Source organism: Myxocyprinus asiaticus, chromosome 19 (assembly GCF_019703515.2).
Source record: "Myxocyprinus asiaticus isolate MX2 ecotype Aquarium Trade chromosome 19, UBuf_Myxa_2, whole genome shotgun sequence".
Classification (NCBI taxonomy): Eukaryota; Metazoa; Chordata; class Actinopteri; order Cypriniformes; family Catostomidae; genus Myxocyprinus; species Myxocyprinus asiaticus.
The window spans coordinates 46,645,453-46,768,458 of NC_059362.1; the positions used below are offsets into that span (position 1 = coordinate 46,645,453).

At 38.4% G+C, this 123,006-nt stretch overlaps 7 protein-coding genes and 1 pseudogene across 10 annotated transcripts in view; 6 read left to right on the forward strand and 2 right to left on the reverse strand.

The window, feature by feature from the left end:
* The window catches only part of LOC127409653 (pre-mRNA-processing factor 17-like), a 27,094-nt gene extending 26,090 nt beyond the window's left edge, over window positions 1-1,004 (forward strand). Inside the window, exon 15 of the mRNA XM_051644361.1 lies at window positions 506-1,004. Coding sequence (XP_051500321.1) covers window positions 506-683 — 178 coding nt within the window. The 3' untranslated portion in view covers window positions 684-1,004. The remainder of the gene's footprint in view (window positions 1-505) is intronic.
* A 138-nt stretch (window positions 1,005-1,142) lies between these two features.
* On the reverse strand, window positions 1,143-33,764 carry LOC127409711 (probable methyltransferase-like protein 24). 3 transcript variants are annotated; one of them, XM_051644461.1, is made up of 6 exons: window positions 33,552-33,764; window positions 32,625-32,750; window positions 22,018-22,116; window positions 18,424-18,560; window positions 12,620-12,845; window positions 1,143-4,810 (listed from the first exon to the last, which is right to left on the reverse strand). In XM_051644461.1, the coding sequence occupies exons 1-6, from the start codon at window positions 33,618-33,620 to the stop codon at window positions 4,490-4,492; spliced, it is 978 nt and encodes a 325-aa protein (XP_051500421.1). In that variant the 5' UTR covers window positions 33,621-33,764; the 3' UTR covers window positions 1,143-4,489. The 3 variants fall into 3 exon arrangements, with proteins under 3 accessions (XP_051500421.1, XP_051500420.1, XP_051500422.1); XM_051644460.1 differs by having other exon boundaries at window positions 32,625-33,764; XM_051644462.1 differs by lacking the exons at window positions 32,625-32,750; window positions 33,552-33,764 and adding an exon at window positions 32,423-32,525.
* Window positions 33,765-41,345: 7,581 nt separating this feature from the next.
* On the forward strand, window positions 41,346-56,377 carry LOC127409992 (apolipoprotein B-100-like). The gene is made up of 28 exons (XM_051644965.1): window positions 41,346-41,400; window positions 41,670-41,699; window positions 41,858-41,961; window positions 42,054-42,199; window positions 42,454-42,601; window positions 42,709-42,861; window positions 42,952-43,076; window positions 43,181-43,266; window positions 43,363-43,813; window positions 43,955-44,066; window positions 44,167-44,313; window positions 44,396-44,607; window positions 44,706-44,901; window positions 44,982-45,161; window positions 45,242-45,445; window positions 45,532-45,699; window positions 45,786-45,991; window positions 46,111-46,269; window positions 46,373-46,482; window positions 46,581-46,800; window positions 46,891-47,063; window positions 47,147-47,310; window positions 47,433-47,542; window positions 47,658-48,031; window positions 48,121-54,153; window positions 54,276-54,387; window positions 55,120-55,297; window positions 55,397-56,377. The coding sequence occupies exons 1-28, from the start codon at window positions 41,346-41,348 to the stop codon at window positions 56,375-56,377; spliced, it is 11,337 nt and encodes a 3,778-aa protein (XP_051500925.1).
* A 2,228-nt stretch (window positions 56,378-58,605) lies between these two features.
* LOC127409993 (apolipoprotein B-100-like) lies at window positions 58,606-65,678 on the forward strand (annotated as a pseudogene).
* Window positions 65,679-77,701: 12,023 nt separating this feature from the next.
* On the forward strand, window positions 77,702-88,691 carry LOC127409674 (alpha-1,6-mannosyl-glycoprotein 2-beta-N-acetylglucosaminyltransferase-like). 2 transcript variants are annotated; one of them, XM_051644411.1, is made up of 2 exons: window positions 77,702-77,827; window positions 83,344-88,691. In XM_051644411.1, exon 2 carries the CDS (start codon window positions 83,575-83,577, stop codon window positions 84,916-84,918), a length of 1,344 nt encoding a protein of 447 aa, XP_051500371.1. In that variant the 5' UTR covers window positions 77,702-77,827; window positions 83,344-83,574; the 3' UTR covers window positions 84,919-88,691. The 2 variants fall into 2 exon arrangements, with proteins under 2 accessions (XP_051500371.1, XP_051500372.1); XM_051644412.1 differs by lacking the exon at window positions 77,702-77,827 and adding an exon at window positions 79,291-79,492.
* Window positions 88,692-93,583: 4,892 nt separating this feature from the next.
* LOC127409646 (WD repeat-containing protein 20-like) lies at window positions 93,584-101,119 on the reverse strand. The gene is made up of 4 exons (XM_051644347.1): window positions 100,831-101,119; window positions 97,400-97,582; window positions 95,741-97,069; window positions 93,584-94,502 (listed from the first exon to the last, which is right to left on the reverse strand). Exons 1-4 carry the CDS (start codon window positions 101,077-101,079, stop codon window positions 94,449-94,451), a joined length of 1,815 nt encoding a protein of 604 aa, XP_051500307.1. The 5' UTR covers window positions 101,080-101,119; the 3' UTR covers window positions 93,584-94,448.
* A 3,136-nt stretch (window positions 101,120-104,255) lies between these two features.
* Window positions 104,256-110,468, forward strand: LOC127409632 (heat shock protein HSP 90-alpha 1). Its single transcript, XM_051644327.1, has 11 exons — window positions 104,256-104,909; window positions 106,442-106,594; window positions 106,704-107,070; window positions 107,158-107,291; window positions 107,396-107,695; window positions 107,801-107,966; window positions 108,492-108,682; window positions 108,768-108,915; window positions 109,031-109,299; window positions 109,412-109,745; window positions 110,098-110,468. Exons 2-11 carry the CDS (start codon window positions 106,442-106,444, stop codon window positions 110,205-110,207), a joined length of 2,172 nt encoding a protein of 723 aa, XP_051500287.1. The 5' UTR covers window positions 104,256-104,909; the 3' UTR covers window positions 110,208-110,468.
* Window positions 110,469-110,613: 145 nt separating this feature from the next.
* Window positions 110,614-118,964, forward strand: LOC127409630 (heat shock protein HSP 90-alpha). Its single transcript, XM_051644324.1, has 11 exons — window positions 110,614-110,770; window positions 112,369-112,518; window positions 113,266-113,632; window positions 113,739-113,872; window positions 115,188-115,505; window positions 115,688-115,853; window positions 117,159-117,349; window positions 117,474-117,621; window positions 117,731-117,999; window positions 118,080-118,413; window positions 118,501-118,964. The coding sequence occupies exons 2-11, from the start codon at window positions 112,369-112,371 to the stop codon at window positions 118,608-118,610; spliced, it is 2,187 nt and encodes a 728-aa protein (XP_051500284.1). The 5' UTR covers window positions 110,614-110,770; the 3' UTR covers window positions 118,611-118,964.
* Window positions 118,965-123,006: the final 4,042 nt, after the last annotated feature.

Here is a 123,006-nt window from a genome sequence, read left to right on the forward strand (position 1 = left end):
CATCATCCCAACAGTGAAGTACGGTGGAGGGAGCATCATGATTTGGGCCTGCTTCGGGCCTAGACCGCATAAAAATATGGCTGAGCTGAAGCAGTTCTGTAAGGAAGAATGGTCCAAAATTCTTCTGAATGTTGTGCAGGTCTAATCCGCAGCTACCGGAAACACTTAGTTGAGGTTATCGTTGCCAACTGAGGATCGACCAGTTATTAAATCCAAGGGTTCACTTACTTTTTCCACAGCTCTGTGAATGTTTAATGGGATGTGTTCAATTAAGACATGAAAGATTATAAATGACTGTCTATACTTGTGACTTTGAAGATGAGATCACATTTTATGACCAATTAATGCAGAAAACCAGCTAATTTCAAAGGGTTCACATACTTTTTCTTGCCAGTATAAGTAGCTAACATTTCTTTCAACTTAAATTAAAAAACGTTTCTTTAATTATGAGCAGTTGTAGCTCCAGCACTTTATATTGTGTTCTCTCTCTTGTGTTGTCCTGTAGTTATGTTGTATCTGGTGATGCTGATGGAAAGTTGAATATCTGGGACTGGAAGACCACAAAACTGTACCACCGGATCAAAGCACATGATAAAGTTTGCATCAGCGCACTCTGGCATCCTCGTGAGACCTCAAAGGTCATCACCTGTGGCTGGGACGGACAGATCAAACTCTGGGATTAAACGATGAACACTTACAGGCATTTCAGGCCATTTGCTATTTTTTTTTTTTTTTTAATCTTTCCTTTCATCCTCAAGTTTCCTTCTCAACCACACTGTTACTGTCAACTGATCTTTAACACTGATGTGGTGGGGTTTATTGGGCTGGTATCCAGTCGCACACACATGCAAACACAACAGAGACTTTACCTGTAGTGGATGCCGGCTGTGAACTTTTAATGTCATTTGTTTTGTTTCATCTTGATTGAAAATGTAAAGCATCGCTTTAACTGCATCTCCAGTGTCTCGGATTGCATTTTAATGATAATAAATATCTGTAGTTTATTTCTGCTGTCCGTGTGTTTTCGAGGACATTGACGAGTTAGACAAAGATTCGTCATCTTGCGTTTTGTCTGTTGTTGTGACACATTATCAGTATTAGTTTTACTCATAGATGTTATACTGTTTTTTAATACTAAGGCTATAGTAGAACTGCTTATATGTTTTAAATGGTAATGTCAACAACAAAACAATACTATCATAAGTGGCTAAATTGCCTAATGAATTGATGAATAATCAGTCTTAATGATATGAATCTCACAAAACCTGTCCAGAACATGATCATATTTTTAAGCCAAAATGAAAAATAAAGAGGAAATTATATTTTGCTTAAAGAAGTTGAAGCCTGTTTTAAAGACAATTAATATTTATTTGCATTGTGACATTATTTTCATAATTATTCAACACATTTACCCTCCAAATTCTCTGAAGCTTACTGTAAGCTGAATTATTTTATTTTTTTATTTCATATATTATCTAAATCCTAAAGTACATTTGCTTGTATACAGCATGGAAGTAGTAATTCATTCTGATTTTAATAAAACTGCATGGAGGGTTTTATTTCTGTATTACAATAATGATTATTTGGGGGGAAATGTGCTTCATTGTCATTTAAAATAATGTCACAACAGAACAAATATTAATAATCCTTTTGGTGTGAGCTGGAAATTTCTTCGTGACATTAAACTGATAAGATTATTTATTAGCATGCACCACACTGATTTAGACCGTGTGCATTCTTGCAGCACTCAAACAGATGATTATTGTCTAAAATATCCCATTTTTCCACCATCTCTTCATAACAAAAAAAAAAGAGAGAATCAACTGCAAAGTCCTGTTATTTGCAGTCTTTTTCAGATTAGATTTTCCCCCTGAAAGTATTTTTTAATTAAACATCTCCCTGATATCTTTGGTCGGTTGTCATGATAAAAGCTTGTGAGAATGAATAAGGAATGTTGATCGAGCTGACGGAGAGAGAGTTCCTCAAGAACATCAGATAAAACAGGACAGAGATGAGAAACACTGACGTGTTCTTCTCATTAAAGGCTTGTGTGTTTAAAGGATTTGTTCTCATCCTGTAAAAAACATGCATTTATTACAGGAATACAGCGTCTGAAAACACATACTCAGAGGTGAATTTCACAAAGAAATGTCCTGGTCATATTTACAGTGATCACAAGATAAAAGTAAAGAACCCCTCAGTTGTTGTTTTTGTTATTGTTGTATATTAATTATTATCTGTTCTAGGAGTATTACATTTTTTTGCATTGTGACAATATTTAAATGACAGTTAAACCTTTAAGCTCGGATGGGCCCGTGATAATTTTATTTAAAAGATTTTAACAACTACAGTCTTGACCAACACAAAACAGGTATCATATGAAAGATTAGAAGCTCTACTTTACAATGCATGTAGATATTATGACCAAAACTGAACAAGTGCTTTGAAATTTGCAGACAAATCAGAAGTTACATTTTGATCATTTATGACACAAAAAAAAAAAAATTGCACTGTACATTTTATCGCAATCAGTATTAAGTAAAAACATCAAATTGATCAAGTAGTCATGTGTTATATGTTGTTGGAAAGCTCTCAAAGAGTAGAATACAACCAGTCTATTTGTTTTACCTACAGAGGAAAATGCAGTGAGTAATAGCTAAGTATGTGTCTTTGACAATTATGTTGCTTATATGCCACATTTTTGCTTATAACATCAGGAAAAATAAACAGAACATACAACATCACATACCATTATTTAGAGGAGGTGATTATCTTTCAAACGAGCCCACACACAAGATAATCAGATGTATAGATCATTAGATAATCCACATGAAGCACAATGTTACATATGACCACCAGGAGATGGCGCCAAATACATGACACAGACTCAATGATGACTCAAATGACACAGAATGAAACTCATTCTGTGAAATCTCATTACTAAAATCACGTCTGCATGCTATGCAAACCTTTAGTTATTGTTGTGTTTGCATGTGTACTTAGTTCTTATGTACAATTATGTTTTATTTGGAGACGTTTTTGAACACTATAATAAATTATTTTTGTAATGCTATAACTTCTGATTGCTTTGTTGTATCAACACAACATTTTTCTCAGATACAGCTGACATGATTGGGAACTAAACCAAAGCAGTTATCTAGAGCCACCTTATTTACACCCAGAGATATATGATGGCAAAACAGAAAAATAATTAAAAAAAAAAAAAAGAAAATTTTGGCTTAATTTTTTTTGTTCTGAGTCTCAGAATGTATTATCTATACCATAATATTTTTTTGAAAAGTTGTCTTTACAATGACACCAAACACTTGACCCTTCTTGTTTTTTGTTGAGTTATAAGCCTTTAATTTTGGGTATGCCACTAAAGCAGGAAATCTTTAAAAACAACTTCAGAGCTATAAGGGTTAAAACATTTCTCCTCAAATTCTCATTTCATGAAAATCATGCATGTTTTCGTTTTCCATCATAAATTCATTTCGATACAACAAACACTACCATTTAAGTGCTTAGAATTATATGTGGCAAGTGCACTTTAGTATTTAAAGATCTAATACATTTTTTCTGCATTATAGTAGTGAAACTTTATAGGGAAATGTGCTTGATTTTCATAACGTCCAATGAAAAAATGTGAATTTATTTTCTTTAAGAAAAATATCATTTCTTTTGATTTTGGGATGAAATATGAGCTGGATGTTTATTGACCATTTTTGTAACATTCAAACTTTCATCTCCAGAACTAACAGTTGAGTGTCGGCGTCCTGTTTGTTCTCGTAAATCAATATTTCTGTTTCCTTGCAGTTGATTGGCTTTAGTGATTTTTATTTTTAATATATTTGCACTCTTTGATCGTTGAGACATTCCACTGTTGTTTTTAATGAAGTTGACTTTTGGAGACTCGGATCATTTGCATTTTTGAACAAGTATTATGAATGACGGTGTTTCAAGTCTGATTAAAACTGCTGTCTTCTTGTCCTTGAATACTTGTTCCTGCTCCTTTGCTGTCTTTCAATAGCTGGTCCATCATCGACCACGATTATATGCACATGAAAATTCTGATTAGCATCAGTCTTAGGTCATCTTCATGTTAGCGTATGTGTCAAGGCAATATTTTGGCATACACCTGTATTCATCAGAATTTCTATCACATAAATGCCTTTTTCGGAATATCCACTGTTTAATAAACGCTGCAGGACTGCAACCGAAAATTTCTGACACTGCCAATACTCTGTCAGAGTCATTTGACTAAAGCCGTGTGCACACTGTACAATTTTTACAGTCTTTTACAACTGTTGCTTGACTATACGATATGATCCCAAAGAGATCTTGGGTAAAAGCCATTGCACACTGTGTGACATTATTGGTGCATACATGTCAGGGCCAAATCTAGGGGGACGCTGGGTTGGGCTTTGCCAATCATCCGATTGATTATTCCAAGATATTTATTTCACAGAGTATCGTCTGGTGATGGTTATCATTGTGGTGAAAACTGAGTATTCACCCATCCCAGTATGTAGGAGCTGCTTGCGTTCTGGAGGTTTTTGTGTAGAAACAGATGTGGTTTTGTCGGGTCGCTGGAGCTGTGATAGAGGCGAAAGTGAGCACGCTCCAACTCCCTGAGCAGGCTGAACCAATAGCGGACCACTGAGGGCTCGTCTCCGCCCACCTCGAACCCCGCCCAGTGCAGGTGCACCTCGAGAAGTAGCAGGCCGATTGAGTCCAACACTTCCTCGAGAATCAGATTCTCAAGAATCTTCCACTCTGCACTTTCCATGTCCACCTTCAACACGTCCACCTGAGAGAGATAAGTGGTGTTGTTGTTTATACAAAATTGATCAAATATATTTATATGTTAAAGCTAATGCATGTATTTTTTTCCCTTTTAAAATTCTTGTATCCCAGTTTAAAAAGTCGACAATTAGTAAATTATTTGTAGAAAGTGTCAATAGAGCACAACTTTTTCAGCCTTCTTGGTTCCGGAATATTTTCCCATTCATTTCTTCCATAGAAATGTAATAAACTCCTTCATAAAAGAGTTGTAAGCCATGAACCGAACCAACCAACTCGGAGGTGAATAATAACATTTCAAACTTTGATTTGAAGCAAAATAGTATTTGAAAATCAAACAAAAGACAAAGATACAAGACTGAGGGGGCCTGGGTAGCTCAGCGAGTATTGATGCTGACTACCACACCTGGAGTCGCGAGTTTGAATCCAGGGCGTGCTGAGTGACTCCAGCCAGGTCTCCTAAGCAACCAAATTGGCCCGGTTGCTAGGGAGGGTAGAGTCACATGGGGTAACCTCCTCGTGGTTGCGATTAGTGGTTCTCGCTCTCAATGGGGTGTGTGGTGAGTTGTGTGTGGATTGCGGAGAGTAGCATGAGCCTCCACATGCTGTGAGTCTCCGCGGTGTCATGCACAACGAGTCACGTGATAAGATGCGCGGATTGACAGTCTCAGAAGCAGAGGCAACTGAGACTTGTCCTCCGCCACCCGGATTGAGGTGAGTAACCGCGCCACCACGAGGACCTACTAAGTAGTGGGAATTGGGCATTCCAAAATGGGAGAAAAGGGGATAAAAAAAGATACAAGACTGTACTTAATGTCTTTCACGAGGGAATGAACTACAATCCCATGAAGCATTGCGAATGATGTAATCGAATTTAAAACGATGGGAAAATATAAAACTATTGGTTTAAATTTGTTGGTTATGAGTTTAGAAACAATTTAGTTTGTTTATTGCAAAATATGCAGATATATATGTAAATCACAACAACAAAAATAGCTCTTTGGCTGAAATTGATTAAATCATGGACAGTGGTTCCACATGTTTGAAATGAGTTTTCTTAAACTTACTATGTAATCTCAACACAAACACATTGTGTACATAGAACTTATTTGAATTGGGTAAACCCTACATAATTAGACGTGTCAGTGTAACTCAAATAAATCTCTTATTTCTTTATATACTAACTAGTGAATATTAGCATGCTAAATACATGCTGGTTGGAAGCACTAGAGAGTGTAGTTTAGTAACTATGTTATGGTTAGCACAGCATTTGCTCAACGAAGCGAGCAAATCGATTTAATTTGCGACATCTATCTGTCCTCATTGATAGCTCAAGCTCCACTCTCAGTGCTTCCAACTATTTCTAATGGGAAGTCGCCAAAGGCTCGCTGAAATGTTGCTACAAATGTAAGACGTCAAATTTACATATGTAAAGGAATTGGTGTAAAGAGCTACGGCAATTTCTTAAAGGTGTAGTGTTGAACCATCATGCTTTTTTAATGTTTTAAACATAGATCTATATGCCTAATAATGCCTCACATGGAGCTGTTTGAGATGATATGTTACATCTTATTTTTGAACATATCTGATGTGTGAAACATCAGTGTTTATGACTTGTGCCAGTGTTACTGTGTCACAAGGACTTTTCACAGTGACACCTCATCTGTTCATATCATTTATCTCTATACTTCAGTATAGATCAGAGGTTCATGTCCATTCTCTCTTGCACTGCTAGATAATTTCTGAATACACTTCTATCGCTGTAGGCTGACTTCTCTAAACCGAGAGCATGCATGTGAACTGAGGTTGAGACTCGCAACAAATACCAATAACACAAAATCTCATCAGTCATTTATCCATTTGCACTTGAAGAACACCGGGAAAAATTAATGAGACGTCATTCACGATAGAGCTGGTGTTTTTTTTTTTTTTTTCTGTCAACAGATGTGGAACAATTTCACTAAAGCAGACTTCAAAAGTCACTTAAATTATCACTAGATGGGTCTTTTATTCTATAAGGGGGGTCAAAAAGTTGATAAAATGGCAACAGTGTCCACTCGTCACGTTAGTGGTAACCCTCAAAACTCCAACATAACATAAAACATTAATGATGTTCATTATGTTCTTCTAAACATATTTTAGTGGGGTTAAACACTTTAGCAATACTTTGGCAGTCTCCCACAATACCCTAGTATCATGGCGGCAACTTTTGCATAGGCAGGTACCACTCACGTTTTCTTCAGAGATTTTTTAAATCTAGTTTTAAGGTTGTTGCAGGGGGAAAAGAGGGAGAGAGGAAGAAATGGAGGAGAAAAAGTCCAGAAGCAAAGACACAGAGAGGTTGATGAGTTTCATGCTTATTTTCTAGTTCTTCAACTCCCAAGGGTGTTCGCTGTAATTCAGGCCAGTCATCTGCACTGCCCACCTTTCAAATGCTCTTCCTCAAAGAGAGAGTGTCCTACTTTCTCTCCCTTCATGCAATCGCTCATTCTATTTCCTCCAACTTCGATTCATCTCACAGGAGACACCATTTGCACTCTGTAATATCCCACATCAGTTCTTGTGCTTTTCTGTGGAAGACTGAAAGGGAAAGATAGCACCATATGGAGGAACGACAACTTGATGCCAAATGCCTCAAACGCTGCAATCTGTGCTCACAGCGGACAACTACAAATGGCATTAAAAAATGTAGGAGGAAAATGTGTGAGGCACCTGTTCTTGAGATTACTGTTAATTAAAAACTAAATATTTACTGAACACATCTGTCGAATTAAACTGCTCCACTCCTTTGGGGAACTTCGGTGCTCTATGAGGTGATGGATTACAGGCCAGTAGTTGAGCAGAATGTCCAGGCTGCTCTCTTCCACTGAATGAATGTGGATGGGAACCAGGGATTGTCATTAAGGTCACCACCCGCCCTGTAAAATACAGGATCGTCCCTTATTTAACTCCTAATACTCATGCATTTTTGGGCTGCTGCCTGCACATTTTTCACATTTTAAAAGCTCACCATTCACACATACTGTGGACTAATTGCCACAAAATTAGTGGCAATTAATTTATAAATAAAAATAAATATATAAATAAATATACAAATACAAATAAATAATTTATAAATAAAAAAATATTCCAAATATTCATAAATAATATTGTATGTGTTTATAATATTATGATAAATATTCTTTGGGGGGAAAAAAAAAACCCTTTTTTGTTGTTGTTGGTGTTCTAACTTTTGTAAACGTAATTCTGGCTCTGTTCACACTACCTCTCTTTGAAAAGTCTCATTTTATTCCACTAGATGTCAGCAATCACTAGAAAAAATATTTTTTTTCTCTATCACATTCCATCACAATATACAGATCTGAAATGTAGGTGGCGCTCTAACACATTTTAGGCCTCACAGATGTGCTCGTCCATAGACATTCAGTCTAATTTTCAGTTCAAGCACCACCCTCATTATTTTATTGAATATCTCGGCCTCTGAGTGGACTAGAAGCTCAATCATCAGTATCATTTATCATAAATATTTATCATATTCATCATAATTTATAAATAGTCAAAAACGTATTTTTCTGATGAATGTTTGTATAGCATGCTTTCCTACTGGATGGCATATTTTGTTCTGGACATCTAAGATATAACATTGGATTATTCACACAAGCAAGCTCACAGACAAGTAAAAATGGCTCATATTTTAGAAAACTCTCTAAGGTAAAAGCAGATATAAAGTTTTTGGCTACTTGGGGCTTACAGCAGCAGTTATTGGAGCATAAAAGAGACGTTTGTATTTGATGACTTACAGAAATCATATTTCACTTTGTGTTTCTTTTGAAAATATTTTGAACTGTGGTATTAGTGCACATGAATTAACTATACAGTCACATTCCTGAGAATGAGAGCTTTCATTTGATATATGACTTGTCTATTTAAGTGCTATGTGAAGGACTTTTATTTTCATATAAATATTTCTACCCCATTACCTCTAGGGGGCGCTAATTTGCGACAGGATTGTTTATTTTGTTATTTTAAGTAACATAAATACAGAAGTGATGGTTATCTCTGAAAAGTTCAGATTCTAAGCTTATAAATGATACCTCATATGCCTGAATTATGTATACGGGGACTTTTTTTTTGCAATATAGCGCTATGCAAACCTTTAGTCATTGTTGTGTTTGCATGTGTAATTAGTTCTTATGTACAATTATTATGTTTTATTTGTTTGGAGATGTTTTTGGACACTATGATAAGTTGTTTTTGTAATGTTATACCTTTTGATTACTTTGTCGTATCAACACAATTTTACACAGTTACAGTTGACATGATTGGGAACCAAACAAATGCAGTTTTTCGGAGCTAGCTAATTTACACCCAGAGATATAAAATGAAAAATAAGGAAAAAAAAAAAAAAGTAAATTGTTTTGGCCAATTTTTTATTAATGTTTTCCAGCGGTTTCTTAGACTGAGAGTCTCAGAATGTATCATCATCTATATCATTAAAAAAAAAAAAAAGTTATAAAAATAAATGATGCCAAACACTCGACCCTCCTTGTTCTCTTTTTGTCGAATTATAAACCTGTAATTTTGGGAATGCCACTGAAACAGGAAATCTTTAAAAAACACCTTCAGAATTTAAAGGGTTCAAATTGAAAGCACTGGTTCTCTGAGTTAGCAGAGTTATGGCTTTGTTTTTGTGTTTATTTTTCTGCCTAAAGATGGAAATTATCTTAAGTTCTTCTTTAAATTTAATGTTTGAACTTTAAGATCGCTTTAACAAAATATTCCATCTTAAGGATGGGTAACATTAATTTAAGCTACATTTTTACATCTCTTTTTAGACAATGCCATAACGTTACCTCAGAGACCCAAGCATTGAAATCGATGGTAAAACATCTCCTCGAAAGTGTTTTTAGAAAGCCATTTATTATTTTTATGTATAATTTTGTTTTGGGGGAATTTTGGAAAAACTTTGTAATTTAGGGTTGCAAAATTTACCACTGCTTTAGACAATAAGTAGAAGTTCTGAATCCACAACACAATTCAACACACAGAAGTATATGATTTTATATATATATATATATATATATATATATATATATATATATATATATATATATATATAATTATTATTATTATTATTAACAAACAGTAAGTGTAAATTCAATGATAAAGACTGTTGATATTTGCTGATTTAACCCAAAAAAAAAAAAAAAAAACCCATCTCTACAATGTGTATATATATATATATATATATATACATACATACATACACACACACACATACACACACAGTATATAGATATACATTTTTGTTGGTTTGTTTTTAAATGACGGAACAGCACAAAATATTTGAAAAAGTTTCAATTATTTACTGCACAAGTTTGACCACAAATGCCCAGTGTTGTATTTTGTTACACCTAAAAACTATTATGAAATGTGATATTTTCAGGTATATAATAATTTTTCAATCAGTAAACATGTTTTGGAAATAACCCTCCTCTGGTTTTGAAAAATGGCACCTCCTTTTGGTATTTACGGTCATTTAGTAGTAAGAACAATAAATAATGCACTTTTGCGATATTGCAATTTTAATCTTATTTACATGTAAACTTCTAAATTTTACCATTAATTTGCATATACAAATAAGCAAATTCTAGTTAAAAAAAAATAAACTGTAGTCACCTACTGTGTAGTCTGATGACTTACTGTAAACTAATTTTATATTTTATCACGAGATATGCATTTGATATATATTTAAACATTATCAAACTATTATTTATCAAAGTTTAGCATTTTAAAATTGATTTGAAGTGTCAAACCTGCAATCAAACCTGACCATGGTGTTACAAAGAGAAGACACAGAATAAACATTTTTATACCAATAATTTATTTCAAACATAAACATTTAATAACTCAAAGTAAATGCATCATAATGTCAAGAAAATTAACATCAAGAAACAGAAATGAACTGCAAAATTGTGAAAATTCAATTAGAGTATAAAACAGAAGAATCAGAGTAACTTTCTGTAATAAAAAATTGTGTGTGTGTGTGTGTGTGTGTGTGTGTGTGTGTGTCAGATTGCGGTCATCAGCTGGAAAAAAAAAACAGATGACTTGTAATGCCAACAATGACAAAAAGATGGCTCTAGAGCTCAACTTATAGATGTGTGTGTGTGTGCACGCTTGTGTGTGCGTGCGCTCTGTACTGTATTATCATCACGTGTGTGTATTTTACATTGTGACTAATTTATTTTATTGGCAAATGTAAAAAAAAAAAAAAAAAAAAAAAGTGTTATATAGTCTCACCAGTTCAGTTTTGTGTGTGAGTGGGTGTGTATGTTTTGCACTGAGGATGTTTTAGAGTCTCACCCTGTAATTTCTGCCTGTTGATCGTATTTGACAGATAAAAAAAATGCTATGTTTTTGTGTCTTTCCCATTCAGTTGCAAGGGTCAGTCAATTTAGACCACAAATACCAAAGGTGCCTCTTTTTTTTTTTTAGACATCAAATCAAGCCCAATTTTTATTTATTTTTATTTTTTAAATGTTCAGATGGCAAATGGAGGATACCATTTTTATTAAATGAGGAGAATTTATTTCAGTCAAAAATGACCATTACCATTGAAGGGTTAAGAAAAAAGATACTACAGGTCAAATAATGGTTTGGAATATTGCTAATTGTGTTCCTAAATTAATTGTGTCAACTAGCCGTGAGCTTTTTGTGTAATTTTAGCAAGCTGTGACAGTTAATATGCTATTTTTAGTCCCACCAAAAACTATACTTGTGATGCAGTTCAGAGTGTCCGCTTTTGTTGTGTAGTTTAGTTATTTAATTGCTTTAAACAAAGTTGCAATTATGCTATGATGCGGGTCTCTGAGGGTTTGTTGGTTTCACACCCAAAACGCTGCAATGTGTACGTGGACATAAAGTTCTTCTCATTATAGTTAAATGCACTTAATGCCAAATTCTCAGAGCACTCATGGTGTCTGTCGACCTCAAATGCTTCTTTGGCTCATTCAGTCCATACATATGCAAGAGTCATAAATCAATTAAATCTGCAGCCATAATTATGAGCGCATTATGAATTCATTAGCAAGTGTTGCACAGACGGTTGAGAAATTATCCCTCTTGATTCCGTTTTGCATTCTTTTACGCTGTTCTTAGATTTCTAGAATCTTTTTTAAAAGGCAGAACAGGTCACAACAGAGTCATGAATCACTATCACACACTGCATTCATTTCCTTTGACTTTCTGAAAAACTTGAGAGCACGTGTAAAGACGGAGGTTTGCAGTGTTGAATGGTACATGTCGATAAGCAGAAAAACACCCATCAGACATGCATAGCGAAAAACTTGTGAATGCTTGTTAGCATATTTGAAGTGAGTTTACTTGCATTCATTGGAATGGTTTGGGCGTTTTTCTAACCTGGCAAGAAAAGACAAATTATTAGCTTGTGTGTATGGCCAGAAACATAATTATTTCATGTATGCAAACACAGACGCGAATGCTTGGCCAATGCATTGCAAGCACTCTGTTACTTTATGCATACTGTAGTGGTAATAAATTTGGGTCCATTTCTCACACACATCTAGCTTGTGACTTCAAAAGGCTAGGAATATAGCACACAAGTCATATGGACTATTTCTATAAAATTGTTGGATTCTTTTTTGATTGTCAACATTTTGCTAAACATCTTGTGAAAGTTATACGGTTTAAGATTAACATGAAGGTTAGTACATTTTATTTCTGGGTGCAGGGTTATTCAGAAAAGATCCATTCAGCACAGTGTCTCCTGTGTTTTTCTCAGGTGTAACCTCACCTGTCTGTGGCCGAAGTCATTGAGGATGGTGGCGAGTTTCTTGGTGTTGCTGTGCAGTTTCTGGGCCGGTACCGCCGGGTTCGGGTCCCTCCAGTCTACAGAGAGCCGGTGGAGCCACATGTGTGAGTCCTGTAGATGAGCCGCTCTGATACTGGGATCAAAACAATGAACTTCACACCCTGAACCTGCTAAAACCCGCTCCAGACGATCATCCTCCAATCCCAACCTGCAGAGAGGAGACGGATAGAAGAGTTCAAAGGAAACAGACAGGTACTGAACTGCTCACTTTTATCACCCGAGATGAATTGAAGTGAGAATATTAAAGCAATGAGCCACGAGAGGTTGTGCGGTGCATTGATTTGACCATGGTTAAAGGAATATTCCAATACAAGTTAACCTCAATCCACAGCATTTGTGGCATAATATTGATTTACCACCACCACTACCAAAAAAAAAACAAACAAAAAAAAACTTGGTTACAGTGAGACACTTACAATGGAAGTGAATGGGGCCAATCCATAAATGGTAAAATAATTACTTATTAACCATTTCTGTTTTAAGTTATATGCAAGTTTACATCTTAGTTGCCGTTACAACGTAATGCCGTAAACCCTGTGAGCATTTGTCACATTTAAAATCATGTTATCACACATACTGTTTACGTCTTTTGTGTATACTTTTGAAACAGCAAGTATTTTATTTGATTTGATTTTATTTTATTTTTCTCCCCAATCTGGAATGGCCAATTCCCAGTGCGCGTAGTGACCTCAATCAGGGTGGCGGAGGACGAATCTCAGTTGCCTCTCCGTGTATGAAACCGTCAATCCACGCATCTTATCACGTGGCTTGTTGAGCGCGTTACCAAGGAGACATAGCGCATGTGGAGGCTTCACGCTATTCTCTGCGGCATCCACGCACAACTCACCACACGCCCCACCGAGAGCGAGAACCACATTATAGCAACCACGAGGAGGTTACCCCATGTGACTCTACCCTCCCTAGCAACCGGGCCAATTTGGTTGCTTAGGAGACCTGGTTGGACACCCTGGATTCAAACTGGTGACTCCAGGTGTGGTAGTTAGCGTCAATACTCGCGGAGCTACCCAGGCCCCCAAAACAGCGAGTATTTGAATGTTTACGGATTGACTCCATTGACTTCCATTGTCTCACTGTAACAAGGGATGAATTAAAATTATTTTTGAATGCAAAAAATCTAGTTTCCCAGTAAAAAATATCTAAACATCTTTTAAACAAGATACATTTACTTGAGAAGCAAATTTGCATTGAAATTAAGACTTGTTTTCAGAGAATTACCCAATTGGTTTTTCTTATTTTAAGCTTAAATCTAACAATTTAATGAGCTTTATGATTAAAACAAGAAAAAACTATTTGCCAATAGTGAGAAAAATATACCCAATTTAAGATATACTCTCTGAAAACAAGTCTTAGGGCCCTATTTTATGAGCACTAGCACTATGTTATAAGTCATAAATGCAAAGCCAGTGGGCATAGCCATGAAGGTTTGATATTTTAGTGCAAGCGTGCGCTAAGTCTAGGCGCAAGTGGGTTTGGTGAAATTGCATGTGCAAAGCGCTAATGGGCTGGGTCAAGTACACTTTAATTCTGAGTTTCTTCTCTGGCACCATCTGCATCCTATTATATAGTCCATTCCCTGTCAAGCACCAGCGATATAAACAAAGACAGCACATTCATAAGTAGTTTGTAGTGTAAATGGACTTTTTGCAATGAATTAGAAGAATAGAAATATGGACGTTCTTTTGTGCATTAACTGCATCCTTGTTGAAGTGACACTCCTTTTATGTGTGTTTATGTACTTATATTTATAGTGTGTGTGTGTGTGTACAGTGTGTGTGTATACAGTATATACAGTGTGTATATATACAGTATATACAGTGTGTGTGTGTGTGTGTGTGTATATATATATATATATATATATACACACACACACACACACACACACACACACACACTCCAGGTGGGCTGTCATGTGCCTTTTACTGAGGAGAGACTTCCGTCTGGCCACTCTACCATACAGGCCTGATTGGTGGAGTGCTGCAGAGATGGTTGTTCTTCTGGAAGGTTCTCCTCTCTCCACAGAGAAATGCTGGAGCTCTGTCAGAGTGACCATCGGGTTCTTGGTCACCTCCCTGACTAAGGCCCTTCTCCCCTGATCGCTCAGTTTGGCCAGGCGGCCAGCTCTAGGAAGAGTCCTGGTGGTTCCAAACTTCTTACATTTATGGATGATGGAGGCCACTGTGCTCATTGGGACCTTCAATGCTGCAGACATTTTTCTGTTCCCTTCCCCATATCTGTGCCTCGATACAATCCTGTCTCGGAGATCTACAGACAATTCCTTGGACTTCATGGCTTGGTTTGTGCTCTGACATGCACTGTTAACTGTGGGACCTTATATAGACAGGTGTGTGCCTTTCCAAATCATGTCCAATCAACTGAATTTACCACAGCTGGGCTCCAATCAAGTTGTAGAAACATCTCAAGGATGATCAGTGGAAACAGGATGCACCTGAGCTCAATTTTGAGTGTCATGGCAAAGGCTGTGAATACTTATGTACATGTGATTTTTTTTTATTTTTTTTTTTTATAAATTTGCAAAGATTTCAAACAAACTTCTTTCACGTTGTCATTATGGGGTATTGTTTGTAGAATTTTGAGGAAAATAATTAATTTAATCCATTTTGGAATAAGGCTGTAACATAACAAAAGTGTGAATACTTTCCAGATGCACTGTGTACAGGTGCATCTCAATAAATTAGAACGTCGTGGAAAAGTTCATTTATTTCAGTAATTCAACTCAAATTGTGAAACTCGTGTATTAAATAAATTCAATGCACACAGACTGAAGTAGTTTAAGTCTTTGGTTCTTTTAATTGTGATGATTCTGGCTCACATTTAACAAAAACCCACCAATTCACTATCTCAAAAAATTAGAATACATCATAAGACCAATAAAAAAAACATTTTTAGTGAATTGTTGGCCTTCTGGAAAGTATGTTCATTTACTGTATATGTACTCAATACTTGGTAGGGGCTCCTTTTGCTTTAATTACTGCCTCAATTCGGCGTGGCATGGAGGTGATCAGTTTGTGGCACTGCTGAGGTGGTATGGAAGCCCAGGTTTCTTTGACAGTGGCCTTCAGCTCATCTGCATTTTTTGGTCTCTTGTTTCTCATTTTCCTCTTGACAATACCCCATAGATTCTCTATGGGGTTCAGGTCTGGTGAGTTTGCTGGCCAGTCAAGCACACCAACACCATGGTCATTTAACCAACTTTTGGTGCTTTTGGCAGTGTGGGCAGGTGCCAAATCCTGCTGGAAAATGAAATCAGCATCTTTAAAAAGCTGGTCAGCAGAAGGAAGCATGAAGTGCTCCAAAATTTCTTGGTAAATGGGTGCAGTGACTTTGCTTTTCAGAAAACACAATGGACCAACACCAGCAGATGACATTGCACCCCAAATCATCACAGACTGTGGAAACTGAACACTGGACTTCAAGCAACTTGGGCTATGAGCTTCTCCACCCTTCCTCCAGACTCTAGGACCTTGGTTTCCAAATGAAATACAAAACTTGCTCTCATCTGAAAAGAGGACTTTGGACCACTGGGCAACAGTCCAGTTCTTCTTCTCCTTAGCCCAGGTAAGACGCCTCTGATGTTGTCTGTGGTTCAGGAGTGGCTTAACAAGAGGAATACGACAACTGTAGCCAAATTCCTTGACACGTCTGTGTGTGGTGGCTCTTGATGCCTTGACCCCAGCCTCAGTCCATTCCTTGTGAAGTTCACCCAAATTCTTGAATCTATTTTGCTTGACAATCCTCATAAGGCTGCGGTTCTCTCGGTTGGTTGTGCATCTTTTTCTTCCACACTTTTCCCTTCCACTCAACTTTCTGTTAACATGCTTGGATACAGCACTCTGTGAACAGCCAGCTTCTTTGGCAATGAATGTTTGTGGCTTACCCTCCTTGTGAAGGGTGTCAATGATTGTCTTCTGGACAACCGTCAGATCAGCAGTCTTCCCCATGATTGTGTAGCCTAGTGAACCAAACTGAGAGACCATTTTGAAGGCTCAGGAAACCTTTGCAGGTGTTTTGAGTTGATTAGCTGATTGGCATGTCACCATATTCTAATTTTTTGAGATAGTGAATTGGTGGGTTTTTGTTAAATGTGAGCCAAAATCATCACAATTAAAAGAACCAAAGACTTAAACTACTTCAGTCTGTGTGCACTGAATTTATTTAATACACGAGTTTCACAATTTGAGTTAAATTACTGAAATAAATGAACTTTTCCACGACATTCTAATTTATTGAGATGCACCTGTGTATATATATATATATATATATATATATATATATATATATATATATATATATATATATATATATATACAGTGTGTGTGTATGTATATATATATATATATATATATATACATGTTTAGGAAGTTCTGTTCTCCTGTTTTGTGTGCAGTTGTGTTGTGTTCTGTTGTCACTATCGCTGTTTTTAAATAAACAAAACGAGTTTTCGCTTGAACGCCCCAGTGTCATGAGGGGGCTGCGTGAACTGTTGCTCTCGTGTCCTATCATGAACGCACACAGGAGATCAACGGTCAGTGAACAGTTTCACTAAATAATACATTAGATTTCAGTTTGTTTCTCACCAAATCTTATCGTATGCTTTCATAACAATCATGAGTCTCATGGAATAATTTATTAGACTTCTGAATTATACTTTTGTGTTCTTTTGAAGCTTGAAGAGGTGGTCACCATAAACCGGCCTTGTATGACATCACTGAGCACAACATTTATTCACAATTATACATAATATTATTTGTACTGATTTTAATTTTCATACAATTTATGTAATAAAAAGAAAAATCATTGTGTCAAATAGGATGAATTTCATGGCTGTTGTAGTAAATGAGAGTTCAGGTAAAAATAATGTCAATGAAAAACATCTAAAATAGTCTTCTTTATTTTCTTTGTTTCAGATGTTGCGCTCATTCACTGACAACTTTTTCTTTCTTGGCTGTAAATAAAGTTGTACGTGTTTGGCACTGTTCCACATGACACATTATGTGTAATATATCTGCTATTGAGGTGATTCGTACAAGATTGAAAGGCAACAGATAAAGACAGAGGCAAAAATCTTGTAGAAATATTTATACTGTATGTACGCAAATTAAGTTTGATTTTATTATGAGGTGACAGATATGACTATTTTAACAGCTGTTTATTTTTACCTGCGGGGCAAGAATCTCATAGAAACTGTTAAACATTCGCTGTGTGGACGGCTTTGTCGAATTGTCCATTATAATGCAAGTGATCTTGTTTCCACACTGTTCATTTGCATTGTAGACAGTGTTATTACACACACAGGACATGCTGATTCAGGTAGTAAAACACAGGAAAGCTTGAGGGTATGATTTATGGCACATGTCCTGACACAACCTCCATTCTTAGCTATAATGCATTATATAAGTGTGTACTGTACGTAAATGTACGTTTGATCAAACCACTAACAGTAAGTATTAAAGGTTCAGTGTGTTTGTGCTGAAATCATGTGCGTTGTTAGAGTATTGTTACTTTACTAAAAGATCACTTTTACCATTTTCACCTGGAAAAACCCCATAGACTTGTACTGAAGGAGAGAGTCCAGCCAGATTTAGAGAGCAGAAAGACTCTTTTCACTTGAGTCAGTAAATGTACAAGTCTATTTAGAACCTTTTCTATCAAGAGTGAGACAGCAATAGAGTGTGCATCAGACTCACCTGAGAGAATACATTCTGCAGTGTTTAGAAATGATGCGTTGCATCAGACTGAACCTGCCATCCAAACACAGAACCCATGACCCATGATGCTCTCTGTCAAACACTGGCGGCCCAGACAAAGGGCTTTCACATGACACCTACACAAACACATACAACATTGGCTGACCGTTCACTTTCATTGTATGTAAAAAGAAGATTCAATGAAAGTCAATGGTGACTGAGGTTAACATTAGGCCAAAAAGGCCTATTCACAACAAGTGCGAATTGCGAACGAGCTTTTGAATAAGAACAATGGATTCCTATGGCGCTATTCACATCGGGGCTGACAGATTTTTAAAAAAATCTATTTTTGAAGTTACTTAGACATTAAACACCTAAAGAACATTGCATGTTCACTGCTCTTGTCTTTGGTATCTGAGCACAAGGAATTATTTGATGAGCGGCTACAAAAATGCAGTGAGGAGGGAGTTATTATGGCAAGAAATTGCAAAAAAAACATGAATCAGTGGCGAGTTTAATAAATGTATTAAACTGAAATTGATTATGAATTTTTAGCTGGTTTTTTACTGACGTTTTCATTAAAGTTTGTGTGTTTTGCAGTAGAGGATGTGAGATTAACACTTGTGCTATGTTCGTTTTGTGCTAACGCATTTTGTGTTCCCGGTCAAAAATGACCGTTCCACTAAGATTGTTAATAAATCTCTCATATTGCATATACTGTATTAGATCTTTTATCAACTTCTTTTTTTAGTAATTATGACAGGCTTTATGCTCCTTTTTTTAGCATATTAAAAAAATTATTTATAGAAGGATTCACTAAACTGAGCTCATATCGTGCTAGTGGGGGACACTCCCTGCGGAAAACTAAAAAATATATATAATAATTACATCATAAACGAATAATCGCTTGCTTGATCCGAACACAATAGGTGTCGTTTTAAAGCTTAGAATCTGGAGTTTACAGTGCAGCTGATCCGACCAATTCTTAAATAATGATTTTTAATTTACTGACAAATAAGAACTGTTTCGTTCTCATCATTTGCAAATTTGTTATCACAACAATTATATTCAGAGTTGGTAAAAACATAAAAAGAGGAGATATCCATGTGTTATATATCGTTAGAAGAGTCTCAATTTGTAGAATGCAATAAGTAAATTATTTTCACTCAGCGGTCAAACTGCTGTGAGTTTTACTGTATGAAATTCCCTCAGACACATTAATATAATAAACAGGAGTGTCTTTTTGTCACATTTTTCCTTATTACCTCCTGAAACATACATATAACATAGAAAATGACATCGTAACTTACAGCAGACTGCTGATACAAACGAGCCCAAACACAACATAATACGATGAGTAGATGTTGAAATATTCCTCAAAGAGCGTACGTGTGTGTGTGTGTGTGTGTGTGTCTGTCTCTCTCTCTCTCTCTCTCTCTCTCCCCCGAAAACACACATACACTGGCGGCCAAAAGTTTGGAATAATGTACAGATTTTGCTGTTTGGGAATTAAATTGGTACTTTTATTCACCAAAGTGGCATTCAACTGATCACAAAATATAGTCAGGACATTACTGATGTAAAAAACAGCACCATCACTATTTGAAAAAAGTCATTTTTGATCAAATCTAGACAGCAGCCATCACTCCAACACCTTATCCTTGAGTAATCATGCTAAATTGATCATTTGGTACTAGAAAATCACTTGCCATTATATCAAACACAGCTGAAAGATATTTGGTTCATTAAATGAAGCTTAACATTGTCTTTGTGTTTGTTTTTGAGTTGCCATAGTATGCAATAGACTGGCATGTCTTAAGGTCAATATTAGGCCAAAAATGGCCAAAAAAGAAACAGCTTTCTCTAGAAGCTCATCAGTCAATCATTGTTTTGAGGAATTAATGTTCTACAATGCTTGAAATTGCCAAAAAACTGAAGATTTCATACAAAGGTGTACACTACAGTCTTCAAAGACAAAGGACAACTGACTCTAACAAGGACAGAAAGAGATGTGGAAGACCAGATGTACAACTAAACAAGAGGATAAGTACATCAGAGTCTCTAGTTTGAGAAATAGACGCCTCACATGTCCTCAGCTGACAGCTTCATTGAATTCTACCCGCTCAACACCAGTTTCATGTACAACAGTAAAGAGAAGACTCAGGGGTGCAGGCCTTATGGGAAGAACTGCAAAGAAAAAGCCACTTTTGAAACAGAAAAACAAAAAGAAAAGGTTCGAGTGGGCAAAGAAACACAGACATTGGACAACAGATAATTGGAAAAGAGTGTTCTGGATCTTAACCCCATTGAGCTTTTGTGGGATCAGCTAGACTGTAAGGTGCGTCAGAAGTGCCCGACAAGACAGTCACATCTATGGCAAGTGCTACAGGAAGTGTGGGGTGAAATGTCACCTGAGTATCTGGACAAACTGACAGCTAGAATAACAAGGATCTGCAAAGCTGTCATTGCTGCACGTGGAGGATTTATTGATGAGAACTCTTTGAAGTAGTTTAAGAAGTTCTGAAATGTTTTTTCAAATTGTAATAGTGATTTTTCATGTTATTAATGTCCTGACTATACATTGTGATCAGCTGAATGCCACTTTGGTGAATAAAAGGACCAATTTCTTTCCATAAGAGCAAAATCTGTACATTATTCCAAACTTTTGACCACCAGTGTATGTGGTCATCTAAAGGATTGGGATGCTCCTGAACTCTTAATATTTCTGTATTTTGTAGTCTAATCCATTCATGTCCAATGGCCGGTCATTTTTGACCGGGAACACAGCAAGTGTAACAAAGTGAAATAAAACCAAAAAAATGTAAAGAAAATGGCACATTCCATATGTGAACAAAGTCAAGAAATTTGATTCCAATTGGATTAAAAAAAAAAAAAAAACGCAAGAAAAACAAGTCGTCAAGGTCAAAATTATCGGAACGCAACATAAGGGTTAAATTGGAGGAACTTGTACTGTACTGGAATAAAATTAATTTTCGTTAAGCATCACCTATTTTTCGGGAGTGAATTTGCTTTTCATAAAGCTTGAGAAAAAAAACCGTCTCAGGCTTAGTGTGATTAGGCCTTCACAACTCTGTTTGTGTTTTACGGAAGAAAGAAAGTCATACAGGTTTGAAAAACGTCATTTTTGCAACACAAGTAAAGTAGGTATAACTGCAGGCCGGACATCTCCAAATGGGGTTGGGGTTACTCCAGAAGGGGGCAGGGTTACTCCAAAAGGGGGTTGCGCCAATTTCAAAAGGGGTTAGGCATTTGACAAGCCAACATAATCACTGTTTTCAAACAACTTTTCTAAACACCCCTTGATTTCCATTCATTGGACAAACAGATGGTCCCACCAGTCAGTCAGACGTTGACATGTCAAGACGTTCAAACAAACTGATGAAGTTTTTGAAAGTCAAAGTGTTTAAGACACTCTTCAGGAAGTCAAAGTACCAATGGATTACTGATAGTGACTCTCAACATGAAAGTGAGTTAACAGAATGTATTTGAACATCCAAAAATTGCACACTTCACCTTTAAGAACAATAGTCAGTGGGAGATCTTCTAAATGTATAAAAACAATAGGTATATTACCTTTGGTGTAGAGATGTACTTGATGAATCTGTCTGCTTCTTCCTCCAGACTGTGTGACTCAGTGGCCCAGGGCTCCAGGTCGATCTTCCATCGAGGAATCTACACAAAAGTAAAAACCCTTTAATTTCCAGACATGCACACAAGAGCTGATTTGAACAGACGTGTAGCCAGCATCAGGTGTGTTGATTTGAGCTACTCAAAGTTGGTCAGTTTTTTTTTTTTGCTTTTGTTTTTTTCTCCCCAATTTGGAATGCCCAATTCCCAATGTGCTCTAAGTCCTTGTGGTGGCATAGTGCCTCAATCCGGGTGGCGGAGGACGAATCTCAGTTGCCTCCACATCTGAGACCGTCAATCTGCGCATCTTACCACATGGAGACATAGCGCATGTGGAGTCTTCATGCCATCCACCGCCGCATCCACGCACAACTGACCACGTGCCCCACCGAGAGCAAACCACATTATAGTGACCATACCCCATGTGACTCTACCCTCCCTAGCAACCGGGCCAATTTGGTTGCTTAGGAGACCTGGCTGGAGTCACTCAGCACGCCCTGGATTCGAACTCGCGACTCCAGGGGTGATAGTCAGTGTCAATACTCGCTGAGCTACACAGTCCCCAGTTTTTGTTTTTAATAGAGCAAGTTACATACTTCCATATCCCAAAGCGCTGTGGCTATTTTGGGTCTAAGTTTATTCATTCCTCTTACAAATGTCAAACAAACCCTGTTCTACATTAGCGAAACGCCTGGTTTGTTTAGAAAAAGAGTTGCACTGTGTTGTACTCTTCTAACTTTTCTGTCTCTATTCAGTCTTTTATTGTTCAGCCATTTAAATGTTTCTTAAGACTTGCACTCTTGACCTTCCTGAAAACTCGCCTGATGTCTTATTTAAAGGACTGTTCCAGGTTCAAGATATGGTAACACTTTATTTTCCATTATTGAGTCCACAATAATGCACTAGTTAAGCATAATAAGACCGTAATTAATAATTAACTATACGTAGAGTAAGGCTATCTTAGCCATCATTTACAACTTACTAAACGTCTTATTTTGTGTAAAAAGTCATGTAATTAATGCTCAATTCCAGATATCATATACCAAGGTTTCTAAACAATATTAAGCCAGTAATTAGGGCTAATAAGTGTTGGCTTTACAAAGCTGCTTCTAACTAATTAATAACAACTTGCAGTATTACTGCAAATACTGTAATCACCTAATAAACGTCAAACAAATTAATAACTTGCATAATGTTTCACTTCAGAACAAAGAGTCAGAATGTCTTTAAGATTTTAGCAATTATTAAGCAACAATTTAGTAGAACCAATAATAATAAAGTAAACATAGTTCAATAACCTTAAAATGCCAAATTATAAGTGCAAAACAAACCAATAACTTGAATGGGTTAAACTTAAAACAGCGGGTCAAACTATCTTTAATAGAAGATTTTAGTCATTTAATAGTAACAGCTTTGTAAAGACAATACTTATTAGTCATACTGTTTTAAATATATTTAAATAAAATTAAATACAACCTAATTAAAGCAAAACAAACCTGTAACTTGAATAGGTAAAATTGTTGCTTTAGAACAGGGGGTCCAGTTGTCTTTAATAGAAGATTTTTATTAGTCGTTTATTGGTAACAGCTTTGTAAAGCCAATACGTATTAGCCTTAATTACTGACTTAATATTGTTTAGTAAATTTGATTACGAAAACTTGATATAATGCTCTATATCAGATATCATATACTGTGTATATATACAGTATAAGCTGATCTCGAACTGGCAACCTTTCGATCTCCACAGCACATAGACATGACGCACTGACCGTTGCACCACGTTGCCACAAACTTTGCAGGTGATGGAAGAGACATGCCAAGCTGAGTCAGCAGGTTTGAATAATGAAAAAAGTATTCAAAATGGTAGAGAGCCGATGTGGCTGATATCAAACACAGCATAAAGAAAGACAAGTCCGGTCAAGATATTTGGCAGATACTCAAGATTTTTCAAGATAGCCCCAAGCTGGTCTCAAACTGGTAACTTTTCTGTCTCCACAGCAGAGAGGTATGGCACACCAACTGCTTCACCACATTACCACAAGCTTTACATGTGCTAAATAGACCATACCAAGCTGAGAGTCAGCAGGTTTTGAATAAAATAAATAAGAAAAGCATTTAGAAATTTCTCTCTACCATTTTCTGAAGACTTAGACTAAGGAAGCAATGATACATAAAAAGTTTTGTTTGAATTGAATAAGCATTCTGACCACTATGTGGTGCTGTCTCCAAACTGCTCAGATATCCTCAGGACATAATGATGATGATGCCTTACGATTTTCTTTTGAATTCAACAATGCATTCAAAAGATGTATATACAGTATACTCTCCTCTTGATGAATCAAATGGACCTCATACACCTCAGGATGTTTTCAAACCTACGCCTTTCCACTGCATCACACTGCCACAACACTGACAGTCAACAAAGGGACACATCAAGCTTAGAGGAATCACAGACAATCATCGTAGTCACCATAATCAACTTCGTATTCATGTAACTTTTCAACAAAGATGAAAATCTAAAATGTATTGAGGAAAAGCCCATCAACCATTCAATAAGCACAATGCAAAGATCTCCGTAACAACAGATATTTTAACTGCATGATTTGTCAAGATGGGGATTTGAACCCACAACATCAGATCTTTGACCAGACGTTCTCACACAGTGCCACTCAGTTGACATGCCAGGCTGACGGCAAAGAGACATCGCAAGGTTAGAGTCAGCACACAAGTGTGGATTATCTTTTGAACTAAAGCTGGCGCTGTCTCAAAACTGCTAAGGTATCCTCAGGACATGATGTAGATGATGCATACCAAGTTTCTTTTAAATCAGACAATCCATTTTTCTCACAACTTGGAATGCCCAATTCCCACTACTCGTAGTGGCGCGGTTGCACACCTCAATCCGGGTGGCGGAAGAAATGTCTCAGTTGCCTCCGCTTCTGATGACATCGCGCCCCATTGAGAGCGAGAACCCCTAATTGCGACCACGAGGGGGTTACCCCATGTGACTCTACCCTCCCTAGCATACCGGACCAATTTGGTTGCTTAGGAGACCTGGCTGGAGTCACTCAGCACGCCCTGGGATTCGAACTCTCGACTCCAGGGGTGATAGTTAGCGTCAGTACTCGCTGAGCTACCCAGGCCCCCCCTGACAATCCTTTTTTTAAGATATATCACTGATATCTGAAATAGAGCATTAATTGCATTACTTTCTACACAAAATAAGATGTTTAATGTAAAAGATGGCTGAGATAGCCTTACTCTCAGTTATGCATTAATTACCGTCTTATTCATGCTTAACTAGCACATTATTGTGGACCCTTAAAATAAGTGTTTCCCAAGGTATCGACAGCATTTGTGTCACAATGTTGATTACTATAAAAAAATAATTCGACTCATCCCTCCTTTACTTTAAAAAATGCAAAAATCTGTGTTACAGTGAGGCACTTCCAGCGGACCTCCAGGGGGCCAATCCGTAAACGTTAAAATACTGTTTCAAAAGTATAGACACAAGACGTGTCATCTTCTGGCTCAACCAATGATGTGAGTTTATAGAGGGACTACCTGTCTGTTTCAGTTAACAAACCTGAGCATCAGGAAAATCATTCAGTTGTGGAACGGTTTATGAATTAGAACTGGTTCTCGATTTCCAAATCTAAAGGTCAACTTATGATTTGGTTGTTGTATTCATCCATTTGATATAAATAAAACAAGCTTCTGATTTCACTTCTAGAAAATGCAGTTCTAGTTCGGTGGTGGGGCATTTGTGGATGTCTTCCGGCGAGTTTTGGGGTCTTGTCTCTCCAATGCATGGAGGAATTGGCTGCTGAACCTCGCACAGCTGGTTTCAATACATTTTCAGTATAGTCTCAGCTGCCACTTTTCAGGCGTGTGGACTCAGAGCCAAGAGTCCGAATTCTAGAAACACTGACTGTTAACACATGCAACAAATACTTAACAAATTCAGTGTTAATTTGAATACTGTGATTTCTAAATGAAAAGTAATAAAGCTGATAGCAAGCACTAGAACTGAAACATTTATAGGATAAGAGGGAAAAAGTGGGAAAAGCTTGGAATGTGGCAGAATATCATTAACCCAAATATCTCAAAATATAGCAGTGGTTGCCTGGAAACCAACAGTGTGTTATCAAAATATTCTGCGGCCTGAGTGTCTGTCTTTGAATGTGATTGTGAAGTGTTTGGAAGGACTGGGTGCATTTCCTTCTGCAAGTGAGTGTTCCTATCATTGCATGCGTGTTTGTCTTTGGATTGATTCTCACCAACATCAGCTCCTGTCTTATTTTATTTCATAATCTCGCCCAAACAAACCGTAATCCCAGGCAAGTGATTTTCTACACATCTGTGCTTGTTTCATATTGTATCGCTCTGCACTCTTCCTTCTCTCTTAAAATAATTTACTCTCAAATCAAGATTTTATCTCCATTTGTTTATTAATTTGGTAAGTGGTCTTGTAATAAGCAGCACAGTGCAGATAGTCTTCTCTGGCATTCTAGGTTATGCTGAATGCACTGAGTAACATTCGTTTCAATGTAATTAAACCCTTCATATGGTTCCAATTGAGCAACTATAAACCCTCCCTTTAAAAAGTGGCTTTTGGAGTTATGCTATGTGTGTGATGTCATAATTATGAAGTGTTTCTCCAAAGTTCAGATTCTCTTTTTCTAAAACATGAAAATTACATGTTGACCATTACGATCTGATAGGAGAGTGTGTATGTGACCTGCTACATCATTTTAAGTCACTTTGACCCAGAAATACATTTTGAGTTTTATGCACTAAAGTAAAAAAGGAAAGTCTCCACTTCTTATGATCGAATTGGTAACGCTTTACAATAAGATTGTATTTGTTAACACTAGGTATCTACATTAGTTAAAGGATTAGTTCACCCAAACATGAAAATTCAGTCATTGTTTATATGACTTTTTCTTTTTCTTAACACAAAGAGAGAAATTGTGAATAAATGTTGTGTTCGGTGATGTCATACAATGGCAGTTAATGGTGACCACCTCTTCAAGCTTCAAAAGTATAATTCAGAAGTCTAATAAATTATTTCATGAGACTCATGATTGTTATGAAAGTATACGATAAGATTTGGTGAGAAACAAACTGAAATCGAATGTATTATTTAGTGAAAATGTTCACTGACCGTTGATCTCCTGTGTGCGTTCATGATAGGGCATGAGAGCAAAAGTTCATGCAGCCCCCTCACAACATTTGGGCGTTCAAGCGAAAAATCGTTTTGTTTATCTAAAAACAGGTCCTCCACAGCGATAGTGACAACAGAACACAACACAACTGCACACAAAACAGAGAACAGAACTTACTAAACATGTCTGAAATGTTTGTAGTTGAAGAATTGATGCATTTCTATGCCCAGCCTTATTTTTTTGAACGGAGTACTCTGAAATCAATCAGAAACATAGAGGAGGCTACAGGCAGCCACAGTCACACCGTGTCCTAACATGATGGCAAACGGCACATGATAAAAGGTATACTTTCTATGTTAATCAGAGTTTTTGTCCTAACCAGCTGTGACGAGCGACGGTGCATTCTATCGATTGCTTGTTTTCTATTTTCAGCATCGCGTGGTTAACTCCGGCCACTGTGAGCTGGCAAAAAAAGTTTACAAAAATAAGGCTGGGCATAGAAATGCATCAGTTCTTCAACTACAAACTCTTCAGACATGTTTAGTACATTCCGTTCTCTGTTTTGTTTGCAGCCGTGTTGTTTTCTGTTGTCGCTTTAGTTTTGTTAGATAAACAATGTTGCGAGGGGGCTGCGTGAACTTTTGCTCTCATGCCCTATCATAAACGCACACAGGAAGTCAAGGTTCAGTGAACATTTTCACTAAATAATACATTAGATTTCGGTTTGAATTACACTTTTGCCTTCTTTTGAAGCTTGAAGAGGTGGTCACCATAAACTGCCACTCTATGACATCACTGAGCACAACATTTATTCACAATATCTCTCTTTGTGTTAAGAAAAAGAAAGAAAGTCATACACGGTTATAACAACACAGGGGTGAGTAAACAATGACTGAATTTTCATTTTTAAGTGAATTATCCCTTTAACAGGAACTAACAATGAATAATGCAATGTAATTTCAACATTTTATTTAAATTAAAAGCATACGTTTACATTAGTTAATGCATTATAAACTTGAACTAACAGAGAATAATTGTATCTTTATAAATTAACATTGACAAAGAGTAATAAATGCTGCAAAAATATATTGTTCATTGTTTGTTCATGACACCTAATGTATTTACTGATGTTAACATTAGAATTTTGTTAAGTGTTACCATATAATTATCATGTTTCTATACCAAACCTTTGTAGAGATATAGTCATTTCAATGCTTTTCTTTTTACTTTAGTGCATAAAACTCAAAATGTGTTTATGGGTCACAGTGACTCAAAGTGCAGGTCACATACAGTATATTGTGATTATTTTGTTATAGACCTGTTCAGCTGTGACATCAATTTGTAGGTGAACCCCGAAGGCTAATTAGCTGTGGGTTTCCTCAGGAATTTCTAATTAATAAGGTCTGTGGTAAACATTAGTTGAAGATACTTGGACATCATACTGTGACTTTTGAAGCCGCCGTGTTTTAAAAAAACAACCTTAACCTAAACACTAACCCTAATCTAACCCTTAATCCTAAACCTACCCATACCTCAACCTCGGTAGCAACAAATGTGACATCTTATGAGAATTTTGCAGAACAACATATAGCTACACAATAACTACATTGTATTGTATATATTTTAATGTTAGTACATAGTAGATAAAGACGCCTAATATAATGTGGGACCAAAAATTCAATTCAGTTTTGTGCATCAAGATGCATTATTTCAAGTAAGACGTCAATGACGAGACACGTGAAAACCAAAGACGTATGATCTCACTAACTATGTTTCCATCCAAGGATTTTTTGCTAAAAAGTTTTAGAGCTGATGGAAACGCAAATTATCGCAAAAATTTCACAAGTGTCGACATAATATTTTTCCGTTTAACTCTAGCGATGTCGATACTTCAAATGTCGTGAAAAACTAGTTTGGAAACACTTTTTGATGAGAAAATTGGCATTAACGCAAAAATATAGTGTCACACGACAGAGTTTACCCCAATCGTTAGCCTGTGTTAATCATGACGACGGTATACATCCTTAAAAGCCAATTTATTGTACGTGATTATGGATTGATCTTAACGGCATATAGATCCGATCTGCAAACATGACACTTCCAGGAGTGCCAACACAAATATCTCGTATCATGCACATCGACAAGTGCACGGAGAACAAATTAATGGCCACTGTTTGTGATTAATTTAATCATGGCAGACATCCGTTTATTTATTAAAGTTGCTTTTCCACACCATTCAAAATAATAGATGGCAGTTACGGAATTAGCCCACAATACAAAAAACATATCATTTCTATGCACAATACAAGGAGAAAAACATCAGTGTGCTTTTTTGGAACATTAACAGCCCAATTCTATAAAATTATTGTTTATCTTCTGAAAAAATGCTGGCAAAATTCCCTGTATTAAATTAAATAAATTAACCAACGAAAAAGCATTAAATAAAAGAATTAATTACCAAACGGAAAAGAATAATATTGTTCGGCCTATATAATTGAAAAGTGTAGTTTTGTAACTGTTGACGCTTCTGGAAAGTGAATGATGGCAAAACGGATGAGGAAAACAAACTATTCGCTCCAAGATGTGCTTGAAGAATGTACTCGTTGTGAAAGCGACGAGTCTGGGGATGAAGTTTCAGAAGTAAACAGTGATGAATCATATATTGACTCCGAGGCAGATGCAATGTTTCTGGAGGGAGGAGACATTACTCTCGACAAGTAAGCTTTGTCTAGCTTTGTAAATGACTGTTGTTTCTTTATTTTTCATTATAGGCAATTATCTGATGTAGAATCAGATATCGATTGGGAGCCGGATACTTCTCCCCCACTCAGCAAGCGGCCACATAGAGTGGAGCAGCAGGACAGCACCTCATCAAGAGAGGAGCCCCATCCTCCAACTCTCCAGAGAGGTTCTGCCAGCAGGAGAAGACCAAGAGGCAGAGGACGGGGGAGAGGGAAAGGTGGAAGCAGCAGTCAAGCTGGGATGTCAACGAGCACATCTGAAGAGAGATGGAATGATGTTGACGTTCCAGACATAACACCACCACAGCCCACCTTCAGACCCACCAGTTCACCAGGACCCCAGCTCAAACGAACAGCTACGTACACAGCTCTGCAGCTTTTCCAACTTTTTTTTTTACTAACTCTATTTTACAGACAATAACTCAAAATACCAATGACTTTGGCTTGACTCACCACTCAGCACCCACCAACCCGTGGATTGACCTGACATTGCAGGACATTTTTTTCATTCATGTCCATGGTCATCTACATGGGTGTAGTAAAATGCTCTGCATTTACTGATTACTGGCAAGGGAGTAAACTGTACAGCTTGCCATTCCAAAAACAGGTAATGACCGGAAAGAAGTTCCTCACAATCTGCCAATCCCTTCACCTCAGTAGCTTGGTGGAGGATGCTGCTAACGAGCAAAGGAGAGGCACAGCAGCCTTCGATTGTCTTTGCAAAATAAAGCCACTTTACCAGGAGATTAGAGAGGCCTGCAAAAGGAACCATCACCCTGGCCAGGAAATTGCCATTGATGAGCGAATGGTTACCTCCAAAGCCCGCATTGGGCTCAAACAGTATATGAAAAATAAGCCTGTTTGCTGGGGATATAAACTCTTCGTTCTGGCGGACTCCAAGAACGGTTACACCAGGGACTTTTTTGTCAACGAGGGAAAGCTCCACGGAAAGAGTTCCAAGGGTCTCCATTATGAGTCGTGATGGAGCTAATTGACACACAGTTGCTGGGCACCGGATACAAGCTCTTTGTTGACAATTTTTACACAAGTCCCACCCTTTTCCGTGACCTCCTTCAGAAGAGGATCTGGGCTTGCGGAACCATCCGCACAAACAGAATTGGATTCCCGAAAAGGAAAGTCAGCAATCTGGACTCAAAATTTACCGCGGCAGCAAACACTGGATCAGGAACGACTCCCTCCTCTTTGTCCAGTGGCGAGACACAAGAGACGTCTTCCTGTGTTCAACACTCCACAAGGCACATGCGGAGGACACAGTACAAAGGAGGGTCAAAGGTGCAGATCAGCACTGGACAATGAAGGACATCCCAGTTCCACCAGTGGTAAAGGAGTACAACCAGTATTCAACTATGTTTTATGCATTTTGAAATGTAATAATATGTGTGGTTGATATATTTATGTTTTGGTATATTTTTCTCAGTGTTGTTTTTTTCTGTCCATCCAGGTGCACGGATGGAGTGGACCTTTCTGACACCCTGATAGGGTACTATAAAGTCATTCACAAGACCCAGAAGTGGTACAAGATGTTATTTTATCATTTCATGGACATGGCAATTGTGAAGGCCTTCCTCCTCCACAAAGTCATTGCAAAAGGTAAAGGAGAGGTCCCTATGCACCAGAAGGCATTCAGAGAGACCCTTGCTGAGGAGCTGGCAGAGTTAAGGTCTCACTCCACAGCCAGACCCGTATCTCCTGCTCCACGCAGAGCACATCACAGGCCAGTGCATATCAGTGGACTCAGCACCACTGGTCGGCTGAAGTGCAGGCAGTGCCAAGAAAAGTCACCAGTGAAGTGCTCCACCTGTGATGTGCCTTTGTGCTTTATCCCCACACCTGCTACAATGACTGGCATGTTGCTAAAAACCTGTAAAAGTATAATTGTATGTAAATAGTTTGGTGTGTATTTCTTATATAAACTGCTTTTCCACCATATCACTTGTTTTGACTCTTTTATATGCACAAATTTGAGTTTCGAGAAGGGAAAAAAACACTCTAATGTGTTTATGCTTCAGTTACTCTGTGTCAGCAATACTAATAGTGGTGGGATATGATAGCTCTAAGTGTAACCTTTCATTAGAACCTAAAATTATGACTGTACGTTAAAGCTTTCAAAAGTAACAACCTTTTTATCCTAGGCATGTGGCCATGGTTACCAATGGTCCTTTGGAGTATCCAAAAGGCATTTTTGGAATACGGCTGGACATACCCTTAGAAAAACATGTATAAAATATTCATTTTATGTGGTATTGTTATAAAATTTGAACTTGGACTAGGTAAGGCTTCATGCTGTGGTCCCATTGTATTTTCCAACTAATAGCTCCCAGTTATAGTCATCTGCAGGCATCTGTATGCAAAAAAAAAAAAAAAAAACCCTTCTATTTCAGTGTGTTCAAACTTCTATTATTCAAAATCAGTAGCACTTACAGTGATTCTGACTGCTGGGGAAAAACTTCAGAGTGTCTGCTTTCAAAAGAGACCAAAACCATGCATGTAGGCATTTTACAGGATTGGGAAGAGGCTAGACATGCTAGAAAAGGACATGAGGTGGACTTAATGAAGACAGAAGTTTCATTTCTGGGTGTGCTATCCCGAGACATCATGACTGTATATGATCGATTCATCTTACCCTTCTGTGATGTTTCTCTGGCGGGCAACACATGGGCCCAACATCGCCCAAACCATCTGTTGCCGTGGGAATGCCCTTGTGATATGAGTGTTGTTTTTGGGGTCCAGTGGGTCTCTTCCTCCAAACCTGCAGCCAAAAGCCATTGAACTCCACGTATATGTGAGCGCAAAAACACAGTAGAGACAACAGAACACACACTCGCAACAGCAAACACTTTTTCATCGTCTTCCGAGAGGTCCACTGGAGTCTCGTGTCTCTTTCTTAGTCACTCGCTTCTCAGTTAGTGATTCTCACTGGAAACAGTTCTTACATATTAGTCTTTCCATCGTAGGGGTATAACGGTATATGCTAGTTGGTGACTGATAGAGATACGCTGTGAGAGCAGGATGTCAGAAATAAATGCTGATATATACTTATAATTGAACAACAGCAAATCAGATGTGCACAATTTTTTAAAGTGAAACGAACACTTGCTTTGCACAATATTTACTCAAAAGTGAGTAAACTTGAAAAAAAAACCTTGAAAACAGATTTTCTTTATGATCCATTGACAAAACTATTGGTAGATATTGGAACTGACACAAGGGAAAGTTAACAAGCGAACACGGACATTGGCCGATAATCGTAAAATAGCCAAATCAAGGCAGATATATCGGTCTAGAGTCTGAACAATCTGTTTTATAATATTATTTTTAGTGTTTAGGGTCTTTTAATCTCTTGCACTGATGACATTCTTTATGAACAATCTCTTATCTCTTAGTTTGCATCCATCCAGTTCCAAATAAAAAGAGAAAATAATAAAATGAGATGAAGTTTCATCTTTCACCTGTGAAGTATTTAATTCACTGGATTATCCAAAAATAGGCAATACTACTAAGATTTTGTTCATACCGCCCACCCCTACTTTAAGGTCTCACTGGCTCGCACCCCATGATCCTTGATTTCTCCTGCACATCTTCTATGCTCCATGTCTTCAGCATGTGTTCTCTCGTTCATTCAGTCCTGTCTTATCTTCTTCTGCGTGTGTCTGTGTTGAGGCTGCACTGAAGAACTCTTGGGGTACAAAGTCCAGCATTGCTAAACATCTTTGGCATGCTGCTGTGAGTGTGTTTGAGAGTTCGAGAGAACTGCAGAGCTCATTGAGATGTCTGGAACTCCACTTGTAGACCCTCCCATCTCTCAAACACACTCACACACATATTTCCAAAGTGTTTGGAAGTCTCTCCGCCCATGTCTCTGGACAGCTGTGTAACTCTAGACAAAGACACACTCTCACACACACACTCCGCCCCTTCCATTGCACAGCACAATGATTCACTATGAGGGTTCATTTATGAATACGGTCATCAAACAGTATCATGGTATCACCATTTAAAATGTACAATGGTGCAACCACAGTGCTTTTGTGTAAGAAAAGACAGTGAGAAGGACAGATGGACAGATTGTACATTGTAGGTAAAAACAAAGCTTTTGTATGACTTCAGAAGAATACGAATATACTGCACAAGTCATTTGGACTTTATGGCACTTTTTAATCTGACACAAGGATAGACAGACAAATATTGTCCTTGCATGTAAATCAGAATGTTGAGATGACATTCTGTACATTGGTCAAGATTGCCCCCTTTTGGTATTGTGGAGCAGTAGATATCAGAAACCAATTTGATTGCACATTCACAGAAAAGAAACAGGGCTTTGTTGAAACCTGTTTGTCTATCTTAGCATGCTACCAATAGTTTGAACAGCATCTTTTCTAAACCTCAGACAGTACAAAGTTTAGTGTGACTGATCTCATGCAAGCACACAGTATTTAAACACATCCCTCTTTTAGTTTTTGTATTTATTGTTATGTTCTATGAAGATTTTTAGAGCTGAATTTATTTCCAAACAGGTAACTGAATCTGTGTTAGACGCCTTGTTGATTACCTTGGCAATCCATCAAATATTGTGCATGTTTTAGAACCTACACTGAAACAAATTACTAATAAGATTAATTTAAAACTACACTATGTAACTTTTGTTTGTTAATTAAAACAAAATGTTATTAATGAGAGAGTGCATCAAAAAATCCATCTTCCAAACTATGTCTTTACTCGAATACACTTTGATAAACCTATAATAATAATTTATATTTTAGAGCTGTTGGGACGGATTTCATGGGAAATTGCATACATACGGCATTCGCCCGTGCGTGTCACGTCATATCCGTACACAGAGAAAATAAGCTCCAGCTATTGTAGCGCGTGTATGGTGTTGGAGTATCTAAAGCTAAACGTTTGTTGTCACAACGAACAAAAAAAATTGACCATGGATCATTCAAAACGGCAAACCTCCAGAGAATCACCGGATGTAAAAACAAAGAAACCCCAAACAGAGCAGGGTCTACAAGCACAAAGGGAATGCGACAGAGTCCGTAATAAAACCCGAATCAACATCGGCTTGGATTTTCAGAGGTGCCGACAAATCCGAGATTTTAAAGGATTTAAAAGCGACCCAGAGATGGCTTTTTTCTTCAGGTGTTGATAGGGTTTATGTATAGTTGTGTATTCACACGTCTGTGTGTGTGTAGTGAAATACAATAATTATACTGTAATCGGTGCAGAACTGTTCACTTACACGTGTGTATTTTTCTTTATAACGGCAATAATTTATATAAATAAATCCTTTAGTTCTAAGCTTGCCAAGAACATGTGAGTCTTGAAATTATGTTGACCACTGGTTGGTATCAATGACAATCTATAAATTAGTTACTACCGTGGTCTATTTGGACAGAATATCCTGCAGTTATAAAAACTTTACAACATTTGACCTTATCAGACTAACAATCGTTATGTCTAATGTTAACAAACATTGCCTAACTTTTGTAACATCATTTATTTCAAAACATCAATGTTTCCAATAAGTCAAAACAACAGCATAAGATATGTCTCTTATCTTTTCAGATGACATGTCTTTTCCTTTCTTTTGTTATTTATTTATCTATTCGCTTTGATAAGATGTCCTCTATTCATGTATACACCGGTGCCTCGAACCACATCCATGCAGAGGAGCAGAGCCGAAGTACGACTTACGTCATTACCAAAACAATGTTCTTCCGCAAGACACATGCAGTTTTATTTTTTAACCGCTAGAGGGCCAAAAGTTACATAGTGTAGCTTTCATTTTTATTTCACAATTTTTTGCACACAGTTTTTCTAAGTAAATCTTAATGGAATAAAATTAAGATCTACTTAACTTTATTACATAATATTGATTAAAATGAGGGAGTAAATTTAACTTAAAGGGGTCATGAAATTTTCTATTTTTTAAATAGTTTTATTATCTTCCCTGAGGTCCACTGATGATGTTAGTAAAGTTGTTTTGCAGTCATAATTTAGTAATATTTGATCATTTTCCACCCTGTCTCTGGCCCTCTGTCTGAAACATTCAGTTTTGGCCTAAGCGCCTCCTTAAAACTTCAACGTAAACGCACACTGTTATGACTGGCTAACATCGTGCAGCCCCTCAAATACAGCCATACTCGAACCTCAACCGGAAGAGAATGAACAAGCTCCACAACATTATAAAACTAAATGTCAGGGTTTACACATAATGCACTTCCAACACATTGCATCTGAATATATTAAACTGTTCATCTCAAGCACAATTGTTAACATCGTCTACGCCAGACGCGAGAGTCGCATCGTGTCAAAAGCAATAGAACCCATGATAATCAATGATGCTGTCTACCATGGAAGCATCCGTTGCGGCGCGTCGCATTGCGGCGATAGTAAACTGATGTCCCGTTTCATTTTGCACTATACGCGCTGGCGCTACTACTGCCAACAACACACATAAATGGTTTAGAAAGTCTGTGTCGACGTGCCCGGTGTAGACAGCCTCAAGTCATTGCATCACATCAACAGATGTGCCTGGTGTAAACAGGGTGTCAGCACATCAGTCATGATGACATATTAAATATTCATGAATGAAACTGTTTACTCGCGGTTTTTACAATCGCATCCAAAAACGTTTTTAACCGCCCCATCCTTCAAGAACAGTTCCTTGGCAAAGCTTGAATCATACCAACAACTACAAATAGCGCAGATGGGTGAAAGAAAGCATCCATGACAGCGTTTGTGCTCAAAACAGCAGGACAGCAGCTGAATCACAGAGAGCTTCTCCGCTTCAGAGTTATAACTTGACACCGCATCTTTTAAAAGCGACCCGAGATATGTATCAAGCGGTCAAAGACGTCTGTCTGTGCATGTTTATGTAGAAAAACATTTAAATCCAGACAGGCACATGAAGTGTCCTAAGTCCACTTTGGACAAACCTCCTATGACAGGCCCATCTCTCTTCTAGTGGGCGGGGCCAAGGGTGCAATAATGTAACACAGATTTGTGCTTTTTTTTTAAAGAAAAGGAGGGATGAGTCAAAATACTTTTTGCGGTAATCAACATTATGCCACAAATGCTGTTGATTGACCTTAACTTGTACTGAACCACGAATATTCCTTTAAGTAAAATTTACTTGTCGTATTTATTTGCTAATTTGAGTAGATAGATAAAATAATATTTTCTACTTTAGGACTGATACATGTTGACACATTGTAAAGATAAACTATCATGAATAATATTTACTTATAAGCTAGAGCAAACATTTGTACATGTTTAAATGTAGAATTTACTTAATATTTTCATGTTCACTCTTAAACTAACGTATTTAATGTAGAAAGTACTTTTCTGCTATATTTATTTCACCACAAAATAATTGTTTTTTTCAGTGTAATTATTATTATGTTTTAAATCAACTTTTGAATGGTTTGTTGCTTTTTAAACAAGTACTTTAATTTTATCAAAAGCTTTAATTGCTTTAATTTTTTACTTCTGTTCCAACTCGTTTTCTGTCTTATCTGAAGCTTAAAATATTTCCTGTACAGTTCATACGTGATGTCTGGTTTTACTTTGTATTGCTCTCTTAATCGCCTTTTCTTGTTAAATTATTCTGAGATCCAAAAGTCTAAGATGACTAATTAAAAAGGTTCTATTTTGCATTACAGATTATATTATCAGCGTAACATTTTGAAGTTGAAAATGCCTTCGTATTTGGTATTTGTTAGTATTTGACAGCATGCACTGGAGCTGACATGAACAAAACCCAATGATCATGTTCTCCAGCATGATTAGAGAATGTTCAGTCTTCTGTGCAAAGTATGTAACATGATCAATGTCACAAACTATCATGCATTTGATTTGTGACCTAGAAAAAGTGCAAAATCTTAAATAAGTTATATTTTACGTTATAAAATTTCTGTTTTAATTTCTTCAAAATTCAAAAACGTTATTTCCAGTTTTAAATGAAAAAAAATAAATCTGTGGTTTCAGACTTTTTTTTTAACCCCATCATTTCTCAAGTCTGAAATGATCCATGTTTACGAAAATCTTTAAACCTGAAATTTCTGTGTTATTTTTTTATATGACTGTGGGATGACACTAAAAGCTGTATTTTGGAGGGAAGGTGGTGAAGCTCATTTGAGGGCCAAGGTTAAGTTACAGTACTTCAGATAAGAAGTGAGAATCTGTTTAAGAATATCAGTGGCATAACAGCCATGTTGTAATATTTGTATTGGTAGACCAGCTTCGGTCTGTACCTAAACAGTCATCAAATACATAACAATAAAACAAATCAATAACAGTGTGAAAGAGTGTTTGTTTGTGTGTAAAGTTCAAATTTAAGCAGTATCTTTCAAAATAAATGTATGTCAGTGTGAATCATTCAAAGTCCTGCTGTACAGACTTGAATGATTATTCTCTGTGCCAGATTTCCAACCAATTCTAGTTTCACTCACACCAAAAATGGCTCATTTAACACATATTATCAATCACAATTTTGTCTTCCATTAGCAAGGAAGAAGGTATGGTACAGTAGACAATAACACAGTTAATAACAGTAGTTTTCAGTTATTCTTATAGCAGTGATGACAAACTTTGTACTTTATCACCAAACTCTGATAACATAATTTGCTCTTTTTCAAAACCTTGTAAGCTGCCTTCTGCCAACATAGGCAGCTCCCTTCAAAGGGATGTTTACCTCCCAAACATAATGGAACCTCATACTGTAAGTGAACATTTGGTTGGCTGTGGTAAGAAAAGAAAGAAAAAGAAAGGAATGTGCTTTCTTTAAAGAAATGTATAGTAATATTTCGAATTTTATAATGCTATTAACCCCTTAACCTCTATGGACCCACCGGCGGGTCCAAAGATGGGCGTTATATCGTGAAAAAAGTTTGCGCTTAAAACATTAAAGTCCCCATATACATAAGTCAGGCATATGAAGTGTCATTTGAAAGCTTACAATCTGAACTTTCAGAGATAGCCATCACTTCTGTATTTGTTACGTAAAATAACCACATAAGACCATCAAACATTCACGTTGAAAATCTGCACCCCTAGAGGTAATGGGGTAGAAATATTTATATAAAAAGAAAAGTTTTTCACATAGCACATAAATGGACACGTCATATATCAAATAAAAGCTCTCACTCTCAGGAATGTGACTGTATAGCTTATTTTGTTGCCCTAATACCACAGTTTGAAAGATTTTCAAAAGAATCACAAAGTGAAATATGATTTCTTTTAAGTCATCAAATACAAACGTCTCTTTTATGCTCCGATAACTGCTGTTGTAAGCCTCAAGTGCCAAAAACTTTATATCAGTTTTTACCTTTGGGTGTTTTCTAAAACATGAGCCATTGTTTACTTGTTTGTGAGCTTGCTTGTGTGAATAATCCAATGTTATATCTTAGATCTCCAGAACAAAATATGCTATCCAGTTGGAAAAGCATGCAAAACAAGTCATTAGAAAATATGTTTTTGACTATTGATGATAAACTTTTTTGATGACATGATGATAAAAGATGATAAAATCATTGCAAACGGGAGGCTCTCAGCTTTCTAATGACACCTAGACTGAGCTTCTAGTCCACTCAGAGGCCGAGATATTCAATGAAACAATGAGGGTGGTGCTTGAACTGAAAATTAGACTGAATGTCTATGGACGAGCACATCTGTGAGGGCTAAAATGTGTTAGAGCGCCACCGACATTTCAGATCTGTATATTGTGATGGAATGTGATAGAGGAAAAAAATATTTTTTTATAATGCTTGCTGCCACCTAGTGGAATAAAATGAGACTTTTCAAAGTGAGGTAAAGTGAACAGAGCCAGAATTACATGTTTACAAATTTAGGACAACAATTTTTATTTTTCAAAAAACATTTCTGTTTATCATAAGATTATAAAAACACAATATTATTTATGAATAAATGGAGTCTTTTTTTATTTTTTTTATTTGGGCATTTCTCTGAATTTTTTTTTTTTTTTTTAATTAGTCCACAGTATGTGTAAATGGAGAGCTTTTAAATTTGAGTGTGAAAAATTGCGTGTGGCAGCCCAAAAATGCACCAGAGTTTAAGCTTGGAAAAAAAAAAAAAAAAACTTTTTGTTGTGTTGTCAGTGATACCCAAAAAATGTCAATTTTATCATCATCATCCACTCACCCTCATTTTACTCGAAGCACTGGATCAAAGAGTTATCAAGCAGAAATTATAGGCTGCTTTTAACCTCACAACAAAAGTGGATGGTGACTGCAACTGTCAAACTCCACAAAACACCAAGATGTGTCATTAAAATGCATACGACTTGTTCTAAGTCCATAAACCTAACCTAACCCTAACCCATTCCAAGTCATCTGATGCCAAAAAAATAGCTTTGTGTGAGGAACAAATGGACATTTAAGACATTATTCAAAGAAAGTCTTGCCTTTTGTGAAGAATTGAATTTAATTAATTGTAAATGTGTGTCACAGGTTGTTATATAATGCACTTAAAATGCTTCTGCACAGCGGAACAGCGTGCAATAATCGAATATATCCACTGAAATTTAATTAATCTCCACATTCATTTCTATCAGTCTATTTATTCCCCTAGAATATTCAATATCCTTGTATTAGGAAAGACCAATGTATGCAGGTGCATCTGTCCTGAAACCCTCTGACTTTACCGTTTGTCACAAAGTCCTTGTTAAGTAATAAGGAATTCTGCTGAGTCCTGAGCTCCCTATCAAACCAGTTCAGTACCTGCCCCCATCCTATCTGAACCTATAGATTGAGCAACACTTGATAGTATGATCTAGGTTAGAATGGACTGAGACCAGTGGGAACATAAAGAGCATGATTGTATATTTAACAGGATGACTTTTTCACCCATGCAGGTTTTAGACTGTCCAATTAAAATCACTCTAAATGTATAATGAGGTTAACTGTAATTGTTCTGTCATGCAAAGATCTGTTGTATACACTAGTTAAAGTTTTCATGTAATAAGTTAGAATCTAAGAAGAAACACACCTTTTTATCTGTTAAGGGACGAGGTCCCACTAAATTAACATTTTGCGCTGACCTTCGCTATACAAATCTCTGCTCTCATTACCAAAATTACCTTTTTGCCCTAATCTTCATGAGATAACAAAGAAAGTCTGTTTATGCTATCAGCCCCTTTGGAACATCATGGTCTCATTTTATGAAATCTGTTGCCTATGATAGTGGTGTGAACTTTGAAATGGGGCTGAAATTTTACCTTCACCATGACCCCTTGAGTCTGGGTTAGCTATAAAAGTCCAGATCTGAAAGTCCGTCCGCAGTCTCAGCTGAGTACTCCTGAGGAGAGAGCTTCATTGAACCCATCATGTGGGACAATAAGCTCTGGGTTTTGCTGCTTTTGAGCACTGTCGCCTTGTCAAGTAAGTACTTATACAACCGCTCATTTTAACATGCAAAAATTTCCCAAAAAATTATGTCGACCTTTTCTCTTTCATGTAAGAGTCTTGATAGAATTTTATAGGATTTTCTAGGGTGCATTCAGGTTCATATTTTACATTTCAGCCAGGACATACTTTTGGATGTTTGCAAAGTTTTAGCCTTGACTATGGATTTATAGACTGCCATGCAAGTGCCTATGGTTTTAACGAAATGTGATAACATCTGGGCTTGCATTTGTTTTTCATTACAGAGGCCCAAGATGAAGGAGCACCATGCTTGAGTACGTGTCTTGAAATTATATTATAGAACCTTCATAGTAATCTACACATACATCAACACTTTGAACTATCTAAATGCAACATTAAATCTCAGTAATTTTGAAGACAAATGTATATATACAGTATATGCACATTATATAACTTGCTTTGCTGCTCCTAGTGGCCAAAAGGTACAAGAGCTTCCACAAGTATGAATATTTCTATGAAACTGAGTCCTTGAATGCTTGGAATGGGGCAGTCAATGGTCCCAAGGCCAGTTGCAAGGTATGTTTTCTCCTCATTTCATCTGTTACTGTTTTTTCTACCACTACAGCATTGCAGGCAAGTAAACCAAAATCTTGACAATATTCTATTAGGTTGAGATCGAGGTTCCCGGTACATGCAGCTACATTGTGCACACCACCGACTGCACACTGAGCGAAGTGATTGATGTTGATGACAATGGAAACCCGGTGTTTGGGCCAGCTGATGGCACTGAGAACTTCAAAGTTGCAATGGAGAAGTAGGTGTCTTCTACCTGGTCACCTATAAGTAATAAGTTGTGCTAGAAATGCCAAAATCACTGATTCAATTCCCAATGCTGATAAACATACTCTGAATGTTCCGTAAATTGCTTTAAATAAAAGCATAAATGTAAATGTAGACCAGTTTCAAAACCCTATGTCTGCCGTGCATTCATAAATCTATTACAATGTCATATCATTTGTTGTAGTATGTGCCCAACAGACATCAACAGACCTGTCTCTTTTTGTTCAGGCATCTGCTGAAGTTCACCGTTGATGGAGACAATGAGATCAAGCTCTTCCCTGAACAAGATGAGTTAATTAACATCCTCAACATCAAAAGAGGAATCATCTCTGCCCTTGCTGTCCCTGTGCTTGAGGAGGAGAAGAACAAAGACATGGTCGGTTTATGAACTGATGAATGATAATTGTATTGTTTGTTGTTTGTTGAAGTATAATTAATTACAGATACTTGAAGTCCACTTATTTGACACTATTTCCAATCCAGCCCACCATCTATGGTCTGTGCAAGACTGACTACATTGTAAACACCAGAGAGGACATTGCTACTGACATCACCCTCAACCGAGACCTGTCCAGATGTGAAAAGTTCAGACCGGTGAAAGACCACACCAGTCCCCTGGCCCTCATTACTGGCATGGTGAGCTCTGAGATATTAAAGTTCAGCATAAAACCAAAGTGTAGACTGATAGAGTGACATTTCCAACATTGGTTTTTCTCTCTTCTACAGCACTATCCTCTGGCTCATCTGATCAGGAGCACCCAGACCTGCAACTACAAGTTTGACAATGAGAAGCACCATATGACCTCTGGCACTTGCACTGAGAAACATGTTCTTGTGCCCTTCTCTTACAAGTTAGTAAATTACTTTGTTTTATTAAAGTAGCTGGAAGTCTCCTTTTGGTGTATCGTTACTAACTTATGTCTGTATTTTTCTCTATGACTTTGATAATGACAAGGAAAGAGTCTGGAGTGACCAATATTGGCAAACAGACCCTGAATCTTTTGGGAGTTATGGAGTACAACAACAGAGTCTTTGACCACAGTAAGAGTGTCTTCATAACTCGCTTCCAATATCAAACAGAAAGCAAAACAAACAGAAGGTCTCTAATGATTGTATGCACTGCTATTACCCCTTCAGATGTGGCCAACATGAAACCCTTGCATGTAGATAGCAGTGTGGACATGAGCCCAATTCAGGATAAACATGTCGCTCTTGATGTTCTGAGGGAATTTGCTCACCTTTCCAAGACCACCGATGGACATAAGAGAGCTCACTTGGCCCACAAGCTTGTGTCCGTGATCCGCAAGATGAATGCTGAGACCCTGATTGCTGCTGTTCCTGAAGCCCTGGAGATCTCTCGCTCTCTGACTTACCAGGTCTTGCTACAGTGTGGTACCCCAGAATGCAACAGTGCTATTATGCAGATTTTCAGGACTTTTGACAAGTCCTCAGTAGAGATTGACGCTGCTGTATATGCCATGGGAATGATGCCCCAACCATCTCGCATCCTTGTAAAGGAAATGTTGGAGATGGCCAAGTTCAAGCCAAGCAAGCCCATCTACTATGCTGTCAGCAATGCTGTGAGAAGGTGTGGGGATTCAATGTAACCTCTAGGGGCAGAATATATTCCATTTTGATCTTCAGATTAAGAAGATTTTAAACAAAATTCCACTAATATTACTTGGTACCATTTCAATCCAAATGACACCCATTTCTTCTATGTGAAAAGACTCTATGAAGCTGAAGGAGTCACCCAGGAGATCCAAGCAGTGGTTGATTATGCCCTTGAGCAGATGGGTGATTGTACAGGCGACCAGGAGCACATCTATCTCTCTCTGAGGGTATATCCACATCAATTCATCTCTGAAGTCTACAATAAAACCATAGGCAGTTGAAGATTTCCCTAAATTGTGCTGTTACTCTAAACCTTCTTTACTGAAGGTTATTGGCAACATGGGAGCTGCAATGGGAGCTGCAAGCCCTGTTTTAAAGTCTGCTGTTATTGAGTGCATTAACCAGCCGGCTGCATCCCCTGAAGTCCAGCAGGCTGCCATCCAGGTCTTCAGACAGACTTCTGTACCTGAGGAGGTAAACTATTGTTGGTGTAAAAAGTCCACATAACTTATGGTTGGCTTGATGTCAATCTAAAGTTTTTTTCTGTGTCTTACAGGGCAGAAAGGTGCTTCTGCATGTTATTCTGGACAGAGCTGCACCCATACAGAAACGTGTTGCTGCCTATCTCATCTTGATGAAGAACCCTGAGTCTGCTGAACTTGCTCAGTTGACAACTGCTCTCCATGCTGAGGAAAATCTTCAGGCCAAGAGCTTTTTCATATCATACATCACTAACGTCTTGAGCTCCACATCACCAGAGACCCTGGAGTATGTATAAAATAGAGCGTACAGAACTAGTTTGTAGGTCATTTTAACAAGAAACCAATCACAGCCTACAATAATAATTGACTTCTTTGAATTTTTAGATTGAGGCAGAAGATTCTGGAGGCCTTTCAAGGCAACGAAATTGGAACTGTCATGGATCCCACAAAGTTCTCTCGCAACTACAAAATTGGATCACTAGAAGGAAATATGATCTTTGAGTCTGCCAAAGAACTGCCCAAGGAGGTCATGCTGGACATGACATTGAATGCTTTTGGATTTGATGTTGATATGGTTGAGGTACATAAGACTTGTAAAAGTTTAATGAATATGTTGTCTTGTGCCCAATGGCTAATGTTCTCTGTTTTTCCTGTTTTCAGATTGGCATGGAAGGTAAGGGACTTGAACCCACTATTGAAGCCCTCTTTGGCCCAAGTGGATTCTTCCCAGATACCGTGATGAAGACCATTTTTTATGCTGTGGACAAGATGCCCTCCCAAGTCAGTGAGGTCTTGAAGAACGTACTGCCAATATTGGGGAATGAAAGGAAAAAAAGACAGGTATTTGGTGCAGTAAAATGTGTGATTATCAATGACTCAGAATATTTGGATAAAATTTCACAATCCTCTGTGTACTGTAGGTTTCTCAGAACATCATCAGAGAAATCAGTCATAATGTCAACAAACTTATTAGAGACTTGAAGGCCCAGGATGCCCCTGAAGCTATGGTGTACCTCAGGCTTTTAGGTGCTGAACTTGGCTATCTTAAAACAAAGGATATGGAAGACATGGCTCATTCTGCTGGCAAGATGATTGACAATCTCCTGAAGATGATCCCCACTGATGTAAGTACAGCTTCACAGATCTCATAAAGTGTCTCAATCATCTAACATTAAATGGACTAAAACATTCAAATTATATTTTGAAACAGTTCATCAAGAGCCTGCTCTCTAGTCCAGACAACGAGCTTTTCCTTCACTACATCTTCATGGATAATGAGTTCTTTCTGCCCACTGGTCCTGGTTTTCCACTGAGAGTTGCTCTGTCTGGAACATTCACTCCTGGAATCAAAGGAGGGCTGAGCTTTAATCCAGACACGGTTAGTCCAACATACTTCTGCGAGAGTTTTGTTAAATGATTTGTCAATATTTATGATACAACACTAATATTGTGTCTACACTACAGAGTGAATTCACTTTCATGCCATCTGCTGGCATTGAGTTTGTGACCGAGGTTGGAGCTCACTTCCCTGACTATGTTCACTCTGGCCTGGAGATGCACACTAACATCTATCATGAGAGTGGCCTCAAAGCAAAGGTCTCTATGAGCAACAACAATGCCAAGCTCACCATTCCTGCTCCTCAAAGCCCAATTAAGCTCTTCAGTGTGGCGTAAGATATTTTTCCTTGCTCTGAAATGTACTATACAGTCCAGACAATACAGAAAAGCCCTTAACATAAAAATCAGTCATTTTTTAAAGCTAAATTATGTTAATGTTTCCCCTATACAGCAATTCTCTGGTTTCTGTTGTTGGTGCCAAATATATAACAATTCCTGCCAAGGGGAAGCTTATTGATGCAGAAAAATGCATTCCTCTTCTCCCTGGACTGAAGTCCTGTACTAGCCTGCAATATTCTGATGCAATCTACAGTGATGCTGCACCCTATTTGTAAGGGGAAAATCATTAATATGTTGTTATCTAAAGAATATTTTCCTTGTTCCCTAGACAATATTTTCAACAAACCTTTAATCCATTATTGATCTCTGTTAAGATTTGCTATTGAGCTGCACCCCACTGCAGAAGTCACTGAGTATACTACCACCATCAACTATTCCTATGAGGATAAGATAGACAAAGTGACAGTGGGTGTTAAGGCTGAAGGTAGGAGACAGGTTTACAAAATAATGTGTATTTCTCTGTTAAAATGTACTTGGAAAATGTAAATGTTAAAACAAATAAATTAATTATCTTATTAACAGGAACATCTTTTGAGACCACAGCCACAGTTAAGTTCAACAGACAGAAGTACACTGTCTCTGCTGATCTGCAAATTCCTGACTATGAACTTGAGGCAAGACTCAGAATTGGTGATGTTGACCCCTTGATGCAGCTTAACAATAAAGGCAAAGGCACACATTCCATTCAGATTGACCTCGTCAACAAAAACATCCCCCTGGTATCTGTGGTTTCTTTTGCAAAGTAAGCACACTGTTACCTTAATCCAAGTTTCTTCATTTTTGATAAGAGGATTTGCACTCGTGTAGAATTAAAATTGTCTGTCTCTTCTAGAATTGAGGCCATGAAGGATGCTATGCTGGAGATAGTGTTGCTTATCCCCTCTCTTCAGGTTGATTCAAAAGTAACTACAAACTTGAAGTGTGCTAAGGGGTTGACACTAGAACTTGAAAGTGACCTAAAACTCCCAGAGATTTCATCTGTTCAAAAGCTCATCCTGAAATATGGTACTTGGCTAGAAATATTCAAGTTAAATATTTCTGTAATATTGCTTTTTAAAAAATGATATCAAATCTCCATTTTATCTTAGATGGTGAGAAGATTGAGGCTGAAGTTAAGTCTGATGTCAGTTCTGAGATCCAGAACATCATTCCCAACACTGATGATTTCAAAACCATGATCAATGGCCTTCTTGAACACCAGATTGACCAAACTGAGATGAATATCCATGACATTCTTTCAAAGTCAGTTGAGGTATACAAATACATTCCTATAAAATTATTTTTTTTCCCAATTAGTGTTTGAAAATATTGAAGTACAGCTCAAAAAGAACAGAGTATTAAATGTTTAAATGAACAATCTTTTATCATCTCCAGACCTCAAATGCCTACCTGAAGCTGTATACAGCTGATATCCCATATGTGAAGAATTTGAGAGTTCCTGCCCTGCCTGTGGTCAGTCTTCCTGAGAGACTGTTCCTCAATGTGTAAGTTCAATATGTGATATAAATCACTGTTTTGACTGCGATCAATATTTGCCAGCTTTTTTTTTCCAAATGTTTTCACAGTTACATTTTTATTTATTTATTTATTTTTACACAGAGAGGCTGCTGCTAAATATCACTTTGGCCAGCATTACTATACCATCTCTCTGCCTTTGCCCCTGGGTGGGAAGTCCACTAGAGATCTTAACTTTCCCAGTGCCCTCAGTACACCAAGCTTGAATGTTCCTCAGCTTGGCCTGGATGTTGCATCCATTGGCATTCCTCTTCCTGAGATCTTCATTCCTGAGAGTATGTCACTGTTTGTACCTACTCTTGGAATGGCAGAGGTGTCCGGCAAACTAAGCAGCAACTTCTACAACCTAGAAGCAGCTGTGTCTGCTGGCAGAGATGCTGTTGCACACCCAAGCTATTCTGCTAAAGTTGAAGTCACTGGAACAAGTTCTGTTGAGCTACTCTCCGTGAAGTTTGAAGGTACAAAAAATAACAGTTATTCTAAAAAATAAAAAAAAAATACAAGCGCTGTATGCACATGATCAGGTATGTTTCTTTCTTTTCCACAGGATCTGCACTGGCTGAGGTCACACCTGGTGATTCTCTCAAGGCTAATGTAAAGACAGCAGTCAACCACAAGCTTTTTGATGCTAGCATCAGTGTTGTAGAAGAAGTGAAAATTGCGGACAAAGTTAGTGTGATATCCAACAGCAAGTTTGAAGTAACTAGCTCTGTTGGAGTGCAGATTTCTCTGGAACACACTGGACAAGTTGGAGCAAATTCTGAAGAGATCTCTGGAGATGCAAACCTGGAGGGATCCTTTAAGGCAGGTCAAGTACATGGTTCTGGAGCTCTCGTACAGACAGTCTCACTCTTCCCATTTAGACCAGAGGTAAAGGTTGATTCTTCACTGAAAATAGATTCAACACCTCTTCGAGCTCAGAACACAATTGTTGCCAACTTTGCCAATGGGGAACTTTCCATTCTGTCCAACACTGCTGCATTTGAAGACCTCCTAACAAACATTGCTGAGATGACTTTCAAGGAATCCCAGCTTGCTCTTAAATCAGATACAAAAACATTGAGTTTTGGCCTAAAGATCCAAAACACAGCTGAGGCAAGAGCGGGACTTGGAGCAGTCAGCATTAAGATTGAGACCTCTGCTGACCGTCCAGAAGACCATATCCACTCACTGATCACAGGAACATTGGATGTCAATGGTCTAGCTATTCAAAGTGATGCATCTGCCAAGCTGGTTGGACACACAGCTGCCCACAAAGCCAGGCTGACCCTCAACAAGGATGGCCTTGCCACAAGTGGCACAACCTCACTGCAGAGCCCCTTGAGTTTTGAAAACACCTTCAGTGGTGCCCTTGATGCATCTAAGGTTTCCCTAAACTTTGACACCAAGGGTGGATTTTCTGGAATTGCAATTGAAAATGCCAACTCCCTCTCTGCTTCAGTGTCATCTGTAGAATTCAATTCCAAGGCCAAAACCACTGTTGTAGAAGGAACATCCTACTCACATGAAATTTCGCTTCAAGTGGAATCGTACACTGTCATTTTGAAATTCATCAACAATTTAAAATCTTTGCATGCCACTTTGATCAATGAAGCAGAGCTCAAGGCAGAGCCCTACAAAGCTGACCTGACTGGAAGTGTGAAGCTTGCTACTAATGATGTGGATCTTAGGCAGACCTATGAGATCAGCTATGCAGATCTGATTGCAACAGCTAAGTGCAGTACCAGTGGATCAATTATAGGAACCCACATGAGCCACAACACTGAAGTGGAGATTGCAGGACTTGCTGTCAGATTTAATAATGATGCTCGTTTCAACTCCAAGATTTTCCGCTTTGACACCACCATTCGTAGTACAGCTGTTCCTTTCAAATTCAATTTCGATGCCATTGCTAATGCTGATGGTGACATAAACCTCTATGGAAAACAGAGTGCTCAGATTTATTCAAAACTCCTCCTGAAAGCAGAGCCACTTGCCATTGCTCACTCTCATGAATGCAGGGTCTCAACCACACATAACCTAGACAATGGTGTCACCATTGAAACAAACCTTGATAACAAGGCTGACACTCTGCTAACCCCCTCTGAACAAATGGCTACAGTGACTGTTAAGTCTAAAGTGAACAACCATGCCATCAATCAAGAAATCAGTGCTTACAATACTCCAGAAAGGCTTGGATTAGAAGTGTCTGGAATGGTGCTGACCAGTCTCTTCAACACTGCTAATTCTGATAATCAGGACTTTTCAGTCTCTGGCTTCCTAAAGTATGACAAAAGCAGTGATAGCCATGTAATCAACCTGCCTTTCATAGAGAATTTGCCTGTCATTATTGACAACATCAGAATAACACTTGTGAGCATGGGCGAGGCCCTGAGGAATTACATCAATAGAGAGGAGATTGCTTCCAAAATTCAGAATTTACCTAAGCATGTTAGTGACTTTGTTAATGAGCTAAATATTAGCGAAAGAGCAGTCCAGTTCATACGTGATTTGGTAGCTCTATCCCATGATTATACCATAAACCTGCACAATCTAGAAGCCTCTCTAATTAATCTGAGGGCTGCTATTGAAAAACTAATCACTGATATGGCCAACCGTTTAAATGAAGTAGTGGAAATTGGTAAGGAAATGGTTGTCAAGGGAATCCTTTCTGATGCCATTGTTGATAGGCTAAGAAAGGAGTTAAATGCATTTAACGAAGAATATGATATTAGTGCTTTGATATCTACTATCATTGAAGCCATCGAAGATGTAATCAGGAAAATTGATATGACACAACTGCAGGACAGTAGTTTTGCCTTTCTGCACGATCTTGAGCAACAATATGCATTCAAAGCAAAACTAAACCAGGTTACGGCCAAACTGAAACAGGAAGTTGCAAACTTTGATAAGGCCAAATTTGTTGAGGATGTGAAAAATTTTGTCAGCTCAATTAACATCCAAGGTTACAAAACGCACCTGATAGCTCAGATTCCCACAGAGGATATTAACAAGGTGGTTGATGCTATAAAACAGCTGTTCACTGAACTGGACATCATTGGCCATTTTAATTCTTTCCACAGAAATGTGAGAGCAGTCATTGTGAAATATGAAGTTGATAAAAAGATAACAGGAGTTCTTGAGAAAGTTGTGGAGCTCATCAAGCAATACAAGATAGATGAATCAGTTCAGGTTTTGGCCCACAATTTCAAATACATTCAGATTTCAATCAGCCAGTCCTTGGATGATGCCATTATTTATCTGAAGACAAAGGATGTTAAACAAGTTATTGAGCACCTGAATGAACAACTCGACTTTGCTATTAAGAGTGTAAGGTCCTTTGACTATAATGCATTTGTGGATGAGGCTAACCAAAAAATCCAAATGTGCAACATCAAACTGAATTCATTGATTGAGTCACTTGAGATCTCACAGAAACTTAAAGCAACCAGTGAATTAGTAAACTATGCCTTGTCTTCTCTCAGTGCTTTCTTGGAGGATCTGAGAGCAGTTAAGGTTGCAGATGCATTCAAAACCACGAAGGACCTCATCAACATGGTCGCCCTGAATGATATTAAGGCACTTGCAGAGAAGCTTAAGCAAGGAGTAGATGGCATGGATCTAACAGGAGGAATTTATCAGGTCTTGCAGCAATTTAGTCATATCTACATCAAGGTCTTGACAGTTGTTACAGATTCATTTAATGCCATTGAAGAGGTGGTCCAAAATGTCTTAGGTGATCAGGCAATTGTGAGAGAACTGAAGCAAATCATTAATGGTGTTGTTTCTGCACTGAAGTCAGATGAGTTTGAAATTCCCTCCTTTACTTTCCCACTCACTGATTTGGTCATTCCCACCATGAAAATAAGCTTGGATAAGCTTAAGGAGACTGATCTCCCAACACAGATTGACCTTCCAGAGTTCACCATTCTGGAATTCTACACTGTGCCTGCAACCACCATCAGGTATGAAGATATCAATCAAAGGCTTTTGAAGCTTATCAACTTTATCACCATCTTTGACATTCAGATGTTCGATGTTGATGGGTTCTTCAGCGAACTCACTATGAACTACTTGCCAGAGTTTTCAGCCATCACATTACCAGAGATCATTCTTCCAGCGATCTCTCTTCCTGCCATCCCTAAATTCAGTGCTGAGCACATGCTTGACATTCCTCTTCTGATCCCTGAAATAAAATTTCCTGCAATCCCCACAGCTCTTGTAGTGCCATCTTTTGGAAAGCTCTATGGTGAGGTCCAAGTCAGCAGCCCTATCTACAGTGTCAGAACTTCTGCAGAGTTCCAGAAAGCCTCAGAAGGACACCCTCTGTTCATGGCTTCTATTAGCGCTCAAGGAACCTCTGCAAACCATGACATTCTGAATTACAATCTGGAGTGTACAACACAGATCTCCATTCCTGAGATGAGCCATGTGATTGTTTCTGAGACCCTTAAGTTAACACACATTTCTCTGGATTTGGACCACCAGGCATCATTGACTCTGCATGGATTTGACTCTCAAGCATCTGCAAAGACCCATCTTAAGGCCACCACATCTCCCTTCAAAGTAGACTTGGTGAACATTGCTCACTTTAGCATGAAGGATGGAATGTCTTTTGCTATTGAAACATCTTACAACCACCAGCTGAGCATCCCTTTGCTCTCACTGACTAGTGAAGCCACCCTGACTCAAAAGGCTGTAGCCCGCAAGGGAGCTACAACCATCACCATCACAGTTGCAAATGAAGGCACTGGCAAATTTGCTCTACCTGACTTCTCTGATGAAGGCACCCATAAGAGTGACCTGCAATTCAACATGGACCTTAGCACTGCCAGGCTGACTCTCACTGGTCACACTGATAGTGCTGTTCTGAAGATGAAGATGACAGTGAATGCTGACGCTGTTGTTCTAAGCCACCTTGAATTCAGTGCTCGTGTTGAAAATGAGTCTCCATTCATCAAGAACAGTTTGGTGGTTGCATCTGGAAAGGCTCACTTGGGTGACATGAAAGTAGAAGTCAAAGCAACCCATGACGCAGAGCTTGTTGGAGCTGTCAGTGGTTCTCTCTCTAATGTTGTTAACATCATGGCTCATCCTAGTGAGGTAGTTATTGACTTTCAGAACAAGGGTAATACCAAGATCACCCTCTATGAATCTCTGTCAGCCAAAATTGACCTCCAGAATGACTATGCTGTTACCCTCAACACTGATATACAACATATCAGTACAGTGGCACTTGCCCGTTTCAACCAATACAAATATAGTCATAACTTTACATTAGTCAATAACAAAGCTGAGACAGGCATTTATGCTGTTGTCAATGGTGAGGCCAACCTTGAGTTCCTGAAAGTTCCAATCACTATTCCAAAAATGTTTGTGCCAGTCATTGACCTAAAGATTCCAGCAATAAGAGATATCAGCTTGTATGATCATACTGGCCTCAAGCACTTCTTGATCAACACTGACCAGGTCATTGATCTAGATGCCAAACTTGTCTACCAGAAGAGCAGGTTTGCTCCTATTTTTGATCTGGGCTGTATCATTATTCCTTCAATGGGAAATTTTATCTCTGAGGTATCTTTTAAGTCCTCTATTCTCAACCTAAATGCTAACGCTGGTATTTATGGGGAAGAAAATGTTGTGATTCGTGTTGGTGCTACAACTGCCTCTGTTTTTGAGGGATTGAAGGCCAAGCTTGATGGAACTACCAGACTAACCACAAAAAGTGGACTGAAACTGGCCACTTCTCTGTCTCTGCAGAATGCCCACATTGAGGGTACTCATGAGAGTACTCTTACTTTGGACATAGATAACTATGAGACTGTATTGTCTGCTGACACCACGTCTAAGATTAATCTGCCAATCCTCACTGTTGAAGCTACCCACCACCTTTCTGCTGACAACAAAGCCCATCCAAAGGCAGTTTCAAACTTGAAGATCAAGCACACCTTTGACCTTCCTGTCATCAAGGCTATTGGTAGTGGAGATACAGAGCACACCTTGAAGGTTGAGGCGATGCTTTTCTCCATATCCATTGAGTCTGCCACAAAAGGAACCACTGATAACACACTTCTGGATAGTTTCATTGTTAAGGGAGCTCTGGACAATGAGGCCATCATGTATACAAATGCAGATGGTCTGCGATTCACTCTGAAAGCCATTGGTAATGGCAGTGTTAATCATGGAGTTCTCAAGCTGGAGTTTGATATTAATGAGAGCCTGGCCTTGGAGGCAGCTTTTAGCCGTGTGTATGCTGTGCTAAATCTTGCTTTTAACAACGAAGTCAATATTGCAGATCTTAACTCAAAAGGGAAGCATACTGCTCAAGCTAAAATTGATCTAGCTCCTTTGAGCTCCTTCGAGGCTGATGTAGAAATTGACTTGTCTCAGCCAAGTTCCCTTGGAGAAGTCAGCATCTATGATAAGGTAGTTGTGGAAGTGACTGCTCTCAAACAGAAGGTTGCATACACTGCAAAAATGATCTCCCCTGTGTACACAACAAATGTAGCAACAGAATTTGATGGCAATGCTCCTGATTTCAAGATTGATTTTAAGGCCTCTGCAACATCTCCAGTTGTACTTCTGGAGTATGACTTACACAGTATGTATAATCCCCATGTCCACTGTTTACTTCAATCAACATGATGACAATCTCCAAAAAATATTGTTTAGAACTATTGAACTTGACCTTCACCTGGTTTTATTTATGACCGCTCACCACAGGCTCCCTAAGTGCTGTCCTGGAACATGATGGGCCCAAAATAACTGCTAAAGCAGTTCTTAAACATGCTGAAGTAAACATAGATGTTCAGAATGTTTTCACCAGAGCTCTGAGGTAAGTTTTTAAAACTACAAGATTATTACAATTATTGGATTTCTATTTATCCAAGGAGTGTTCCAGGTTAAATACAATGTAAGCTCTATCTGTAAACATGTTTGTGGACAAGACTCATTGACCAGTCAAAATTGCTGTGATAATCTGTAGTTACTGACAGCATACCATGGATGTTGTAGGTAAAGCAGAAATTGTATTTAAAGGTGCACTCAGTTAATTTTTGAAGTATGTCGAAGTGGCTTACATTGGTTTACACTGACACCTAGTGGCCTGGATGCTGCATCATTCAAGTACAGTAGTTTTCAGTTACAAATGCCATCGTAGAAAGTTACTACAGTAAAACAGGTTTATTTTAATCCAAAAATGAAAGTATCCAATAACAGGGTAGTAATTTAGATTAAGCGAGTAGTATTCAGCTGGTCATGTGATGCTAACATGGCTGCCCCCATGAGGTGCCCCTGCCCCATGTGGGATAAAAGAGCTTTTATAAGGTTACTGATGTGACTGAGCTCTTCATCTCACATGACTGGTCATGATTTTATACATATGTTTCAAAATTATTATTCACTTCTTAAGAAGTAAAACTTTTTAAATGAGGTAAAAAATTACTAAGTGAACCTTTAACCCAGAATATTCCTTTAGGATCAATTAAGTGTTCATTCTCGGCACATTTTTGACAACTGTATGAAATACCATAAACATCAAGTGTAACAGCTGTTTCTTTCACTTCAGCCAAACTGTGAATGTGGACGTCACAAGCCCATCCTTCACTGATGTCAACTTTAGATATTCAGCCCGTAGAGATGGCATTAGCGTGTCTGTATCAACTCCTTCCACTGGTTTTCTTGGATTTCAGTTGCAAGGTAGAATTCCATCCCAGCTGCAAGCAAGACTCCACAGCCGCTATGCTGTGAGTATCCTCTCCAATCCAAGAGTGTCTTGTTGTTAAATATAGTTTACACAAGTTAAATGTATCTGTGTACTTACAAGTCATTTTTTCATTTTGCAGTCCGCTCCAGAAAATGATGCAGATATCCTAGTCATCAAAGCTGCTACAAAGAGCAATGAGAAATTTCATCTCCAGGTTACATACAACCTGCAAACTCCCAATGATATGATTCTGGGTCTTCATGAGAGACTGCCAATCATTTTCTCCACAATAACAGGTTTTGCAGAGAAATACGGCATCCTTAGTGCTTTAGACTGTCTAAAGAACGCTTTTGTCAATGCCATCACTGAAGCCTACACCACTGCCTCCAACCATGCCCCAGAGCTAAGCCAATTGTCTGTTCTCTTCAGAAATGTTGTTGTTCAGTCCCAGAAGACAGTCCAGATGTTACTTGATGCTGCCATAAAGTATGTAAGGGAGACCAAATTAAGACTGCCTGGTATAGAGGAGGCTACTTTGCCTGAGATCTGCAAGAAGATCACCAGCAACGTTGCTTCAGTTCTGGAGCAGCATATTCCCGTAATCACCAACAACCTGGAAGCATACCTCACTCATATTGGTGAGAGCATTAGCTCAGTTCAGATTACCTTGCCCTCTGGTGAAGTCATAACTGGTGCCAGGATCGTAGATGATGTGAAGAGTAGCCTGAGAAATCTCCTGACCTGGACTGTGGACTTGGTAAAGCACCTTGAAAGCTTTGATATAAAACTTGAAAAGCTCGGACAGACAATCCAGCAGTTTGTTGAAAAGTCACAAGAATTTATTGACAATATTCATTCTGACATCCTTGATAGGGTTGCTCTCTCTCTCAATGCTTATTATACAAATGTTCTAAGAGCAATTAAGAGCATTGTGGAACGAGTTGAGACATTTCTTGCTGTGCAACAAAAGATTCTAATTGAGTTTTCAGATTTTGTACGTAACATTGTTACTGAACTCACCAGCAAATTTACTGACCATATTCCTTCAGAGGCAGACATATTTGCCAAAGTTTGTGATGGAAAGCTGGAAATCATGATTCCATTCTATTTTAGCCTATAAGTTGTGAAACATTTTTCGTGAACCATTTTTCTGTACCTCACATGAACTGCCAAAAATAATTATTATAATAACAAAATAAAGACTATCTGCAAAGCAGTTTAAACTCTACATTCTGTTTTCTTTTTAACAGTTCCTTATTAAAATTCTTCCTTTTTGACAGTTTTGTGTTACACTGACCATATTAATTCTTTTGTACACAAGATGCTCTTTGGGACATTTTCAAATCATGCTGGGACAACATAGATCATCGGTTTTGGGAAAATATGTGGTGTCCATGCTAGCTCCAGTGCATGCCGTCATTAAAGCTAAAGATGAACATAACAAATATTAAGAAATTTGTTAATTTTTCAATTAAAATTTTCACTAAAATTGTTATGCTGATAATATAATTTGTTAGGGAATATTTCGAATTAGAAAAATGCAAAACAGAAGCATTTTCATAAATGGATTAAAAGTTTTGGACCCCACTGTATTTAATGAAATATACTGTATTGAACTTTTCCTACTATTCTGTTTTCTTTTTGATTATTGACCTTTCGACAGGAAAACAAGCAAAACAAATACATGTACATGCAAATCTCCTGATACCCTACAGTCAGTTGTTTTACAAAAATAACAAAAAGAAACATATAATAAATAACTCATGCCACTCGACTCTCTGTAATATTCACTTAACCAAAACAAAAGGTAGAGCGTTCCAAATGGGTCTCTTATGAAGCTTCATTTGGATGCGGCAAAGTTTTGGAACAGACCCACTGTATACCAAAAAACTAATAAAATAAAATTTGTAAAATGTATATTTCCCAATGTACAAAGTTAGAAGTTCCCCTGCCCTACATAATAATTGCGCATTTCACGGCTCATTTGGCCTGTTTGTTTTTTGATGATGAATGAACGTCATAAATTATATTTATAAATAATGTATATAGATATTTAGCCTTTGGTACACATCTTTGGTTTTCTGAAGGGGGGTACTTGAGCCTTACTGATGGTGCTGTGAGGGTACTTATGGCAAAAGCTTGAGAAACACTGCCCTACAGAATGCCCCTCTCTCCAGACCCTCCGAAGTCCACCATTAGTCACAACTAATTCTGTCCTGAATCTTGAGCACCTTATCACATCTCGACCCACACACTGTATCCCATGATACATGATAGTATGATGTAGACTGGAATGACACAAACCAACTGGGACATGTTAGGCTAACATTAGGTTGGGTGACATTTTTGTCTGAACAAAATATAAATAATAAATAAACAAATGTGCAGTTTAAATTTATAATTAGAACTTGGGTCCAATTTTATTAAATATGTTTGCTTCGTCTTCTCTCAGCTGCCAGTTTTATGAACTTTGGAGTGGGGGCTGAAATTTTAATAAACCTTCACTGCCCACATGAGCTTAGGTTTGTCAGCAAAAGAAGAGAGTGTTACATCACCCATCATGGGGGACAAAAAGTCTTTTTATGCTTTTGAACATCTTTGCTTTGTCCAGTAAGTACCTCAACAACTGCTTATTCTAACTAGCAAAACTTTCTTTCAAATTTCTGACCACCTGTCCACTTAAAGGTTTCTCTTGGATGTCGAAATGTGGCTACAGGTTCCTGAAAAGGCTACAATTATGAGAATCATAAATGATTTGGAAACTGGATCCTATTCAATGCAGCATGAGGCATGCAATAAATTGATGTGTCATAAATCAGTCATGACTGTAGATGTAGATATAGATGCATGTGCAGTGCAACGGCAGAGTTTTAACAAAGTGCTAACATCTTTTATCTGCATTTGTTTTGTATTGCAGAGGCTGAAAATGGAGAAGCACCATGCTTAAGTATGTCTTGAAAATAATTTTATTGCACATTCAGCATACAGATATTTGGTTATAATGATCTAAATTCAAAATTAAATGTCAGTATGGATTAAAGTAGTATTACAAATAAGCTATTTCAGTGACAAATTAACTGCGACATGCCTATAGTTAGTGTATTAAATGTGTTGCGCTACTGCCCCTAGTGGTCAAATGATACAAGCTCTTCCACAAGTATGAATACCTCTATGAAGCAGAGTCCTTGAATGCTTTTAATGGGGCAGTCAATGGCCCAAAGTTCAGATGCAAGGTATGTGTTTGCCTTCATCAAAACTCTAAAGATACTATGTTTTTTTACTGGTTCTGGCAGCAATGCAGTCCAAAAAAAAAAAAAAAAAAAACTGTAAATATTCTATTTGGTTGATATAGAAGTTCCTGGTACATGCAGATACATTATGCACACCACCGACTGCACACTAAGCAAAGTGACTGATGTTGAAGCCAATTGAAACCCTGTGTGTGGGCCAGCAGTTGGTGCTGAGAACTTCAAAACTGAAATGAAGAGGCAAGTGTATTCTACCTGGTCACCTACACCGATGAGCCAAAACTTTGACCACTCACAGGTGAAGTGAATAACGTTGATCATCTCCTATCAAGGCCACATGTCAAGGTCTGGGTAGATTAGTTGGTAAGCGAACAATCAGTTCTCGTAGTCAATGTGTTGAATGCAGGAGAAATGGGCAGGAGTAAAGACCTGAGCGACTTTGACAAGGGCCAAATTGTTATGACCAGACGACTGAGTCAGAGCATCTCTGAAATGGCAAGGCTTGTGGGATGCTCCCAGTCAGCAGTGGTGAGTACCTACCGACAGTGGTCCAAGGAGGGACAAACTGGCAACAGGGTGTTGGGCACCCAAGGCTTATCAATGCGCGAGGGCATTGAAGGCTATCCCATCTGGTCCGAAATGACAGAAGGTCTTCTGTTGCATATGTCACAGAAAATTTTAGTGATGGTTACGGGAGGAATGTGTTACAACACACAGTGCATCGAACCCTGCTGTGTAGCCGCAGACCGGTCAGAGTGCCCATGATGACCCCTGTCCACCGTTGAAAGTGCCTACAGTGGGCACGCAAGCGTCTGAACTGGATCTTGGAGCAGTGGAAGAAGGTTGCCTGGTCCAGTGAGTCCTGTTTTCTTTTACGTCACGTGGATAGCCGTGTACATGTGCACTGTTTACCTGGCGAAGTGATGGCACCAGGATGCACTATAGGAAGACAACAAGGCGGTGGAGGGAGTGTGGTGTTCTGGGCAATGTTCTGCTGGGAAAAACCTGGGTCTGGCCATTCATGTGGACATCAATTTGACACGTGCCACCTACCTAAACATCATTGCAGACCAGGCACACCCTTTCATGGCAATGGTATTCCCTGATGGCAGTGGTCTCTTTCAGCAGGATAATGCGCCCTGCCACACTGCACACATTGTTCAAGAATGGTTTGAGGAACATGATGAAGAGTTCAAGGTGTTGCCCTGGCCTCCAAATTCCCCAGATTTCAATCCAGTTGAGCATCTGAGGGATGTGCTTGACCAACAAGTCCGATCCACGGTGGATTCACCTCACAACTTACAAGACTTGAAGGATCTGCTGATAATATCTTGGTGCCAGACACCACAGGACACCTTCAGGGGTCTTGTAATGTCCATGCCTCAGTGGGTCGGCACTGTTTTGGCGGCACATGGAGGACCAACAGCATATTAGGCAGGTGGTCATAATGTTTTGGCTCATCAGTGTATAAGTGATTAAGATCACATCTCTCAATGTGGTCATTTAAGAATGTTGTTTAATGTTATTAGTTGTAGTGTGTGCTCAACAGTCATCTCTTTTTTCAGGCATTCTCTGAAGTTTACCATTGAGGGAGACAATGAGATCAAGCTCTTCCCTGAGCGAGATGAGTTACCTAACATCCTCAACATCAAGAGAGGAATCATCTCTGCCCTTGCTATCCCTCTGCTTGAGGAGGAGAAGAAGAACAAAGACATGGTTAGCTTATGAACTAAACATTGTTTTTTTAAAAGAAAAGATATTTCTTGCTTTGTAGATCTTCTGAAGAAAATTTGAGTGGTGCTTTGGTGTGCAAAAATCCACCCACAATGCTAGGGTGTTCTGTATGGTGCCTAACTGACCCAAATCAAGAAAGCCCACTGCCAGGTCCCTAGATATGGCTTGGGTCTATTGGACATTTTATTCTGTTTTATTGTCCACCAGGCATAATCTAAGTCTGATAGCTTAGAAAAGTAATAGCACACCTCTCCTAAACAAGCTACATGATTTGAGGCAATATTTACATCTGTAGCACAATAGGTTTAAAGTATAAAAGTAAGGGTTATGGGGTTACTGTTTTAACACTTAGACTGTTTGCAATCCAGCTCACCATCTATGGTCTGTGCAAGGCTGACTACATTGTGAACCCCAGAGAGGACATTGCCACTGACATCACCCTCAACCTAGACCTGTCCAGATGTGACAAGTTCAGACCGGTGAAAGACCATACCAGTCCCCTGGCCCTCATTACTGGCATGGTGAGCTCTGATATATTAAAGTTTAGCATAAACCAAAGTGTAGACTGGTGAAGTGACATTTCCAACATTGGTCTTTCTCTCTTCTGAAGCACTATCCTCTGACTCATCTGATCAGGAGCACCCAGACCTGCAACTACAAGTTTGACAATGAGAAGCACCATATGACCTCTGGCACTTGCACTGAGAAACATGCTCTTGTGCCCTTCTCTCACAAGTTTGTAAATAACTTGTAAAAAAAAACTTTTGTAAAAGTTGCTGGAAGTCTCTTTTTGGTGTAGCACTTCTGACTTATGTCTGTATTATTCTCTATGACTTTGGCAATGACCAGGAAAGAGTCTGGTGTGACCAATATTGGCAAACAGAAACTGAACCTTTTGGGAGTTACTGAGTGCAACGACAGAGTCTTTTACCACAGTGAGAGAAACTCTTCTGCTTCTTCATAACTTGCTTGCAATATCAAACAGAAAGTCAATGGACAGAAGGTCTTTAACGATTGTATGTCCTGCTATTACTTCTTCAGATATGGCCAACATGAAACTCTTGCATGTAGATAGCAGTGTTGACATGAGCCCAATTCAGGATAAAGATGTCGCTCTTGATGTTCTGAGGGAACTTGCTCACCTTTCCAAGACCACCAATGTACATAAGGGAGCTCACTTGGCCCACAAGCTTGTGTCCATGATCCGCAAGATGAACACTGAGACCCTGACTGCTGTTTTTGCAGAAGCCCTGGAGATCTCTCGCTCTTTGACTTAACAGGTCTTGCTACAGTGTGGTACTCCAGAGTGCAACAGTGTTATTATGCAGATTTTCAGGACCTTTGACATGTCCTCAGTGGAAATTGACGCTGCTGTATATGCCATGGGAATGGTTCCCCATCCCTCTCGCATCCTTGTAAAGGAAATGTTGGAGATGGCAAAGTACAAGCCAAGCAAGCCCATATACTATGCTGTCAGCAATGCTGTGCAAAGGTGAGGGAAAGTAACTGAATTCTGAAGTATATTCTAAAGTAACAGAATATATTAATTTAAAACTTTAGATTAATGCTGAAGTGTGACATTTATCTGCTGTTAAAACACTTTACACAAGACTCTATGAGGCTGAAGGACTCTCCCGTGAGATCCAGGCAGTGGCTGATTATGCCCTTGAGCAGATGGGTGATTGCACAGGCGATCTTTCTGTCCCTGAGGGTATGTTTGCATCCATTCATCTCCAGAGTCTACAATAATAGAATAGACAGTTGTAGGTTGTCCTGAATTGTCCCGTTACCCTAAATTGCATGTTACAGGTCACTGGAAACATGGGAGCTGCAATGAGAGCTGCAAGCCCTTCTTTGAAGTCTGCTGTCATTGAGTGCATAAACCAACAGGCTGCATCCCCTGAAGTCCAGCAGGCTGCCATTCATGTTTTCAGACAGATTCTTATACCTGAGGAGGTAAACTATTGTAGCTGTGGAAAGTGTACACACCTCAAAGATCGCTTGATGTAGGTCTAAACTTTATTTGTGTATCTTACAGGGCAGAAAGGTGCTCTTGCATGTTGTTCTGGACAGAGCTGCACCCATACAGAAACGTGTTGCTGCCTACCTCAACTTGATGAAGAACCCTGAGTCTGCTGAACTTACTCAGTTGGCAACTGCTCTCCATGCTGAGGAAAATCTTCAGGCCAAGAGCTTTGTCATTTCACATATCACCAACATCTTGAGCTTCACAACACCAGAGACCCTGGAGTATGCATAAATTTGACCTGCTATAACTAGTTATAAAGTTAACTTATCTAATTTTCCCAATAAATAAATTATAAACCACTTTTTAACTATAATGATATTAGCTGAATTAATCTTGATTTTTCACATTTGTTTTAGATTTAAGCGGAAGGTTGCAAAGGCCTTTGTTGACAACAATGTTGGAACTGTCATGGATCCCACATAATTCTCTCGCCACTATAGATTTGGATCTCTTGAGGGAAACACGATCACTGAGTCTCCAAATGAACTGCCCAGGGAGGTCATGCTGGAAATGGCCTTAAATGCTTTTTGGTTTGATATGGACTTTGTTGAGGTACAGAGTCCACAAAAGTCCATAATTTACTTGATAAATGGATATGAATGTATTATCTTTACATGCTAAAATAATATTTCTTGCTTGCTTCCAGATTGGTATGGAGGGTAAAGGGTTTGAGCCCCTTGTTGAGGCCCTCTTTGGTGATAATGGATTCTTCCCAGATACCGTGATGAAGACCATTTTCTATGCTGCAGACAAGATGCCCCAGCAGCTCAATGGGCTTTTGAAAAACGTGCTTCCAATCTTGAGAAATGACAGGAAGAAGAGACAGGTATTGAGTACAGTAAAATGGGAACTATTTCTTTATAACATTGTCCACATTTTGGTGAAATAGTATGTTGCAACCCCCTGTGTACTGTAGGTAACTCAAAGTATTGTCAGAGAAATCAGTCATAATGTCAACAAACCCTTTAGAGACTTGAAGACCCAGGATGCCCCTGAAGCTATGGTGTACCTCAGGCTTTTATGTGCTGAACTTGGCTATCTTAAAACAAAGGATATGGAAGACATGGTTTATTCTGCTGGCAAGATGATTGACAATCTCCTGAAGATGATCCATACTGGTCTAAGTACAGCATCACAAATCTCATCTAGGAACTCAGTCATCTAACATAAATGGACTAAATCATCTGAATGATATTTTGAAACAGTTCATCAGGAGCCTATTCTCCAGTGCAGACAACAAACATTTCCTTCACTACATCTTCATGGATAATGAGTTCTTTCTGGTTTTCCATTGAGAGTTGCGCTGTCTGGAACCAAAGGAGGGCTGAGCTTTAATCCAGACATGGTGAGTCCAACACACTTCTGCAAGAGTTTTGTTCAATGATTTGTCAGTATTTATTATATGACACTAATATTGTGACTACACTACAGAGTGAATTTGCTTTCATGCCATCTGCTGGCATTGAGTTTGTGACCGAGGTTGGAGCTCACTTCCCTGACTATGTTCACTCTGGCCTGGAGATGCACACTAACATCTATCATGAGAGTGGCCTCAGAGCAAAGGTCTCTATGTGCAAAAACCAGGTCAAGCTCACCATTCCTGCTCCTCAAGGCCCAACTAAGCTCATCAGTGTGACATAAGATATTTTATCTTGAAATGCATTATAATGCCAATACAGAAGAATGAAATGGAAGTGTAAGCGGTAGTTTTAGCAGGAAGACTTGTGGGCTTTCATTCATTAGACATCTCATCCAATCACAATCCAGCCTCTGCTTTATAAGCTCGCACAGCTGCTTTCATCGCTCGTAATGCCTCGTTGTTTTCGTCCCCCACCACCCTATCACCACCAGTTTAGGTCCCGTCCTGCCGTAGAAATAAGCTGCTTACTCCTGCCGTCTTCGCTTTCTGGCAGGATCTGACAATTCGAGCAAGTATCTGAGCTCTGAACCGAAGGACAGGGCTTACTACGGAATTCTGGGCTCCCTATCGACATCTGTGGTTGAAACATAAAATTGCAGATTACTTGTGGAGGAACATTGTTTTGTTTTTCACGTCAGTTGTGCTTCGGCACTGCTCTTCTTCGCGGATGAATCTTATGGTTTGAGGTAGACTCATGGTTGTTTGTGATCACCATATCAGAGCAGATCTGAATATTTACACCAGGAGTTGCTGGTAGTAAGAAGAAAGTCCTACAAAATGTATATCCCAAAATTATGTCATCTTAGCAAGTAAGTTGCATATCTGCCGCCGTACCTTCTTTGTTTACAGACTTGTTTACAAAAATGTCCTGCCAAATCAAACCTGACAGCTCTAAATGTAAAAACATTATTGTAAGATGACCGTAGTGGCTTGGGGAAAGAAAACTGTATTTGAACATGGATTTTCTTTGTACTGGCTCAATAATGGTCATTCTAATGAAATAATTAATGAGAAATCTTCTGTACTGTACCTTAAACAAAAAATACAAGTAAAAATTACTTTTTTCTTACATTCAGTACTGTGCAAAAGTTTTATGCACATTTCACAAAAACCTTTGTCTTAAGATGATTTTTTTTTTTTTTTATGTCTTCGGCTTTAGTGTGACAATAGGAAATATACATTTTAGACTTTTGCAAGTAGAATAGAAGAACAGGGAGCCCTGCAACAGATGGCGTAGCCCCCAGAGAGCCCCCCACCGAACATCGAGTCAGTCTGGGATTACATAAAGAGACAGAAGTAATTTAGATAGCATAAATAGATAGATGAACTGTGGCAAATTCTCCAAGAAGCTTGGAACATCCTATTGGCCAACATAAAGAAAAACTGTGTCCAGGTGTTCCTAGGATAATTGGTGCTGTTTTGAAGGCAAAGTTGGTCACACCAAACATTGATTTAGCTTTTTTTATGTTTAATGGACTTTGTATGATGTTAATTGACAAATGAAAACCATTTATGGCACTATTTTCAAAGGCATCCACACTATGCAACATTTCACAAGTGCCTAAAACCTTTGCACAGTATTGTAAATGATGTTATTGTTCCCTCATATACAGCAGTTCTTTGGTTTCTGCTGTTGGTACTAAGACAAAGATCATTCCTGCCATGGGGGAGCATACTGACGAAGAGGAATGCAATTGTTTTTTTCCTGGACTGAAGTACTGTTCTGCCCTGCAGTATTCTAATGCTATGTCCAATGATAATGCCCCCTATTTCCCTCTCACTGGTGACAGCAAGTAAGGGAAAATTATTCATACACTATTATCTAAAGAATATTATCCTGAGTCTTGATCCATGAAAAATATTTTGCCCAAACACTGGATCTGTGTTTAGATTTTCTATTGAGCTGCACCCCACTGGAGAGGTCACAGAGTATACTACCACCATCAACTATATTTTGAGGATGAGGGAGATAAAGTCACAGTTAGAGTAGAGGTTGAAGGTAGGCGACAGGTCTATACAATAATGCTTATTTATATGTTATTATTCAGCTCTCTGGAATAATTTAATTGTATCAACTGTGGCATAGAGTGGTCAAATATTTTTGTATAATGACCACTATATTGTATATTTCACTGTTGTCTCTGACAACATACTGGTGCTATTTTCATGTCTCCATGCTCTCTCGCTCTCTTTCTCTCTCTCTCTTTATACCAAGGCAAGTTAGAATAGCTAATTGGTGCCATCTTGCGACTCAAACAGTTGCAGACCGTAATAAAAACGTGGCCTGCTCAGAGGACTTGAGTATTAATTTTACGGGAGTATAAAACTAGAATCTGGGATAAATAGCTAGAATCTCAGGAGTCTCCCGTCCAATGAAAACATCTTTTGGAAAACAAGGAACCGATAAGAGACACAAAGAGCTCGATGAGAAAGAACTTAAAATAGAGACATTCACATTAAAACTACATTGTTTCTTAATACTAGTCCATAGAAAAAAAAAACCTTCAAAAGGTCATTATCGCAAAATAAAAACCCCTGCCTCAGGGTCCAGGTCATCCTGTCAGGGTTTATTTTCCAATGACCAAGCATTATGCTTTACTTACAACATACCGGAAGAAAGAAAAAAAACATCTGCATTCAAAACAATTACATTTTTTTTTTCATTTGCTTATAAATAGGAACACTTTTTAAGGCTACAACCACAGTGATGTTGAACCGACATCAGGAGTACAGTGCCTCTGCTGAGTTGCACATGCTTGACATTCCTCTTCAGATTCCTGAAATCAAATTGCCTGCAGTCACCAAAGCTCTTGTAGTGCCATCCTTTGGAAAGCTCTATGGTAAGGTCAGAGTCAGCAGCCCTGTCTACAGTTTCAGAACCTCTCCAGAGTTCCAGAATGTCTCAGAGGAACACTATCTGTACATATGTTTACTTACCTCTCAAGGAGCCTCTGCAAACAATGCCAATATAAACTACAATCTAGATTCTAAAGTACAGATATATATCCCTAAGGTGTCTAATGTTTTAAACATAAAAATAAACCATGCAGCTCTGGCTAAAATTGATCTCATTCCCCGAGCTCCCTCATGGCTGCTGTAGATATGTACTTGTCTCATCCAAGTTACCATGATTTTGATGTAAGGAGATGAGGAATCTACTTTCTTGGAACGTAGGGTTAAACACAAATCAAAGACTTTCTCTCGTTGGTACAATTCAAGTACAGCGGTATAAACAGAGGTTTTTGAAGATGATCCTAAATTAAACGTTGATGTAGAGGGCTCTAACAATCTCACTTCTCCATCAGCGCTTCTGGGATATGAGTTTGACATACATGGTAAGTATAATTCCATTTTACATGTTTACTTCAATTAACTTCCATTTTTGTTGAATACACATCTAGAAGTATTGTGCATTAAAGTGTTGAACTGAACATTGCACTTCATCTATGTTTGCCCACCTCAGGCCACCTAACCAAAGAAACAAGAGACCAAACATAACTTCAAAAGTTGCTTTCAAAAATGATGATGCAAGCATCTTTGCCATTCTCCTGCTAAGGCTGAAGTTGATTGAAAACTCAAAATATTGTTTATCCCATGCAAATAAATACTGGGGCATTTTTCAAGACCGGAAGCTCCCAACTTCTCACAGTAATGTTTACTTGGAAAACTTTGCTTTGCTTTGCTTTTTTCTCTGTATTGAAATTCTTCATTTTTGACCATTTTACATTGCAACCTTATATTTTCAACTTACAATTTCCACTTTATGAGAACAGGAATAGATTGCACAACTTAGTCTGAAATTATCTACAAAACTGTTTTTAAATCAAGCTTGTATGTGTACAGTAAAGTGGCCAGTGATATAGTGTGTGGGGTGATTGTTATTAAGCACTGTTCTTATGTACAGTACATGCATTCAGGCTACATTTCATTTGATAGATACTTTGATCAAATGTGACTTCCAGTGCATTTAAGGTAAACATTTCATAATTTTTCTGAGAGTTGAACTCATGACCTTGGCATTGCCAGTGTCATGTTAAATCAAACCGTACATTTACATGGGAAAAATAACAGCATGCCATTTTGGAAGAGAATTTTCATTTTCGGGTGAATTATCCCTTCAAAGACTATTAACTCTATAACTACTGTAATATCTGAGAAAATACTTACCTACTCTACATGTACATACATTGTACATTTAAATGTGGACTTTTTCCTCATTCAGAAAAGTTGATATGCTGTAATATATGTTGTAAATCATGAGCACTCACATTAAAATGAAGACTCCAATCATATCAGTAACCTTATAAAAGCTGTTTTATTCTACATGGAGAGGGTCACATGACCAGCCGAATACTACTCGCTTAATCTCAGTAACCGTCCTGTTATCTGACACTTTCACTCATTGATTAAATAATCATGGCTGACTGTGAACTGTGAAAGTTACTGAGTGCACCGTTACATTTTTGTGTACTCAATATTGTTACTATGTCTCAACTTGGGTATCTTTTCACAAACTAGAAGAAAGTTAAGTGTCTTTGTTGTCTTTCCGTAAATGCTGAAAATGACATTTCACAAAAAAAGTAGTGTTTATTTTCTGTTTATTCTGAAAGGCTGCATTTCACTCTAAATCCAGCTTAAAGGACATAAATACTGATCTGTTTCTCACCCACACATGGATTAAACCACTGGAGTTTTATGGATTACTTTTATGTGGAGCTTCAAAGTTCTGGTCACCATTCACTTGCATTGTATGGACCTACAGAGCTGAAATATTCTTCTAAAAGTCTTCATTTGTGTTCTGCAGAAGAAAGAAAGTCATACACATCTGGGATGGCATGAGGGTGAGTAAATGATGAGAGAATTTTCATTTTTGGGTGAAATATCCCTTTAATATAGTATGTACGATTTATTTCAGCAGTAAAGCACCTGAGACCATGCTGTGTAACTAACACCAAACTTTTGCGGGAAAATAGTGACGTGTAAATGTGTAAATAGTTTCTATTACTATGGTAAAGTTACTTTAAAAGACGTCAAATGATTTGAGTGTATAAAACAGAAAGAACATTCCTCAGATGTGATCACTATAGAGATTTGAAAGTATTTATGCAAGCATTTTGTTTATTAATGTGCACCTTTTCTGTTTCTAACATTACACTTTTGATTTGACACTATTTGATGGTACAAATGTTTTACAATATCATTTACAGCATTTGCATAATCTTAGTTTATGCATTATTTACCTTATTCAGTGTATAGCTTTGCCCGATGTTGATTATTACAGGGTTAACACAACTTTTGACCAATTCATTTTCAAAATGATTTTTCTAGTCGTTCAGATTATTGGAAAATGTAAGATTGCACTCAACTGCAACCAAGCATAAGGGGAAAATATCACTATACAAATGTCCAAGACTAAAGAGCTAAAGACTAAAGTTTTAACCCTTTAAGCTCCGCGAGGAGGGAAAAATCGTCAAAATATTAACCACTAGTCTTGACCAACACAAAATAGGTATCGTTTGAAAGATTAGAAGCTCTACTTTCCAATGCATGTAGACATTATGACCAAAACTGAACCAAGTGCTTTGAAATTTGGAGACAAATCAGAAGTGTTCTGTTTTGATCATTTATAAAAAAAAAGGTACTGTAAAATATTGCAATCAGTAAAAACATTAAACTGATCAAGTAGCCATGTGTCATATGTAGTTGGAAAGCTCTTAAAGAGTAGAATACAACCAGCATATTTGTTTTACTCACAGACAAAAATATAGCGAGTAATAGCTAAGTATATGTCTTTGACAATTATGTTGGTGTTGCTTATATGCCACATATTTGCTTATAACTTAATGAAAAATAAACGGAACATAAAATATCACATACCATTATTTAGAAGATGTGATTATCAGGTAATCAGATGTATAGATCATTAGATAATCCACATGAAGCACAATGTTACATATGACCACCAGGAGATGGCGCCAGATACATGACACAGACTAAATGATGACTCAAATGACACAGAATGAAACTCATTCTGTGAAATCTCATTACTAAAATCATGTCTGCATGCTATGCAAACCTTTAGTCATTGTTGTGTTTGCATGTGTAATTAGTTCTTATGTACAATTATTATGTTTTGCTTTTGGACACTATGATAATTATATTTGTAATGCTGTAACTTTTGATTGCTTTGTAGTATCAACAAAAAAAAAAAAAAAAACTTTACATGACGTCCCAATGCATTGCATATATGGTTTTTGCACCTCTGGTTCTCGCTCTCGGTAGGGCACGTGGCGAGTTGTGCGTGGATGCCGTGGAGAATAGCGTGAGCCTCCACACGCGCTATATCTCTGCGGTAACGCACTCAACAAGTCACGTGATAAGATGCGCAGATTGACAGTCTCAGACACGGAGGCAACTGAGATTCGTCCTCCGCCACCCGGATTGAGGCGAATCACTACGCCACCACGAGGACTTAGAGCGCATTGGGGAGGGAAAAAAACACCTTCAGAGCTTAAAGGGTTAATCAGTTTACTTCAGTTTTCTAGACTTAGTATATTGCCCAGTTTGACTCACATTGTTAACTAATCCCACCATTACACTGCTTCTACAACCAAAATATAGCTGTATTCTTTTTGTTTTATATAATAAGAAATAAACCTCAACTATAATTGATCATATCCATTTGCATGTTTAAGATGAACAATGTGTACAGTTTCTGCTCCAGTAACCCATCTGTTCATGTAAACATCTTCAGGTTTATTATGTTGTGACACCTTATGTTAAACCCTACTAAACCATTTACAACCAATGAAGAGACACTGCAAATTCTGAACAGGAAAACAAACAGTATTTATTGGATTTTTCCAAAATAACTTCATGATGTTATGTTAGTCGCCTGGGAGGATGTTGACTCTGCATCGTTGAAGTTTAGTTGTTCACTCCTTTAATCCAGCTGCAGTAATAAAGTGTGGCAGGCAAAGAATTAATAGTTGTAAACATGTTTTACGAATCATTACGCTAAACATTTACAAATACAAATTAACTGTAGGCTCTATGTTAACTGTAAGATTAATTGTCAACTTCTAAAAAGGAAAGGAGGACTCTATCATTGTTCACTCAACAAATACCCTAAATTACACTTAAAATGCAAAAATACTTGCCTTCACAAAGCCGATATCTTTAGCATACTGTCTGAAGCACTGGCGGCACATGTTCAGTCCGTACTTCCGGATCAGACCGTGTCTGTTTGAGCATACCCGGCTGTGAAAAACAAGAGAGCAGGTTATCAATGCATGCAAATACATTGTAAAATTAAAATACTTAGAACACCTAAATTAGCCAAAACTAGGAATAATCAGCAATTAATGATATGCACTAGGGGTGTAACTTTTCTCGTAAAAAAAAAAAAAACTAACCATACGGTTCGCCAACTTGCTCTACGGTTCATCTCTAGTTTAATAACGCATCTGTGTCACAGTTTGGTGAAGAAAATAAAGAAAAGCGCCAGTTTTAAGCTCTGCTAATGCACCTGCATGGACCTGTAGATGGACACACTCCACCTGTTTTACATGGGTCAGCTTTCTACAGAGAGAAGCTGTCCTATTAACTATTAGTACCTTAAATCAGTTGATGACATCACAGTTCTGCACGCATTAGTTGGCAAAATGGCAAACGGAGAAAACAAGCCGCAAGAGAGAAGCCCCTGCGTCATTAAATTCTCTAGTCTGGGATCTTCTTTATGCAGTCAATCACAACAGCGATGGTCAAGAAACGTTTTACAAAACAGGCACTGTTTGCAGACACAGCGCGACGTGAGTGCCGTATACTGGTAATACATCGATATTTGATTAGCTATATACGCTGACATCACCTGGGAATATATAGCGCAGGTGAGCCCAAAACTGCCCACACACACACTCGCTTACGTCTTTAAACAGGCACTCGGCACTAGTTTGGACAAACATGAAACAAGAACTAAAGTGCTCGGGGTGTTCATTGCCAAAGTTATGTTTCCCTTACTCCATTGGTGAAGATGTGGGATTTCCACGTATGACTAAAATACAATTCGCATTACGACATCCATTCTCGTATTCATTTTAACAGCAAGTTTATTTCTTCTATAGTGATGTACAGGTTCTGAACATTGCATATACGTTGAGTTGAGTATGAAATGCACTTTATGTCGATGCATGTACTGTAATAATGCAGGTATTAAGTTAAAATGTTGAGTTAGTAATTTGTTTGTGTTTTTAGTTAAGGACCCTAATGAAAATTAACCATGGTTTTACTATAGTACTATTGTAGTAGCCATGACTGAAGTAATAATGACTGTTGTCACGGCAGAAATCATGGTTTTGATACAATTAACCATTGTTTTACAACAGTAATACTGTAGTTTCCATATAGTAACCATGGTTTTACTATAGTACTATTGTAGTAGCCATGACTGAAGTAAAAATGACTGTTGTCACCATTGTTTTCTTGGCAGAAATCATGGTTTTGATACAATTAACAATTGTTTTACAACAATAATACTGTAGTTTCCATATAGTAACCATGGTTTTACTATAGTACTATTGTAGTAGCCATGACTTAAGTAAAAATGACTGTTGTCACGGCAGAAATCATGGTTTTGATACAATTAACCATTGTTTTACAACAATAATACTGTAGTTTCCATATAGTAACCATGGTTTTACTATAGTAATATTGTAGTAGCCATGACTGAAGTAATAATGACTGTTGTCACGGCAGAAATCATGGTTTTGATAAAATTAACCATTGTTTTACAACAGTAATACTGTAGTTTCCATATAGTAACCATGTTAATTTTGTGGTTACTATGCTTTTACCACAAATACAATGTTTATACTATGCTTACTGTAGTAAAACCATGGTGATTTGTAGTGAGGGCAAATCTCTTGAAGTGTCTGTTACCAAATAGAATATTTTTACTTCGGATTTGGCAGTAATATTTTTTGTCCCCTGAACATAAACACCGAACCGTACCGAAACCGTGATACAAACCAAACCGAATTTGAACCATTACACCCCTAATATGCGCACATTACTCTTTAAAACTCTGGTAAAATGTTGTACTCGTCAGTTGTACTACAGTAATTTCTTTAAGATTTAGAGTGCTTACCCCAATTTTATTTTAAAATATGGTTCTTTTGTAAATGAAAAATAATTTAAAAAAAATAATTAAGGCTATCACCTTAACCAAATCCTCAACTGTAGATATTAATGATACAACCTTACAAAATCCCAAACTTTTGGTAAATGGTCTTTCTATTTTTAATAATAATTTCATAAGAAACTCCTTTAATGTCAGATCCAATCCCCCACCATTAATCATGGCACAGCATCTGGACATTACTTTATAAATACAGGTGCATCTCAATAAATTAGAATGTCGTGGAAAAGTTCATTTATTTCAGTAATTCAACTCAAATTGTGAAACTCGTGTATTAAATAAATTCAATGCACACAGACTGAAGTAGTTTAAGTCTTTGGTTCTTTTAATTGTGATGATTTTGGCTCACATTTAACAAAAACCCACCAATTCATTATCTCAAAAAATTAGAATATTTTGACATGCCAATCAGCTAATCAACTCAAAACACCTGCAAAGGTTTCCTGAGCCTTCAGAATGGTCTCTCAGTTTGGTTCACTAGGCTACACAATCATGGGGAAGACTGCTGATCTGACAGTTGTCCAGAAGACAATCATTGACACCCTTCACAAGGAGGGTAAGCCACAAACATTCATTGCCAAAGAAGCTGGCTGTTCACAGAGTGCTGTATCCAAGCATGTTAACAGAAAGTTGAGTGGAAGGAAAAAGTGTTGAAGAAAAAGATGCACAACCAACCGAGAGAACCGCAGCCTTATGATTGTCCAGCAAAATCGATTCAAGAATTTGGGTGAACTTCACAAGGAATGGACTGAGGCTGGGGTCAAGGCATCAAGAGCCACCACACACAGACATGTCAAGGAATTTGGCTACAGTTGTCGTATTCCTCTTGTTAAGCCACTCCTGAACCACAGACAATGTCAGAGGCGTCTTACCTGGGCTAAGGAGAAGAAGAACTGGACTGTTGCCCAGTGGTCCAAAGTCCTCTTTTCAGATGAGAGCAAGTTTTGTATTTCATTTGGAAACCAAGGTCCTAGAGTCTGGAGGAAGGGTGGAGAAGCTCATAGCCCAAGTTGCTTGAAGTCCAGTGTTAAGTTTCCACAGTCTGTGATGATTTGGGGTGCAATGTCATCTGCTGGTGTTGGTCCATTGTGTTTTTTGAAAACCAAAGTCACTGCACCCGTTTACCAAGACATTTTGGAGCACTTCATGCTTCCTTCTGCTGACCAGCTTTTTAAAGATGCTGATTTCATTTTCCAGCAGGATTTGGCACCTGCCCACACTGCCAAAAGCACCAAAAGTTGGTTAAATGACCATGGTGTTGGTGTGCTTGACTGGCCAGCAAACTCACCAGACCTGAACCCCATAGAGAATCTATGGGGTATTGTCAAGAGGAAAATGAGAAACAAGACACCAGAAAATGCAGATGAGCTGAAGGCCACTGTCAAAGAAACCTGGGCTTCCATACCACCTCAGCAGTGCCACAAACTGATCACCTCCATGCCACGCTGAATTCAGGCAGTAATTAAAGCAAAAGGAGCCCCTACCAAGTATTGAGTACATATACAGTAAATGAACACACTTTCCAGAAGGCCAACAATTCACTAAAAATGTTTTTTTTATTGGTCTTATGATGTATTCTAATTTTTTGAGATAGTGAATTGGTGGGTTTTTGTTAAATGTGAGCCAAAATCATCACAATTAAAAGAACCAAAGACTTAAACTACTTCAGTCTGTGTGCATTGAATTTATTTAATACACGAGTTTCACAATTTGAGTTGAATTACTGAAATAAATGAACTTTTCCACGACATTCTAATTTATTGAGATGCACCTGTATGTAAATGCAGCTATTAGTAGATATATCCATACTGTATGTGAAAAATGTACTTTTTGCAACATCAGTTGAAGATATTAAACTTTTCTTTTATTATTATTGCCCTTTATTTCGTTTAAAATGGACATGACAATAAAATTTAACAAATCTTTAAAACCATATGATATTTTACTTAATTTACAAAAGCCAATTTGTTCTGAAAAATACAATTACATAATTATTTTTTTAATTATTTTAGCAAAGTTTTACATTGACAAGAGTAAATCAGAAAAAAACCCTCATATATTATCTTCTGTCACACTGATCTTAAGATGTATTTTGAAACCTTTTCAAACATGAGAACACAAAACCAGAAACTTATGAAAACAATACAAATACTAAAGCTTTTCAAATTCATCACAACTGCACAAATATTAATTTTTATTTGTGTTTTGTATTATTATTGCTGCTATTTTTGTTCTTTATTGTATTTCACACTCTCTGAACTGTTGAACAATGTAATTGATTATATTATGCTCTGTTTTTGACCATGTTATTAACCTAAGTACAATAAAAAATAAAAAAAAACATTTAGAGTGCAGAACAGCAGCAGACAAGCGGGAAGTGTCCATTACCGGACGCCATATCGAGTCCGCAGGCATCACCATGTGCGCAACATTCACAAAACTATAATAAACACCACACAAACTCAGCGAACCGCATTCGAGCGCCTTCTTACACCCAACATATTAAACATGTTATTGAGACAGAAACTGACCAGGAACGAGATCCCTGGCCGAATTTTCTAGGGTGACTCCAGTAGAGCTGCTGATGACCCATCGCGTCTCTCTCGATCAGGATGTCGAAAAGGAAGTTGACGGAGTGCGCAGGCGCAAAAAAAAGTTCTTCTTCTGCGGAACGGCGTGCATCCTGTGTCAAAACAAAAGACTTCTTCGTCTAGTGGTTGAGATCGCACATTACAAGTGGAACAGAATATTGGTGACATGCGAAAATAAAGTTTATTATTAAAATGTTTATAAAACCCACCATCAATGTCTCTTTAGGCTGGAGTGCTCCAATGATAAGACATAAGTCAATTCCTCTAGGTGAAGAAAGCCCTAACAAAAAGTTATATATCATTTTAAAATACTGTCAGTATTTACTTACCCTCATGTTCCAAACCTGTATGATGTTGTTGTTTGTGTGTGTGTGCTGAACTTGTACATATATGGAACAGACATTTCAAAGTACCCCAAAAGTAACCGTTTTCATGTCTGTAACATGCAGTGCATTCAGAGAGTATTTAGACCCCTTCATTTTCCCCCCACATTTTGTTATGTTGCAGCCTGATACTAAAATGTTTTAAATTATTATTATTATAATTTTTTTAATCAATCTACATTCCATACCCCATAATGACGAAGCAATTCGTCATATTTTTTTTTCTCCCCAATTTGGAATGCCCAATTCCCAATGCGCTCTAAGTCCTCGTGGTGGCGTAGTGACTCACCTCAATCCGGGTGGCAGAGTACAAATCTCAGTTGCTTCCGCGTCTGAGACCATCAGTCTTGTCACGTGGCTTGTTGAGCGCGTTACCGCGTAGACGTAGCATGTGTGGAGGCTTCACGCTATTCTCCGCAGCATCCACGCACAACTCACCACGTGCCCCACCGAGAGCGAACCACATTATAGTGACCACGAGGAGGTTATCCCATGTGTTATCTACACTCTTTAGCAACCAGGCCAGTTTGGTTGCTTAGGAGACCTGGCTGGAGTCACTCAGAAAAAACAGACTTTTGATAACTTTGCAAATTTATTAAAAAGAAAAAGCAGAAGTATTCAGACTCTTAACTCAGTACCTAATTGAAGCACCTTTGGCAGCGATTACAGCCTCAAGTCTTTTTGGGTATGATGCGGCAAGCTTTGCACACCTGGATTTGGGGATTTTCTGCCATTCCTCTCTGCAGATCCTCTCAAGCTCTTTCAGGCTGGATGGGGACCGTCGGTGGACAGTCATTTTCAGGTCTCTCCAGAGATGTTCGATTGGGTTCAAGTCCGAGCTCTGGCTGGGCCACTCAAGAACATTCACAGAGTTGTCCCTAAGCCACTCTTGCGTTGTCTTGGCTGTGTGCTTAGGGTTGTTGTCCTGTTGGAAGGTGAACCTTCGGCCCAGTCTGAGGTCCTAAGCGCTCTGGACCAGGTTTTCATTAAGGACATCTCTGTATTTTGCTGCGTTCAGCTTTCCTTCATCCCTGACCAGTCCCCCAGTCCCTGCCGCTGAAAAACACCCCCACAGCATGATGCTACCACCACCATGCTTCACCGTTGGGATGGTATTGCGCAGGTGATGAGCGGTGCCTGATTTCCTCCAGACATGACGCTTTGAATTGAGGCCAAACAGTTCAATCTTCACTTCATCAGACCAGAGAATCTTGTTTCTCATAGTCTGAGAGTCCTTTAGGTGCTTTTTTATGTGTCTTGCATTGAGGAGAGGCTTCCGTGTGGTCACTCTGACATAAAGCCCAGATCGGTGGAGTGTTGCAGTGATGGTTGTCCTTCTGCAAGTTTCTCCCATCTCCACACATGATCTCTGGAGCTCAACCAGAGTGACCATCAGGTTCATGGTCACCTCTCTTACCAAGGCCCTTCTCCCCCGATTCTGCCCCTCTCAAAGAAGAGTCCTGGTTGTTCCAAACTTCTTCCATATAAGAATTATGGAGGCCACTGTGCTCTTGGGAACCTTCAATGCAACCGAAATGTTTTTGTAGCCTTCCCCAGTGCCTCAACACAATCCTGATGGCAAAACTTATTATGAGGGAAGGCTAAACTATTTCAGAATAAAATTCTCGCCCTGTCCTCTAAAGGGCTCCGTAGAAGCGACATGAGGATGAATAAATGGTGACAGAATTTTAATTTTCGTTTAAAATCTTCAAGTCCAAAAATGATAGATATATTTATGTGCGCTAAATATATCTAATGTGAGCTTTATTGTATGTTTTACAGAAATCAATTTTTTCTCCTGAATTTTAAGCTTGATAAATGTGAAATGTGTGGAAAATGTGACATCATTCGTGTCCTGTCAGCCAAACCCCCGAGAGGTTTGATTATGTTGTGGGAGCCTAAACAACATATCACAATTGAACTACGTTACGTTATCTGGATATGACAGCCGCCGTGCATGCCTACATTTGTAAGTGTTTAATTCCCTTTATATTTCTATTTTCGAGCCGTGTTATGGATCCAAATGCGGCACCTCTAAAACATTAAGCTTTTAGAATCGGTAGCCCGCAAGCTAACCAGTGACAGTGCATCTGGATCACCATAATACACACATCGACATGCATGTAGCGGGAAATATACTATCTGTCACTTGAAATGAACAATGTAAAGAAAATACTGATGCTAATGATGGCACTGGCATGATTATTTTGGCTGCTGTTTTGTAGCTCGTGCAGCTGCTTGCTTTAGCACATGCAGCTGCAATGCATACATGCATGTGCGCGAGCTTTCAGTATACTTACTTAATTTGAAACTTTATTCAATGCTTATTTGTGTAATCAAGCTCTTTTTCACTTTTATGGAGGCCCAAACTCGCATTACTCGGACTTGTGCACATTTAATATAAAATGGGTGAATTGTATCATCTCAAGGTGGATTAGTGACTATATATATATATATATATATATATATATATATATATATATATATATATATATACACACACATTAGTTGAAATCATAAGTTTACATGCACCTTAGCCAAATACATAACTCAGTTTTCCACAATTCCTGACATTTAATCGTAGAGAACATTACATTCCTGACATTCCCAGTGGGTCAGAAGTTTACATACACTTTGTTAGTATTTGGTAGCATTGCCTTTAAATTGTTTAACTTGGTTCAAACGTTTTGGGGATCCTTCCACAGGATTTATCCCATTCCTCCAGACAGAACTGGTGTAACTGAGTCAGGTTTGTAGGCCTCCTTGCTCACACACGCTTTTACAGTTCTGCCCACAAATGTTCTATCGGATTGAGGTCAGGGCTTTGTGATGGCCACTCCAATACCTTGACTTTGTTGTCCTTAAGCCATTTTGCTACAACTTTGGAGGTATGCTTGGGGTCATTGTCCATTTGGAAGACCCATTTGCGACCGAGCTTTAACTTTCTGGCTGATGTTTTGAGATGTTGCTTCAATAATGATCTATTTTGTGAAGTGCACCAGTACCTCCTGCAGCAAAGCACCCCCACAACATGATGCTGCCACCCCCATGCTTCACGGTTGGGATGGTGTTCTTCGGTTTGCAAGCCTCACCCTTTTTCCTCCAAACATAACAATGGTCATTATGTCCAAACAGTTCCATTTTTGGTTCATCAGACCAGAGGACATTTCTCCAAAAAGTAAGATCTTTGTCCCCATGTGCACTTGCAAACTGTAGTCTGGCTTTTTTATGGTGGTTCAGTGACTTCTTCCTGGCTGAGCAGCCTTTCAGGTTATGTTGATATAGGACTCGTTTTACTGTGGATATAGATACTTGTTTACCTGTTTCCTCCCGCATCTTCACAAGGTCCTTTGCTGCTGTTCTGGGATTGATTTGCACTTTTCTCACCAAACTACGTTCATCTTTAGGAGACAGAATGTGTCTCCTTCCTGAGCGGTATGATTGCTGTGTGGTCCCATGGTGTTTATACTTGCGTACTATTGTTTATACAGATGAACGTGGTACCTTCAGACATTTAGAAATTGCTCCCAAGGATGAACCAGACTTGTGGAGGCCTACAATTTTTTTTCTGAGGTCTTGGCTGACTTCTTTTGATTTTCCCATGATGTCAAGCAAAGAGGCACTGAGTTTGAAGGTAAGCCTTAAAATACATCCACAGGTACACCTCCAATTCAGTACACCTCCTATCAGAAGCTAATTGTCTAAAGGCTTGACATAATTTTCTGGAATTTTCCAAGCTGCTTAAAGGCACAGTTAACTTAGTGTATGTAAACTTCTGATCTACTGGAATTGTGATAAGGTCAATTAAAAGTGAAACAATCTGTCTGTAAACAACTGTTGGAGAAATTACTCGTGTCATGCACAAAGTAGATGTCCTAAATGACTTGCCAAAACTATAGTTTGTTAATATGAAATCTGTGGAATTGTTAAAAAATTTGTTTTAATGACTTCAACCTAACTATATGTAAACATCTGACTTCAACTGTACTATGTCCATGCATGTAATATATAAATGTTGTATTTTCTGCTGTTTTATGCATAGCCCTGTTTAGGTCATATAAATATTAGTGCACTAATTTGTTAGAGCAAGGCAGCCACTGATATCTATAGAAATAAAAAGTGAGGTCTGTCCTATAGATTCTCTGCCATTTTGGTAGTCAATTATATATACAGTATATAGGTGCAATGTGTATTTTTTTCTTATTAGTCTTAGTGAATGTTTACCATTATCTTCATGCATTCATATAAGCAGAGGATTGTTATGTTAAAAAGAGTTGCAACTTTTATGCTGTCATATAAGCTACATCAATCAGTAATTAATTACCAGATTTTTGGAGGCCTGGGTAGCTCAGCGAATATTGACGCTGACTGCCACCCCTGGAGTCATGAGTTTGAATCCAGGGCATGCTGAGTGACTCCGGCCAGGTCTCCTAAGCAATCAAAGTGGCCCGGTTGCTAGGGAGGGTAGAGTCACACGGGGTAACCTCCTCGTGGTCGTGATTAGCAGTTCTCTCTCTCAATGGGGCGTGTGGTAATTTGTGCGTGGATCGCGGAGAGTAGCATGAGCCTCCACATGCTGCGAGTCTCCACGGTGTCATGCACAACGAGTCACATGATAAGATGCGCGGATTGACGGTCTCAGAAGCGGAGGCAACTGAGACTTGTCCTCCTCCACCCGGATTGAGGTAACCATGCCACCATGAGGACCCACTAAGTAGGAGAAAATTACCAGATTTTTATTAATTGGGGAAATGCAGCCTCAAATATTAGAAACAATCAAAAATAAAGGAAATTGCTTGTAAATGTTTGTAATTTCATTATTGCATGTCATTATTTGTTTTCTCCTATAAAAAGTTCAAAATTATATATAGTTCACCTGCAGTCTAATAATCCAATTTATTGTTCAATCACCTTGATTTAAACACCTTAATTGGGAAATTATTTGAGTGTTGTCACGTCTCTGTTTTTTCTGCATCTTGTGCCATGAGTGTTGCATTTTTAAGATCAAGAAGACATATGTCAAGTTAAAAATAAAAAAATAAAAACTATTAAAAATTACCCAAACCGTGCATTTAGTTTCATACTGTTGCTGTTTTTAAGTACAAGAAATTGACACGAAATGTCGCTCTTCAGATGCACATACATTTTTGTTTGGAGTACATGTGATACACATTTGAACAAATATTCTATAATTTAATGTTTGCAATCTGAATCTTTTATTTAGATTGTCGAAAATCTGTAAACAGTCATTGTCTGTATTAGAGCATGATACTAAATTATAATTAGTGGCTCTTGGAGTCAGATTAAATCCACACAGCTTAGTTATTAGATCTGGACCCCCATGAGTTTTTGGCTATTAAGCCTGTTCCACATTTGTTATATATTAAAGGCCCAGGTAAACTTCATTTTTCTGCGTGCCCGGCCGACTGTGTTGCCTTTCAAAGTATACTTTTCTGACCGCAAACGAATACGAACGCTCTCGACGCATGCACACTACAACTGCTTTGTGATACTTTTTTCGTACAGTCAATGGATGCACAGACGAGCACCACGTCCGCGGTTTGACAAAATCTCAAGTAGGTATAGCTGCAGGGGGCTTGGGTAGCCCCTGGAGTTCGCTAGTTCGAATCCCAGGGCGTGTTGAGTGACTCCATCCAGGTCTCCTAAGCAACCAAATTGGCCTGGTTGCTAGGGAGGGTAGAGTCACATGGGTAACCTCCTCGTGGTTGCTATAATGTGGTTCGTTCTCGGTGGGGCGCGTGGCGAGTTGAGCGTGGTTACCGCGGTGGATGGCGTGAAGCCTCCACACGCACTATGTCTCCGTGGCGACGCGCTCAACAAGCCACGTGATAAGATGCACGGATTGACGTCACAGATGCGGAGGCAACTCGGATGCGGAGGACTTAAAAAGCACATTGGGAATTGGGCATTCCAATTTTTGGGGAAAATCCAAAAATTAAATAAATAAATAAACAGGTATAGCTGCAGGTTAGAGACCTCCAAATGGGGACGGAATCTCCAAAAGAAGGCGGGGTTACTCAAGAAGGGGGTGGGGTTACTTCAAAGGGGGTTCTGCCAACTCCAAAAGGGGGCGTCACTTCCATTCATGGTTAAGGTTAGGGAAAGGGTTAGGTAAGGGGCTACCTGTATCTTTAATGGCGGTTTGGAGCTCCTGCCCCTTTTTGGAGCAATGCCTGCAGCTATATCCTTCTCGAAAATCTGGACCTCGTGCGATTAGACGGCGAGGACTGTGCTGATGACGAAATTTGAGCATACTGTGTGCGGAGCGATCATCAACTCGGACAACCGAACTATACTTTGGCCTTAACACTGTTATCCTTGTGTTTCTTAGGTTGTTTACACAGTAGAGACATTTTTATTTTTTATTTTCATTGGTCAACGGATGCCCATGTCAGAGTTAGTTGCAGCAAAATGTTAAAAAAATTGTGATTGCATGACGGAGCATAACTTTCGCAAACCTTAGCGTTTTTCTTTTACGTCCTTGTGACACACTAACCCCATTGAAATCAATGGATTTGCAGCATACTCTGATGCAGTGTAGAAATGCAACAAATGAGCTAAGAGCATTGCTAAGAGCAGTCAGTTTCCATTCAATACTTTATAGACCATAGAATTTGTTGTGCGCGTGAAATATCATGTGCCATGTACAGTTTGAGTAAGGTCATCCATAAAAAGTGTTGATCTAACAATAGATTGAGAGGACTTGCCTTTTCAGCAAATAATCCTTGTTTTAAAGAGAACAAAAATGCTTTTCCTTGATTAAGTGCAGAATGTATATTCTTTTTGCAGTTTTATGATTCCTTTAAGTCAACATGAAATTAAAATGCAAAATGGACATTATATATTTAAGTATGTCTTATTCTGAACAACTCATTCCAGATAAAAAAAAATGTTTGTTCTCATAATCTTTCATCAAATGGCATTCCTTTTTGGATCGATAAAATCGACTCCTGCCATACTTTAATTTTGTTGTAAAGTACGTGTTGGATTACTTATTGGGTGGATTTTCATAACTGGCTGTCAGTCAAATTTTAGTAACATTTCTCCCATTGTTTTTCAAGATATCCCTTTGATTCCCCTAATATCTGATTTTATATTTTTTGTGTTTTTGTGAAAACATTTCAGAGTTTCAAGTACTTCAAGAAACAAAGTTGAAAGAGGAACATAAAGCTTCAGTCTATGTCGAAATATTTATTATTTTAGCGCATTCTTGTTTAGTGTCTTCATCCATTACCCCATCCTGTCCTAAATCTTGCTCTTGCCCTTGCTGCTTTTTTATTTTGTTATGTTTTTGGTTCTGTTTGTCACTTTTTGTGGTCATCTTGGTAGTTGTGTTGTAATTTAAATGTGCAATTAAAAACAAGTACATTTTAGATATTAGAATGAATTTCTAAAATGTCAATATGTTTTACAAAAAAATACCCACCATACTTGTTAAAATTATCCTTTTATTTTTTCCCTCAGGTTGTAAAAGGCACCTCCTCTGCCTCTAAGCAAAATGCCTTATGGGATTTATCCTCAGCAAAACTGACATCCTATTACATTCCAAAATTTGTGGACCAAGGATAAAAGCTCTGTTTTCTATGAAAAGATTTTATACTAAATCTGCTGGAGCAGACCATTTCTGGATCGCAAACCTGCCGTCCTCGTCTCCAGAATTAACTCTCCGACCGTCCCACAGGGTGACTGCCTATCATGAGATTCCGAATTTACAAGCGAAAGGTGGTAATACTGACTTTATTGGTCATAATCGGTGGATTTGCCATCTGGAATAGTGGTAAGACGAAGAAGGCAAGCGCTGCTGTGGTTCCTAAGGAGGCGGAGACCGTTAAACGGAGTAGCGGTAATAGTCAGGTACAGGTCACGCTACCGGTAACTCGGAAACCCGTCAATGAGACACTTCCAGAAAAACAACCAGCTGCCAAACCTGAAGTGGATAACACTACCCTGGTGTACAGAGGGATTGTGTTTCAACTCAACTTTGACCAGACCTTGAGAAACGAGGAGAAGTTTCGGTCAGTGCGACAGAAGGATGATCTCGTCGTAGTCGTTCAGGTACACAACCGTCCAGAATACCTGCGACTCTTGGTGGATAGTTTGAGAAAGGCAGAGGGCATTGAGAATGTTTTGCTGATATTCAGCCATGACTTCTGGTCCCCAGAGATCAACCAGATAGTCACCTCCATTGACTTCTGTCTTGTCCTTCAAATTTTCTTCCCTTTTAGTATCCAGCTCTATCCTCAAGAGTTCCCAGGGAATGATCCAAGAGACTGTCCCCGAGACATATCCAAGAAAGATGCCTTAACTTTAGGCTGCATAAATGCAGAGTACCCAGACTCCTTCGGCCACTATCGGGAAGCCAAGTTCTCTCAGACCAAACACCACTGGTGGTGGAAGCTGCACTTTGTTTGGGATAGAGTCCGGGTGTTGAAAGACCACCAAGGGCTCGTGTTGCTCATTGAAGAGGACCACTACCTTGCCCCCGATTTTTATCAGCTTCTCAAGCTGATGTCGTCGCTAAAGAAAGAGCAGTGTCCTGATTGTGATATCCTGTCTTTGGGGAGCTACGGGCACATCAGCTATTCCAGTAAAGCCAACAAAGTTGAGGTGAAAGCGTGGAAGTCCACTGAGCACAACATGGGAATGGCGCTAAGCCGGAATGCATACCAGAAGCTCCTCAGATGTACCGATGCCTTCTGCACCTACGACGACTACAACTGGGACTGGTCTTTGCAGCACCTTACCGTGACTTGTTTGCCCACGTTCCTGAAGGTCATGGTCTGCGAGGCACCTCGCATTTTCCACGCTGGCGATTGTGGCATGCACCACAAAAAGTCAGCATGCATGCCGACTAGCCAGAAGACAAAGATCGAAAACATTCTTCAGATCAGCAGGAATCAGCTGTTCCCAAAACAGTTGCTTATCACAAAGAGACTGCCTGCATTGGGGGCCAAAGGAGTGGCCCCCCATGTCAAAAATGGAGGTTGGGGTGACATCAGGGACCATGAACTCTGCAAGAGCTATCTTCGATTACAGTGACTGTTTATTCTCTCTTTTTTGTTGTTTTTGCATCCTCTAATGAAAGCCTTTGAGAATTCTTTATGGACTATTTCATCATATTGCCTGTTTTATTGAAATATTCCAAATAATAAAAAAAGTATGTGACGTTTGGATTCGGTGGTTATGAGCATCATTTAAGTATTATCTTAAGTATTGTCATCGTTGTCTCTAGGGCTGGGCAATATATTGGATGATCGGAATATATTTGCGATGATTTTGCTGTTAATATGAAAGTAAACAACATTGTAAATATTGCAGTGATTCTAAATGATTTTTATTGGGCTATCAACTTTCCTTAAGATCGTGTTATTTCCCGATATCTAAACCAGCATTAAAGGAATATTTCGGATTCAATACAAATTAAGCTTAATCGACAGCATTTCTGGCATAATGTTTATTATGATAAAAAATTAATAATAATTTTGGCTTGTCCCAACTTTTCTAGCACCCTAGATGAAATTGCAAAAATAAAAATTGTTTCATACCGCTTTGCGAAAACGCCCCCCCCCCCAACCCGTTGATATTGCATATTCCCACTCCCAATTCATGTCATTGTTCGAAGCAATGTTGTTGTGTCGGACTGCAAGGGCAGGTCAAAACAAACAGGAATTTTTATAGCTCTACAGAGACACAGTGTTTACAGAAAATTAACCTATGAAGGTCTTATAGTTAGAGTTGTCTCTGCATATTAAGTTGGGATTGGAGAAAGTATTTTAACACTGAAAAAGTTACACACTTCAGCTTTAATTGTTTTTAACTAAATGGTTGGTTGAAATGTTTTTCATTTTTAGAGCAAATCCATACATATGGAGATATATATCAAATATCGTCAAAGGCTGTATTAATTTTAAAGCTATATCACCCTAGTTGCCACTTATATCTGTTGAGATTATAGCATTTTTGTGCCATTTTAAAGACTTTTTTTGTATGCATAATATTCATATCTGCAAAAAGCATGCAACTTTCTTCTGAAATATATACAGTATGTGTGTATATACATACCTGCAGACAAAATACATGGAATGTTTACTTTTTATCTGTTTTTGACATTCTGTTAAATATTATGCTGAACTACTGGGCTATTTTTGATATGCAGATGAACTATTTTATATTTGCTTGAACGTGACTGACCATTTTAAAGGTGTAGCCTTTGAAGTTTTGCTTCATATTAAACATATTCAAGTATTGGAATGGTTTTAAAGCTTTTGCAAGACATTAAAATTGCCCTGACTATCTCGCAGTCCTCATTAGCCCCATATAGACATTTTGTCCTATATACACGAGCTTCCATTTCGCCGTGCCACAGATATAATGAAGTGTGAAAAGCCTTGGAGATATATAGGGTTGTGATGTATTGAAGCTTTATGACCACTATACTTGGTAGAGTACATGCAGTGTTGGGTGTAATGCATTACTAAGTAATTCAATACTGTAAATTACTTTTTCATTGTAAAAAGTAAGGGATTACTCTTATTTTTTCAGTAATTTAATTAGTTACTTCTGATGTAATTGTGTTAAATACTTTATAGACTATGGAACAATTCTACATAAAAAAATAGCGAATTTAAAATCGAAATTTAACGTCTGATGTTCAAATGTATGTTTTCTAATTTAACGCTGCCCCTTTAAATTCTTTGGCCAGTTCATGAATAATTTATTAGATTTTATATGATTTACTTGAAAGAATTAAAAGAACAGTTTCATGTCTATCCTTGTATTTTTCATCTTGTCGAGGTTGATCAGGGTTTTAGAAAGTAATTAGTAATAAGTAATGCAATTACTTTTCAGACAGAGTAATTAGTACAGTAATCTAATTACACTGTAGAAGATGTAATTAGTAGTTAGTAATTAATTAGTTTTTTAGAGTAACTTACCCAACACTGTACACGTGAATAACATTGGTAATTTGTATTATCAGTTTTTTTGCATCTACTGTAAATGTACTATGACAACCACAGGTAGTCAAGTCAAAGAGCTAGTTAACATGTAAACAAAATTGACACTCTTTACATTGCAAAATAATCACACGTGAAGTTGGCATGTTGTTTCTGAGTGTTCTGGTACCCTAGGATAAGCACTAGGAAATTGACATTTTTACTTCGAATCCGGTGCGTTTCCCTTCCCCTGAGGTGCGACTGGTAGCATGTTGCGTCAGCAGCGTGGGAGACCCAGGTTCGGATCCCGCATTGAAACCAGGAAGTAATCGAGCCCGATTCGGAGGTAGCAGTTTTACTCCACTGATGGTTAGGTTTAGGTTTGGGGTTTGGGTTTGAGGTTTCAGTTTATAAAATATGCATTACTCTTCACTGTATTACCTAAAACAACTCTCTTTACCACTCACTTTTGGCGCCCCTCTGTGGACATTACAGCTTGAAAACAAGTATAGGTCTCTGCAGAACAATAATGGGTGTTTTCCAATCTGTGGGCATTTTCAAACCAGGATGGGCATTTCTAAACTATCCAATGAAAGAAGGGAATTTCAGTGGTTTGAAAATGCACACTGATTGAGAAAAGCCCATTTTTGTTCTGCAGAGACGTAAGTCTTCCTGAAAATGGCACTCACACGTGCCCATAAGCCCAACAACACTTACCGCTTTGGCCACTGGGGGCAGTGTTTCGCATTTTGGTAAGCACAGATCGATTTCCACTAAAGAAAAGTCAACCTACTGTTGCCGATTTCACTGTGAGATCATTCTTGATACTTTTTCCTGGTCTTATTGTGCAGAATTCATCAGTGCATGTTATGCCAAAGACAATTTTTTATTTTATTTGTAATCTTTCATCAAATGTAATAACTTAAATATTTGCTTCTGAAAAAACTTTATTTTCGGCTGGCGTCTTCAAGCCCTCTTATTTTTCAACCACCTGTCATATAGAGACACTTTACACCATCCAATCAATTCCTCATGGATAAAATCAATTAATAAAATCAAGTAATGCCCTACATTTTAATTCTTGTTGAATATTCTGTTTCGATCGGAAATATGTCAGATTACTAAAGTAAAATGGGTTGTGAATGCTGTTTCATGTTGACTAAATATTTGTGCTAATTTTGCCAATTATTTCAGCTACCAGCAAGAGTTTAGTAGGCAACTCTTGGCTCAGTTTACCAAATTTGACCATGTTCTAGTCCATTTTGCTCATTTTCAATGCAGGAAATGCAAAACAAGTTTGCAGAATTCACCTGGGTCTGTTTATACATTAGGTTTTAAGCACTTTAATAATGGCTAGCCAGTTGGATGTGCCATATATTTCAGTCTCCAATCTTACACAATTTTTATTGACACTCACTTTCTGGTTAAATGTACCAGTTTGGGGGGTCTGGGTAGCTCAGTGAGTATTGACGCTGACTACCACCCCTGGAGTCGCGAGTTTGAATCCAGGGTGTGCTGAGTGACTCCAGCCAGGTCTCCTAAGCAACCAAATTGGCCCAGTTGCTAGGGAGGGTAGAGTCACATGGGGTAACCTCCTCGTGGTCGTTATAATGTGGTTCTCGCTCTCGGTGGGGCACGTGGTGAGTTGTGCATGGATGCCGCGGAGAATAGCGTGAGCCTCCACATGCACTAGGTCTCCGCACTAACATGCTCAACAAGCCTCAACAATAAGATGTGCGGATTGACGGACTTGGACACGGAGGCAACTGAGATTCGTCCTCTGCCACCCGGATTGAAGCGAGTCACAACGCCACCACGAGGACTTAGAGCACATTGGGAATTGGGCATTCCAAATTGGGGAGAAAAAATAAAAAAAATTAACGATTGGAATGTTTGCCGATTGTTGATGAAATTTTGCCTCTGATTCAAGTGTTTCATGTCTATGAAAGTCTTTGATAGACAGAATAACATTACAGAACACTGTTCTCATAGATCATGTAAATGTACAGAGGTCTTCAGTGCTAGTTTTTGTTGTGGTGTATTGAGCCATTCGAATAATTGAGTTATTCAGAGTGACCAGTTCTATGGCATTGGCTTTGACACTTGACTTTAACCTTATGCTATTTGTTCGCCCTAGTTGCCAAGAGACTAAAGGTTGTACACTTGCCTTTTTGTTTGATGCTTGAAATACCTCATTAATCATTAAATGCTCATGTTAGCAATGTGAATATACTACTATAAACACAATGCAGATCAACTCAGCAGCATAGAAAATCATTCCAATAGGGATTGTGTGAGTAACAAACGCTTTTTACTGAAATAGGAAGTTCATGACCCAGTATTGAAGCTCCAATCTCATGAATATGCATGGTTAATCCAAACGCCTGCCTGCATAATTTACCCCGTGGATACTGCTTGTCAGGCATGCAGATGACAGCCATAAGATTAAATGGAGACTTTTGATGAAATCTGCCATTTTTCTTGCTTGAAAATGACCCCCGTAATCTCAAATATGTCTCAGAGGTTCAGAAGAGATCTCATCAATGTCTCAAACTCTACTAGGATTCTATCAAAACCTGCGATCTAAAGTCAGAGATCTCAATGTAAAACTTTTCTCATTAAATTCTTCCAAGAGCAAATGATCTGAGCTCTGATATCCACATTCATTTTATGGCTCTATACTCTTGCTGTATGTCCACAATTGACTCATTTGTGATGGAATTTTAAGAAAAACATCTGAGACAAAGTTGATACTTCAATGAGACAATCTGAACTCCATTAAGTCTCTTGAGCTATGAAAGAACAACCTCTAAAACTTTCCTTTGGGTCATTGAGTGGTAACCGCTTAATGTGGCATTTAATACATGAAATATGAGCTGCACTGTAATTTTTCCAATTACAAATGTTAAGTAGACATTATATCCTTGAGTGTGGTGAACTTTAAGATTTATGACAAGACTAGTAAGTCTGGTGCCACCATGCATTCATTATGCTGAGACGCTGACATGCACATTTACTGTCGGCATATAATACGAATGCATATAATAACTAAAGGCCAATTTGTAAAATGCAAGTGACAGGCGGGACGAGATCTAATTATGCAAAGGCAAGCATCGCTATTGCTGTTGTTCATATTTAAGGTTAGAGATCAGACATGAATGATGATAACTCAAATTTGATCAAAGACTTGAAATGTTCACCTGGTGGATGTGAAAACAAGAGACCCCACAGTATTACATTTCAATTAGAATTACATAATATATAAAAAAATCAAATTTATGTTATATAATACACACACACAAAAAAAAGATTTGCTGCTTGTTCAATTTACTTAAAGGTACTGTACGTGATTTTTTCATTGAAAGTTATGCATTAGGGATGTGCACGAGTAGTCGAATACTCGAGAATTCATTCTGCAATTATTATTCGAAAAGTAAAAGTACTTTTGCATCCAGCAGACATACCCTGCAGCTCTTGCCTGGTTGCTCACTATAGCTAAGCAGGGTTGAGCCTGGCCAGTACCTGGATGGGAGACCTCCTGGGGGAAGCAAAGGTTGCTGCTGGAAGAGGTATTAGGGAGGCCAGCAGGGGGTGCTCACCCTGTGGTCTGTGTGGGTCCTAATGCCCCAGTATAGTGATGGGGACACTATACTGTAAAAAGGCACCGTCTTTCGGATGAGATGTTAAACCGAGGTCCTGACTGTCTGTGGTCATTAAAATCCCAAAATCCCAAGTGGCCAAAAGGCCCTTCTCAATCATGGCTTCCTAATAATCCCCATCCATTAATTGGCTGTATCACTCTACTCACTCCTCTCCACCAATATCTTGTGTGTGGTGAGCGTACTGGCGCACTATGGCTGCTGTTGCATCATCCAGGTGGATGCTGCACACTGGTGGTGGTTGAGGAGAGTCCCCCTATACTATGTAAAGCGCTTTGAGTGCCTAGAAAAGCACTATATAAATGTAAGGAATTATTATTATTATTATTGGAATTTCGCAGATTTTTGCTTTGCTGGCCATATCTACAGTGAGATGTATGTTAAATCCTGAACACGCAAACTAAAACTCACAGTTAATACAGAATGCACTGAGTGGCGCTGTTGAGTGTGGACACAAGTTGATCACATTTGACGAGCAAACGGTTCTGTCAGTACGCTTAGATGGACACCAAAAAGCGGATTATTGTAAGAAGGTGGCTTACTGCGAGAAAGCTGGGTTCCTGTGTAAATGCTTTGTATAAGCGGTGTACTCTTTACTCCCGTATATGTGCATTCACGTAGCAACGTAATATCCCCACGACGCTTCTGTAAACAACAAACATGGCATCTGAGAAAGACTTTGCTATTTTACTTTCCATTATTTAGCTTTATTTATAGATATTCCACAGTTGTTGCTGTTTGTTTTCTTAACTTCCTGTTGCAACTTGCAGCAGAATTGCGCTGCAATAGTGGGGTTTCCCTGCTCGTAAATCTCCGGTATTCCTTCAATGTACGAGCGCATATACGTGGAGGTAAGAGACATCCGATCATTTAAACTGGTGTGTATAAATGAGTATACTGTAGTTTACTGAGCATATGGATATGCTTATTTTATCATGACATGAGATACAATATAAACAACTATTATATGCCGAGCGTTTATATTCGTCCTGTACGTTAATTGCGTCAGTCTACTTTTTTGTTTTCACTCATTGCTTGTTTAAATGTTTTCAACAAGAAAACGCAGGACATAATATAAGCTTGTTTTAGATATAATAAGAAGCTTGTTTTTGTAAATGGGACAACCTTAATGATTAAAAAAAAGAAAAAATCACGTCTCTTTCTCATTATCTTTATTTAAATAATAGAATATTTGAGTATTCGTTGTTTATCAGCTTAAATATTAGAATACAAAATTATTGATGAATGCCCAAAGATATTAATGAAATGTGACAGCTCTAGACTTTGTAAACAGTGAATAAAAATGTGTCCGCAGGCCACGGACAATGACTCTCATAGTATTGTAGTTGCAGCAAATTGAGGCTTAATGCCATTTTTATGCCATGTTGCTCATAACAGTTGTCAGTTGAGGGCGCTATTTTGCTACTGTTTTTGGCAACAGTTTCTGCTCATGTCGGTCTCAATAAAGCTCATTTGGTATCTTTGGAGTGCAGGGTTTTGGAAAAAAGGGGGCGTGGGTAGCTCAGTGGTAAAAGACACTGGCTACCACCCCTGGAGTTCGCTAGCTCGCTAGTTTGAATCCCAGGGCGTGCTGAGTGACTCCAGCCAGGTCTCCTAAGCAACCAAATTGGCCCAGTTGCTAGGGAGGGTAGAGTCACATGGGGTAATCTCCTCGTGGTCGCTATAATGTGGTTCGTTCTCTGTGGGGCGCATGGTGGATGGCGTGAAGCCTCCACATTCGCCATGTCTCCATGGCAACGCGCTCAACAAGCTACATGATAAGATGCACGGGTTGACGGTCTCAGACGCGGAGGCAACTGGGATTCAAACTCTGCCACCTGGATTGAGGCGAATCACTACGCGACCACAAGGACTTAAAAGTGCATTGGGAATTGGGCATTCCAAATTGGGTGAAAAAGTGGAAAAATCCCAAATAAATAAATAGCTTAGTAAAAACAGCTTTAATTAAAATGAACTAAAGCAACTTGATTTCATTGGGTTTAAATTGGTAAAATTTAAGTTTACTTAATCTATCTGAATTGGAACTACATGAATATTTTTGTGTTGTTAATGTAGCATTGATGAAACTGGAGGCGATTTCCATTTCCAGCATGCTTCGCATGGGACAGTAATTGTTAAAATTAAGTGTTATTTCTAATGTTTTTGTGCTAGATGAATATAAAGGGGGATACTTCAGTTATGTTGGAGTTTAGGGGGATACCATTATGGTGAAGAGTGGAGCTTGAGCTAACGATGAGGACAGATAGATGTCGCACATGAAATTGATTTGCTTACTTCATTGAGTAAATGCTGTGCTAACCATAACATAGTTACTAAACTACACTCTGTAGTGCTTCCAACCAGCATGTATTTAGCATGCTAACATTTACTAGTTAGTACATAAAGAAATAAGAGATTTATTTGGGTTACATTGACATGTCTAATTATGTAGGGTTTACCCAATTCAACTAAGTTCTATGTACACAATGTGTTTGTGTTGAGATTACATAGTAATTTTAAGTTAAGAAAACTCATTTCAAACATGTGGAACCACTGTCCATGATTGAATCAAGTTCAGCCAAAGAGCTATTTGACTGTACATTAAACATGAAATAAAAACACTTAATAATGTAACATTTTAACTTAAGTACATTATGAACTTACAATGAGCAAGATTAATAAATACTGTAAAAATGATTGTTCATTGTTAGTTTATAAACATGCATTATAAACTATTCCGACAAGTTCATTCAACAGCATTTGTGGCATAATGTTGATTACCACAAAAATAGTTATATCCAATTTAAGAATTTTTGTTGCAATGATGACATAGTGCTGTGAACCCTAAAACGATGATTTGCAATCACGTAAGTGCTTTTATAAAATTATAAGCTTCACATTTCTGCCTTTAAACCCTTCAAAAAAACTGGCCCCATTTTTTATTCCTTTAACTGAAGTTAACAAAATATAGAGGGCAAATTACTCAAAATTAAATAGGTATCAAAATGTCCCACTATAGAAAACATACAGTAGATATTGCATGTAAATATCCATCTGATAAATAAACAAGCTGTGAAATGAAACAAGAGACAAAACTACTTATTTAAGATAATTTTAATCTTTATATATATATATAAATTCCTCTGTATTAGAAATACAACTGTTTCTATTTTGTGTAATTATTATTCTGAATCCATCATAAATCTTTAATTTACAATATTTACAAATTGTACTATAACCCGTTTCATCTGAAACAATATTAAAATATAATGTTCAAAATATATTTAGTTCTGTTTTACAGCATTTCCAGAGAGTCCTTTTATAACTCCAAAAATTGTAAAGCCATTTTCTTCTAATTATTTAGTGCAAACATTTTTCTCCTTTTCACTTTTGAACAAAAGTACAATCGCAGCATCCAGCGCTGATGAAGGGAAGCGACACGCTGTACCTGAAACGCATCAGTGGCTTTGAACCTGTTTTTGTTCTAACGCAATTATGAAGGAAAGACAGTCAGTCGCAACACAATCAGTGCAAAACATCTCTGACTCTGTTTGTTCTGAGCTCAGAAATCAAGCGAGGAAATATGGAGATCCTGACAATTAAAACAATAAGTGGAAGAAATTGACTGAACTATGGAAGTTTTAAAAAACAAAACGAACAAAGAGGGACTGAAGCTAATTACAGGAACTATTACTGAAAATACTGAACATAACATAGAACATCAGTTCAACTCGATATTCTTTATGGGTGAATCTCACAAAACCTGTCAAGAACATTTGATTTTGGGGTGAAATATGATCTGGACATGTTCTTGACAGGTTTTGTGAGATTACCCTTTTCCCCTGTGTACAGTAAATATGTCCCTCAAAGCAAACATGACAACACACATGACAGTGTTGATATAATGTGTCGGTTCTTCTCAGCTCAGGTCCGGTTCTGTGTGCTGAAGTCCAGTTAACAGCACAAAACACAGTAGCTATACGACCGTCCCGCTCGGAGAGTTAGCCGTGTTTTGAGACTGCAACAAACCCTAAAAAAAGATTCAAATGATAGATTAGTGATACATTTAGACACATCAGTACTTTTTATTTTATTTATTTGAGAAAGCAAGTATTAACCTCGTGCGACCCTGCGTACACATGCGTGGACGTTGTATTTTAGCTTTGATGTATGGAACGCATAATTTAATTTAATTTCAAGGAGACTCTGTGCTGTCAGTAAAGAGTTAAGCTTTCAACGTACTGAGTCATGTGACAAAACAACATGGTGCCGATCACAGCGGAGTTTGTGTTTGGGAGAAATGCCAACAAAACTACATCTGGTAAGAAACCTCATTACGTTTTTACATTGAAACCTGTTTGAGTCTCTAGTTTCATCCAATATGACTTATTTTTTCTCCCCAATTTGGAACGCCCAATTCCCAATGCGCTCTAAGTCCTCGTGGTGGCGTAGTGACTCGCCTCAATCCGGGTGGCGGAGGACGAATCTCAATTGCCTCCGCATCCGAGACCATCAATCAGTGCATCTATCACATTGCTTGTTGAGCGCGTTACCACGGAGACTTAGCGCGTGTGGAGGCTTCACGCTATTCTCTGCGGCATCCACGCACAACTCACCACGCGCCCCACTGAGAGTGAGAGCCACATTATAGTGACCACGAGGAGGTTACCCCATGTGACTCTACCCTCCCTAGCAACCGGGCCAATTGGTTGCTTAGGAGACCTGGGTGGAGTCACTCAGCACGCCCTGGATTCAAACTAGCGAACTCCAGGGGTGATAGTCAGTGTCTTTACTTGCTGAGCTACCCAAGCCCCCTGACATGCCATTTTTTTTTTTTTTTAATGCGATTTATCGCCAAACGCCAAGCTGATAAACACAATGTACACTAATGTGTACAATAGGTTTTCATTAGAAATCCTATATTTACTGTGTATTTTCACACTGAGAATAAATGGGTTCATACAAAGACTGAAAAATGTTGCTTTCAGAGGCTTTATATGGAGTTAGGATGAAAATAAGGTGCATTTCTAACTGTTCTGAGACCAGTGCAGACAGACAGCACACTGGAGGTTAAGTCATTCACTAAATAGGGGGCAAGGGAGCATCCTATAGCTCACTATGCAGCCAAGTACATACTCTCAAAAGTTCAGTTTCAGGCTGCAGATGATGTTTGGATCACTCAACATGTTTGGCAGACATGGGACAGTGATAATCAGTACACAGATTGTAATGTAAACTAATAATATAGTGTCACTAAACTAAACTCACCACTTTACCAGGTCGTGCCCATGTGCAAATGAAGCCCTCCTGACAGGCTGTGACCAGACAGTCCTCCAGGAAAATCAACACAGTGAGTCGCTCATGGGCGATTTTCTTACACACTAGTGGCTCTAGTAACGGCACTTCCTCCATGCGCGGACACTGGGACGTCCCTAGCGTCTTAGCAACGTCCGTTTTGGCCGTCCGCGTCCCAATCAACTGGTTTAGCTTGTCGCTGCTCTTGTTACTGATGTAGCTCATGCTGTGATTGCGTTTGTGGTCCTTTTCGGCATGTCGTTCCTTACGTGCTTCGTGTAGAGCTAACGTTGCGAATTTGCTAACGCCTGTGGCTATCAAAGTGCTGTCCATGATGCTGGTGGGCTTGTTGGGGCTACTGCCCCCTGCTGGTGAAGAGTGTGGCAAACTGTTTGAACGGGGTAAAGGGGGTGATAAGGAGTTCGAGGGGGCGCTACTGCCACTACTGCTTACGCTATTATTACCGTTAGTACCGAGAGTGGTGGTATTGCCAACTGGGGCAGAAGTAGTAGTTGCGTTCATGACATTTGTGTGAGTTCTTGACAATGGAAGATGAGGAAACAGAACATCTTCGGTGAGGTCCCACAAGCAAAACTGGGTGTCTTGACCGACCGATCCAAACCGATATGTCACACTGACACCTCGCCCATCCGTAGAGTTCCGCTGGGAGAAACTAGACTGGGCGCTATTCGTCCGCTTTCGACTTCCGTTGAATTGAACTTGTTCGTGGAATTCTTCGTCACTCCCACTGAACTCTGTGGGCGCTTCGCAGTCCTGGACGCTAGTAATGCAATGATCAAACGCCACGACGCTAACCCAAGACTTGTGCCCGCGACCGCGAGCAATAACCTTACAGTCCAAAAATGACCAAACCGTCACAAGGTCGTCTTCTCCGCCGCTTACAATATATCGGCCGTCGGGGCTCCAGCACAGGCATAGAAGTCCACCGAAGTAGCTTTTCATGGTGCCGTGGAGTTCTGCGGAATCGAAACAAAACACTCTGAGGAAGCCGTCCTGACCGGCGCAAGCCAGAAACTTGCCGTCAGGGGAGAAGGCGAACTCGTTGACCGCGCCCTCGCAAACCGTCCAGCGGAGAAGAGGATTGCGAGCCGTTTTGCTCTTGCTGGTATGCACGGCGTAGTTTTCGCCTTGCTTTAGGAGCTGGTAATGAGGTGCTGTGGTTCCACAGGTGTGGTCCACGTTGTACAGGTACATGCTGCCGCTAGCGTGAGCCACCAAAAACAGATTCTCTGAGCCGGGGACCCACTTAACACACGTCACTGGCGTCTTGTCAATGAGCCTCTGTTAGAACACATACAAGAAAGAGACCGGAATAATGATTACAAAGAATTACAAACAGTAATGGGTAAATTTAAAGTAAAATCTTTTGATTTTGGTATGAAATATGACCTGCACATGTTTTTGACAGATCCCCCCCCTCATGAGAGTAACATTTATCAACTTCAAAATCTGTTCACCCTTAAATCACATGATTACAATTTTTTTCTGCCATGTATTTTGTTAGTTACTCAGACACAATTTAAACCTAGTCCAGGTCACTGAAGGTTAAATCTGTGTTGTGGAAACTCCCACAACACGTTTCAAACAAACAAAGGAAATACAAGGACTCACGTCTTCATTAAAGAGTTTGCTAGTTTCCTTTTTGATGGGGTCGATGAGTTGCACCTGCCCTGCAGAAAAGCCCACCAACAAGGAGACGCTCTCTGCAGTGGCCGTGAGGGGGTTCGAGTCATGACAGGTGGGCAGTGTGCCCTTATATATCCTCTTGTCTATGGGTTTACTCAAATCAGCAGCCTGAGCAAATAAAAAACAAGCAGCAATTAAACACCACCATATATTTACATGAGCCTTACACTGTAAAAAAATCATTCTTGAGCAAACTACAGGATGTAGTAATTTCTAGTTCAGCCAACTATCAATTCGCAATATGACAACTTTCAGTATGTCACCATTTCAATTACTTTTACATGAAGTTAACTGCAATCTTTACCTTTGAAGAGAGGTCCCTTAACACACAACGCTGACAATCAACAAACCTCATTAGGTTAAAAGATGAGCTCCTAACATCACCACACAACAACTGACTAAAGTAGCATAAATAAAATAAACTGAAAATAAGCCTATAACATTAACCGCATAATTTCTTCATGTTGCAATGCATGCAACTCGCAAATCAGCAACATTGTTTAACATTAAATTGTTAGTTCAGACAACTCTGTAAGGTTAGTTGGGGGAATACTGTTGGTCTAACATGTGTTTTTATGTAGATGCAAAGTAATTTTGTAAAATCTGTTCATCAAAAACCCCCATAAGCTGGATAAAATGCAGTTTTATCCATCCAGGTCTCCTAAGCAACCAAATTGGCCCGGTGGCTAGGGAGGGTAGAGTCACATGGGGTAACCTCCTCGTGGTCGCTATAATGTGGTTTGTTCTCGGTGGGGTGCGTGGTGAGTTGTGCGTGGATGCCATGGTGGATGGCGTGAAGCCTCCACACGCGCTATGACTCCGTGGCGACGCGCTCAAGTCATGTGATAAGATGCGCGGATTGACGGTCTCAGATGCAGAGGCAGCTGGGATTCGTCCTCCGCCACCCGGATTGAGGCGAGTCACTACGCCACCACGAGGACTTAGAGCGCATTGGGAATTGGACATTCCAAATTTAAAAAAAAAAAAAAAAAAAAACCTGCTTAATATTGTGTAGGTCCCCCTTGTGCCACCAAAACAGCGCCAACCCGCATCTCAGAATAGCATTCAGACACGCTATTCTTCTCACCACAATTGTACAGAGTGGTTATCTGAGTTACCGTAGACTTTGTCAGTTCAAACCAGTCTGGCCATTCTCTGTTGACCTCTCTCATCAACAAGGTGTTTCCGTCCACTGAACTGCCGCTCACTGGATGTTTTTTGTTTTTGGCACCATTCTGAGTAAATTCTGGGATTTTCACACACAACAGTCTCTAGAAATACTCAAACCAGCCCGTCTGGCACCAACAATCATACCACACTCCAAATCACTGAGATCAAATTTTTTTCCCCATTCTGATGGTTGATGTGAACATTAACTGAAGCTCCTGACCCGTATCTGCATGATTTTATGCACTGCACTGCTGCCACACGATTGGCTGATTAGATAATCGCATGGATGATTGTTGGTATGTAATGTAATGTAGTCCCTGGTGTGTTTCAGGCTTGTTTAGTGTTAAAAGTCTCATGTTATGCACCCAATCTTCTTTTTTTCTGATTTTTATTGGGATTTTGGTTGAAAATAAACTAAATCTGGGATTTTATTCATTTTAGACTCTGACATCTATGTCTGTGCCGACTAAGAAAATGTAGTAACATTCTATGAATTGATTTTAATCGGTCGATTAATCGGTTATCGGCCTTTTACGCCACCTATGTTATTGAGTAATTTTGTAGTTGAGTACTCTCTAACACACACAAAAAATGAGTAATCGATTACTCAAATTAAAATGCAAGTTAAAAATATAAGGTATGAATCGTATGTGAAATTTACATTTTGTTTTATTCACAAACATAACCAAGAACGGTTCCCCCCAAAAAAGCTAACTTCAAAAAACTTTGCGTTTCTTTTGGGGAAAAAATTAAATAAACAATATGCAATAATGACTCAATTGTAACTGCGAGATTTGGTGAGAGATTCAGAGGGAACGTGCAGTATAATTCAGCGCAAATGCACAACAGAAAATCAATTTGCGATATTTGAGTAGTATTTTGAATCGTTGATTAGGGGGTGCTGAAAGAGTACTCGATTAGTCGGTACTTGTGCACATTACTATATATATATATATATATATATATATATATATATATATCATACATACAGGTGGACCTATAGTGGATTTTGCAGATACCGATAACTAAGGTGGTCGAATAGGCCGATAACCGATTAATCGGTCAATAGTTTTAAAAATAAATTCACAGAAAATAAAAAATCGTAGTATTTCCATACTACGACGGGCACAGACAGAGGCTACAAGAGTCCAAAATAAACAAAATTCCAGATTCAGTCTGTTGTGCAACCAAATCCCAATAATAGCCAGAAACAATTAAGGACTTTTAACTATTAACAAGCCTGAAATACACTTTCTTATTTCAGGGACTCTTATTTTGAAATGACAGAGGATTGGCTTAGTTAGAATGCACTATATTTTAGTATTAACCAAGTTAAGCTTTTATAGCCTGTATTCACCAGGTGAGGTTTTTATTATTATTATTATTATTATTATTCACAATTATTCGCATGCTTGATTTATCTAATCAAAATAACGAAATATGCATTGAACGACAAAAATATGGATGAATATTATCAATGACGAAACATTTAGATCCCCACAAGGTGTCAGTGATTGTTTTTATTTCAATTCTAGAGGCTGCTGTTACATTGTAGGAATAAAAAAATTAAAAAAAAACTATAAGCATAGATTTTTGCAGACAACCGATAGTCCCAAAAAAAGCAACTATCGGCACCGATTAATCGGTAAAATAAAATTACAATTAAATCTGTTTAAGTGAAAGTGTATAGGCTATTTTAGGTGCTGTAAATGGTCACAATTTGATCATATTTTTGGAGTTCACTCAAGTAGACCTGCGGTGTGACGAACAATTTTTAAGTGTTAAAAAGTGCATAGCTCTAAACACAAAATCTAACACCAAAAACGGTGATGCACACTATACATGTTAAACTGCATTAACTTAGAAATATGTTGTCAACACACATTTTAATACTAACAGGCTTTACAGCATAATGCAACAGGTTACCCACCCCAAACACCATGCATAATCCTAGATCTGCCCTAAATAACTGAATGCACATTGTATTTGGATTGCATTTACATGCAACTTACGTTGTAAACATTATGTACACAAAGTGCCCAGTCTAACCCCCCTTAAAAGGTGACACAGTCCAAAGCCTCTGCCTGCTCAATGCACACTGATTATTGCGCATGCACGTGACATCTTTATTTATGTAAACTCAATTAAAACTGATCAAACAGTTCCAGCAGCTGTCATGTCGTTACCTTCCTCACGCCTTTATAAATGTAGAAGTAAAGCTCCCGGCCCACATTGAAACAGATTCTCTCGCCGTTCCCGGACTGGTCGTTCACGTTCACGAAGGAGACTTTCACCGGGTTCGAGCCCTGCGAGTTGAACGACACCCGGTTGGGCCGGCTGTATTCGGAGTTCGGCAGGAGTTTATAGACGCCCTCCCGTGTGGTGAATTGCGTTTTAATTTCGTTCGTCTCCTTCCCTCCTCCCTCCGTCGCCATCTTCGATATTAGTATTCATTCCGTTTTGTGCACGAGCATGCGCGCGAGCTTTCTACATACTTCCATCGAAGAAACACAATAAAGCTTCTCATCTTTCTCATTTTTAGTGATTTTTTTTTCTCACAACATGATTTTTGGATAATTGTACAAGTACATGGATTGTAAATAAATAAGGAAATAAATAATACGACTTTATAATGGCTTTTTTATCCCTTTAGCTGTGGTAATTTCACAAATTGTGAGTTTTAATATTTCCATATTTTGCATATTTCCATCGAAGAAAATATAACGCATCACATTTCTCTTCGTTTTTGAGTTTTTCCTCCTTATGTGAGTAAAAGTAAACAAGCTTTAGACGGGACTCTTGAAAACTGACGGCTAACGTCATTAATATTCATGACGCTTTAGACTGGACTCTTGAAAACTGACGGTCAACGTCACACAACGTCATTAATATTCATGATGTAAACCACGCTAAACTGAAAGTAAATTTTTCTTTGACACAAAACGATGCATTATATTCATGTTGTTGCAACGTTTATGCCTTATTGTAACCCCGAATACTATTCATGCTATATTTATAACAATTTTTAAGAGAGTAAAACGTACAGAATAATCTGTATTATGTCTTCGGTCACTTCTGGTTAAACTAAATAGATAAACTGCACACCTACAAAGCTTAATCTTCGATTAAAATAATGTACAATATGATTATAAAGCTCAAATATAACCCAGGCCAATGTTCCCTATAAGTATGTTGCACTGTGGACGGCAGTGTGGGGTAAGTTACTCTAAAAAGTAATTATTTACTAACTACTAATTACATCTACAGTGTAATTAGATTACTGTACTAATTACTTTCTAAAACCCTTATCAACCTCGACCAGATGAAAAAAACAAGGATAGACATGAAACTGTTCTTTTAATTCTTTCAAATAAAGCATATAAAATCAAATAAATTATTCATGACCTGGCCAAAGAATTTAAGGGGGCGGAGTTAAATGAGAAAACATATATTTTAACATTAGACGCTAAATTTAGATTTAAAATTCTCTGTTGTTTTATATAGAATTGTTCTGTAGTCTTTGTAATTAAATTACTGAAAAATTAAGAGTAATCCCTTACTTTACATTTTTCAATGAAAAAGTAATTTAATTACAGTAATTAATTACTTAGTAATGCATTACACCCAACACTGGTGAACGCTGCATGTTTCTGTAAGTGAATGTGCTGGAAACATTACAACTTCCACTAGAAAGCCTCAATTGTTCCATGTACTTTTGAGAAACTCTTCCATGCTGGCACCAAAATACTATTTGGACATTTAAATCACACTTATCAATGTCAAATTTGCATTTGATTCTAATTGCATTAGACAACAAAATATCAGAACAAGTGGCATCTGCAAACTAATGATGCTAGAGCTTTCCACAGAACTAATTTCACTTAAATTGGGCCTTATTTATGAAACACGATCAGAACAAATGTGATTTTAGTGGATGTATGACGTTCACTGGTGTCCTAGCACAGGGCTTTTCAAGCTTTTTGATGCCAAGGACCCCCCAAATATGATGATCCCCTTAAAGGAATATTCCGGGTTTAATACAAGTTTAGGTCAATCGACAGCATTTGTGGCATAATGTTGATTATCACAAAAATTTAGTTCGACTCGTCCCTCCATTTCTTAAAAAAAAAAGCACAAATCTGTGTTACAGTGAAACACTTACAATGGAAGTGAATGGGGCCAGTTGTTGGAGGGTTTAAAGGGAAGTAATGTGAATAAAAGCACTTACAGTACTTTAATTCTTCTGTTAAAACTTATTTGATTTGATTCATTGATTGAATGATTATTTGAGCTGTAAAGTTATTTAAATCGTCATTTTAGGTTTTAAGAGTTAATGGCGTTATGCCATCATGGCAACAAAGATGTAAAATGGTATAAAACGTTTCACAGAAAAGGTTTGTTCTAAATTGTTTCAAAAATTCAATCAAAATGTAACATAAAACAAGGCAAACTGAGTAAACACAAAATACAGTTTTTAAATGATAATGTTATTTATTGAAGTAAAAAGTTTTCCAATACCATCTGGGCCTGTGTGAAAAAGTATTTGCCCCCTTAGTTACTCATCCCCAAATCTAAGAAACTGCATTCATAATGGGGTTCAGCTGGACTAGACACACCCACCCAGTTGGCTAAAAGGTCTCACCCAGTAGTACACTATGCCAAGGTCGAAAGAAATTCCGGAAATGATGTCAATCAAAAAGTTGATTGAAACAGCTTTGTAACCCTTCCCAGACTAATGTATTTCAAAGGCTCTGGGACTCCAAAGAACCACAGTGAGAGCCATTATCTCCAAATGGAGAAAACTTGGCACAGTAGTGAACCTTCCTAGAAGTGGCCGACCTTCCAAAATTCCTCCAAGAGCACAGTGACGACTCATTCAGGAAGTCACACAAAAGCCAAGGACAACATCCAAGGAACTGCAGGCCTCTCTCGCATCACTAAAGATCACTGTTCACGACTCCACTATCAGAAAGACACTGGCCAAAAATGCCATGCATGGAAGAGCAGCGAGGTGGAAACCACTGCTAACCCAGAAGAACATTAAGGCTCATCTGAATTTTGCCAGAACACACCTTGATGATCCTCCTTTTGGGAGAATGTTCTGTGGACTGATGAGTCGAAAGTGGAACTGTTTGGAAGACAGGGGTCCCGTTACATCTGGTGTAAATCAAACACAGAATTCCACAAAAAGAACATCATACCTACGGTCAAGCATGGTGGTGGTAGTGTGATGATGTGGGGATGCTTTGCTGCTTCAGGGCGACTTGCAATAATTGAGGGAAACATGAATTCTGCTCTCTACCAGAAAATCCTAAAGGAGAACGTCCGGTCATCAGTCCATTAGTTGAAGCTCAAGCACAACTGGATTATGTAGCAAGACAATCATCCCAAGCATAGGAGTAAATCCAACTCTGAATGGCTCCAAAGAAGCTAAATTAAAGTTTTGGAGTGGCCTAGTAAAAGTCCTTGAACCCGATTGGGATGCTGTGGCAGGACCTTAAACGGGCAGTTCATGCACGAAAACCCTCCAGTGTGGCTGAACTAAAATATTTAATTTGGTAATTTGGGTTAATATGGTAGTAGTACTGAGTCATTTAATTACAGTGATAAGACATTTTATTTTTATTTACTAATAAGGCTCATTGACTTATAAAATATAACACAAATATACCATAGATGAAGGGTCATTCCCAATGATTGTTCCATTCCAGTGCAATAGTAGATTGACCTGCTTTTTGTCTTAATTGTGAATTGTGGCACCTTGATTCAAAGGTCCTGTGATATTTTGCGAGATCTCACCAGCTGCAGACTTGCAGCCAATGAACTGTCGAGACTTTGCTAGCAGGAAGACAAGGCACCAAGCTGACAGACCCATGTGCCATCCGGAACGTTCTTGCCTTGATTGACAGCCACCTCTTGTGACTCCCTGTCCCTAAAAGGACAAATGGGGTATATGATAGTGGACGACCCCCCCCTCAACACACACACTACACTGCCTAGTGGTCTTACTTTAGCCCTCTATCTCCACACCTACTGTAGTGGGCATTCCTTCTGGAACTTTCTAAATGGGGAGTTCGAGAAACATTGCTCACAAGTATATAAAGGCTGATGAAGGCCCACCACTCGGCAGATAACGCGAAAGCAGCGACAAGAAGCCAACAAGAGCACAACTCGACTCAAACTCAAGTGGAGTAAATCTCCATACACCAGAAGACTTGAAAAAGGCCATTTTAACAGACGTTTCACACAGAAGATAATTATCAGGGTAAGAGCAATATAACACCACATATTAAAATGTTTGACTTGCAAATACATCTGTTTTAATTTTCTCAAATCTGTAGGGTTTTTTAATGGTACTAATGGTCAATATTAGGTTATACTGGTTTCTGCACTTCCTTTAAAACAATTAAATATTCAATCATGCAAAATATTGTTTTTTTCTCTTCAATGATGGTCAATTTTTGTATTAGTTTCTGCATTTTCTGGACTTTGAAAATAACTATTCTAAAATGTTAAATGCTGACTATTGTGATCATGCTCCGAACTAAAGTAGAAGGGTTACAAATGCATGCTAAAAGCATGTGTTTGAAAGCATGTGTCCAGGGGCCAGTGGAGTAACCCAGTGCAATGTTATCCTCAAGATGAGACTAGGTTGCATTACATTTGTAAAACCAAAAATGGGGGAAAAAAAGATATCTTTTGGTCCCCATAATTACACCATTTGCCGTATGCTAACGTGGTGGGCCATGCGACAACCCCCCACCCCCATCCCATCAGCTGTTGCTTCATTATCATTCATACAAGATTTCAAAGCTCAAAGGAGAGGGCCTTTCTAGGCAGAGATCTAGAACAGCAAATAAATGTAAATAATGTATATCTTCAATATTTGAGAAACTACAGCTTTTACATTTAGTATTTAGTGAATTTTATTTATTTTATTTTTATAAATAATCAGAACTCTTAATAATGGTATTTTTTTTAAAGTAATTTAGGATGTAATGAGCATAGACATAAAAGCATTAATAGGAATTAATAACTTTTTCTATAATATATTATTACATGTTTACTTTTAGAGGACCATTTCAGATTGAAAATGAGCTGTTAAGATAATTAAAAGATTCAGTAATACATTTTTTTTTTTTTTTAAAGAATAGAGGTGCCATTACAACTTTTATAAATAGTAAGAATAACACTGAAACATGCTCAGAATTGACCTTCTGAACTATTCTATTTTAATGGAAAGGAATTTTGAAAAATGTTTTGGAAGAATAATGGAAATAAAGGTGCTGTAAGCGATTTTAGCCGTTCTAGAATTTCCACAAACTGAGCAGTTGGATTAGCCACGCACCCTTTTTCCAAAACCTGCACTAAGATACCAAATTAGCTTTATTGAGACTGACAGGAGCAGAAACGGTTGACAAAAACAACAACAGCAAAATAGCGCCCTCAACTGACAACTCTTATGAGCATCATGGCATAAACATGGCATTAAGCCTCAATAATTCACTGCAACTACAGTACTATGAGAACGTGCAAAATGATTGACAGGCAGAAAGCATCAGAGACCGCGGCCCATGGACACATTTTTGTTTGCTGTTTACAGAGACTGAGCTGTCACAGAGACCTGTGAGATATCTCAGGACAATTATTTCTTTAATATCTTTCAGGGAGTAGTGAAATTTTTTGCATACCTTTCCATGAAAAAAATTGCTTAAAGCACCTTTAAGTATGCTTTCAATTATATTAGTGCTTTATATTTAGAATTCTTCAAAACTAAACATTCCTTTCCTTGTACAGATGCCTGAGAAATCCGCACAGCCCGTGATGGAGGAGGAGGTCGAAACCTTTGCCTTCCAGGCTGAGATTGCTCAGCTGATGTCTCTGATCATCAACACCTTCTACTCCAACAAAGAGATCTTCCTCAGAGAGCTCATCTCCAACTCTTCAGACGTAAGTTTTTAAAATGATCCAAAATGACTGGAATAACCAACAATCATCAACACGATTGCATAAATGCCCAGTTTCATAAACATCCTTCTGTGTATTTTCCTTTCCACAGGCTTTGGACAAGATCAGATACGAGAGTTTGACAGACCCAAGCAAACTTGATTCATGCAAGGACCTTAAGATCGAACTCATCCCAGATGAGAAAGTGCGTACACTCACAATCATTGATACCGGCATTGGTATGACCAAGGCTGACCTCATCAATAACCTGGGCACCATCGCCAAATCTGGCACAAAGGCCTTCATGGAGGCCCTGCAGGCTGGAGCGGACATTTCCATGATTGGTCAGTTTGGAGTGGGTTTCTATTCCGCCTATCTGGTGGCCGAGAAAGTTACTGTCATCACCAAACACAACGATGATGAGCAGTACATCTGGGAGTCTGCGGCTGGTGGTTCCTTCACAGTAAGACCAGACAATGGTATGAGCTTTTACAAATTTCTTATACATATCAAATGGATCATTCAATAAGTAGCTAATAACATCTAATTTTGCCATGGAATCACAGGTGAACCTCTTGGACGTGGTACCAAAGTCATTCTCCACCTCAAAGAGGACCAATCTGAATATGCTGAGGAAAAGCGCATCAAGGAAGTTGTTAAGAAGCACTCTCAGTTCATCGGTTACCCCATTACTCTCTTTGTAAGTGCCTCTACTTTGAAACCTGAACTTCCAACAACCTAAGTTCATCTAAAGTCAAAAAGTTCCAATGCCAGCATTAATCAAATCTCAATAATTTGTTGCAGGTTGAGAAACAGCGAGAGAAGGAGGTTGACCTTGAAGAAGGAGAAAAGGAAGAAGAGGTGGCCGCTGGCGATGACAAAGATAAACCAAAGATTGAGGACCTGGGGGCTGATGAAGATGAAGATTCCAAAGACGGCAAAAACAAGAGGAAGAAGAAGGTCAAGGAAAAGTACATTGATGCTCAGGAGCTGAACAAGACCAAGCCCATCTGGACCCGTAACCCTGATGACATCACCAACGAGGAGTATGGCGAGTTCTACAAGAGTTTGAGCAACGACTGGGAGGACCACCTGGCCGTCAAGGTTAGCAGTAATATTGACTCAAAAATGCAAAATGAAATGGATGAATTTCTTGGACTCCTTGTTTAGAATGAGTAGTTGATTAAACTATAAATCGTCTTGTTGCAGCACTTCTCAGTTGAGGGTCAGCTGGAGTTCCGCGCTCTGCTGTTTGTGCCCAGAAGAGCCGCCTTTGACCTTTTTGAGAACAAGAAGAAGAGAAACAACATTAAGCTCTATGTGCGCAGAGTCTTTATCATGGATAACTGTGAGGAGCTCATTCCAGAATATCTCAGTAAGTGTCTCAGTAGATCAAACATGGATATGTAGAAATTATATATTGGATATATATATGAATATCTCACTGGGGGCCTGGGTAGCTCAGGGAGTATTGATGCTGATTACCACCTCTGGATTCGTGAGTTCGAATCCAGGGCGTGCTGAGTGACTCCAGCCAGGTCTCCTAAGCAACCAAATTGGCCCGGTTGCTAGGGAGGGTAGAGTCACATGGGGTAACCTCCTCGTGGTCGTGATTATTGGTTCTCACTCTCAATGGGGCGCGTGGTAAGTTGTGCGTGGATCACGGAGAGTAGCATGAGCCTCCACATGCTGTGAGTCTCCATGGTTTCATGTACAGCGAGTCACGTGATAAGATGCGCGGATTGACTGTCTCAGAAGCGGAGGCAACTGAGACTCGTCCTCCGTCCTACTAAGTAGTGGGAATTGGGCATTCCAAATTGGGGAGAAAAAGGGGATAATAAAAGAAAAAAGAATGAATCTCACTAATAGGAATAAAAGTTGACGACTAATGTTCTCGCAGACTTCATTAAGGGTGTTGTGGACTCTGAGGACTTGCCCCTGAACATCTCCAGAGAGATGCTCCAACAAAGCAAGATCCTGAAAGTGATCCGCAAGAACCTGGTCAAGAAGTGCCTTGAGCTCTTCACTGAAATCTCAGAGGATAAGGAAAACTACAAGAAGTTGTATGAACAGTTTTCCAAGAACATCAAAGTAAGTTTGCTTTGCTAGTACTACATGAGATCATTGAGATATTGTTCTGAATCTATACGAGCTTAAATATCTTTTCCTATTCTAGCTGGGTATCCACGAGGACTCTCAGAACCGCAAAAGGCTCTCTGAGCTGCTTCGCTACTACACATCTGCTTCTGGAGATGAGATGTTATCCCTCAAGGATTATGTGTCCCGCATGAAGGAAAACCAGAAGCATATCTACTATATCACTGGTTAGTAGTTTTTAAATTAACTTAAACATTATTTTCATAATGATAACCCATAGAAAACAAATCTTAACAGAGTAAAATAAGTCATCATCTTGCAAAATAATCTTCCTCTCTAAAGGTGAGACCAAAGATCAGGTGGCCAACTCTGCCTTTGTGGAGCGTCTGCGCAAAGCTGGTCTGGAGGTGATCTACATGATTGAGCCCATTGACGAGTACTGCGTTCAGCAGTTGAAAGAATACGATGGTAAAAACCTGGTATCGGTGACCAAAGAGGGTCTGGAGCTGCCCGAGGATGAGGAGGAGATGAAGAAGCAAGAGGAGCTAAAGACCAAATATGACAACTTGTGCAAGATCATGAAAGACATTCTCGACAAAAAGATTGAAAAGGTATAAGCTGTTAGCATTAGCTAGACTAGTGTTTTGAAGTATATTGAGGTTTCTCAGAACTATAAAATTATAATGAATATGTTGTTAAATATTAATATTTGTATCCAAACAGGTCACCGTCTCAAACCGTCTGGTCTCCTCACCTTGCTGTATCGTTACAAGCACATACGGCTGGACGGCCAACATGGAGAGGATCATGAAGTCTCAGGCCCTGAGAGACAACTCCACCATGGGCTACATGACCGCTAAGAAACACCTCGAGATCAACCCCCTCCATCCCATCGTTGAGACGCTCAGAGACAAGGCCGAGGTCGACAAGAACGACAAAGCCGTGAAGGACTTGGTGATACTGCTCTTTGAAACTGCTCTACTTTCCTCTGGATTCACCCTGGAAGACCCACAAACACATGCTAACCGCATCTACAGGATGATCAAACTTGGTCTCGGTAAGTTAAAAGGCTTAAATTATCAAAAGAAAATCACAATTAAAACTCATGGTAGATGTCAAACCACACTGAAGACCAAAATGGAGAACAAAATGTAGAAATTTCACAAAAATAATGTGGACTAGGCTGATACATCAGCTGACATTTGGCCAGTTTGAGTTAATCGACATTGGCATTTAATTTTAATTGGTTTATCTCACTTATATATCGCCATTTTATCAACTACCACACTCTCTAGTTATTGGTATCGCCACTGGCCCAATTGAAATCCCATATTAGTCAACCTCCAGTCAAAAATGAAATTCCATAATAAAAATGACTTCTAATTATATTTGCTATGCTCTTTTCACAGGAATTGATGATGATGACTCTACTGTTGAGGACATTGTTCAACCAGCAGAAGAAGAAATGCCAGTTCTGGAGGGCGATGAGGACAGTTCTAGAATGGAGGAAGTTGACTAAAGAGTTTGAGTGTAAATAGCACTAATTGTTAATGTATTAAATTGTATTTATTGTTTTTTAAACATCTTCACATCACAAGGAAGTAGTTTAGCATCGAAAGTGAATGTTAGCTAGTAAATTACACCCAATCTCTCCTGTTTTTCTTGTATTACATTTTTGTGTTGTATGGCAGAAAATTGAATTTTCTGATCTTTTCTAAGTTCATCTTTTTTTTTTGTAACCTAAGTGGAACGTTTTTAATAAATGACTACTGAGAAAATATCAACTGTAGTCAAGTTGTAAACTTTATTTTATATTACTGGAACTTCTGATTTCCCGAGAAATCTAGAACATTCATCTCCCTCAGCCTTAGCCCCGCCCTCCCCAACGGTCGTAAGGGAGAGTTGGAATGATTGACAGCAAAGTCCCTCCCTCTGCACCTATTGAAATGCATTGGGAAGATTCGAGAGATTTCTGGACGTTCGCGTTCTCGAACACTCTCGGCTGAGCGTATATAAACCGTCACTGGCGTAACGCACACGCTTGTTACGGATCTCCCGAAGCTATTCACAAAAGCATCCAAGGTAAGAATATTAGAATATTAATCAAAATTCATTCAAATTCGGTGTGTTTTTTGTACGCAGGTGTTGTGAGACTGTTCGACGCTTATTTACGTTTAATTCATTCGAGAACAGTTGTTGCGATTTTTAATTGGTATCAGAACCAATATGAATAACATTCTTATATCGCTAGGTTTCTGTTTCTGTATTAAAGTAAGGGAATGCATCTGAAACATCGCAGTTTTATGGATGCACACAGAGGATATTTCTATTAAAGCATGCAATTATATTACAGAATAGCTTTTTGTCATTCTCGGTGCAGATGCATGAAACAAGTCGGTCATTTTAATGTCCTAAGCCCATATAAATTGCATCATAGTGTGTCTCACACACACACATTAAACGTTTATATAGTAAGAAATATTGTGTTAATTGCACGAGAGTTTGGTAGGTTCTAGAACTCGTGATGATCTGCTCACACCAGCAGGGGCGTTAATATTCGTTATATAGACTTAATCTGGGATATTATTTAAATGCAATATTATTTTGCACTTAAGTTAAAGATGTTTGAGCACTCAAATGACTCATGATAGAATAAACTGGACCACTATAACAAAAATATGATGTGTAATGCAACAGCAAACCTCATAAGAGAATGTGCCAGCCCAGATGTGGGCCAAATCTGGCTTACTTTTGGCACTTCTGGTAAATATGAACAAATATGGTATGATGCACATCCTAGGATCCTTGCCAAATAATTTTTTTTTCTTTCTTTTTTTTTTTTTGTCGGATTTCAAGAATGTATGTATATTTCTGACAGTTAACGAGCAGTTAACATTAAGGCATAATTGTGTGAAGAACAGTTATTAACCCTTGTGCGTAAATTTAAAAAAAGTTACTCAGAGGTACTTAGAGGACAGAAATGTCCGGGTCAAAAAACTGCCATAAAAATATTATATATTAATATCATTTTCCATTTTCACCGACTTTTTTAACCAACATCAGTCCTGATCATAACTACCAAATATTAATTTATTTTCAGGATTTTAACCCTTTAAATGCCAGTTTGTTTACATAATGCCACTGTTGTTTTTTGCACACACACACATCTCAGTACACACATACAAAACACACTCTGACATCCATACCATCACACACACACAATTTTATCTGTATTATTTATTCAATTGTCCTGCAGTGCTCTATAATACAGCAAACAGAGAATAGGGGAAAAGCATGTATTTGCTCCATAGGCTAAACATGAGAAAAATGGCGCCATCTGGTGGAAAATATTAAAAATGTAAATTGTGAAGCCAGGGCTCATGATTCGTGATTTTATACTTTAATGGCACTGGGATCAAATATTGCAGTTTTAATGGGTTTCAATGGGGACTATTATGTCCTGAAGGTCCTGAGTGTAACCATTTTGTGTACACAGTGTATTATTGATGTATTATAGGAACTGAGGTTGAAATATCAAAATAACCCCCAAAAATGCACACCTTTGGCAAAATGAATGCCGTTGGCATTAACAAAGCCAAAATGATCGAAAAAATGTCCGAAGGTCGTGCAAGGGTTAGGTGGGTGTTATAGCTCTTTCTCTTGTTTTTGGCTCTGTTTAGATGCCCGAGGCACATGACCAGCTGATGGAGGAGGAGGCAGAGACTTTTGCCTTCCAGGCTGAGATTGCTCAGCTGATGTCTCTGATCATCAACACCTTCTACTCCAACAAAGAGATCTTTCTCAGAGAGCTCATCTCCAACTCTTCAGACGTAAGTTATGGTGTAGTGAAAGACTGAATAATACAGATTAGGGGTGGGCGATATGAGCAAAATCTTATCTTGATATGAGTACCAGGGGCAGTGGTAGCTCAGTGGTTAAGGCTCTGGGTTACTGATCAGAAGGTCGGGGGTTCAAGCCCCAGCACCGCCAAGATGCCACTGTTGGGCCCTTGAGCAAGGCCCTTGACCCTCTCTGCTCCAGGGGCGCTGTATCATGGCTGACCCTGCACTCTGACCCCAGCCTAGCTGGGATATGTGAAAAAGAAGAATTTCACTGTATATGTGCAAATGTATAATGTGTGATAAATAAAGAAAATTATTATTATTATAAATTATAATTATTATTATAATTTATATTATTAATTAATTTAATTATTGTAATTTTATATTTCGATAACAATATCACAATTTTTAATTTTTTGAATTTCGGGGGCATTCGTCAATTTCCGTTGCATTTTTGCCCTGATCCTGCACCACACCATGTTGAAGTACTGTATAAACAAATCTGCTTTCTGCAATTATAGTGCACATACTATTTCGTGTTGGCATATAAAGTTAAAGCATGCTGTCACGATGTGAAGGTTTTGGTAACTTTTTCCAAGTAATGAGCTTTTTATGAAGTAATTGTCTAATGTCAACTAAAAAAGTAGTAATTAGTTTTGGAGAGTCACTAGAAATGTCATTTACTTGGTATACACATTTTCAGCTTGTAATAGAAATGCATTTGTTTTCCACCAGGCTTTGGATAAAATCCGCTATGAAAGTCTCACAGACCCAAGCAAGCTGGACTCCGGAAAAGACCTCAAAATTGAAATCATTCCCAACAAGCAAGATCGCACACTGACTATTATCGATACCGGCATTGGTATGACAAAGGCTGACCTCATCAATAACCTGGGAACCATCGCCAAATCCGGCACAAAGGCCTTTATGGAGGCCCTGCAGGCTGGAGCAGACATTTCCATGATTGGTCAGTTTGGAGTGGGTTTCTATTCTGCCTACCTGGTGGCCGAGAAAGTCACTGTCATCACCAAACACAACGATGATGAGCAGTATGCTTGGGAGTCATCTGCAGGCGGATCCTTTACAGTTAAAGTGGACAACTGTAAGTGACAAACGAACATTAGCTTTTCTTCACATAAATAATTTGTGACACACAGATCATATTCATGCAAACCTTGAAATAATGCAGTTGTTTTGATTCTCTGCAGCTGAGCCAATCGGCCGTGGCACAAAAGTGATCCTGCATTTGAAGGAGGACCAGACAGAGTACATTGAAGAGCGCCGAATCAAGGAAATCGTGAAGAAGCACTCGCAGTTCATTGGCTACCCCATCACACTCTTTGTAAGCAGTTCCATAAAAATGTCCCTCATTAAAATGTGTAAATAAGTTAAAGATTATAGGTATTTTTCTAAACAAATCATCAAAACCCCTGTAACTTTAGATTTTTTTAATTTTAGAGGTCGACCGATAGTGGATTTTGCCGATACGATAACTAAGGTGGTAGAAGGGCAGATAATCCAATAATCGGCCGATTGTTTTTAAAATTGATTTAATGAATGATAAACGTTCTTGGTCTTTTCTTACTGTGAAGACAACAGATATAGAAGCTAATAAAATCCCAAGTACAGATTGTTGTGCAACCATAATACCAATATAACCAGAAATGAACTAATATTTGGTGCACAATGTGGGATTTTTAACTATTAAACATCCCGAAATACACTTGGGACTCTTATTTTGAAATGTCTGTGCTTCCAGCGCACAAACACATAAGGGAAACAAAACATGCACTCTTATTTTCATCTACAATGTATTACAATATAAACACTATAAAACAAATATTGTCATATGGGCTGATAAATATTATATGAGCAGAAATTCATCAACAGTAGATCATCATTATCAGCAATGGCTTGTCATAATTGTCTGGTATTCCAGAAATCCGTTTTTATATAAATATTTTTTCTTTTTCTCTAAGGACACTGTTGGTCAAAATCAACATGAACTCAACAATCAATTAAGGTTATATAAATACCCATTCAATAATGTTTATGCTTCATATTGTATGTGTTTTTTGTTTTTTAATATCTTGTATTAATAATCGCGCATTAGTCCATAAACAGTGACGATAATGAATTCCGAAAAGCAACTATCGGCACCGATTAATCGGTAAAACCGATATTTTGGCTGACCTCTATTAGAGCGAGAGAGAGAGAGAGAGAAACACAGTGGAATAGAGAAATACTATCGGCAACAATCGGCATTGATTTTTGCCAAGAACCGATAGTTCCAAAAATCAATTATCGGCACCGATTAATCGGTAAATCTGATATATCGGTTGACCTCTAATTTCTATTGGAAAGAATGTGGACAAAGCTAGTATTTTGTCTGCATTCTCTCTTTTAAAAGACTTGAAGTTTTGTCCTCTGGTTATACATTCACCTTGTTAACATTATTATTTTCCCATAATAAATTTGCACAATTCCATAAATTATAAAAGGTGACATCATACTTGGATTGTCAACCCTGTGACCATGATTTTGCATAGTAAACAATTGATTATTGAAATTTCAACATTAAATCTGCTCTCATTTAGAGACTATTAATGTTGTGGTTTAAAGGACTTGATTTTGAACAAATCATCTTTGTGGTTCAGGTGGAGAAGGAGCGTGACAAGGAGGTGAGTGACGATGAGGCAGAAGAGGAAAAGGAAAAGGAGAAAGATGAAGAGGAGGGAGAGAAAGACGAGGATAAGCCTGAGATTGAAGATGTGGGCTCAGACGACGAAGACCAGGATGACAAGAGCTCCGACAAGAAGAAAAAGAAGAAGATCAAGGAGAAGTACATCGACAAGGAGGAGCTGAACAAGACCAAACCTCTGTGGACGCGCAACCCTGATGACATCACCAACGAGGAGTACGGCGAGTTCTACAAGAGCCTCACCAATGACTGGGAGGATCATCTCGCTGTCAAAGTGAGCTTCAGAGCAGCATACTACTGTACTACACTTAACTTTTTCTCTGTAGTATGCAGCTTGTCGACTCAACCTTTTCATTAAATGGAGCCATTTACTATTGCAGGTGTCCTGTTTGGTTCCACATATTGGAATTTCAATGAGCATTTGATTAACTGTCATGTTTTTATTCTTCCTCGTAGCACTTTTCCGTGGAAGGTCAGCTGGAATTCCGCGCTCTACTCTTTGTGGCTCGAAGAGCTCCATTTGATCTGTTTGAGAACAAGAAAAAGAAGAATAACATCAAACTGTACGTGCGCAGAGTCTTCATCATGGACAACTGCGACGAACTCATCCCAGAGTACCTTAGTAAGTACATCAGCACTGAGGATTCAACATACTCGGAAAGGAGTGAGAAGGCAAATGTAGATGGTTTTAAATGGTGTTGGAGACAGAATTTCATAGATCTGTTTGGGGATGCATAGACATACATTTTTTTGACCGATACCGATTTTAACAAATAACTGTAGGCCGATAACGGTACTGATATTTTGTCTTCATATCACTGTTTTAATTAAGAATGCTTAACATTTACAAAGGTACAAAAGCTTTTTCACTGTTCTAACAATACATTTCCATTAAACTTTGGCTCTGTTGAACACAAAAAGCCAAAATTTTAAAGAGAGCCACAATGAAAGATAAATAGAAGAGAAAACGATTTTAAAAAGTTGATGATGATTGATATGAAAAATGCTTTCGCAGTTAAAAAGGCCATATTGCAATTTCAATCTTAATTCAATCAATCATGCAGCATTAATGGATGTCATACGTGTGTGAGAGTGTGTGTGAGAGTGTGTGAGAGTGTGTGTGTGTGTGTGTGAGAGAGAGAGTGTGTGTGTGTGAGAGAGAGAGAGTGTGTGTGTGTGTGTGTGTGTGTGTGTGTGTGTGTGTGTGTGTGTGTGTGTGTGTGTGAGAGAGAGTGTGTGTGTGAGTGTGTGTACATGTTTATACTGCATTAAGGGACCAAATGTCCCCACAAGGATAGTAAAACCTGAGACAACCTACCTTGTGGGGCCCAGTCAGCAGTCCCCATGAGGGAAATGGCTTATTAAACAAACTAAACGATGTTTTATTGAAAATGTAAAAACGCAAAAAGGTTTCTGTGAGGGTTAGGTTTAGGGGTAGGGTTAGGGTTAGGGGATAGAAATTATCGTTAGATCTGTACAAAATCCATAAAATGCATGAAAGTCTATGGAGAGTCCCCACAATGATATAAAAACAAGTGTGTGTGAGTGTGTGTGTGTTTCTGCATTAATGAGAGATATTTAGACTAATACAAGTTCTTTAAAAATTAAAATATTAAATATTACATGTTCTTAGGAGTGACAACCCTTCTACATATTGTGGCTATTATTATTTCTCGACTGTGCATTTGAATTCAGAGTTTTTACAAAGTGTGTTGCTAATTATAAATCAACCATCGTTTTTTTTTTTTTTTTTTTAATCAGCGTTTTCATGCTTATTACCGAAATGTCGATGTTTTAATTTGGTCAATAACTGGCTGACAAATATCGGCAGCTGATACATCGGTGCATCCCTAGTTTTATAAGTAATCAATCCAAAACAATTGATTAAGGAATTTCCATAATCTTAAGTTTCATATTTGTTTTCCAGACTTCATTAAGGGTGTTGTGGACTCTGAGGACTTGCCCCTGAACATCTCCAGAGAGATGCTCCAGCAAAGCAAGATCCTGAAAGTGATCCGCAAGAACCTGGTCAAGAAGTGCCTTGAGCTCTTCACGGAGCTTGCAGAGGACAAAGACAACTACAAGAAGTTCTACGAGCAGTTCTCCAAGAACATCAAGGTGGGTTTAAACCGTGAACTTGCTCGGCAGCAATTTTGTAAGCTGGAAACTGGTAGGCTGGTTTACACAAACTTCTGTCACTTAAAACTGTTTCGATTGACCTTTTTGATCCCTCTCTATATAGCTTGGAATCCATGAAGACTCGCAGAACAGAAAGAAATTGTCAGAATTGCTGCGTTACTACACATCTGCCTCCGGAGACGAGATGGTGTCCCTCAAAGATTATGTTACTCGCATGAAGGACACCCAGAAGCACATCTACTACATCACAGGTCAGAAGTTTCACTCTTAAAAGCTTGAAAGCGCCTCTTAGCTGCATTAGAAATGTTGCTACTAAATAGGTCGTTCTAACTAACGGTGGTATATACGTACCTTCTCTAGGTGAGACCAAAGATCAGGTGGCCAACTCTGCCTTTGTGGAGCGTCTGCGCAAAGCTGGTCTGGAGGTGATCTACATGATTGAGCCCATTGACGAGTACTGCGTTCAGCAGCTGAAGGAGTTTGAGGGCAAGAATCTGGTGTCAGTGACCAAAGAAGGTCTGGAGCTGCCTGAGGATGAGGACGAGAAGAAGAAGCAGGAAGAGAAGAAGGCCAAGTTTGAAAACCTGTGCAAGATCATGAAAGACATCCTGGAGAAGAAAGTCGAGAAGGTAAAGAGCAGTCTTACATTGTATTAACACGTCAAGATGTTGGATGTGATCGCTAACTGATTGGTTTACTCTCGCCACAGGTCACCGTCTCAAATCGTCTGGTGTCTTCGCCGTGCTGCATCGTCACAAGCACATATGGCTGGACGGCCAACATGGAGAGGATCATGAAGGCCCAGGCTCTGAGGGACAACTCCACCATGGGCTACATGGCTGCCAAGAAGCACCTTGAGATCAATCCAGATCATTCCATCATGGAAACCCTCAGACAGAAAGCCGAAGCTGACAAGAACGACAAATCCGTGAAGGATCTGGTGATCCTTCTATTCGAAACCGCACTGCTCTCCTCTGGCTTCACACTGGACGACCCACAGACGCACTCCAACCGCATCTACAGGATGATCAAACTCGGCTTAGGTAGGTAGAAATTTACATGCAATTGCAAGAAATTCTATTATACAATTACATTACTTACATATCTAATTATATTTATAATCATTCCAGGCATCGATGAGGATGACCTGTCGACAGAAGAGCCAAGCCCCGCCCCCGTCGAGGACATGCCACCATTGGAAGGAGATGACGACACATCTCGCATGGAGGAAGTCGACTAAGAACGCAGCAATACCATTTGCTAGTTCATGTTTGCAGCTCTGTAAAAAGTATAAATTAATGTTCAAAATTATGATTATTCCTGAATGTTCATGTTCTTCTTGACCACAATGCAGTTTAAAGTCATTCGATTTTTGTTGGCATTGCTTTCAGAGAACCATTACCATCTCAACCCCTCCCTTTTTATTCTGAACTGTGTACGCACTTTTTTTTTAAATTTTTTATTTATTAACATTTCAACGATTTTTGTTTTGTTTTGTTCGAATGTTAAGTGGGTTGTGAAGTGCATGACACTGATACTGTATTGCTGGCATGGTGTGACTCTGAAATAAAGCTTACCATATCAGGTTATTTGATACCTGTGTCTTTATGGTGTTTTATATATAAATGTACAAATATATAATATAGCTATAAGTTACATAGGCAATCTTATATAACTAGTTTAATAGCTGGTAACATTTACTGAAATGTTCAAAGACAACTAGTGGAGACAAAAGATCATTTTGTATTATGAGCAGGGGTGTAGGAACAGTTAGACGTTTTAGACATTTATATAATATCTTCCTCAATTAACCCTTGTGTTGTGTTCCCGGTCAAAAATGACCGGCCCATAAAGGTAGTTAATAATTCTCTCACATTGCATATATTATACCAAAATATTGCATTAGTAACCGGTATATATGTTATAAGGATTCATTGAACTAGTAGGGGGTACTCCCTGCAGAAAAAAATAAAAATAATTATGTAATAAATTAATAACAACTTGCTTGATCTAAACAAAATAGGTGTCACTTGGATTTGCCACGCCCCCTCTGCACTCCAAAGATACTAAATGAGCTTTATTGAGACTGACATCGTGCAGAAACGGCTGTCAAAAGCAACAGTAGAAAAATAGCGCCCTCAACTGACAACTATTATGATCAACATGGCATAAAAATGGCATTAAGCCTCAATTTGCTGCAACTACATTATGAGAACGTGCAAAATGATTGACAGGCAGTGTCCGCAATGCCTAGAGCTGTCACAGAGACTGCTGAGATATCTCACAACACTTATTTCATTAATATCTTTCATGGAATTGGAACATTTTTTGCATACCTTCATATGAAAAAAATAGCTTACGGCACCTTTAAATAATTATTTTTTTAATTGCTGACAAATTAAAACTGTTTTGTTCTCATAATTTGCTAAATCTCAACAATTATATTCAAGAGTTGGTGAAAACATAAAAAAGATGACATAGACATATAATTGGAAAGGTCTCAATTTGTAGAATGCAATGTGCAAATTTGTTTCACTCAGAGGTCAAACAGAGTTTTAGTGTACGAAATTCCCACAGACACATTAATATAATAAACAGGAGTGTCTTTTTGTCACATTTTTCCTTATTACTTCCTGAAACATACATATAACATAGACAATGACATATCATAACTTACAGCAGACTATCCCGATTCAAACGAGCCCAAACACAACATAATATGATCAGTAGATCATGAAATATTCCTCAGAGAGCGTACATGGAAAGATGATGCACCAAAGGGTGCTCAACACACATTGTGTGTGTGTGTGTGTGTGTGTGTGTGTGTGTGTGTGTGTGTGTGTGTGTGTGCACATGTCTGAGGATTTTGTATGAGCAAACACACATCCACATATGTGCTCATCTAAAGGATTGTGATGCTCCTGAACACTTCATATTTCTGTAGTTTGTAGTCTAATCCATTCACTTCCAGTGGCCGGTCATTTTTGACCGGGAACACAGCAGGTGTATCAAAGTGAAATAAAACCAAAAAAATGTAAAGAAAATTCTTCATTTTTTGGTGTGTTTTCAGATGTGAACAAAGTCAAAGAATTTTATTCCAACTGGATTAAGTAAAAAAAAAAAGACAACATAAAGTTTGAGACACGCCTGATTATGAGACAATATTTCATTCTTTGCACATTACAGTAATGATAAAGAGATTTTTGATTTTCTTTTTGCATTACAGTAATAAGATTTGGGAGTTAAATGTGATTGTGATGCAAAAATTCTTAATGGTCATTGAAATTTCAATTTCATTTGTGCAAAATATATTTTTTCCTTTTCATATTGGACCGAAGGACATTTTGTTTGACAGATTCACCCATCATCTTAAATTGTAACCAATGAAAATAGTATTATCTAATATACTGTATGTTCATTTTGCATCAGATATTCAGATGAGTGACCAGCAGATGGCATAAAGTAATCAAGAATATCAAACACAGTAGTATCAACACTTTAAAGTGACATAAGTATATAAATCATTGTAAAATAAACATAAGTACACACACTACTCCATGCCAACACTGAAAAATCCGTGTCCTCCTTACTATATCACATTTTTTCAAAACATTCACATTAACAGCCTCTATTATTATCAAATAGAAATTGAAACCTAAGTAGATGTCTGTGCACAAAGTCAGGCCAGTGCTAACCTGAGCATTCTGCATTGACTCATCACCATCTTCTGCTTAAATTCAGTTTATTTGATAATGAAAATAGATGCATGAATGTGTTTAATGAGTGTAAATGTGATCTCATGTGATATATCAGTCAGCAGAGGACACACACACACACACACACACACACACACACTCACTCACTCACACTCACAAGCACACACACAAACACACTCACACACACTTATATATATATAATTTGCTCTTATTATTTACCAAAATAGTTGCTATGCAGTGCAAATGATTGTTATGATACGGAGCCCCTCAGAGGTCAGGGCGGGAATTTTTTTTCTCTGAAATAGTTTTGCGTCGCCTCGCAATACTTTTTTTTTTTTTTTACGGTTTTACTATATCAATCATATTTTAACCGTGATATTCGTAGCGAAACATAGTAATAATACAGGGAAACGAAAACTTTGGAAATTAAAATCTTAATTTTGTCGTTATAATGGTTTTTACTATACAAATACCATGGTATTTGTATTAAAACCATAGTAACCACAATATTAACCATGATTAATCAATAGTAAAACCATGGTTACTACAGTCTACAATATTAGGTTAAATTTGTTAGCATTAGTAAATGCATTAGGTATCACTAACTAACAATGAACAAACTATTTTTTTTACAGTGTTTATTCATCTTTGTTAATGTTAGTTAATAAAAATAAAACATTTCATTGTTAGTTTATGCTAGTTCATAGTGCATTAACTAATGCTAACATGCAACTTTTGATTTGAAAAATCATATAGAAATGAACATTAACCAAGATTAATAAATGTTGCAAAAGTAGTAGGCTTTTCATTGTTAGTTCATGTTAACTAATGTTGTTAACTAATGGGAACAAATGTAACCTTTTTTAAAAGTGTCACCACAATATTACTATAGTAAAACCATAGTTAAACTAGTTTTCCTGTATTAGTGACCAGCAGATGGCATAAAGTAATCAAGAATATCAAACACAGTAGTATCAACACTTTAAAGTGACATAAGTATATAAATCATTGTAAAATAAACATAAGTACACACACTACTCCATGCCAACACTGAAAAATCCGTGTCCTCCTTACTATATCACATTTTTTCAAAACATTCACATTAACAGCCTCTATTATTATCAAATAGAAATTGAAACCTAAGTAGATGTCTGTGCACAAAGTCAGGCCAGTGCTAACCTGAGCATTCTGCATTGACTCATCACCATCTTCTGCTTAAATTCAGTTTATTTGATAATGAAAATAGATGCATGAATGTGTTTAATGAGTGTAAATGTGATCTCATGTGATATATCAGTCAGCAGAGGACACACACACACACACACACACACACACACACACTCACTCACTCACACTCACAAGCACACACACAAACACACTCACACACACTTACACACACACACTCATACACACTCTCACACACACACTTACACAGACACTTACACACACACAAACACACTCACACACACACACACACACACTCACACTCTCACACACACACACTCACACACACTTATACACACACAAACACACTCACACAGACACATACACACACTCACCCACGCACACACATACACACTCACACACACAAACACACTCATACACACAAACACACACACTTACACACACACAAACACACTCACACTCTCACACACTCACACTCATACACACTCTCTCACACACACACACACACACACACAAACACACTCACACACACTTACACACACACACTCATACACACTCTCACACACACACTTACACAGACACTTACACACACACAAACACACTCACACACACACAAACACACTCACACTCTCACACACACACTCATACACACTCACACACACACACACACACACTTACACACACACAAACACACTCACACACGCACACACACTCACACACACACTCATACACACT

Coding starts and splice junctions, on each gene's coding strand:
- LOC127409711 (XM_051644460.1), bottom strand. CDS start 32,846: ATGAAAAAGTGTTTGCTGTTGCGAGTGTGTGTTCTGTTGTCTCTACTG. Junction 22,117..32,624: donor CAGAGAAACATCACAGAAGG/GTAAGATGAATC, acceptor ACTTTTGTGTAG/ATTCCTCGATGGAAGATCGA. Junction 4,811..12,619: donor ATGACTTCGGCCACAGACAG/GTGAGGTTACAC, acceptor TATCTCTCTCAG/GTGGACGTGTTGAAGGTGGA.
- LOC127409992 (XM_051644965.1), top strand. CDS start 41,346: ATGTGGGACAATAAGCTCTGGGTTTTGCTGCTTTTGAGCACTGTCGCC. Junction 48,032..48,120: donor ACTCTCCGTGAAGTTTGAAG/GTACAAAAAATA, acceptor TCTTTTCCACAG/GATCTGCACTGGCTGAGGTC. Junction 55,298..55,396: donor GACTCCACAGCCGCTATGCT/GTGAGTATCCTC, acceptor TTCATTTTGCAG/TCCGCTCCAGAAAATGATGC.
- LOC127409674 (XM_051644411.1), top strand. CDS start 83,575: ATGAGATTCCGAATTTACAAGCGAAAGGTGGTAATACTGACTTTATTG.
- LOC127409646 (XM_051644347.1), bottom strand. CDS start 101,079: ATGGCGACGGAGGGAGGAGGGAAGGAGACGAACGAAATTAAAACGCAA. Junction 97,070..97,399: donor GCAAACTCTTTAATGAAGAC/GTGAGTCCTTGT, acceptor GTGTTCTAACAG/AGGCTCATTGACAAGACGCC. Junction 94,503..95,740: donor GGGCACGACCTGGTAAAGTG/GTGAGTTTAGTT, acceptor ATCTTTTTTTAG/GGTTTGTTGCAGTCTCAAAA.
- LOC127409632 (XM_051644327.1), top strand. CDS start 106,442: ATGCCTGAGAAATCCGCACAGCCCGTGATGGAGGAGGAGGTCGAAACC. Junction 107,071..107,157: donor CACAGTAAGACCAGACAATG/GTATGAGCTTTT, acceptor ATGGAATCACAG/GTGAACCTCTTGGACGTGGT. Junction 108,683..108,767: donor AGTTTTCCAAGAACATCAAA/GTAAGTTTGCTT, acceptor TTCCTATTCTAG/CTGGGTATCCACGAGGACTC.
- LOC127409630 (XM_051644324.1), top strand. CDS start 112,369: ATGCCCGAGGCACATGACCAGCTGATGGAGGAGGAGGCAGAGACTTTT. Junction 113,633..113,738: donor TACAGTTAAAGTGGACAACT/GTAAGTGACAAA, acceptor GATTCTCTGCAG/CTGAGCCAATCGGCCGTGGC. Junction 113,873..115,187: donor GCTACCCCATCACACTCTTT/GTAAGCAGTTCC, acceptor TTTGTGGTTCAG/GTGGAGAAGGAGCGTGACAA.